Source organism: Sarcophilus harrisii, chromosome 3, assembly GCF_902635505.1.
Source record: "Sarcophilus harrisii chromosome 3, mSarHar1.11, whole genome shotgun sequence".
Classification (NCBI taxonomy): domain Eukaryota; kingdom Metazoa; phylum Chordata; class Mammalia; order Dasyuromorphia; family Dasyuridae; genus Sarcophilus; species Sarcophilus harrisii.
This window is the reverse complement of record NC_045428.1, coordinates 404,558,376-404,678,162: the sequence shown is the minus strand read 5'-3', so window position 1 is coordinate 404,678,162 and position 119,787 is coordinate 404,558,376. Positions and strand designations below refer to the sequence as shown.

Sequence of the window (119,787 nt, the reverse complement as noted above, 5' to 3'; positions counted from 1 at the left end):
TACTCCCCTTTTAATCTTGTTTCTGTTGATTTTGTTTGTGTAAAACCTTTTTAATTTAATGTAAAAAAGTTGTGATTTTGCCTTTCATTATATTTTCTAGTTCTTCTTTGGTCATAAATTCTTCCCTTGTCCAAAAATCTGTTAGGTAAATGATCCCTTGTTCTCCTAATTTGCTTATGGTTATCATCTTTTATGCCCAAACCATGTATCTATTTTGACTTTATTTTGGTATGGAGTAGAAGTGGCATTTTCTAAAAGTAAGAATGCTTCTAAATTGAACAAGCTTATAATTGCTACATTATATTTCATGCACAAAAGAGAAGAATTTGCCCTACTCCAAGGAAAGTACCAGCAGACAAGTAGCTAGTGGAGAAGAGGTTTCATGGTAAACAGTTGTTTATGTATAGATTGTGTCATATTATTCATGTGTTGGCTTTAATATATGAATATCTATGATATTATTAACTTTTTTGCCTAAATAAATCATTTTATTTAGGCTCTAAAGTTTCATTATTGTGAATGACTAGCTTGTATAAATAGAAATACATTGGTGGATGCTTAGTTGCTAAATGAGAAATAAGGGGAATGTATTTCCCATCAACTGGGAACTTTGAGAGAATTTGAATATAATTCTATTCTTTGTGGACCTAGATCTCCAGTATGAGAGCAGATCAGACTGAGCCAATCCAAAAAGTTTCTAAATTCCCTCATGAGAGTGTGAGATTCCTACATGGGGATATAGAGCATGTACCCATAGTCCCTTGTATTTTGGGTATTTATGTAGAATTTTCCCCACTCATTTACATTGACATAGGAAAAGAGATTCAAAAGCCAATCCAATCATGGTAACTCATCTATTCTAGAAAAAACACATATAACTTGGGAACAAAGTATAGCAATCTGCTAAAGTGCTATCCTCAATGTCAGATGGAAGGCAGGAGGCAAGATCTGACCTTAAAATTGATTAGCTATAGATAGAAGAGAGAAAGAACTACCTCTAAGCTAACCTCTCTCTAAGGCAAATAAAATGTATTTTTTTCCTAACAAATCCAGCCAAAGACTCCTTCCCACATTGATTTCATTCCAAATTAGAGAATATTTAGTTTAAATCAATACATATTTTTTTTTTATGAAAGGTCACTTTCTTTTTATTGAACCTAAAATACTTTTTATCCCTCAGTTTTATGATTTAATAAAATTATTCTCTAAATACTTGATACAACAGAAAACAGTGATATTGTTAGTTAAATGAAGAAAACCCTTTAAATATAAATGCAACAGGAAGACAATATGAATGAAATTGATGATAAAGCATGTATCTTTCCTTTAAAGGTCATCATTATCTCAAGTTCAATTGCCTTTCTTAAAAAAACAAAAAAGGCAAAAGACTGAGTCAAGAGAGCTTAATCAAATCACCTTCAGTCAATAGAGAAAACTTTGGAAATAATGCAAGATCTTTTTTTTTTTTTAAGGGATGACTTGAACATATTCACTTAATGCTGTTATGAGGCTCCTTTGACACTGGACCTAGTAACATTTTCTCAAGGCACAGGAAATATTCAAATGTTTGACTCAATCCTAAGACCTCCTTACATAGAGCAGAACCTTCCTGGGTATTGCTTTTTTTGGATATATACCATTGTGGGGGAGGGAATGTGGGATTCTGGAATGTCTTTGGCTAGTAGTAGTTAGACATGATTAAACCACAAGGATGTGGAAAACAGAACTGATTAGAGGAAAGAATTTTAACTTGAGTTGTCTTCCAACAAAATAGGGAGATGCAAAATTCCCTTAAAAGAACTGGGGGATTGAGTCAGTCACCTAATGGACATTTATTGAACTCCTATTATGTGTCAGGCTCAGTACTGGGGAATATGAAAAGAGATAAAAGACAATCTCTGCCCTGGAGGAATTTAGAAGCCAATGTGGAGACAAGCTAACAAGTATCGACAAACAAATGATATATGGGGAAAATAAGAAACATCTTTTAAAAGGAAGGAGCTAGAATTAAGAGGGGTTGGGAAAAGCTTCCTATAGAAGATGGGATTTCAAGTGTGCTTTAAAAGAAGCCAGGGAAGCTAGTAGGCAGAGATGAGGAAAGAGAACATTCCAAGAATGGAGACATTTAGAGAAAATCTCTGGAGCCAAGAGATGGAGGGGTCCTGTTTGAGGACCAGTAAGGAGGTGAGTGTCTCTGTATGGAAGAGTATTTGATGAGAAGTAAGGAGTGAGAAGACTGAAAAGGCATTTGTATTGGGGGTGCAGACTAAGTTATGAAGGACTTTGATTTGATCTCACAGGCAACTTGGGGTAGGATTAGGTTGGGTGATGACATAATCAGAATTGTGGTTTAGGAAAATCACTTTTGTCACTGAATGGAGGATGAATCTAAGTGTGAGGTGATAAGGATTAATATTATCTAAGGATCAAGAGGAAAATCTACAAATTCTTCTGTAGCACAAATTTGTGAAGTGGCTAGATTTCATTTTACATTGATCTGAGTTAGAAAATCTTCCAAATGACTGCCAATAGAACAATAAGTTAGTTACTCACTGAAGTTCCATGCCATTGTAATGCCAGCTAGTTTATAATTACCTCCCCAGAGGCTAATTTGTACTCAAATCTTGATAGTTGGTATACTTCCTAAAATGTCCCACTAATATACTCCTAAGGAGTAATTTGCATATTACAGTATGGTATTTAGATGATACTTACACCACATAAATTTTTCTTTGAGATTTTGTAAGATCCACTAGAAGCAACTAAATCTAGTATACTTAATGTGTAATAATTTTAGGAGCTCTGACAATGCTTATTATAATGAATCTTATGACTTCTAGTCCCTAAGTGACTTGCAATGTTGTATTTACCATGAGTTCTCTTTAGATTACAACTAAACAAGCAGCACTTTCACTACACTGTGGCTGAGGAAACATTTTGACATTTTATAACCACTCAAATAATGGGGACTTGGGATCTATCTAATCCACCTGAGCTTGCATATCCTAGCAGCCTAATATGAGAGAAGACTTTGTGACTTCCTTTGTCTCTTAGTGAATGATACTATGTGATAGTCAATTATGGAACACTACAATCTCAAATGAAGTAAAATTCCTAATAAATATCTTACTTAAGATATTTTGAATTAGCAGGCTATGGTATGTTATCAATAGTGGATATGAATACATGAAATCTCTAAAAATACATTGTCAAAAACATATGACTATAAAAAGAGATGGTTTAGTTATGTAACTAGAGAAACACAAGATAGAGACCCTGGGTTGGATAATAGTATTAAAGTAACTACAAGGAAATGTTCAGTATATTGGAATATTCTCTATAAAAAATTTGAAAAAAACAAATGGACAATCATCATACAGAATAAAAAGACTAAGAAAGATTGTGATTCAGTTCAATCTGATATGCATTTATTTATTAAGTGCCCTCTATGTGCTAGTGACTAGGCTTTGAGCATACAAAGAGCATACAAAGAGAAAAACAAGACATTTCCAGCCCTCAAGGGACATAGTGTCTACTCACTAGAAGCAGATGAAATCACATAATCCAATGCAATTTTATCTCCTGGGGTGAAGGCTGAAAGATAATGAGTGGAATAGACTAGTGGATTTTTCTTTCCTCTCTTTCTACCTTCCTTTCTTCCTCCCTCCCTCTCTTCCTTCCTTCCTTTCTTCTTCTTTCTTAATGAATTTGCATTTTTTAAAAAATGAGTCATCTAAGATTGAGATTGAACAGAAAAAAGATAAGTATCTCAGGGACATTTTTAAGTACAAAAGCATCTCAGGTAGGTGAAGGGTTGTTGCCCACCTGGACGGTCTTCCAGAATCTGAACCAAGAAGTATTGACTTCCCTTTCGACTCCAGTGATGATGTCTCAGCTTCTTGGAATTAGAATGTCAGTTAATCCTGGCACTCCTTTTATGCTCCTTTTCCTCCTCCCCTCCTTCCCCATTCCCAGTCCAAACTTCATAGTACTTGGGGAGTATCAAATGCATAGAACCAAAAGCACCAGGTATATTATTGTCTTACCTTTGTAGAGAATGAGAGAAATTACTCTAATGATGAGAAAGCATTGAGCCTAATGGAATTAGTTAGTTACTATTATTCCTAAGGCATCTTTCATAGGACCTATCCAGCTGTGTTTCAAAGGAACTGTGGTAAGCACTCTATGGATGCTATATAGTGTCTCTTCATTTGAATCCTGTGTTGTGTTCACTTCTATATTGTCACAGGACTAGCTTCTTTTCTTTTTTATCATACATTGAGCTAAACACAATCTTCTATACAATTACCTTTTAAAATTTTTATAAAGCACCTACCATCTGTAAAGCCCTGGAGATATAAAAGTAGAGATGATATAGCATCTACTCTCAAGGAGCTAACAATTTAATAGAAGAAAAGATATCTGCACAAAAAATTGGGAAACAAGGATAAACATAAATGCAAAAGAGAGGTCTAGGAAAAGTACTATAAGAAATCTGGGGAGATAGAGAAGACTTTGTGGAGTTGGTAGAATCTGACTGGGGTTGTGAGGGAAAGGAAGGGGGTGGGGAGAGTGGGAGGTTGAGGTCTTGTATAGATAGAAGGGTGAAAGATATATGGAGGGCAGAAACTGGTCACTAGAGGTCTTTCAAATAATGTTAGGCTAAGTCCTAAACATACCGTTGCATTCCAAAACTTTATTTGGAATTTGGAGGCTTGGCATTTGGAACACATTTCCCTAAAGAAAAAATACTATAAATAATATATGCCTACTCACTGAAGTCTATTTAGCCCATATGTCAAAGAACTTTAAAACCAAGAACACTACCATGAATTTGGCATTTGACCAAGTACAAGGACATAAGGAGTTTCCTATTCCTTTCTTAATCATAAGAACTCCAGAAGACATTTTGAAATAGATGAGATTTTTTTTCCTTTGATAACTCTACTTCGTTTTTTTGTACATCTTTTCTTCCATACAGTGTTCCTATTCTCAAATTTGCCTGTCCAAATAGCCTACCCAAATCTGTTCTCTTCCCACCTCATTCCAAGAGCTCTATTATTCATAATTACTTAATTTATTTTCCTCTCAACCACAGCAGCAGATTTAGATCTAGAAGAGACCTCATAAATCATTGAGCAAATGAGAAAAGTGAGGTTTTAGGAGCTTAGGTGACTTGCCTAAGATGACATAGATAGTGAGCATGAATCAAGATTTGAACCCAGGTTCTCTAATTCTAGAGATAATAGTCTTTCCTTTGGACCATGCAGTTAGTGCTTCAATTTTCTCAGAGAAAGTAATTTTGAATAGGTGTGGATAGGAAAGTACTCTGTTTGAATTTAAGTATATCAGTCCAAGTTTGATGGACCCCTGAATCTCCTAAGGATAACTACATCTTTGGTAAAGAAGACTTGGACAAACTAGTGATTGGTGGAATTTCATGTAATGTCATGTAGAAAAGGGAAAATATTCTGGCAGTGTGGAGGACACCAACTTTGATCAGTCACCACATAGGCAGGCTGACCTTACACAGCAAGCTAACTCTGCTATAATTTCTCTAGGTTATTCCTACTTTTCACAGTTCCTTCCTTCCTTCCATTTCTTAAACCACAGATTCTCTAAAGGCATGAACTTTTTCAAATATCTTTCTGTGTAGTGATAACAAAACCTCCACTGACGGTGCACAGTTAGGTAGAGGTTGAGAAGCAATCATTCAGATAAATACTATTTCTACACTTTAAATCTATAGGTTGGAGCCTTCATGATTGGAATATGTATGTGTACATATGTGTGTATATACACATGCATACATATGTATGCATATATTTGATATAACCTTTTTTTCTTTTTTTTTTTTTTTGCTTCATACCATCATAAGAGGATTGATTGAAGGAGTTGGGAATATTTAGTTTTGAGAAGAGAAGAATGATTCCTTTTGTGCATGGGTTGGAACAGAAGGCCACTAACATCTCTTCCAACTCTCAGATTTTGTGATTCAGTGATCTTTGTGGTTTCTTTTCAAAAGACTTGTATGATAGTTGTTGAGAAACAACCTATATTTCAGACGTACAAAGTTCTTGAAGAAAGTCAACTAATGGGTGCTCCTGTGGTGACTAGTTTGTAATATACTCCTTTTTGGGCCATCAGTTCACTGTGAGTTCCTTTTTCTATCACCACACCTTGTGACACAACAGCTATGATATCCGAATTCTGAATGGTGGACAGGCGATGGGCAATGACAATACATGTCCGTCCCTCTCTGGCTTTATCCAAGGCTGCTTGCACCGTCTGTGAACAAAAGAACAAAAATTCAAGTGGAGGTTCATGCACCATATGCCTTTTTGTAATCAGTATGTGACTCAATATCACAAAAGTTTGACTTTTGGTGAGTGCATTGTTATCAGCATCATCACTGGCATTTATATGTTATTTAAGTACAGTGGATAGAGTGATGGACTTGGAATCAGGAAAACTTCAGTTTAAATCTTTCCTCAGACATTTAGTAACTGTGTAACTCTGGGCAAGTCACTTAAACTCTCCATTTTGCCTCAGTGTCCTCACCTATAAAAATGGGAATAATAATAGCACTTACTTCCCAGGGTTGTTGTGAAGATCAAATGAGATAATATTTGTAAAGTGCTTTAAGCACTATATAAATGATAGCTTTTATGATTATTTTCCCAACAACTATCCTCTAGGGTAAGTACTATTAATTCCATTTTACAGATGAAGAACTGAGCCCTAGAGAGGTTAAATGACTTATTAAATAAGTGCAGAAATGGTATCTAGTTTAAAAAGTTGCCATAAACATTATTTACAAATATATGAGTCTCTCATCCCTGTCTTGGAATTCTTTGAAGCACAAGAGTAGTTATGGTATCATTGAATTGAAAGATATGATTAACTTCTCAACTTTAAGAGAATATTTTCACATTACTTTCCAGAATAGTTTGCCCAATTCACAGCTGTGTGCTCATTTTCTAGTAGCCTTTTACATTTGTTATTCTCCTTTCCCTTCAATGTTATTAATCTAACAAGTATTGAAGTATAATTCAGATATCTTCCTAAACTGTACATGCTAAAACTGGTGTTCCACACAAAGTGAGCAAGATTTCAAGAGAAAATTCTTATACTCCATCTGTAAAATGGCATTAATAATAGTACTTACCCTAGAGGATAGTTGTTGGGAAAATAATCATAAACTCATAAGAATATGTATATTCTTATACTTTTCCCCCTTCAAATTCAAATTCCTATAGGTCCTCTACAAACTAATATGTTTCAAACCTAAAAATGTCTTAAGGTTAAATTAATGTGGGAAACAGATATTGGTTATACTTCATTTAATGTTCAGTACACATATATGTATGTTTATATAGATTTATGTGAATATGCATGTGTCTTTATATATGTATATATATATATATACATGTGCATGTGTATTATATATATATATATATATATATACACACACACACACACACACACACACATATATATATATATATATATATATATATATCACTTTCTTTGCATTTTTATAAGTCAGGGTTCCCCTTTTCTGACATAACCTTAAGTGTTCAAAAGATAAAATGCAGAAAGCAGATAGATCTGGAATGCAGATGGAAATAAATGTAAATTTTTAGACATGGCCAAGAAGGACTTTGTTTTCTTGATTTTGCATGTTTGTTACAAGGGTCTTGTTTTTACAGTTGGGATAGGGATGAGGGACATAGAAGAAAGGGAGAGCACACAGATATCCATTAATTTAAAAATGTAATTTGAAAAAAATACATGTTTACTTCCTGACACTTCCTCACAGTAATAAATTTAAAATACTTTATATATTTTCAAACATTGCTAACACACAAATTTATTTAGTCAGACAATGTACATATATATTAAGGAATTTCTGTGTGTTTTTTAATATGTTCAATGGGAGAGATAATGAATAGGCAGATTAATTAAAAAAAAAAAACAAAACTTGTTACCTAAAAAAAAGAACCTAAAATAAAAAAGTTTAAATTATAGAAATTTTGGTTTATAATACTCATCAGCCTTTGAAAATCTCCATTTGGGTTCCTGAAAGAATTTTATAAATAATGGGAAAAATAATATTATTTGCTACAAACATTCTCTACTGTTTGCTACAAAATCTAAAAGCAAAGACCTAGACCTAATCAAAATAAGACTGCTCATATGCTTTTAGAAATACATACCTTTTCACTTTCTGTATCTAAGGCAGAAGTTGCCTCATCTAATAACAATATCTTAGGATCTCGAAGGATAGCACGAGCTATAGCAATACGTTGCTTTTGACCCCGAGAGAGCTGGGAACCCTGAGCTCCAACATTAGTTTCATATTTCTGGGGGAAAAAAGTAAATGAAACAATAAGTTACTGAAGTAGACCTCTGTTGCCATGCTTTATAGGTCCCTAGTTGGCAATGGCTTCACCACATGGCATGGCTTGTATACAATTTACATTTATTACGTCTCCATTTATATATGTTGTCATCCCTATTAGTATGTAGGCCACATGCCAATCCCAACATGGACTTTCAATTTTGTCTTTTTATCCCCATTGCTAAGTCCAATAGCTGGCACAAAGTAAGCAATTTATAAATACTTAATAACGATCGGTGATTCAGGTCATCTCTCACTTACAAGTCATTTAATCCCAAAACTTCATTTTATAATTTTTTATTATATTTTAAAATTTAATTTTCAGAGAAGTTTACTGATTTTATTAAGTTTACCAAAGTGTTGTTCAATTGTTTCAGTCACATTGAACTCTGTGACCCTGTTTTAGAGTTTTCTTGTCAAAAATACCAGTGTGTCGCCATTTCCTTCTCCAGCTCATTTTACAGATAAGGAAATGGAGGCAGAGTTAAGTGACTTCCCTAGGATCACACAGCTTGTCCACGTCTGTGGCCAGATTTGAATTCAGAAACATGAGCTAGGCTCATTTCTCTATCCACTGTGCTACCTACCTTCCCTAAACAAATGAGTCAATTTTCTATTTCACTAAGGAGAGCTATGACTCCTGAGCTCTTTCAGCTCCCTTCCTCTATTCTTCATAACTACTTATCATGGTCATTGGAAAGTTTCTCTTTCCAATAGTTTAGAAGAATATTTCTATTTCTTATTAATCCTACTACCCATGCCCTTGCTTGCCTTAATTCCTCCTATCTTTTTTAAGACCTTACTTAAGTAGTTATTTTTTTTTCTGTCTTTCTTTCCATCTTTCTGTCTGTATTTCTGCATCTTTGTTTCTGTTTCTGTCTCTTCCTCTGCTTCTGTCTCTCTCTGTCTCTCTTTTCCTGTCTCTGTCTCTTTCTATCTCTATCTCTCTCTCATTACCTCTCTCTATTTATCTCTGTCTGTCTCTTTGTCTCTACCTCCAACTCTGTGTTTCTCCTTCTCTACTGGTTCATTCCCAATTTCCTACAACATGTGCATGTCTTTAAAATCCTAATGTAACATCCTTGGACCATTACTGAAACTTGAGGCTTTCATGGACCAGATTCAATAATCTGGAGCTTTTTCAATGATGAATAATATCTTTGACTCATCTTTGACCCTATCCAAAGAGGTTCTTCCAGTAACATGAATTTTATTTGTTTTGTCCCCACCCATGAATTCTCCTGGGAATATCAGAATTTCACTCATGTCTAAAAGACCCCTCAATTCCTGTATGAGTACTCAGGCTAACAAAACATCAAATACAGAATATTTTATTTAACACAGTTGATTACTCCTCATAACTAAGAACATAGACTATCAGGATCAGGATAATTCTTTTCCCCTTTTTGACTTAGTTTATACCTTCTCCAAGTATATATATAGTGCTCTAGACTTGTTATATATTCTCTCATCTATATCTAGTACTGCCATTTTCAATTCTACCTTTCATTTTGACCTTCTATTCCCACCACTGAAGTGAAATTGTTTTTTCAAAGGTCATAAATGACCCCCTAGTTACCAAGCCAATGGTTCCACTGTTCTTCACCAATTTCCAGGTTCCAACATTATTGACCACTTTCTTCTCTTGAATTCGGAGGCATATTCTCTCTTGGTTATTTTCCTACTTCTATGACTGCTCATTATCTGTTTCCTTCTTTGGTTTCCCATCCTCTTTTCATACCCTTAATGTGACTATTTCTCTAAGTTCTATCCTTGATTGCCCTTTGTTTTCTTTCTACATTCTCCTTTCCTTTCTTGGCTTCAACCACCAACTTCCAAATCTGGACACAGGCTCAACTTCCTTCTCAGCTCCAGACCCAATCTCATTTGATCTTCACAGCAATTTTATAAAACATGGCCATTTTATCTTCACATTATAAATAAGGAAAAACCCAACCTCAGAGAGATTAAATAGTTTGCCTACAAAACTACTGAGTTTTAGAAGTAAGATTTGGAGCCAGTTCTCTCCTGACTTTAAGGCCAGGATGCTCTCCACTACACCACACTGATCTGTCCCACAGCATCTTAAACTCAAGATGTTCCAATCTGAGCTCATTCTATCCCTCCTGAGATATATTCTACCTTCTTATTTTATATTTCTTTAGTCGATCAGTGCCTAATATTCATAATATTGGGGTTACCTTAAACTTCTCTCTTCTTCACCTCTCATACACAATTACTGTAATCAATGCTGTTGATTTCATATCCATCACATTTTATATTCATTTCCTTCTCTTTATTTCACTGCCACTGCCCTGATACAAGTCTTTATCAGTATCCATTCCAGCCCTCCATATAACTTATTCATACATAGTTACGAGTTGCCTCCCCTATCAGATTGGATGTTCTTCAAGGATAGAAACTGATTTTTTACTTCACTGAATCTCCAGCAGTTAGCATAGTGTCTGACATAATAGGTGCATAGTAAAATGTTTATTGACTTACTGATTATTCTAGTTCATTTTTCATTATATTACCATAATCACTTTTTAAAATACTTATATCTTGATCTTGAATGCCTTCTTATCATTCACCAAATGAAGATCAAACTTCTCTGACATTCAGGGCTACAGTCTTATGACACACTACTTTTCCTGACTTAATATTACTTCTCCATATACCTTTTATTTATTTATTAGAGCTATAATTTCATTGGAGTAGAGAACTTAAGGGACAATATGCCCTCTAACAATGAAGATCTGGGTTAACTCTTGGAGAACTGCCTGTTCTCAGAGATCAATCCAGACATCAGTTGATACCATAATATGGAAGCGAGTTGAATTTAGTGAGGCAGAACTGTACAAGGTCACCAGCCTCACTTTTCCCCCAAGATCCATTTGGGTCTAGTGACAAACTACAACTGAGGATGACTGGAGATGGTCCTGGACACAGTGGGAACCTTTTTTAAATTAAGGACTCTAACAGGTCTCAGTTTGACTGAGGCAATGCCCAATCAATGATTAGGGCTAGGTAAGATATGAGACAGAGAATATCCTCGGTTACCTATTAAAAAACAACAAAAACCTCAAAAAATAAAAAGCCAAAATCAAACCAATCTGAAAGTTGCACTAAGAAATAAGATTATCAGTGTTATGTTTTAGAGATAAAATTTCTACTTAGGTCTTCCTGACTGCAAGGGGGCTTTCTAGCCACTATCATATTTCCTTTCATGGACCCTATGCTCCAGCCAGATTTAAATGATTTCCCCTCAGCTGCCACACCTCAGTGGCTATTCTCAGGCTGTTTCCTATGCCTATAATACATTCCCTCTGCCACTTCAAGCCCTATCTATTCAGAAAATACACCTCAAATATCCCCTCTTCTAGAAAAACTTCCTCAATCTCTCCTCTCTTCAGAATGTATGGAACAATTTGTTTTATAATATACTTATCATGCAGAACTGTTTTTCCTTGACCATAACTATTTTATCTCTTCTAGTGCCTAACACATCACTCTGAACACAGCAGATACTTGATAAGCATTATCCGTTGGTTTTATGCTGTTATCCCTACAAGTTTGTAATTTATAGTAAAAGCAGCAGTATTCGCCTTTCACATCAGGATACAGCAATGAATAATTATCATGTTGTTTGAGGAATAGACCAAATCTCTGCAGAGGCATGGAATCAAAACTATATGAGCTATTTAGCCAAAAACCTTGGAGCAATAAGCAAACATGCCAAAAAAAAAAAAAAAAAAAAAATCCCAACACCAAAAAACACTTTTCCCTTCCAACTCCACCCAGAACAGCACTATTGTTTTTTCAAATGAAAAAAATTAAGCAACTTCTGTGCCTAGGAGATTCTAAAGAAAGAGAGATGCAAAAGTTAAAAGGGATGTATGTTTCTCTGGAATGAGTCCAATATCTTCATCTTTATTCTGTCTGCATCTGTGATCCCAAAAGAAATATCTGAAATAAACTCTTGGTGATAGAGAGACACAGAATTAAAGTAGATATGAGTTAGTCTTTGCCATTAGGAAAGCCAGTCTACAATACAACAGATGCAGGTTATACCTATCCCCAAATAAATAGGACCCAAGTGAAGTATTATCTTGCCTGCCAAAGTCTGTAGTTCTTTTCTCAAGTGTACTTAATGAGTCTTCCTTCAAAACATAACAGAGTGTTGATATAACACGTTCATTTTTCTTTAAAGGAGTGATAAACCCTTGTGTAGAGTTCAAGAAAATTAATTTTTATATACAATCATGGATTTCCCTTCCCAGTCATCACCAGGATGCTTTTGATCTCTACTTCCCCTTTTCGTAAAAAAATTATTCTGGAAATTCTAAGAACAATTCTGGGGTACATACCTCTGGAAGTGACATGACAAATTCATGTAGTTGAGCTTTCTTTGCTGCATTAATGACACTCTCCATTGGAACATCCTTAGTATTATCTCCATATCTAATGTTGTCAGCAATGCTGCAGGCAAATAATATAGGCTCCTGAGATACAATTCCAATTTTAGATCGAAGGAACTGGACATTAACACGTTTGCTGTCGTGTCCATCTATTATCTGTTAATAAAGGGGATAATACAATTCATCACAGTTTAGAATTCTAGCAAGCAGAATTATAATACATTTCTTTTTGTAGAGCAGGGCCTTTTTTGGGAGCCATTTGGATAGTAATAATATCATTCACAGGCCATGCAAAATTATCAAGTTATAGAATTCCAGCAGAGGGAGATTTTTTTCAGCTCATTATTTGTAGTTTCCTTAGCAAATGATTTCATGGGCTTTATATGGCAAATGTTCCCCACTCCATTTTTGAAGGAGGGCAAAACCAGCATTTCATAGCTTTAACAAGGCTTTGTTTTGGTTGGGATCTGACAAAACTAAAGATCTCCAAGGGACTCAGATTTATGCTTTCTTTGGGATTCTATGATTTTGTTAGTATGGACACTCTCTCCATCAAGGCAAAATACAAACCTTCTAAACCTTAGTCAGTGGTCTTCATTTGTTACTATAACCACAAAAAAATAAATCAGCTGGGGGTCAACCTTCTGGTGAGGAATTGACTATCTAAGTCTTGGTTCTTGAATGGCAAAGATATTGACCATCCTGGGCTCACACTTAAAGATCTTCTGCTTGAAAGCTAGGACTTATATTCTATTGTCCCATTCTTTGGAACCTAGAATTACCTCTGTGTCAAGATGAGCCATCGGAGTAGGAATTTAATGGGGATTTTCATGTAAAGAAAAGAGCTGGATATTAGGAGACAACATGGTACAAGGGAAAGAGCACTGTCTCTGGAGGCAGAGGATTTGGGTTCAAATCCCATCACATTTCCTGTGTGAACTTGCTTAAGTCCCTTAACTTCAAGTCTCAGCTTTCTCATCTATAAAGTAAGAAGTGGAAACTAGATGACCTCCAAAGTTTCATGTACTTCTAAATCTATAATCTTGTGCAAACCATTAAAATAGACCAAGTATGAAGACTACAAAGAAATGCTGAGATGAAAGAAACATGAAATGGGATGAACAAAGAATTTTCATGGAGAGAAAAAGTGATTTGGAGAAACTGGAAAAAATGCTATGATATTTTATACATTGAAATTAATTGGGGCAAACATGCATTTATGTTTGGTGTTTTCCTAATAAAATACAATACTTCATAGATCCATATTGATCAGTGAATACTTGTTAGCCTTCAAGAATCTTGGTGTAATGGAAAGGGCATTAACTTTGGAGTCAGAAGAGCTGAGTTCAAATGCTGTTGGCTCTCTTAGTTGCCCTTGAGAATGTTACTATGAAACTTTTCTGATCTTCAGTATCTTCATCAATAAAATGAGGGCACTAGATAAGCTGACCTATAAGGTCTCTTTCAGATCCAAACCTATGATTATTTCCTACTTGGGGAAAAGCAGTTATCTTGAATTGATAAACTGAGACTAGGATATTGCTTATTTGGGACTAAAACTCTCATTCTCTGACCTCAAATGTTGGGGAAACACTTATAACAGAAAAGACTGCTTGACACAAGACTACTTTGGTAGCTAGACTGCACAGGGGAAAGAGTGCTACTGGGCTTAGCATTAGAAAGATTTGAGTTCAAGTCCAGTCTCAGAAATCTACTAGTTATGCGATCAGGGACAAATCACTTAACCTCTGTTTTCTTAACTATGAAATGGGATAATAATGGCACCTATCCATTCCAGAATTGTCATGAGGTTCATATGAGAACATGTTGTAAAGGGCTTAGCACAGTGTCTGCCACATAGTCACTTAATGAGTTTTTATTTCCTTCCTCCCTCTTTCTCTTCCCTCTTTTTTTTCTCTCTCCTCTCCCCTCCTCTTTTTTCCTTCCTTCCTTCCTTCCTTCCTTCCTTCCTTCCTTCCTTCCTTCCTTCCTTCCTTCCTCCCTTCCTTCTTTTTTTCTTTTCTTCTTTCCTTATTTTTTCATTCCTTCATTCTCACCCTACCCAACAGTGCTAAATTTACTCTCAAATCAGCATTAGTGATAGTGGTGGTAGGAAGCATATGTATATATCAGTGAACATTGCCCTGAGAGAAAACCCCAGAATGTCATACAGCAAGAGGAGATAGAAAGATTCTGGCTTACCACCAGAGTGATCCTCTGATCAAGAACAAGGCAAGGTTAGTATATGAGATGAACTCACTTGGTATGTGGCTGGGAACAGGGGTGGGGAGGAAAAACTAGACATTTGGTAGCTTCCTGCTTTAACTAGTTATTTTTACTACTTTCTATGTCCCTAAAGTAGGAAAAATGCTACTGAAATGTAAATCTAACAAATTTTAAAACTGTCCAATTTTTAAAAATCATTCTTTTAAATTTCTGTGCCATAAAATTTTAGTTCCCTAAAACAGAATTCTGATTTCCTTGCCCTTGTTATAGTTTGCCTGAACACATACAATGTACTCTTCTAATTATTATGGAGAGAAACAAAAGATATAGTAAATATGGTGCTAGTCTTCAAGGACTTTATATTTGTCTTGATCAATATGTTTTATGTATCTGACATTTTTGAAAGTCTTATTCTATTCCCTTGAAGAAAAAAGTGATTTCATTATAATCTGCTTTCTAAATATCCTTTTCAGTAGTTACATTCAAAACAGATTAAATATCTTTAAACCAAAAATTGCTAGCAGAAAGTTATGACAAATATTATGTAATCATTAAGCATTCACTGAAAATAACTGAGTCTGCTCCTCTAGTATCTTATTCTTCTTGATCTCACATTCTGGTCTTCCTTAGTCTATATGTATCCATTAGCTTGCTTCTTCTTAATCCTTGTTTGCTTTGCTTTATTTGGGAATGCATTGTTCACTTTCCATTGCATCTCTCACCATTATTTTATCTATCTCCACTCTTGGTTTCTTTTCTCCTCCTTTCCCAGTCTCTCCTTCTTGCACTGTTCCCTGCTTTCCCCCTTTCATTCTTCCCTTCCCTTTTCTTTTTCTCATTTATTTTTTTCATCTCTCCTTCTCTCCCTCTGTCTTCTTCCCTACCTGTTCCCCCTTTTCTCTTCTTTTATTTTCCTCTTTTCTTTTTCCTCTCTCTTTTTTTCTCCCTTCCCCTCTTCTCTTTCCTCTTTTCCCTCCTATCCTCCTTTTCTTCACATTCCTTACTGCTTATGTTCTCTTCCCCCTGACTGTTTCTCTGTCTCTGTTTCTGTCTCTCTATCTCTCTGTCTGTCTGTCTGTTTGCCTCTCTCTCTCTCTTCTATTCCCACTCCATTATCCCAATTGCCTAACGGGATTTTTATCTCTCTAACACTGGCCATGGAGACCAAAAAGGAGCTCTTTCAACAACTTGGGAAAGCCTTTTAAAAAAACATCAAGGAAGTCAAAATAACAAGATAAATTCTTCATTTGAGCATTTGTTCCAGCACCTGCAGTATTTATTCCATTTAGAAAGCAAGTCACTTGAACAGAAATCATCTACCCTTTTCTTACATTCTACTTTGTTCTGGCTTTAACCAGCTCAATTCACTATTTCCTCCTATCTTGCCAACTGGCCCCTGCTCAGATTTCCCTTCATTGCCATCCAGGTTAAGCTTCACTTTCTGCTTCATTTCAAGGCAAGCCTCAGCTTCTCTTAAATTCATTGAGCTCCAAGCTTGCCGTGTGACCTGCTGTTGTTGCATGATACAGTAGTCAGCAGGCTATCTGCAGGAAGGAATTATGAGAGCGAAGGCAGGTCAACCAGCAAATGATTGGAAATTGAAAAACATTCACAGGGTTAAGTGTCCAAAGCCAAGAGCCAAGAAGTGTCTCTAGCCAACTGGAACCTTGGAAGAAATTTTTGGAAGGTTGGAGATAGTCTGCAGGATGGCAGTAAGAAGATCTTTTGAACTGCTTACCACTTTTCCATTGGTAGGGTCATAGAACCTTTCCAGCAGCTGAACACAGGTACTTTTGCCACAGCCACTACTTCCAACAAGTGCAAGGGTCTGCCCAGGTTTAACCGACACTGAGAAGCCATTCAAAATTTGTATATTGGGTCGGGATGGATATGTAAACTTACAATCAATAAAATCAACACTCCCTTTGAAGTTGTCCTATGGATGGAAGAAATAAAGAATTACTTTTGTTCACATCAGAGCCTAGAATCTTGAAAAAGTATATTAATCCTTTCTTAAGACACCTTTACCATCATGATGACAGAGTACACTGCTTAGAAATGGGAACTGAATTAATTCAGTCTTTTGCAATCAAAGGCAAGTTTCATCTAATATTTCTCTATACCATACCACTAGGTAGAAAAATATTCCACCAACATATATATACTCCATGAAAAAATAGAAGGATTTAAAATCACTTTGGGGATTATCAGAAAATTAATATTTGGGAAAAAAATGCTAGATTTGGATTTCCCAGTGTGACTCCTGGAAAGTCATTTAATCTCTCTGGACCTCAGTTTTTGTTTGTTTGTTTGTTTTTTGTTTTTTATGTAAGAAGGTTAGACTACATGGATCCTAGGATCCCTTCCCAGTCTAAATCCATGATACTATTTTTTTCTGAGGGGGGGGGGTGAGACTTGCCAGGGTCACATAATTAGTATCTATAAGGCTAAATTTGAATTTAGGTCTTCTTGACTCCAAGTCTAGCACTTAATCCTAGCTTCCTAGCTTCCTCCCATATGATAATGAACAGATACTAAAGTCTCAAAACAAACAAAAAAACCTTAGTTGTTTTTGGTTGTTGTTGTTGTTTTAATAAGAGTTTTTTGAAAATAAAAATTGAAAGAAGATTGAAATTCTGATCCATCTACCTATGTGTATATATAGTCATCAGGGACAAGAGAATTGGGGCAGCTAGATGGTACAGTGTATAAAGTACCAGCCTTGGGATTCAGGAGGACCTGAATTCAGATCTAGTCTCAGACACTTAACACTTCCTTGCTGGTATGTGACCCTGGACAAGTTATTTAATCCCAATTACCTCAGTTACCAAAAAAGAAATAGAGAATGCTGAACTCAGATCCTAGAAAATATAAGAATAGTGGATACTTTATTCATGGTGCAACATACCTACCCCTATGGTCCTATTTTTAATTCATTATTTTTTTAGTTTATACATGTACATTCTTTTTTTTTCTTTTTTTGCTGAAGCAATTGGAGTTAAGTGATTTACCCAGGTCACACAACCTAGGAAGTGTTAAGTGTCTGAAGCCAGATTTGTGATGTTTGACCCATAATTTCCCTTAGTGGAAGAAAGTTCTTGGTGAGAAACTTCCTCTGTCCATTTAGACTGATTATCTGCAAGTCTTAGAAAGTTGTTCTGAGCACTGAGCAGTTAAATAACTTTCCAAGAGTTACTCAGACATTATGTGCTGAAGGTAAGACTTGAACATAGCTCTTCTTGGTTCCAAGGCCTGCATTCTAACTATAATGGCATACTGCCATCATAATTCAATATTGTTAGATGACAAATATATTTCAGGATTCCTTACCAGAACAACCAGAAACATGGCATCTACTCTCAATTGTTTTTAGATTAAATATATTTGATATTTATATTAAATTAATTACTAAACTAGTAATAAATATATTAATAAAATAAACACAAAATGTTTTAAATTATATTAAATTAATACTTGATGTTTGTTAATTTTCAATCATGTCTGACTTTCTGTGACACCATTTGGGGTTTTCTTGGCAGAGATACTAGAATGGTTTGCTGTTTTCTTCTCTAGCTCATTTTACAGGTGAGGAAACTTGCCCAGGGTCACACATATAGTATCTAAGGCCAGATTTGAACTTACAAAGATGAATGTTCCTGATTTGGGGCATCTATGGGCTAACTGTCGATATATAACATTGCATAGATTTAAAACAGCATGTATCATATTCTAATCCAAATATGATATTTTGCTATGAAAGGAAGTTCTAATTCTTCTGGTAGGCAAAAATTCAATGATGAGAAATTCACTTGAATAGATACAAATTCATAAAATGTATGGATTTTACAAACTGAGCTAGACTGCCAAGGTGGAGTGAATGACCAAGCCGAGTGTTAACTGTCTGCACTTTTGTTTTCATTCTTACCCACTTTTCGCCTGCATGGCTGTATACGTTGATTTTGGGGCAATAGTCCAAGAGTTGGAAAAAACGTGCTGCGGCTATTTTAGCCTTAGCATAATTTGGAGTGTAAGAAGAAGCTCTTCCAAGAGCAGTTCCACTGGTCACCACTGCAGAGATCACCCTATAGGCATCCAGACAGGAAAATTAATTTATTTCAGAAAACATTTTTTTAAATTTTTAATAGCTTTTTATTTACAAGTTATATGCATGAGTAATTTTACAGCATTGACAATTGCCGACCTTTTGTTCCAATTTTCCCCTCCTTCCCCCCATCCCCTCCCCTAGATGGCAGGATGACAATACATGTTAAATATATTAAAGTATAAATTAAATACAAAATAAGTATACATGTCCAAACTGTTATTTTGCTGTACAAAAAGAATCGGACTCTGAAATATTGTACAATTAACCTGTGAAGGAAATCTAAAAATGCAGGTGGGCAAAAATAGAGGGATTGGGAATTCTATGTAATGGTTCTTAGTCATCTCCCAGAGTTCTTTTGCTGGGTGTAGCTGGTTCAGTTCATTACTGCTCTATTGGAACTGATTTGGTTCATCTCATTGTTGAAAATGGCCAGGTCCATCAGAATTGATCATCATATAGTATATAATGATCTCCTGATCCTGCTCATTTCACTCAGCATCAGTTCATGTAAGTCTCTCCAGGCCTTTCTGAAATCCTCCTGTTGGTCGTTTCTTACTGAACAATAATATTCCATAATATTCATATACCACAATTTAGTCAGCCATTCTCCAGTTGATGGGCATCCAGTTTCCAGTTTCTGGCCACTACAAAAAGGGCTGCCACAAACATTCTTGCACATACAGGTCCCTTTCCCTTCTTTAGTTTCTCTTTGGGATATAAGCCCAGTAGTAACACTGCTGGATCAAAGGGTATGCACAGTTTGATAGCTTTTTGAGCATAGTTCCAAATTGTTCTCCAGAATGACTGGATATATTCACAATTCCACCAACAATGTATCAATGTCCCAGTTTTCCCACATCCCCTCCAACATTCTGCATTATCTTTCCCTGTCATTCTAGCCAATCTGACAGGTGTGTAGTGGTATCTCAGAGTTATCTTAATTTGCATTTCTCTGATTAATAATGACTTGGAGCATCTTTTCATATGGCTAGAAATAGTTTCAATTTCTTCATCTGAGAATTGTCTGTTCATATCCTTTGACCATTTATCAATTGGAGAATGGCTTGATTTCTTATAAATTAGAGTCAATTCTCTATATATTTTGGAAATGAGGCCTTTATCAGAACCTTTGACTATAAAAATGTTTTTCCCAGTTTATTGCTTCCCTTCTAATCTTGTCTGCATTGCTTTTGTTTGTACAAAAACTTCAGAAAACATTTAAGAAGCATCCATGACACAACAGATACTAACTATACTGTGTGCTCACACTTACATATTCTAGAACAAAGCTTTTTAAACTATAGGTCATAACCCTGTATACAGTTGTGGAATTGAATGTCGGGATCACACAAAAAAATTTGGCAACAATAAATGGTTTCTGAAAACAACAAAAAATTAATTTATAATGAAACACATAATTAATCTTAGGTGCTTCTGGTAGCACTTGCCCATGTTACATCATGTAAATTCACCAAAACCTTGGTTCTGAACATACAACAATGTGGATTTTGCGCTGCACATGCATGAATAGTGCTAGAAACACCATGGCTCAGATTTCAAGGTCATGTAAAAATATCTCTGGCAAAAAGGGATTGCAAGTGTGAAAAATTTAAGAAGTCCTACCTAGAATACAGGTTTTTAGAGTTTTTTTGTATATATTGATAGACTTTGAAATTCTTGTAAAGACTATGGACTCTTCCTTGGAATAATATTTTCAAGTGCAATAATATAAAACATGACATTACCAAGAAAACCAATTATATTGAAAGATAATTAATAAAAATTCATGGATCCCATGGTATTTATCCATGGACACCTCCCCTCCTCCCCCCGAGAACTCCTGATATAAAACTCTAATAGCTCCATGTTCTGATCACTGTGGACAATCCCTCTAACAAGAGTCAGTGTCTGCCCATCTCTTGAGATGTTTATTCATAACCTCACAGAAACTGACCAGAGGATACCCAAATAAAAATTATCCATCTCTTACTCCTAATGAATTTTCAATCAAAATCTATTAAGCACCTACTATGTGCCAGGCTCTGTGCTAATTGTCACCTGGGGATACAACAAAAAAATTAAGGATCTTATAATTTAGCCAGGAGAGTATAGCCATTGAGCATCCATAGAAATGGTGTATAATCTACCAAATGCATCAGAACCTGGGCTAATCATTTGATATTGCCTTGTTCTAGGTCCATATCACTTAAATGTAGCGAGGTTTTTCCTCTTAAGATGCTTTTCCCCCATTCTATCATAAATAACTGTAATGAAAGACTAAGAGCACAAGGGCATTGTGATATAGGTGTTTGTCTCAGTGCTCAAACAATCTGGCCTGGCTTCATTAGCAGAAATGGTATAGCAATAGTGGCTGCTCTAAAATTCAATTTTGCAAATACACAGAAAATATTTCTGAGGAGGAAGGAAATTAATAAGAAGAAAGAGTTTCATAGATGTAAAACTGGAAGCAGCCTCAGAAACAATGCCTTTATATTATAAATGTTGAAACTGAGGCTGAGGGAATCTAAGTAATTTGTTAATAAACACAAATGCAGGAAATATTAGAGGCAGAATTTGAACCAGATCCTTTGATTTGAGATCAAACCAGATGGAATGTACAGAAAAGCCTGTCTGAGTCAGGTAATAATCTATTAAGTAGCTCATTCCCATTAGTAACATTTTAACTCATTCTCTTTTACCTCTTTCTTGATACTGTCTGAAATCAGTCTTAGGCTTCTCAAGCTTTGCAATGTTTAGTTCTTTTTCAATTGTATCTGGCTCTTCATGACCTTATTTGGGTTTTTCTTGGCAAAGATACTTGAATGGTTTACCATTTCCTTCTTCAGCTCATTATACAGAAGAGGAAACTGAGGTAAACAGGGTTAAGTGACTTGTTCAAGGTCACATAGCTAGTAAGTATTTGAGGCTGGATTTGAACTCATGATGATGTATCATCTTGATTCCAGGCCCCAAACTCTATTTACTGTGTCACTTAAATGACACAGTAACAGGCCTAAGTCTTGAAAAACAAAATGTCAAAATCCTACAGTTCCAACAGTCACAGGTAGGCTTTATTTACAAGGCAAATATCATTCCTCCTTGCCCATTATTGTTGTCTCTAACTGAGACCAATTAGTTAGAAACTCTCCCCTCTTGGCAAATAAACAGAGAATCAAAGTGTGTTCTTCATTTGGAACAACTTGTTAAACACAATTTTGGAGATGGCCTGAGTTCATTGGACTAATCTTCAGTAAAATGGAGAATTGTCCCCTTCAAAGAGATAGTATACAAATCATTACCTAAAGACATAGCTGAAATGAAGTCCTTCATGAGGAACCAGATATCCACCATATCTGTAAGAGGCTGAATTGGCTACAAATACTATGCCCTGTGAAAAGCCAAAGCATAATCCAAAGATATTTGCCTTTCGGATGGCTGTACTAAATAGCTTTTCCAGCGCCTTCTCATATGCTTCAATAAATTGGATTTCCTTTCCCATCCCAGCAACTGTGCGGATATTACTGAGAGCTTCATTAGAAATCTGAAGAATTAAAAAAAGAGAGAGAAAATGAGAAAAAGAGAAGACATGACTGCTCTGCTCCTGGCACAGTAATAGCACATTCACATGGGCAGTTATATAACCTCTCCTTTTGCTAACCCAAAGTGGGTTGTAACAAGGCAGAAACCAAAAGGGCAATCTTCTTAATACAGTATGAATATGGATACTATGGCTTCCGATGTTTATTACAGTGACTATCTCCTCAAAGAAAGACTGGTCTAACTAGTCATAGAAATCAAAATAATTGTTTATTCAATCATGTAAGACTCCTCATGACAGTTTGGTCCATGGGATTTTCTTGGCAAATATATTGGAGTTGTTTGTCTTTTCCTTGTCCAGTGGATTAAGGCAACCAGAAATTAATTAACTTGTCCAGGGTCACACAGCTAGTAACCATCTGATACTGGATTTGAACTCACGTCTTCAAGATTCCAGGCTCGGTGTTCTATTGACTAAGCTACCTGACTGTTTTATGTAATAATAAACATAGGCTGAGGTCCTAAAACAAACCAAAAAACTATAGGTTTTTTTGGAAAATAAGAATTGAAAGAAGACTGAACCTATATCCCATCTATCTGTGTAAATTTATAGCTATCAGAGACAGCGGAATGCTGAAGTAGGGCATCAAAAAATATGAGAAGGGTTGGTGGGAATTTTTTGGGTGGGTAAGACATTTTGTAGTCAGAAAGTTTTTTACCTTGTGCATAGCTAACATGTTGCCTGAGTGTTTCTTTGTCCAAAGTGATTTTGAAATTCAGACACCTTCTTTCACCCCAATTACCTGGCCAGTAACTTCTAAGGCATTTTTGTCCAAAGAGGCAAATCCTGTTAACATCCGAGCTTGAATGGCTCCTGATAAAGCTAAGAAGGGAAGGAAGCATGTTATCACTAAACTCAGTTTCCAGCTGAAGATATAGGAAATGATCAGAGCCACACCAACATTGGAGAAGGAATTGACGATCATCCCAATCTGAGTTCCAGTAGCCTGAAAAATCAAACAAAATCCAAGGCAATGATTGTTAGGATATATGAAGTATACTACATATGTTCAAGAAATTCAAAGCATTGTTATCAACATGTATCATCATGGGTATAACTCACTTTAAAAGAAATCCAATAAGGTTTTGGTTCTCTAAAATGAATTTCCTTAAAAATCAAACTGCTTTAGTAAATTTAAAATGTAGTCAAATAAACTCCCAGTAGAAATAGAAGCAAAAAGGAAATGAATGTGATTTAACCAGCAAGGGATTCAATTAAGGTATAATGAAGAATTTCCTATTAGGGAGGGTTATAAGACCCCTAAAGGAGATCATAACATTTCCTTTTCTAGATTTCCTCAGAAGTCTTATCTATCTGGGAGGTGGTTAATCTGTTAAAAAACAAGTGCATGGATTATGATCTTTACATTTTGATTACTTTATGATCTTTACAAGTCCTCTCCATGAATTTGAATCATTTGATTTTTGCAGTTATAAAAGTGGCATGAAAACTGACCCATTAAAAAAGATTCTTGGTTGGCAGGAAGAGTAGATAACATTTACTTTATTTACCAAATCCATAAGAATTTACAACAGTCATATGACATATCCAAGGGTCAGTTGAAAGTTTTCTCCCACTTTTTCCAGGGAACTGAATACAAATACTAAAATGAAAATAAAAGAAAATATAAAATTGTGGTGGGATTAAGGATAGGGTGGGGTGGAGATGCCTCCTAAGAAAATGCTGGCTTTGGCATGAGGAGACAAGTCAAATTAAATAGTACTTGGAATCTAGATGTTTAACTTTTTAAAAATGTGCTTTTTCATCCAGCATGTCAGAGTGAGTCCCTTGAGTAAATCTGTGTTTTGTCATGCTTAGTAACTACCAATTAGAATTGCTCGTTCTTTTAGCTCAGTTCTCTGACCTGGCTTTTACCCTGGAAGCCTGAAAGAATGGGAAAGGCCTTCTGATTCCACAGAATTCCCCCTCCAAATAGAGGAACATATGACCTTGGAGAATTTGGAGTTTTGTTTAACTAAGAATGACTTCAAAGCTACACCAATCATAGGTAAATTCTCTTCTATTAAACATGTCAGGACCAGGAGATCATTATATACTTCAACAACAATACTATATGATGATCAATTCTGATGGACGTGGCTCTCTTCAACAATGAGATGATTCAAACCAGTTCCAATAGAACAGTGATGAATTGAACTAGCTACACCCAGCAAAAGAACTCAGGGAAATGAGTGTGAACCACTACATAGAATTCCCAATCTCTCTATTTTTGTCCTCCTGCATTTTTTATTTCCTTCACAGGTTAATTGTATACAATTTCAAAGTCTGATTCTTTTGTGCAGCAAAATAACTGTATGGACATGTATATATATATATATATATATATATATATATATATAGTATTTAACACATACTTTAACATATTTAACATGTATTGGTCTACCTGCCATCTCGGGGAGGGAGTGGGGGAAAGGAGGGGAAAAATTGGAACAAAAGGTTTTGCAACTGTCAATGCTGAAAAATTACCCATGCATATATCTTGTAAATAAAAAGCTATAATAAAAAATATTTTTAAAAGAAAGAAATTACAAGTTGTGTATAGATTTGTAGTTTCCTATACAATCATTTTTATTGCCCTATTCTATTGTTATAGAAATGCTTGTTTCATTCCATAAATTAAAGATAAAATTTTAAAAAAAGCATGTCATGTAAATTTCAAAAACTTGGAAAAGAGTTAGCAATGTCTGGAAAAAATGAAAACTAAGACCAAAACCATTGGCCATGAAGATCTTTCAAAAGACATGTGATGGTATACATTCATGGGCAATCTTAGAATTGATGGATAATATAACTTCACCACATCCCAGATTTACAAGTATCTACACCACTGGAAAATGTGCAGATGTTTAAACAGATCCAGATGGAGTTCCCATTGGAACTCTCCCTTCCTTCCATCATTCTAAAACCTACCCCTTGAACTTGAGATGCATCTGTAGCAAGTCTTGTTGTCAGAGCTCCAGGACTGTTCCTCAAGTCATCAAACCAGCCAATGTCTTGCCCTAACATAGCCTGGAAACCAAGTCTACGTAGCCTTTTGGTGAGCAGCTCTCCAGATTTGGCAAAGGTATATCCCTAAAGCATATAAAGAAAATGAATTGACTGATTTTTAAAAGGGGTGAGTGATTAAATTTTTTTTCAAAATAAATCTTTTTTTTAAATTAACTAAAAGTTCATTACCTGTAGAAACTGAGTGAAAAAGGACATAATTCCTAATAGTATGAAGAGGATGCATAGTCCATCAATCTGAGATCTTTGTTCTTCCTCATCCAGAAGAGAGAAAGTCTTTGGGAAAGTAACAGACAGCAAAGAAATGTTTCATAAATAACATGTACAATGAAATAAATTCATAAATGTTTTAAAATGTATTCTGGATTTAAAGACATTTGCTTTTACTTAAAAACAAAATACTGAAGTAAAATGTTATAAATATGCTTATAAAACTATTTCTTTACACAGAAATAAGTATGATCAAGAGTCAACATGGCCTACTCTAATGACTAGAGGGTTAGAATCAGGCAGACATGATTTCAAATCCTGATTCTGACCCTTATTCACACTATAAACTTGGGTGAGCCCCTTAATTTCTTGGAGCCTCCATTTTCTCATCTCTAAAATGAAGGAAATGAACTAGACGATCTCCAAGTTCCTTTCTGGCTCGAGGTCAGAAGCAAATTCTGTCAACATTCTAGTTTGTATGGTGCCTGATAAAACTAAGAAGGGGATTAAGCATGATATCACTGAATTTAATTTTTAGCTGAAGATAAATGAAATGATCAATGCTATGACAATATTGGAGAGGAAATTGATGATCATACCAATCTGAATTCCACCAGCCTGAAAATCAACCACAACCCAAAGCAATTTTTATTTATTATTCATAAATTTTTCAAGATCCATAAATATTTCAATTCTTATTTAATATTCATAAATACTTAAACTATTCTAATAGTACTCAAAATGCAATTAATTTGTAATAGGTGTGTGTCTTTAATTAATAGTTACAATAGTTATGTTTTTACTTCCTATCTGGACCATGTCCTTATGAGTATCTTTATGGGCAGTATATATACATTAATCAATGTAATAATTTCTAATAGGAGCAACGAATGTTTATCAATCTTATACTTGTCTATTACTAGGACAGAGTATCAACATTATAGTAAATTTATTTTTTTTTTTTTTTACTATTTACTGGGCTCAACCTATCTCCAACCAGGCCATTCAGATTATGCTTCCTAAAACACAATTTTAATCACTCCCAATACAAATCCTCCAAAACTACTGTGATTCTCATTACCTACCAAATAAAAACTTTTTGGTCTGGTATTCCCAGCCCTTTCCAGTTTGTATTAAACTTATCTTTTCAGTTTTATCTTCTACCACTACTCTTCATCTAAATCATGTGCCCCAGACAAAGTGGGCTATTCACTATTCCCTAAACATACCTCACAATTTTCTACTTCAATTCTTTTATTAATTTCATTGCCTCTCTCTAGAATGACTTTCACACCTAGCAAAAGTTTAGGTATCTTCAAGATCCAATTTAAATTTTACTTTCTCTCTGAAACATTTTCTGTAATCACACCAGCCAGAAGTGAATTATCCCTGCTATGAGTTTGATGTTGTATTGCTCAAGTGTCTCTGATAACATATTCTAATAAAATAGTTATTCGCATGAATGTTTTATTTTTTCCTTCTTTCTTTGAAGATAGAAAGCATGTTTTTTCCCCTTTACAATATATAACACAGTGATTTGCATGGTGTAGGAACTTCTTGTTTTTCCTTCATCTGGAAGACCAAATGACATTAGGATGCTATGACTTATAAGTGAATTGGATTGAAGTGAGGGAGGGTTGTGCAAAGTCCTCAACCTCACTCTCTCCTCCAGAGCCATTTGGATCTAGTAGCAAGATATATCAGGAAAATTTGGAGTTAGTCCTGGATGCAGTGGGAGACCTTGACTTTTTTCAATAAAAATCCTTCCTGAGTCTCAATTTGACTGAGGCAATGTCTATTCAATTGATTAAGACTAGATAAGAAATGAGGCAAAGAATGACCTCTTTTATCTAGTGGGAAAAAGGAAGAAAGGAAGGGGGAAAAAAGGAAGGAAGGAAGGAAGGGAAGGAGAGAGGAAGAGAGGGAGGGAGGGAGGGAGGGAGAAAAGGGAGGGAGGAAATGAAGGGAGGGAAGGAGGAACATTGTCCAACTGGAAATGGCCAGTGATTTGTAGAGACCTAAATATGTATGGAATAAATGAATTTTGTTTATGTAAAATTGGGCATTTTATTCCAAAATCAAATGTTTCTCCTCACAGTGGTGTTTAGGAAGAAAATAGCACCATGGGAAATAGTCTACCTCTGAACCAAACTCAAATCCCCAAGTTTTCTCATTCTTCTACATTGCCTGTCAGTGCTTAACTCTTTCCTTTTGGTGTATCCCTCAGAATTTGCCTTATGACTTATGTCTTCTTTCCTTCCCTGTTCCTGAAATCACAAATTTAAAATATAGTTAATTGACCGATTTAGTTGAATATGACCTAAAAACAAGCTCCACCTGGCACACCAGCTTCACCCTGACTTTGGGCTTCTGATTGATAGCAACCAATGCCAGACCAAACCACCATATGTATAACTCTCATCCAGACCCACAATGTTGCTACTTTACCAGTCTATTTAAGCCATGCCTCCTTGGGTAGTTCTGGGAATAGTAATCAATCAATACTTCTCTTTCTAGGAAGGAAGATTCACTCAATTGCCCTATGATTCCATTTACAATTTCTGTGACTTCCCAGACCAAAATACTCCTACTCGACCTACCACTGTCTATTATATGTTATCTTCTCCCTTAAAATGTAAACTCCTCTTGGCAGATGTCTTACTTTTTTCATCAGAATCCCCAGTACTTAACAAAATCTTTGCCACATAATAGATACTTAATTTTTTTTTCCATTTACTCTCAATGGGAAGTTTATAGTTCATGGCACAGGATAAATCCTACCAACTTCTACCAAACATGCAGATTCATTCATCTTGGATTCCAGCTATTTTCCAATAAATAATGGAGTTTGTTAGCAAGTTATATGAGCTATGCTTCAGAAGAGAATGATTTTAATGATGGATGTGAATTCAAATATTTTATGGAATAGGGAAAACTAAAACTTTACTGTTACAAAAAACATCCAAAGAACTGCCATCTTTGGTTTTTACAAAGATATTTTGGTATTCAATGAAACAACTTCTGTATATGGAAAATCCCTTTGACTTTGTTGACATAAAGGTAACTTTGAATGAATGAAAAGTTTGAATTATAGGCTTAAAAAAATAAAGTTTCATTATTGAATAAGTATTGCCAACAAAACTAGACTAGCAAAATGTTACTCAATAGTGATCCAGTATGAATACTTTTAATACAGATTTAAATTATGGCAACTAGCAAAACAGTAAAATATAGATTTGGATCTAGATTCAAATCTTATCTCTGGCACTTAATAACTTATAACACTGCTGTAGTCACTTAACCTCTTTGTGTCTTAGGCTATATTTTAAGATATGTTCTTAATTATAAATATGTTGCAATCTACTTTAGCCAATGAGATCATAGATTCTTAAAGTAATTCAATTAACTAGCTTAGCAATCATTCTAGGATAGATTTTAAGTACCTGAAAGATTTTATTTACTTAAATAATTTATTCAAAATTTATTACAGTGTTAAAATAACTTGGCAAACCATTTGCTTTAGTAAAACGTCCTCTCTCTAATTCCTCAACGTTTCCCAAGGATCCCTTCTTACTTCCTTTTTTCTCTATTCTTTCTCACTCTATGCAGTTGCTTCACAAAAAACAAAAAACAAACAAACAAACAAACAAAAAAAAAAAACAGATGTCTGGCCTTGATTGCTTTTCTAAATCCAGGCTTGCATCTCCAGCTACCTATCAAAATCTCTACCAGCATATTCCGTTATCACTTCAAATACCCACATCCAAAATCAAGTTCTATTTTCTTTCTTCATAAATACATTTCTCCTGATTTCATTATTTTTATCTATGGCATTGTTCATTCAATTTCCCATGTTCATAATTTTGCTGTTGTCTTTGACTAAACTCTTTCCCTCAACTCATTTCTAACTAGTTACCAACTCTTCCCAAGTCAATACCTCCCCCAGCCACTGGTCCTTTCTAGTCTCATTGTCATTATCATAGTATAGATTTCATCCCTATCTGCCAAATCTATGTTAAAGCATATTTAACATGTATCAGACCACCTGCCATCTAGGGGAGGAGGTGGGGGAAGGAGGGAAAAAAATTGGAACAGAAAGTTTTGCAAGGGTCAATTTTGAAAAATTACCCATGCATATGTTTTGTAAATAAAAAGCTTTAATTTAAAATATATATATATATATATATATATATATATATATATATATATGTTAAAGAAGACTTTCAACAGGTGTTTCCAGCTCTGCTTTTCATTTCAAATCTACTCCACAGTGAAATGGTCAGCAGCAATAAGAAATGATTCTATCATTGGCTATGATAGAAAAGATTATTCTACTGGACTACAAAGCAGTGGCCATTGGTAGGTGGAAATAGTGGGATAAACCTGGCAAGTTGTTGCTAATACTACTACTCATATTGTAGTATTTTAGAATTTGCAAAGCATCTTTACGTACACTGAAAAGTTTTAATAACTTGCTCAAGGCAATAGCTAATAAGTTTGTCTGAGGCAGGATTTGAACTCACTCCCATGGTAAGTCCAGCATCCTTGTCAGGATGGAATGATGAAGGACAATGTATGAATGGTGTTTCTCAGGCCAAGAAGAAGGAGCATGGGAACAGGACTTGGTGATTATCACAGTAGGATCTTGTATCAAGCTTGGGCAAACATGTTAAGTGGGAGCAGCCTGCCTGGCTCCTGACAGTTTGTGAAGCCTGTCCCTCCTGGTTGGGGATCCTGGCAAGAAGGGAGTGTCAATGGTGAATTGTCAGAGAGAGTATAAGTGCTCATTTAGTTTCAGGGCTGATTCCCCACTGAGTAACTCAGGTGTTTATGGACCTTGGCACATTGACTGAGTCCTGAATGATTCAATTTGGAGCTCACTGTGTTCAGAGGACCCAGAGCAGAGGATCCAGATTGTCCTTAACACAATCAGAATAATAATTAATAAGAACAATAATTTTTCTTTTGCCTAGATTGGGTCACATCAGACTGTTGCTCTGTGGTGCATTTGTTAAATTCGAACATTGCCTGACATTCAAGAACCTCATCAATCTCATACCAGTTGCCCTCTTCACATTCTATTCCTATCAAACCTGATGGCATTCTTTCTTTCTCCTAATAGCTAACATTTAGGCATCACTTTAAGATTCTAATATATTTAACATTTTATGCATGTGCTATGGTTATCTCCACTTTATAGATGAGGAAACTGAGGCAGATAAAGATTAAATGACTGCCTCAGGATCTCACCACTTATGTCTTCATGAGTACAGCACTCTGGTCACTTATAATGTATCACAGTGTCCCCTTGCTGCCTCCTGCCCCAGGGACACCCCACTGGCATGTCTTCTTCACTATGTGTCTGCTACTTCCTACTCCCTCCAAATAATTCCTGCCAGCTTTTTAAAGACAGACCTTAAGTCACACACCTTGAAGCCAAGAAGAGTTCAAGCTTACCTCTGACAATAAAATGCTGTGTGAGCTTGGGAGGCCAATATATATCTTTCTGTGCTCTAAGAATCTTTTTAAAACAAAGAAATTGCAGAGAAGGGCCCAACCTGCATAAATAGAGAAATCTGGAGATTTCTCTATGCTAGTAAAATCAGAAATGAGAGGTCTTTAAAACCCAACTCAGATATCATCTTCATAAAACCTTTCTCTTTAAAGCTCACTTTATTTTTGTCAAGTCAACAAGCATTAATTAAGCACCTACATTTTGTTTTGCAGCTCTTTAATTATCTTATTATATATACATATATAAACTTATTATTTTATCAAAAACATGCAAACATAAACTTTGCAAAAGCATGTGTTCCAGCTTTTTCTCCCTCCCTTCCCCCTACCCATTCCCATAAACAGCAAGCAATCCAATATAGGTTAAATATGTGCAATTCTTCTAAACAAATTTTCGTATTCATCATGCTACACAAGAAAGATCATATCAAAAGATGAAAGAAAAATCATGAGAAAAAAGCAAACAAACAACAAAAACAAAGTGACAATACAATGCTTTGATCCATATTCTGTCTCCATTGTTCTCTCTCTGAGTGTGGATTCTTTTTTTCCCCTGAGGTAATTGGGGTTAAGTGACTTGCCCACAGTCACACAGCCAGGAAGTGTTAAGGGTCTGTGGCCAAATTTGAACTCAGGTCCTCCTGACTTCAGGGCTGGTGCTCTATCTACTGCTTTACCTATGGATATGGATTCTTATTGTATATTTTGTTCTTTTACTAAACTATAAGCTCCCTGAAGCCAGGGTCTGTGTCTTAGTTATATTACTATGGAGATATAAGGATATTTAAATCATGTACAAGCAACCTTTCAGCATGACCAAAACAATCACAAATTCCAAATTAATGGAGTCTAAATGAAATGTTTTACTTTTGTTACTGATTAATAGAATAAGATAGAATGTGGTACTCCAAGGTCCCTTGCCTTTTTTCTTGTGATGAATATATGTGAGACAATTTCAGATCATATAATAGCTTTCTCCCATTCTGATGTAACATAAACCCATTGTTCAGTGAGAAAGCGTTTCATAGGGGGAAGAACAAATATGTTTTGGTTGGATCTTAAGAAATCCTTTTTTTAATCACCTTGAGTGCCAGTGTTATCTAAATATAGATACCACTTTAATCTGAGTTATGATCCAACTGGATTTTGCAATGAAAATTGACAAATACTCTCATAAAATCCATGCTGACTGTCCACCATGTGATAATGTTTTCAAGTCCAAGAAACCATCTTTTTATGAAAACAAATGCAGACAACTCCCATCACTAATAGTTTTGCCCTTGTTATCATCCTTGTCACCTCGAGGCAGTTGTCAGGACTCTCTCCAGCTCACCCAGTCTTTGATAGCTGGGCCCCTGGGCAGGCATTTCTACTACAAAATTGTCACTTAGCTGGGGATGTGAAACTGAAGATGCAACATCTGCTTTTTGGGAACTTTGGCCAATTTCCTAAACAGCCAAATGAGATCCAAGGAAAGGGAGTCAGTCACTTGACAAAAGCTGCTTCACACGGAGCTAAGGCTTTATCTGGATTAGGAACCCAGCTCTGAACAGCTCACAAGGCTTGGCTGGGTTCTCAGGCCACACACTGCAGTATCAATGCACCAAACTTGTGTCCTGCATACATTAGATAAGTAGAATGCAAGTAGCTCACTTAAAATTGGCTATCCGGATGGGAAAATTAAATCTCGAGTATGAAAACAACATGCAGTTCTTGAAATGCACATGCTAATTAGCCCTGTTAGGGACAGCCTGAAACAATCATCTTTAGCAAAGAGAGAAGACAATAAAGGTTGCTGGAGCCCCAGATTCTTGGCTGGTGCAGCTTCACTGGACCATTACCAATGAAGAGACGCTGTGTTCTTTCTTTCTATCAGCTGGCTGCCTGCCCTGCTCCTGCGGCACTAAAGGAAAAATGCCACAATTTCAGACTGCGTCAAAAGCTGCACTTTCTACTCTGTTCTATCTGATTGTTAGTCCAAAATCTAAGCATAGCTGATTTTGCTACCACCAGAAGGCAGTGTATGCAAGTAGCAATGTCTGAAAGCTGATTCCTCCTCTGTAAAATGAGCTGAAGAAGCAAGTGACAAACCACTCTAGCATCTTTGCCAGGAAAACCATGAATGGGATCACAAGAGTCAGACATGACTGAAATGATACTACTGCAACCACAAACGTCCACTCCTCTCCTTGTATGGATGAAAAAAAAAATCGAGGCTCAGAGAGAGATAAAGTGGTTTGCCCAAGGGGTTGCAATTAGGGAATGCCAGAACTGGGACTAGAACTCCTAGTGTAGTTGTAGGTTAGTGAAAAAAGCACTGGATTTGGAATTAGATAATCCGGTTCCTATACAGGTTATTCTCCTTATCATCATCATTATGCCTTAACTAAGGCATTTTACTCCTTTTGGATTTCTGTTTATTCATCTGTAAAATGAGAGACTTAGATACATGAACTTGGAGTTTCTTTCTAGTGCTAATATTTTGTGATTTATCTTTTTTTTTTTATCAGCTAATCCAAACCATCAAAAGTTGGATTTTGGTATAATGTAAAGAATACTGGAAGTGAAGCAAAAAACATGAAATGAAGTCTAAATTCTAAAATGGCTTATTTATGGAGAGACAAACAAGAACAACGCATCAAACTTCAAATGAGAAAGCTGTGGGTTCTAATCCTACCTGCAGTGTTTACTGTGAGCAAGTCACAACTTCTCAGAGACTCACTTTCCTCATGTAGAAAGGAGATATAATAAAATTTGTACCAATGTCATAGTGTTGCTGTGATTCTCAGATGAGCTAATTTATGTGTCATAGGAACATACTTGACATTAATGATTCCATTCTGAATTTGTAATGAGAATACATTTGTCAAGCCCATAAGTAGTAAACACCTATGTATACAGATATGGAAAAAATGATTTGCAAAACAAAAAATGCTTTATTAATTTCAATTTTATTGCTGTATTGTATGATTGGATAAACAATGTCTCTGTGTCTAAATTTTCTCATCAGTGAAATGGGGATAATGTTGTTGTACAATTATGTCTGGCTCTTTATGACCCCATTTGGGGTTTTCTTGGCAAAGATACTGGAGTGGTTTGCCATTTCCTTTTCAACTAATTAAAGATGAGTAACCCGAGGCAAACAGGGTTAAGTGACTTGCCCAGGATCACACAGATCGTAAGTGTCTGAAACCATATATGAACTCAGATATTCCTGACTCCAGAGTCTGGTGTTTCACTGCACCACTTAGCTGTCCATAAAATGGGAAGAATAACATATACTAACTAGATGTGTTACAAGAAAAATATTTTTTTTAATTCTAAAACAATCATATTAATGTGGGCAATTTTAATTATTTTGAACCCTGCTCTCTCTTTTAGAAAATATCCTAAGAATAAAGATTCAGACAAATATCATATTTCACCTGCAGTTGATTCTACATCAGGTATCCTTTACTCAAAAAAAAAACCCCACAATTTTTATTAATAATTGAGTTTCAATACTGTTTCCTTTGTAATCCTATATACTTTATTTTATACATTTAAAAATCTTCTGAGAAGGAACCCATGGGCTTCACCAGACTGCCAAAAAGGTCTATGACATAAAAAATGTGAAGAGCTCCCAAGATATCATTGTCCAATGAAGACTGATTTTCAGAGTCTCTGCAAAGATTCTATAGCACCAGAGAAAGAGTCAATTATAGTTCCTATACCAGGGCTTTTAAAAATTTTACAACTCACAACCTCTTTTCACTTGAGAAAATTTTTAGGTGATTCAAGTATATAAGTATATAAAATAGGCATACAACTCAAAATTTAATGATAATAAATCATAAAGAAATTTATTTTTAAACACTTCTTTGATATATATAAAGAGAGAGAGAGAGAGAGAGAGAGTTTTACCATTTATTAAAGATGAAAGTAAATTTGCATAGTAATGAGATGGATGTATTTGTTTAATTTTATATAAAGAATTAAATCTTAGTGGAATATCTGATATCTTTTGCTGTTGCCAAATTTTTCAAAACCCCCACAGTCACTTCTATGACCCACAGTTTAAGAAGCTTTGCCCTATACCATTCTTCCTAAGATGGAGGAGAGTTTTTAGAAAGGACTCATTTTAGAAAGATATTTAACAAAAAATACCACGGAGCTTAAATCTTCAGTTGACCAGAGAATCATATTAAAGCCTCTCCTTCCCCAAGGATTCCAATCATGCTTTTTTGCTAGCTGTAAATAATGATCCCCAGCATATGAATAAATGACCAATGTAATGGGAATACTAAATTATTTAATAGATGAGGGCATATGTCTTTCTTCCTTCTCCCCATCAAAGAAATAAAAAATAGGATTTACAAGTACACAAATATTTATAGTAGCTCTTCTTAATGGTAGTCAAAATTTGCAAGGTAAGAATATATTCTCCTCTTGGTGAATGGATATGGCTAAACAAATTGCGTGGCATATGAATATGCCATAAGACAAGTTAGACAATTTCAGAAGAAACTGGGGAGGCCTATATGAACTAAAACAAAGCAAAGTGAGCGGAAATAGTAAAAACTTTTACAGTGATAAGAGCATTATAGAGAAAAACTTTGCAAGACTATAAAGATTTGATCAGCACAATAATAGCCATGAGGCCAAACATGTTAACTTCCTTCTGCCAGGTGATAATCTTGAAATGCAGAAAGCTATCTTTTTTTGACTTGTATAATGAGGGAAACTTATAGCTATATATAAAGAGACTTGTTTTTTCTCACTTTTTAAAAAAAATTGTTTACTGGGATAAGGGAGTGTTTTGGGAGGGACAGACACAGCTTAATAAAAGTGTTAAACATGTTAATAAAAATCAAGGATGACAGCTTGATAACTGCATAGAGTATGCAAACATCCAATATTACCTATTTTTTATTTTACTTCTTTTGGCCGTATTGCACTTACTTCATTGATAATTCTAGCAGGGCAAGAATAAAAGTCTTATGGAAGAAACGATGGAAACTGGCTAAATAAAAATTTTAAATTATTTTTGTGTTTCATTTATCCAGGATCTCTCTGTTCTAGTCCTCATTATTATTCTTCCCCGACATACATTCAGGTTAGACCTGAGTGTTCATTGTAAGCACAAAACTTATTCAAAAATTGAATACCAAGCTATATTTTGCACTTTTACCATTCTACAAGGAAGGAAATTGCCTCCATTGGATGCTAATGACATTGTACTCTCTAGTCTGCCTTCTCTGTTTTCTGGTCTGATTGCTTTGCAGGCAAATTGTCTTTTGCCACTATTTAAATTGCTTTTCTGATATCTTTTATACATATCTTTTGATTGTATGAATGTAACGCAAGCTGAAATGAAAGGGCTTGACTTTGCCTTTATATATTCTCAGTGAGGAAGAATATTCTCTTTATTGAGGAAAAAAAAGTACAGTTCACAACCAATAAAGAAGAGGAAAGCACAGCTAGCAATTTTCTAAGTCTATTTTTTACCAGCAGAGAGAGTACTTCTAATGATATAGAAACAAAGAGACTGTAGGACAATATATAAAAATGCACAATCTCTTACCCCAATAATCTGACTGAATAAAAGAGCATAGAGGGGATTGACTGCACCATTCAGAGCTGCTCCAAAGGAACCTGCCAGCATGTAAGGCCATTCTGGAATGTTGTACTTCAAAATCCTCATAACTGGTGCAGGTTCAACTTTTTCTTCAAAAGCATCATCCTTAAGGGGGCAAAAGATTTTCATTATTAAATCAGGTGGGCACTTGCTCACAACTTATGTTATACATACTTAAAAGTTATTGTTATCTAAGACCTTTAACAAATAAAAATGATTACTAAGTTTAATATTTATTTTTAAAATATTTTAATAATTTTAAAAAAGTATTTTGCATTTCTATATATTTATTTAAAAATATTATCCAAAGAAAGGATCCATAAGCTTCACTGCAAAAAGTCCCATGGTATACACTCCCTTCTCTTATCATAAGCAAGAACAGTTAAATTCACAAATAGATATTAGCAAGAATCAATGTAAAGTCTTTTGCATAATGTCCTTTTTATCACCTAGAAATGGTGTATTCAAGTTTTAATCAACTAAATATATGAGTTGGTGAGTTTGTCATGCAACAAGAATTAAAGGAAAGAGATAACAGATAATATCATAAATTAGTAACCTCAAGATTGTAAAAGAAACAGAGAAAGGTATCTAGTATATTGGGTGGTTCTTTTCTAGTGGACTTCCTGAAAGAGATGAAAAATAAAACCTAATAAGATCATAAGGAAGAGTTATGATTGTCACTGTTGGAGGGAGTACTGAAGAGATCACATTTATCAAAGTATCATATTCTATTCCCCTCCCTCTTTTAATGCAAGTACAATTAAAAAGAAAATTAACTTAAAGCATGAACTAAAGGAGGAGGAAAAACAAGGGACCAGATAATAACTTTTAGAACAGTATAGCCTCCTGATATTAGAAATTTTATCGAATTTCATGTAAGATACACAAGAGCAATGAAAAAAGTGAAGTGATCTATAGAGCAAATTTTGAGGAATGATACAAAGGAACTCTTGTAGCCTGTAACTCTTTCAACAGTAAGGGGAGGGAAAGTCACTCAAAGATTGGGATAAAAATTTCATCCTAATCAGAGTTTCTTATTATTATCATAGTATCATTATTATCATATTATTGTTATAGTAATCATGTCTGATTAAATCTAAGAATTTGCTCTTTACTTACATTTTTAAAGAACAAGTAAAGGTGTAATTCTTTTCCTATTCTCCTTGCTAAGTTCTATACACTAGATATAGGTTCTTCCTACACAAATTGTTATTTGTTCCAACCCACAAAGATTTCCTGCTTTATCTGTGCTCTTGCACAGGAGCTGCTGTATGCTTGGTAAAGAGACTTCCAATTACAGCAGTTATTGCAGAGTTTTTACTTTTTTCTTTCATAATCCACACTGATCTATAAGAATCATAATATGTCTAGAGTGATTCCTTGGTCCTCAGCTCCCATCATCAACACTCCTTTCTCTTGTAAACAAATCTGCATGATAATCATTATTCCAATATATTTTCTCTATGTATTATTAATTGAGTTCTGCCCATGGAAAGTCTTTCACTCTATGAGTCCTTTTCACAGACTTTTCAAAAAGCCACTATTTTTGACAATTCCAAAGGCTCAGCAGAGTGATACCTGATTGTTCCAAAAACATTTCTGTAAATTTTTAACATTTATTACTTTCTTTGATAGTATCTGTCAATCCTCTTTCTCCTTTTGAAGAAAAAATATCAAACCTTCAATAAATGTTTTTTTTTTTTTGTTCTTTGTTTTATTTTTGATTTGGACACTTTTCAGATTTGTTAGTTTGAACTATTTTATAGTTCTATTTTATATGTTCAGACTGGGGTTGCAAAAGTGTTAATTGCATTAAATGTGCTCTTCTCATTGAACTTTGAGTTTTGGATGCTAATCAGTCTCTTGACAGGTACAGTTTCAGATTTTTTCTTGATAGTTTTATGCATGCTGTGTATTTCCACATTAAGGCATACATAAGGATTGCCTATATACATTAGTTCAATTTGATCTCTTTTCAAATTTAAAGTCTTTAGCCTTTAAATTTAGTCTCTTAGCCTCCAAAATGTCTTTCCTTGGCATTCATTAAAATTTTTACATTTATCAAGCCCAAATAACATTTTGATATTATTGGGGAAAGATTTCATGAGAGAGAAGTACTTAATATGTATGTTTTTAAATTTTTCTTATGAATCTATATAACTTATTCATGTACATCAAGTTATTAGTAAAAATGTTTTAGTATTAGTCTCATTTTAAACTTTGAAGCCATTCTCAATTCTATTTGGGAACAAAAATATCTCTCTGTAAGATGCCATATTTATCTCAATTGTTCTTGACATCATTATTTTGGTGACACATAAATATAGAAAAATTATTCCATGTGGACATTATATGTTCTAAATTTCTCTTTATAATGGGCCATTATATATGTTTATACATATGTAAAATATTTGTGATAATCAGTAAAAAGCAATATAAATGTTATTGTACTTTTGAATGGCTTTATCAGCTAATTATCTAATTAAAATATTTGCTTTTTAAGTTCTTAGGACATTTTAGCACATCCTTTTTGTTCTTCACCCAATATATGCTGTTTTTCTTTCAAAGGTTTATAGGCTTATTAGCAACCTTGTCTGTGAAATGCTGTGAATTATATATATATATATACATATGTATATATCTGTACACACATACACACACACACACACACAATTGGTCAGTGATGTTTTGTGTTTTTCTTGTTTTGTTCATTTGACCATCTAGACTCTCTCTCCTTATCTCCCATTAACCACATCATCTAAAAGAACCAGTAAAAAAAAAATTCATCCAACTGGGAGCAGGGAGAAAAATCCGAAGGACAAATATGAACAAATATAAACACAGATGGATACAGCAAGATAGCCACCAAGGAAGAAACAATTTCAGGTAGTATGATCTCTATGTGGTGGAGAGAATGCTAGCTATAAACTCTAGAAAAGCATTAATCCTCAGAGCCTAACAGAGAGCTACACCTAAGGAAAACTTAATGAATGAGCACTCTACAAAGGAAGAAAACAACTCTCATTTCTTTGCAAGGCATCTTCTTGACACATATTTGTGCCTTAAGATCTTTATACTTTAAGTTTGAACCCACTCTTCCTAGGAATTTTGTTCATGTAGGAGAAAAGTATACCTCAGCTTTGAGCAGTGTTTCATAACAATTAAAAGAAAACTATATCTACTTAGTAAATGTCTCTTGCTAAAATTTAATTGAAGTTATTAACTGATTATCTATAGGGATCACAATCATGGACGCTCATGAAAGACTTGGCTTGTTAGGGTTAGTTACCCTGAGAACACTGAGAGAGTCATAACAACCACTCATTTAGAAGGGGACTTAGCCTACCAAGTTCTGAAGAAATTAATAAAAGTGGCTCCAGAAAGGTGCTCTTTCTTTCAACTATTATGAGAGAATGCGTTCTCCCATATTCATACATAAGAATTCATGATAGTGGGATTCTCTGAGACAATAGTCTCGTTCAGCCCTGGGACCAAACCATGGATCCATTTGGTACCAGTAAATCTCTCCATTAAATAATTTATTAAATACTCTCTAATTTCTATCTTGCTTAGTTTCTGTGGCATTACATTTTGGAGGCTCCCCAGTGAGATGTTAGAAAATGAGCAGGATTAGAGATGAGATAAGAGACTTTTGGATCTCTGCCTTGGGCCTCAGGGTAGCTGTGGATCTGAATTCTTGCCCTGGAGAGGCTGGGTCCCCCTAGATTTTTTTCCCAGTGCCTCCGGGAAAGAGAGCAGTTTCCAGCCACAACAGCCTGATGGTAGACACATTTCTGCCACAGGAGAATTTGTTTTTTTTTTTTTTAGATTTGGTCAAATTACAGATATATTGACTTGCTTCTGGGACCTAGATCAAGCTTTGATTGTCAGTACGCCATACTACCCCCATCCCCCTCCCTGGACTGAGCATCTCTGCCCATCTTCAGCAGGAAGCAGTTTTTGAGAAAACCATTGCCCTTGCTCCTGATGTAATTTGGACTGATATGGGGGTGTGGGGAAATGGTTGAATTGTTAGAATTTTAACTGTATTATTGTGTGTTTAAAACTTGGGATGGAAATTGTTAAACTTTGTAACTATTGCTGTTATATTTGAGTGATTTTTAGTCTGTTATGTATATGTAGATGATTTATATGTGGGATGGTTATTTGACAATTCCTTTCCATGAGAAAAAAAAAGGAGGAAGAAATAGGAAATTGGAGAAACTGGTGTATTTTCTTAGGTACTTCTGCCCTACCCCCTATCTTACTAGTTCAGATTTAATTGGAAGTCCTTTAAACAGTTCTTTTCATTTTTTTTACTGCTTAAATTTACTGGACTACGATTTGTTGGTTGTGCTTTAACTTTGAAATCCCTTATTCTGTTGGAATTGCCTGGGCAGACTCAGTTTTTGGGATTAGTTTTTTAGAAACAACCAGAAATCGGATACCTGTCTTGGGACTGGCAGTCTCTCTGATCTGTTTCTCCACTCCTGTTACCCCAGGTCCTTAATTAGCATTTCAGCATACTTAAAAGGACCTTGTAGTTGATACTGGGCCTCTAAAAGTTTGGGGTTTGCCTGCCTTGGTCTAACTGCGGAATCTGCTCAGAAATCTGATGCTTTCTGCAGCCCTGTCTGTTCCTCTGGGCAGGGACAGGTGGAGCTACTCCAAGCCTCACCCTTCTCCCCTAGAGAGGGTTACCCCTCTGAATGGGCAGCACGACTGTCTTGAGTCCTGTTACTCTGTAAGCAGAGACTGAGTCAAATGTACAAATGACTACAGACCTAATTCACAGTGAATTGTCCATATGCTCTCCAACTGCAGAGGACCTGGCATGACTGAAATAAGGAACTTTGTGTATTCCTAATTAACTCTGGGGTCATCAGGGAGACTTGTCCTTGCCATAAGTCCTTGCATTGTTCTAACTTTATTTTGATTTTTATTTGGTCTGTTTATTTCACATAGGGTTGGTCAAAATTATGGAACTAAGATCTTCTAGAGGAAGGTAATTCAAAGATTTGAATAGTTGAAGAGAGAAAGTGTGGAATGTTGTGCCACATTCTCTTTTAATGTCCTGACCCAGTTTCCCTAATTGTCCTATTTAGTTACTCTGCTCAGGTTATAGCCATTCCCTCTTAATGTTTGATAGGATAAAGGTCTTATATCTTAGACCTTAGGCTATACTTATTCCCTCTTAATATTTGATGGGATAAAGGTCTTTATCCATTTTAGACATCATTAGAATATCAGGAGCCTCTCCAGTACCTCCCATTATGTCATCCTAGGTGCTTCCCTCCATTAGGTCATCCCCATCCAGGTACCTCCCCCATTATGTCATCGTTCTTGTTATCCTAATTTTGTATCTGACATTCACTGCTGGATTCTTTGAGACTATAGTCTCGTTCAACACTGGGACAAAACCATGGATCCATTTGGTCCCAATAAACCTCTCCATTAAATAAATTATTAAATACTCTCAAAAAAAAAAAAAAGAATTCATGATAGCTATAATAAATGCCAGCTTTTCTGAATTAGTCTGGTTTGTTATAGTCGACCTACTAGTTGGATTTATGCTTTCAAATCCTAAAGAAGCTCTTCAAAATTCTATCTAAGTATTCTCATTTCCTCTACACTGCAATTTGAGATGTTGATATTATTTTTGTTGCTTGTTTTATATTAGATAGAATTTCTAGAGATTATGTAAAGTAAAGGTTTTTAATGAGCTGAGATTCTTCAACTTTCTCTCTGGTTTTTTAACAGTAACTCTGTTTCAGCTCTTATTCATATAACCTGGATTTAAGAAATAAGTAATTGCCCTAATTTGTCTTTAATGTATTTCTGTGACTCATGATTTTTTAACAAAAATAAATAAACTTTTTTTAACAGATAAGACATTTCTACTTTTTTTCACCAGAATACTAGAGAATAGGGGCAGGTAGGTACAGTGGATAAAACATTGGACTTAGAAAGATCCATCTTCTTGAGTTCATATTTGGCCTCAGGCACTTACGTAGGTGTGTGACCCTGGGCAAATCACTTTAGCTCTATTTGCCTCAATTTCCTCATCTGTAACATGAGTTGGAGAAGGAAATGGCAAACTACTCTAGTATCTTTGCCAAAAAAATCCCCAAATGGAGTTATGACTGAAACAACTGAATAACTAGAGAATGATAAAACTATTCATATCTTCAGTCCATTTTATGTGCACTTATAGTTTGCCTGCTTTAATCAAAGCATTTTCAATAGGCAGGATATTAATATTTTTGATTTGTTCTTATTGGTCTTGTCTTCTTGTGGTATCAGAACACAACTGAGTACATCAAAACACAGTGATTCTGCTTGTTGAACTGTTTCAAGCAGAATCAACTTGTAGTATTATCCCTGATTCTCACCCCACCTTATGGTATGGGCTATACCTTTGACTTTTAGTAAAAGTTGTATCACATTGATTGGGATTCAGAGTCTAATTTCAGACCTCACATTTACTGTAGATGTCACCATTGTGCACTGTTCTCACTGGCATTTGTCCTTTTTTGCCATCTCTTTTCTTATTCTAGTCCTTCTCCTCTAATTATAACATAGAACTGAAGCATTTTTACTATTGTTATACACACTTAACAATGATTTCTATTTCTTGTTCCTATTTAAGAATATAGATTAATGAAATGTCTTAAATTTCTTTTTTTTTAAGAATCTAAAATAACTAAATTCAGTTTCTTTTTCCCAATAACATTTTTCCCTCCTTTAGAACCAGATGCCCAGAAAAAAAAGGGGGATCTATCCCCATAGTTTACAATCATTTAGTCTTGAATATATATTTTTTTCAGAAATAAATTCTCATTTTATTTTGAAGAGCTAGATATTTCTAAATCAAATAGATAAGGATCTCATTTGCCATGGACAAATATGTGATTGGTATTATTCTTCTTAACCTCCCTATTAGTGTCAAAAGGCACCATTATCTTCCCAGTTACATAGGCTCACAACCTACGTGAAATCCAATTAGTTGCCAAGTCCTCTCCTTTCTACCTTCACAACATCTCTCATAAACATCTTTTCTTCTCTGATACTGTTACCACCTCATGCCTGGATTATTCTAATAATCTGTTAGTTGGTTCCCCTGCCTCAAATCTCTCTCTACTACATTCCATCTGTTAGATTGTTCTTTCCAAAGTACAAGTCCAAAATAGGGTCTTAGCTATACCTTGAGGCTCTACAGTAAAATCCATAGACTTCAAATATAAAGGATTTTCTCTCTCTTTTTTTTAAATTAATCAACTGTTTAAAAAACTAATTGAAAAAAACATTAAAAAGGCAAAAGTTGGAAATGGATTTTCTTTAAAATTTACGTTTTGACTTTGATTGAGATTGATATCTTTTTCCTCTCAATAATTCTTTGAATGAAATTCAATAAAATGCAGTTATTCAGTGATTGTCAAGGGGAGTGTCATAATGATGAAAAAAGAATCTAAGACTGAAGGAAATATAATATGTAGAATGAGTAATATCATATGAGTCTCACAAACTTTTTCCTCTCACTATGACTCATCCTTTATAAGAAAAGTGAGATCTATCGTCATATTCAAACTTCTCTAGAAGCTCTCCCTCTATTTGTAAAATGACTACATCAAGATGAAAGACTTTGATGCTCCTTCCTGCTCCATCTTTTGTTTATAACCACACTGTAATTCACTCCGTACTTCATAATGGGTTACAAATGTTCATAGTTACTCAAGGCAAATTCTAAATTCCTGTAACAAAGATGGAATCTGAGATTTTGTTAAAAGAAAAAATGTTAAATGAACAGTTATATTATGTAACCCAAAGTCCTGAATTCTGTTGATACTTAAAATTATAATAATTTATTGGTTCTTTTCTAATTTATCCTTATAAAATATTATAGAAAATATTTGTTCTCATCTTGCAAAAAATAAGCAAGCTTAAGCAATGTTCATAAAGTCCAGTTATTTGTCATATTACAAGACATATTTATGCAGATGTTTAGATTCTTTTCTTGTAATTTTAGTTTTTTATACTATTAACTTTTGTTCTTTATCATTTGCTTTAAATTTCCCCCAAAACCTGTGTGTTTTATAGAAAGAAAGAGCTCCATGAAGCAGAATCAAAGTTGCAAAGCAAAATAAGGTCTTACAAGCCACTGCATTCCATCTTTTATTTCATAGATTAGGAAATAGAGGCTCAGAGAGATTAAATTTTTTGCCCGAGACACAGAGCTAGCATCTTCCTGAATCCAAATTCAGTTCCTTCTCCACTATATTCTGTAAATGACTTTTATTCATATCCCATCTATTTTAGAATGTGTATTCATTTGAACAAGGTTTAGGTTCAAGTTCACCTTTGTTTAGCAAAGCTTTTCTTCATAATTATTCGAATTTTGTGGGAAAGTAGTGCAAATGTTTGTAAATTGATTTTAGAGGGATATTTTAAACCTTAAGAGAAGAATATGTTTTCTGTCATTCTCAAATATTTTAGAAACACAATTACATATCAGTAATTAATTTACTAATTAATAATCCTTATCGATTCATTAAAATCCCCTACAACTTCTATTATATAATGCTTTGTCCATTTAGTTTTCAATGCCATTAAGTACTTGAAAACAGAAAAAAATTCTTACATATTAATACTTGAGCATAACTTTCCCCCAATTAATATGAGCTAGAGCAATTTATTGTAGAAACACTAAGTAAAACTACTGCTTTAGGTTTAAATGACATCTGAATGATGTGAGTTATACTTATCCTTAGTTTTCCCCATATTTATGTCTGACCTTGTTTTCGTCATAAGCAGCTGCTAAATTGTCTAAAGCAGGTAATGGAGGCTGTTGCATCAGGTTAGAAATCTGAGACTTGGAACGTTGTCGTAGAGAAGCTCTAAAAACAGAAAGATGAAAGACTTAAGTGTTCTGGACAGGTTAGAACAAGCTCCTAGTTTTACTCAGGTTTATATCACAAGCATGAATTGAAAAAAAAAATAGTCAACAAAAATTTTAATCCAGCATTAGTAACAAAGGACTTCCTGGCAAGATTTGTGATAGAGCTGGCCATTTAGGAGATCACCCCAGGATACAGGCATTCATTTGAGCATTCACAGAAGAGAAGTGACCTGATTGCTGAAAGATGTATCTTGGAATAACAAAGGATTAATCCTGGGAGGGATTCTGGAATGCTACTCTCTATTTACTTATTTTTTAAAGTTGGGGGTCAGACAATTCCAGTAGACTTGTGATGGAAAGTGCTATCTGCATTCAGAGAGAGAACTATGGAAACTGAATGTGGATCAAAGCATAGTATTTTCAACTTTGTTATTGTTGTTATTTGTTTGATTTTTTTCCTTTCTCATATTTTTTCCCCTTTTTGATCTGATTTTTCTTGTACAGCATTGATGAATATGGAAATATGTTTAGAAGAATTGCATATGTTTAACCTATTATCAGATTGCTTGCTGTCTTAGGGAAGGGGCTGGCAGGCAGAGAGAAAAAAATTTTGGAACTCAAGGTTTTGCAAAGGTGAATATTGAAAACTATCTTTGTATGTATTTGGAAAATACATTAATTACTATAAAATGGGGATAACAATACATAATCCACTTATTCCACATGATTATTATGAGAGAAGTGCTTGATGAACCTGGAAGTAGGGTGGTTTTTAAAAAGTTGTTAATGGTATTGTCATTCATTATATGTTGGTGCTTCAATCTGCTTTTGGGGCTCAGAAGACAGTCTCACCATCTTCTTATGTGACGGGTTTATAAATAGCATGCAAACAGCTAATAGGAAACTTGAATACTCACATTCAATTACTAGGAGACATGATCTCAATTTTGTCCATAAGATTATAGATTCAGATCTGGAAGGGACCTTAGAGGTCATTTATTTCAATCTCTTCCTTTTATTGATTAGAAAAATGAAATCCAGGAGATATATAACCCACAGTCAAGATTTAGAGGAGAGGCAGGTTTCAAACTCATGTTCTTATTTCTTATATTTCACTAACTATGATGCCTTCATATAGATTTTGAGAAATGAAATCAGGAAATCAGTTTTTTTCTTTTTCTAGAACTGAAGACTGAACGGGAGTGGGGCTAGGAGCTTGGAGCAAGTATTGTGTTATACTCAAGAAAACAAGTGAAGACAGTGTTTTCTTTTCTTTTTTAAAAAATGCATTTAATTTATTCATTTGCTTGTTTATTTAAAAATCTTATCCATGTAAGGATAAGCAGACTCCAAGAACTTTTAAATATACCTATCATTTGTCGATCCTACATGAATAAATACAGAAGTAGATAAAATTAATTGGGTGTGAAGTTGCACCCAATCAGTCATTCTAGATATTTCTTTGTATATGATTCCTTCCCCTCTTCCCTCAGAACAAAAAGATATGGTCCAACCAGATTGCATCATCTGATTTCCTCTGTATAAACATGTTCATGGGTGTGGTGCAGGATAGTATCCAGGGCAACATTGTTCAGGTTCTATTTACCAAACACTAGGGATCATTCTGTGTCCTGAATATTTTAGTGAAATTAAAGCAAACATCTTTTCTTTTAATACATGTTTACTCATCTATAGGATCAGTACAAAACTACTTGGGATCAAAGAGGGGACAAAAATTGGTCCAGCCCAGAGATATTCTTCCCTGTTTGTCTATCATGTCCTCCCTATTCTTAGATTCCAAGTCCCTTCTTTATATTAGATAACATAGATAGAGTCCTTTTCTCCAGAATGAAGAAGCGACATACAAGACAAATAAGTTTCTTTTCTTTCTTTTTTTTTTTTTTTTTTTTTTCTGAGATAATTGGGGTTAAGTGATTTGCTCAGGGTCACAGAGCCAGGAAGCGTCAAGTGTCTGAGGTCTGATTTGAACTCAGGTCCTCCTGACTTCAGAGCTGGTGCTCTATCCACTGTACCACCTAGCTGCCCCAACAAGTAAATTTCAATCTGGGGAAGGTACAAGATATATCAGTGGGTAGTAGTGGTAGCAATGTGATATTAGACTTCAAAGAGAAAGACCAATTAAGAGACTGTTGCAGTGGCGCAGGTAAGAAGTCCAAAAGCCTGAAACAAGGATAAAATAATAAAAGAGAGGTTGAACATAGAAGTGGTGGTTGAAGATAGAACTGGCAATGACCCTCTCTTTAGAAGTTTGTAATAGCTCCTAACATGTCTCATGCCAGATGTAATTGTGAGCTTTGATATCAATGAGTGACTGATTTATTTATAGAACCTTAATTTCAAGTGACATGATGATATGGCAGAATTCACGTACCTAACATCATACTAGGGAGGGACTGAAATAGTTCAGAGGTGAGTCCAATCTGTTATCACAAAATCTTTCATAAAGGCAGGGTAATACAATGGAAAGAGAATTGGCTCTTGAATCAGAGTTTCAAATCCTGCCTTTGATACTATTCAGGTGACTTTAGGAAAGTCCTTTAGCTTCCTTAAAAGCTTCAATTTCTTCATTTACAAAATGAACAGTTTGAACTGGACAACCTTTCATATCTCTTTCAGATGCCAATTTAGGTCTTCTTACTCATTTCAATTAATCTTTTCCACCAAAGAGTAAAAATTCTTTCCCCAAGTATAGAGCTCTCTGTAGGTACCTCTCTATGGTCATCAACAAGGTTGTTGTTTTAGAACTCATTAAAATAAAAAAAAGCATATTATAGAAGGTGATTAATACAAATGGTAAACATTAAGCAGTCAGCTTAGAATGTTTATTGTAACTTCCATCTAAAAAATTCAAACCAGTACCTAAAAGTTTATTTTAAAATCCCACTCAGTTTTAAGGAGAGTATTTTTATTGGAATCTCTTAAAACTTTTTCATTAAGCAATTAACAATTGGAATGAGACTTTTTTAAAATGAGCATCTTCTCAGGGCACAGACTTTAATTAAATGTCCTAGAAATAATACAGACAATGGGAGGGACATGCTCTGGTATTTCATTAACTGTGCTATTAGACTCCAATTTTAGTTCAAAATAAAATCTTTAGTGACAGTGCATTGATAACAAATACAGCCTGACTGAATTGTTTATATCCATATTATTATTATATGAGCAATTTAATTTAAAGTTCTAATTTAAGGTTTAAGATTAGAGTTTGTCATTTTCCCAGTGAAAACACAGAACTATACATTAGGGTGAACAGCAGTACTTTTTAACCGAAAAAATAATGAATTGCTCAACAGATCTTTAGAAAACCTATCTTGACTGCCATCCATTGCTCATTTAATTCAGTAAAAAGAGTGTAGGATGTCTGGTGTGTTGCTCTGGCAACAGAGTTTTTAAAAATTATTTATATCTGTCAGTTAGAGCTTGGTGTTAATAAGGAAAAATTCATGGGTTTGCTTTTCAAGGTAAAATTATATAACAATTGGTTTGGGAGGCAAAAAACTAAAGACAATCATTTTTCCACTTATCAGCTTTCTAGACTTCAACAAACAACTCTTTTATCAGTTATGACACCCCTCCCCCTGTCCCTCACATAATCAAGAGTATGTCATCTCTTGCCTCTAAGAGCAATCATCTCCCTTTAATCTCAGCTCAAGTGGTACCTCTTACAAGGCACCTTTCCTAATCCTCTCAGGTATTAGTCCTCTCTCTCATATTTCCAAAGTATAAATTATTTTGTATTTACTTATAAGCATATATGCTATTTCCTGCCACTCTCCTTTCTCCATCTCCATAGAAGCACCTTAAGAATAGAAATTGTTTCTTTTCATCCTGGAAGCCTAGCACAAAGCCTGGTAAATGTATTATAGGTGTTGGAGAAACACTTTTTGAATTGCAGTCAGAAAAACCTTCCATTAGCTTGAGAAAGAAGCCAACATAGATATAATACATTTATTTGCTGAATATTGATGGACATGTGCTGTGACACGTGGGATCCTCCTTATAATTCTGTACATTGATACATGATTCTCAAAAATATACTAGTGAAGAAGACAGCTTTTAAAGAATATGGAGACATTTTGAAAATCTTAGGCTTACCGTAGACTATCCTGATAACTCCCCCTTTGGAAAGTTTGCTTGCTTTCCAGTGTGGTCTCTTCACGCACATCATCTCCTATACAAGATAGCATGAATGACCTCTTAGCGTATAGTGAAAATAGAATAGATGATAAGGAGAACCATTTATTTTGATGTCAAAAGTGGCAACTGCAATATATATATTTGTTCTAGGTAGAGAATATTTATTATCACCATTAGGAAAAATAAATTTTGTCACTCATATATACCACTGAACTAAAAATGGCCAAATTCTTGGCATCCAGCCAATGAGATTTCAGTGTGTTATCATCTTTTCAGAAAGATAAAACCATAACAAAAAGCTTACAAAACTTGAGGAGGACATCTTAAGAGTGACTGGCAATACTAAACAAAGCCAATTCTGAACAAGAATGTCAAGTACATGAAACTAACTGGACACATAGCTGACTCTACAAAGCACAGTGTGAAGGGAGAAATTTGTATTTATTTGGTTAAAAAACAAACTTTTAAGAGGGAAGGAAAGAAATGCTTGTTTATTAAACATTTTCTGTGTTTTAGGCACTGTGTTAAGCACTTTTCAAATATTTTCAAATATTATCTCATTTGATCCTTATAATAACCAGGAAGGTAGATGCTATTGTTATCTATCATAGTTAAAGAAACTGAGGCAGACAGGGGTGAAATGTCTTGCCCAGAGTCACACAACTAGTAACCAAATTTGAATTTAGATCTTACTAATTCCAGGCACCACATTCTATCAACTATGCTACTTAACTGCCTTAGATTAAACACACACACACACACACACACACACACACACACACACACCCTTTGGAGATCTTACAGCTTGGCTAATCAGTCAATACCAAAAACAAATAATTTTGAGATCTTCACTTCCATGTGTATAGTAAGTGCATAGATATGCTGAGAGACATCCTCCTCCCATTTACAATCCCATTTCACAAGAATAAGGAAAAAAGAATACTTGCCTCTTATTGTCTTTTCATTTAAATTTTGGTCTCCTTGACTTTGCAAAGTCACCAGAGTGAAATAAACACCTTTCCTATTTAGCAGCTCTTCATGGGTACCCCTCTCCACAGCCTTTCCAAGTTCAAATCCAATGATAGTATCTGCTGTTCGGACAGTAGACAGACGATGGGCTACTGTGATCGTGGTACGTCCACACTGAGCCTGTGAGAAAGGATGAACATCACATTTTTTTTATTAGGAAATTAAATATTACTTTCTTAATGACCAAAAATTAATTTTCTCTTCCTCCCATCCTGTCACCAAATAAAGATAATAAAAAATATCTTTATGAAAAATATGTACAATGATCAAAAACTAATTTTTACATTGTCCATGTCCAACATATGTCTCATTCTGTACCCTGAATCTATCATCTCTGTCAAAAGGTGGGTAACATGGTTCATCACTGGTCTTCCAGAATCATGGCTGGTCTTTATGTTGATCAGAGTTGTACAATATTTTAATGATAGAAAACTGAATAAAGATCAAGGAATACTGAGTTCAAATCTCTTCTTATTTCATAAGAACACTTTAATAAATCAGGAGTTTGCTATGTAAGAATATTAAGAAATAACTATGCATGTACTAATTTGGGTCATCCCCTTTTCTGATAGTCATAGCATGATACTCAATAGTGATCTAGAACTGAAAATGATAAAAAAAAATGAAAAAAGTTTCAAATACTTTAAGTTCCTCTAGCTTATTTAAAGGTTGGCAACATTTCAATTTTATAAATGTTCAATTGCTAGATTCCACAAGAAGAGTAAAATTTTCAATATATCACTAGCTTGTTCAGGTCAAAAGAAAACAAATACCTTTCAATGCAGACCATTGGACTAGATGTTTCTGGAAGATGCAGCAAAAGAAAAAGAAGATGTATGTTGTCTGACCTCTGAAGAACTTATGTTCTAGCTCTGACGACTAAAAGTCAAAAACTTACTTTTAGAATAGTAGTCTCCAATCTTTTTTTGATTGCATATTTTTATTAGCAAGAACATTTTGTGAATCCCAATATGTAAAAGTGTCCCAATTTTGGGATACTACATATACATATTTGCATATATGTATACATATATAGATATATAGTTATAAAATACTATATATGCATTACTGGACAAATACATACACAAAATAGAAATAAAAAGACAAAATAAACAACATATATTAATTTTTTTCTTTTATTTTACTGTGTAAAAATCAGAGACTTATAAGTAAGGGGATTTAAAGACCTTATAAGTAAGATCACTACTATCAACCCCTGTGTGTTATAGAATTCCCATTCTTTCTTTAGGGATTTTGAATATAATAGTGACATGTGATCATCTGGCATTTAGAGAGAGTGAGGGGATCAGTTCCAATGCATATATTAAACATATAACATTAATTAGTAAGATTAATTTCTTTTTAAAAGAAAAAATAAATAGAAGTTCTAATTTTTCCCCATGTCATCTCTTAGTGGCATGAGCCCAGACTTGATAGACCAGTTTTATAGACTACTAGGTTGAACATTTTTTTAAAATTTCAGTTCAGCATTTTGATTATCTTAGCAGTAAGTAATGCCATATAATTGTGAGCAATGCACTCCTCAAACTAAAGGTAAATTAAACCATCTCCTCCATCTAGGGTCAAAAGGAACCATTAATCTGAGATTATCCCCTTTCATCTCATTTTCTCCTACTTTATTAGCTTAGAGGTCCTCAAACTTTTTAAATAGGTGGCCAGTTCACTGTCCCTCAGACTGGAAGGCCGGACTATAGTAAAAACAAAAACTTTGTTTTGTGGGCCTTTAAATAAAGAAACTTCATAGCCTGGGTGAGGGGGATAAACGTCCTCAGCTGCCTCATCTGGCCCGCAGCCATAGTTTGAGGACCCCTGGGTGAAATAAGAACTCTCAGCTGCCTACAGATATATATTTGTAGCCCAACTATCATATCACAAACTTGTTGAGGGCAGTAATTCTATACAGTTATCCCTTCCACATCAAAACTTTCCTCATTGCAGTTTCCATATATTGTGGGCTGGTAGTAGAAATTAAATGAGAATTTTGGGGTTTTGCAAAAGCTAAAGACAATGTACAAAGGCACACAGAGCCTCTGACCATATACTTAACCCAAATTTTACAATAAAGTATTGTAAACATTTAATAAAAGGAAAAGAAAAAAAATTCAAACTTTTTCTCTGGTATGAAGGGAAGGCCAAAGAATTTTACATGGATTTCCAAATTTTGGGGGCATCATAAAATATGGAAGATATAACTGTAATACAATGCCTTGAACAAAGTGAGCACTTGGTAAATGCTTGTTAAATTGAACTGCCTGGGTATGAAGGCAGTTTCCTATAAGACTCGCGACATCTAAGCCTAAATCATCCCTTCAGTATTTACTACCTGTATAGTCATCTGAATCCCAATTTCTACACTAATAAAATGAGAATGATAATAGCAGTAACATCTACTTTAAAGGATTTTTGTGAGGACCAAATATGATGATATATGTAAAATGTTATTCAAAATATCAGCATTTATTAAACTCAGCAAAAGAAATAAAGGAAATAAGATATTCTTCTCTATCTTTCTCTACTATTATTTCTCCCAGCCTTGGTTCTTGTGAATTTTGCCATAAGCATATGTCCTCCTCAGCTGAACTCTCAATGATCACTTCCTCATCTGAGGCTGCCAGGGGAAGATAGAATCAGAAGAGGGACCTGGCCCTGTGATTTCTCAAGCTGTTGGGCTCCCAAGCTTTAACTTGCAGAATAGGATCTCAATCCAGCCTCTCCTGTGCTGACCTGGAGAACCCTGGAGAGAAAGGCTTTCTCTTCCAATAATCCAAAAGCAGAGGAAACCATTATATTACAAACACACACACACACACACACACACACACACACGCACACACACACACACATTTACTAAATATCAACACATCTCAGAATACAAAAGTTTTCCCAAAGCTTCTTTACATACTGTAAATGAACAGAGCATTTCAACAGACCTTATCAAGAGCTGCCTGAACTATAGCTTCACTCTCATTATCCAGGGCAGAGGTGGCCATATCCAAAAGCAGGATCCTAGGGTTCCGTATCAGTGCTCTGGCAATAGCAATCCTTTGTTTCTGGCCTCCACTCATCTGGCCTCCACCTTCACCAACAAGGGTATCAAATTTCTAAGCCAAAAAAGATAATTAAAATGAGAGGTTTCCTTTGGTACTAGACAACAGTTCAGTAGATCCATTCATTCCTGTTATGTCCTCTAGACTTTATCTTTCCCAGCTCTAACTTCCCAGGGGGAAAAAATTGCCACCTTTCAGAAAAAAAGAGGTTATGATCTAATCAATATTTGAGGACATGTATGAGGTAAAAAATTGATTCAAGTTTTTATTCTGAAGCTCGCCAGGCTATACAAACATCCTTCACTTATACCGACATCAAATAAAACTCTGCAGTGAAAGGAAGAATTGATTAGTATCCTGAAAAATCACCTTAGAAGACTGACACAAATGAAATACTAGTGTTTTCTCTCTAAGTAGAGAATTCAGTAAAAAAACAATTTTCATAATTGTCTTTATACCGCGAAAGAAAAAGTGATCAACCGCATCATCTCTTTCATTGTGATAAAATTAATTATAATCTGTAATTTGTAATATATAGTAATATATGATACATAATTATATAATAAAGTTTGAGAAAAGTTTCATAACATTAAATCATTTAAATTTGAAGAAAAGAAAGTTTTTCAGGGCATATTGGAGAATACATTCAATTTGTGGCCTATAAGACCTGAGTTCTAAGCCTGGCCTTGATACTAATTAAGTGTGTGATTTTTGGCAAGTCATTTAGGAATGACTTTTAGGAACCTGAATTTTCTTGTCTTTAAAATGAAATATATATACACACACATATGTATATGTGTGTGCAATGAATATATAATAAATTATGTATTACATAATAGAGGGTAATATGTACCCTCTATTAGCACATAGAAGGTAGATAAAATGAAGGATCTGGAGTCAGGAAGGCCTGTGTTCAAATCTACCCTCAGATACTTACTAGTAGTAAGACATGGACAAGTCTTTTAGCCTTTATTTGCTTCAATTTTCCCATCTGTAAATTAGGAATAATAAGCATCTGCCTCCAGGGATTCTTGTGAACATCAAATGAGATGATATTTATAAAATGCTCTGCAAGCATTAAAGTACTATATAAATGCTAGCTATTATTTTAATTTGCTTAGAAAATACTTGTTGACTTGAAGTGAATGAATTAGCATTTACTGAGTATGTAACCTGTGTCTGCTTATATTCACTAGACACTACAAATGCCTAGTGCATCAGCCAGGTTTTAATACAAAGGAATGGAAATATGCAGTATCATAAATGGACTTGAAAATTTTTTACTATTCATCATATCTTCTCTACATAAGGATACAAAAAGTTAAGGTCATAGCAACTGCTCTGTGAGTTAAGATATCAGTGACAGAAAACTTCCCCTATCTGTTTTTTAAATCAATAACATTATTTTAAATGTAATCATTCCTTCTAAAAAAAAAAGGTAGATGTTATAGTATCTGGTTGACCATGATGACCAGAGCTATAATTAGTGATTGCCCCAAGGACAAGTAGCCCAAATCAGGCCTGAGGCAAGAAGTATAAAATCCCTCATATCAATTATTTAGGACAAAATCAATTAATTGGATGAACCTTCATGACATTGATCTTTGGGGTGGAGACAAGGCCCCTAGGGAACTACAAATCCTCTATAAAAGCAGAGGAGAATAGATAGGGGAAAAGTTGGAAAGGAGCTTAGATATGGTGAAGGTATGATAGTTCCTATTTTAGCCAATTATTTTGAATAGGTACTTAGCTCATTGTTTTACTAAAGGACTTATAAATTCTATCAGCACCCCAAAAATTTTTGAGATGAAGGTTTGGTTGCCCCATCTTTATTATAGCTCAACAAATGAACTACGAAGAGAGTGTTAGTCCTTAAAGCAAACATACCAGCTATTTTCAAATAATCAGTGGTACTCTCAAGGATCTCCAATTTGTCAAGTTACATGTCAGAAACATGTTTCATGGAATAGAAATAAAATCATTTAAGTTGGAAAAAAGAAAGCTTTTCAGGGTATGTTGGAAAATGCATTCAACTTGTGACTTATAAGACCTGAGTTCTAAGACTGGCCTTGATACTAATTAGGTGTGTGACTTTTTGTAATTCACTTTACCTCAAAAACCCAAATTTTCTTGCCTTTAAAATGAAAGTTGAGGGCCTTCTCAATGGGAGTATGTGGGGAGGAAGGGGAAGAATCTGGAACTCAAAATTTTAATTATTTATTACTCTATTATTAATTGTATTATTATTTATCCAATTACTCAATTAGATAAAAATGAAAGTTGGATTAAATGACCTTTAAACCCTTTTAGTATTTTAAAAATCTATTTATTCATTAAATAAATAATATATGCAAGGCACCGGGAAAACAAAGGCATAAATGAAAGTCATTGCCTTCAAGGAGCTTACATTCTACTAGGTGATTTTATGATTTTAAAAATATTCTCGACTCTTTCAAAATTTATATTGGAATCATAACACAGCAATGCCAAATAATTTCTCAGATAAATAGAGAAAACTATGAATGTAGCTATGTGGGTTTGAAGGATCACCATTAAAGCAATGAAGAAGTATAAAGTTTTGGGGTTTTTTACTTGCAGTTCCTCACATTTAGTACTTCATCTTCCAATTCTACATCTTTTTGCTGGCTGACTCTCAGGCCTGTAATACTCTCCATCCTTGCCTCAGCCTTCTGCTTCCTTAACTTCTTTCAAGTCTTTGCTCAAATCTCATTATTTTATAAGAGAACTTATCCAGTCCCCCTTGATATTAGTGCCTTCTCTCTATAGCTATACCATATATGTTTAGGTTTTTTAATATTATCTGTGAGCTCCTTGAGGGCATGGACAGCTTTTGCCTTTCTTTATATCCTAGGATTTAGCACAGTTTCTTAGAACATCATAAATGCTTAATAAATGCCTATTAATTTGACTTGTTGATTTTCATTAACAATTTTATTTCATGTTATTACTTATTCTTTAGTGTTATTGGTAATTTATCTTAAGATGTAGATGGGCATTCAAGGCTGAAATGGAAAGAAAAATGCTAGCTATTCATTAATTTTAGGTAAAATATATGTGGGACAGAGAGTACCAGTGGCAAATTCATGATAAAGTTGTAGATGTTGGCTTCTTTGGCAGCTTTAATGATATCTTCCATGGTTGCATCTTCTCTGCCATAACGAATGTTCTCTGCAATTGTGGTGGAGAACAGTACTGGTTCTTGTTCAACAATCCCAATATGGGATCGGAGCCATTGAATATTAAGGGAGCGAATATCATGTCCATCTAGGGTCACCTGCAGAATATAAAAACAGTCACTATTAATATTTCCTTCAGTGATGTGTGTCTGAACACTTTATCACAGGAACAAAGGGACTCAAAGATCTCTGAAGAAAACATTTTCTAAATTGTAAAGCACTTTTCAATTGTCTATGTTGATATACAGAATAAAACCTCTTGGTAGCTAGTGAATTCTTCCTCACTGGAGGTCTTCAAGCCCACTAGTTTATAATATCAAGGGATTGTGAAGAAAGCCTCTAACATTTTAGACCAATACACTGTGTTGAACTTATGGGAAGACATAAGGAGAGGCACATGACAGGGACAGGAATGACTGAGTTGAGATCTTCTTAGAAAGGAATATTCACATTGGTGACAACATAGATACACTTGAAGAACAAAGGGGTTTGATTGCCTATTATCCTTAAATTAAAATTCCTATTGTTATTCATTCTTTATTTTCATAGAGGATCAATGACATCACAGGTGATGTTTTGACTTGTGTGTGAACTGGGGTTTAAGTGAATCAGAGTTGTGCAAAATCATATATGTCATTTTTTCTTCCAGAGTCATGGACAAAAGTCAAGACAACTGGTGATGGCTTAGTACAATGGATGACCTTTGAGTCTTTGATGTCTGACTTCTAAGTGCCTCTACAGATTCAAATGTCATCATCATGGCTATTGGAACAAATTATTCTCATCCACCCAATCTACCAAGGAAAGTCTTGACATCTTGGGGGAGACATCTCCCTAATTCACCTATGAGTTTGAGGACTTTCAATTACTTTCATACTGGTTTATCCATTAGCTGAGATGGTATTTCTGGGGTAGGGTCACTATGGACACCACAGTTTCTTGAAGCCACAGGTGAGATTTGGATGGTAGATGGACATCAAAGGTGGATGAGCAGCCCTGAAAAGGAGTTGGCAGGTCTCACAGAACTCACAGCAGATGATGCTGTCTTCTTGTCTTCCAATAAGTTCATCACAATGCATCTGCTCAAAGTATTAGAAGCCTTCTTCAATTTTTCTTGATATTTTCAAAATATGAGTAGAGCACTGGAATATCTCTCTGTTATTCACTGCCATTGCTATGTGGCCAGAACAACTTGATTTATAGTTTTATATTTTCCTGTTGACAGGCTTACTCTAGTTCTTCAAAGTTCCTTATGTTTTATATGTTGCTACTGGTTCACACTCAATGCCCATGGATGGCATTGATAAGTAGTCAAAATGTAAATGTCAAAAGTCACTATCTTTACAAATAAGTATCACCATACTGGGGCATGAATTCCATGGTAAATTTTACTTTTTGATAGTACATATAAAGACACTTTGCTATTGTAAACCAATGTAATTTAAAAATGGGGCAGCAATCTGTAGAAATAGTGCCCATTTTATGTCCTGTAAACTGTGGGTGCTATTCAGATAAGAGGAATAAGAGCCATGAAAAGTGTTTGAGAGAGACATCATGTCTGTGAAAAATGAGAAGTCACTTTTGTTGCTGATTTCTTTTCTATTTGTCAAAATAATGCAGTTCTCCAGAGTGTGACAGCACAAGGAATTTCACAGAAACCATCAATAATATGTGTTTCAATGTGTTTGTCACTGAGAATCAAGCAGACTACATCTGCCAACATGACTTTCTGCTTCCAGCTAGGCTTTTGGCCAGTTAGGCTGGAGAGTGTCCAGAGCAGGGTCTCGAATTTATGTCAAATGAGGATCATTTGAATGGACTGCAGAAAGTAAAACTGGAGCAAAGAAACCTGAGAAACAGACATGATAGTTATCCTCCAGACTTTTGAAAGGCAGGAATGGGAAGAGAGATTAGATTTCATTTGCTTAGCCCCAGACTACCAAATTAGAAGTAATGAGTAGAAGTTGACAAAGTGGCCAACTTAAGCTTGATATAAAGAGAACTTATGGACATTATTATAGTTCTCCAAAAAAGGGAATGGGCTGCCTCTGGAAATGTGGTTTCCCCCTCTTAAGAGATCTACAAGCAGATTCTCAGTAGACAGTTGTAAATAGGATTCTTGTTCAGATGTAATCTGGATTAAATGCCCACTGAGAGTCTATTTAACTGTGAAAATTTGTGGTTTTGTAATTCTGTGATATATTTAAAGCTAAATTTGGGATATTGAATAAACTTTGAATAAAATGCTTATTACTAATGATTAAAAATCATCCCCAATCTGTAACTGAAACTTTCTTTTAAAATCTATATAAATTTTTGTTGTTCAGTCATATCTAACTCTTTGTAACCCTATTTTGGGGTTTTCTTAGCAAAGATACTAGGAAGATTTATCATTTTCTTCTCCAGCTTATTTTATAAATGAAACTGAAGCAAAAAAGGAGAAGTGATTTGCTCAGTGTCACACAGCAAGGAGGTGTTTGTTGAACTCAGGTCTTCCTGATATCAGGCCAGGTACTCTATCAACTATACTTCCTAGTTGCCCTATATAAAATTACTCATAGGCATTTTGGGGATCCCTGGACTTGTGATTTATTTCATTGATGTTAGGTTGATGTTGAGAACCTGTCCTCTAACAATGAAGATCAGTTAGTGATCTTTGCATTTTATAACCTTAGAGATTTGCATGGGCTACTGCAAAGTTAAAGATTTGCCTGGTATAACATAACCAGTGGAAAAACTTGCGTCCAGTTCTTTCTGAGTGAAAAGCCAGCTCTCTATCTGCTATTTTGTGCTGTGTCTAATTCTGAGCAGTTTAAGTTTTGATGTTCTTGTCTGATATATTTTGAGCATCTGTAACTTAGCAAAACTGTAACTTATGCAAAAACAAAAAGAGGCTGACAACAAAATGTCAAAAGAAGCTCAGGTTCAGAATGTGGTAAAACTTTTGGGCCTCGTTTACATGGATAACAGTTTGGATTACTTTGACTGAATTAATCATCAAATAAATTTGTCCAAATACAATCCAAACACTTATTCAAACAGGTTATTCCTATTCAGAAAGTGTAGTCAAAATGCTTGAATCAGGAGTGAGTGTAGACACAGTTCCAGTGTAGACTATAACTATTGTGGTCAAAGCATTCAAGTTTTGACATACACAGAAGGAATTCCCTGAATAAACTCACCATGCCTTCACTGGGATCATAGAATCTCTGAATCAGTTGTATTGCTGTGCTTTTCCCAGCTCCACTGGATCCTACAAAAGCTGTTGTCTCTCCAGATTTTATTACCATGTTGAGGTTATCTAAAATCTGAAGAAAAAAATAAAACATAGATCAACTTCACAACAAATATCGCACAAAGAGGTAGGATAAACAAACAGATGTCTTAGTCAACTTATTCACTCTTGCATCTATATATGCACATGCACATATACACATATACATGCACCTACACATACACATACACATACACACGCACACTTATTGACATTGGATTGTGCCAGTATTCATATTTGAATTTAATCTAATTGTTTATTTAACTGATGATTGCTATTAGTACATAAAAATATTAGTTTAGATCAGTGGAGTATTATGCTATTATGGTTGATACCTGTAATAAATTTTTTAAAAAGGAATTATGTTTTACCAAAGCTTCAAAAGGTATCAGAGATTTTTTAAGCAAACAAAACATTAAGAAGACAAATTGTCTTAGAAAAACAATCTCCTAATTTGTGGGTTGTTAGCATATATTAGGGAATTTGTATACTTATGTTTTAAAATTAGATTTTGGTTAGTGTCTACATTAAAGTACAAACAATCATAATTACATTTATGTTAAGCCAATCATTCAAATTTAGGAAAGTTAAACAAAAAATATTATTGATGATAGTCTTCAGTAAGTGAAAATGTTTTAAAATATGGTTAAATTTTATCAATATTTCTTTTCATACCAGATAAATAATCTTACCTAATATATATGTATACATATACATATATATGTGTACAAATGTATATATATATATATATATATATATGCTCATGTTTTAATAATTTCAGTCAAAGAAGAAGATCTTGTTTAATGATATAAGTAATAAGTCTTGGGGAAAGAAGTCTACAAAGAAATATAATGATTGAATTCTCATTCCAAAGCATTCATTGACAAACAACAATGAAGTTGCTCTTTCATCACAAGTATCTAAAATTTAATCATTATTTATTTATATGTACTTACATTTACACACAAGATTAGAACAAATCTTTTAGATTTTCATGTGATCAATTCTGAGAATATCATGTAAATTACACACTTGGTGGCAGCTGTGTATATTTTTATGTGGCCTATACAATCTAAGATCATGTCTATATTTGTAGCTATATGATAACTTTCTTTTTTATGTTCCTTAACCCATAGTCCAATACTTTGTATATAATAGGGGCTAAATGTATGCATGCATACCAGGCCATGCCAGTGAAGGAGAATTCAATGTAGGATAAAGAGGAGAAATACACTTAGAATACCTCTAGTAATAAAGGACAAAGTTTAGCTATTATGGCTTGAAAGGATCTTAATTTCTTTGAAGAGTCATTGTCTTGAAGACTTTAATGTGTAAGACTAAGGAAATTCTCATTAAAGGGTGCTGGACCATCTCTAAATCAGTTTTATGGCAGCATAATAACTCAGTGAAACTTGCCCATTACTGGAAAACACATGACCTGGAAGTCCTTGTGAATCTGCCTTACCAATAAAAAATTAGAGGCAGCATATGTATCTTTTTGCCATCTCACACACCCAATATAATGGCACTTTTCTGGAATCCCAGGGATCTGAGAAATGAGGCTTTTCTTTCTGAACACTGTATATCTCATTTGGTCACATGCCAATAGAATGACATGACCTGCGTGACTAGTTTCAGCAACATCCTCATGGGCTTGACTAAGGCACGTGCACAAAATGGAGAACACAGAAGAATGTGGCAATGAGTAATCAGAAGGAGCAATTACACAATTCTTAAGATCATTTCCAGAAAGTTGCCAATAAATCACCTCACTCCCAGATTTCAAGGGAAGCAGCCTTATTATGGGACCTTGGACATTATTAATCAAACAAGAAGAATGTCATATGTTAATAAACAATATTTGTCATCAGAAGATAATTACCTTGACTTCAGGCCTTGAAGGATAATGAAAGGTCACATTGTGGAATTGAATTTCACCCTTCAGTCTATCCAGCTTGTAACCATCTTCTGATAAACAATCAATAATTGGTTTCTGAAGCAGAATAGACAAGGTTAAATGATCAAAAAGTAGGAGCTTTAGGGTTTATCCTAACTCTCCCCAACTGACTTTGTATTTACCATTTGAAAAAAAAAAAATCCCCTCTCCAGTGGTCCTTCAAATCCCTTCAATTATCTTGAGATCTAAGTTTATCTCTACTTTTGCCTTGGGCAGAATGTGCCCCCAAGAAAGTCTACTTGGAGGGCCCTATCCACCAAAGAAGGAGCTTTACCAGGTTCCTTTCTCTAGAAGCACACAGTCTGGATAACCTATCAACTACTTTCATTTTAATTTCTTGATATTTCCTGACATAGTGCAGCAGAAAACGAGTGGAGTCAATGTGTATATATTGAAGCATACTTTATTTACTTTATTTTTCTTTGTTTTCTTTTCTTTTGTAACACAGCTAATCTCAAAATATGTTTTGCATGACTTCACACATATAATGGGTACCATATTATTTGCCTTTTCAATAGTTGGGGGAGAGACTGGAGGAATGGAAAGAATTTGGAATTGAAAAAAATTTAAATGAATGTTAAAAATAAATTAATATTTTTTAAAAGAAAGAAAAATATTGGAGTTCTTTTTCTGAAATGAATTGAACTCCATTGTCTTTAACTCAGTGTTGGTAAGGGTCAGTAGAGAAGAGTCTCTGGTTTCATTCAATCTTACTTTACTATGAAGATGGCAATATAAGATGGCATAGTGGACAAATGATGGTTTTAATGTCAGGAGGATCTAAGTTTGAATTCTGCTTTAGACATTAACTCTGTGACCCTGACTGAGCAAATCATTTGTGAGTCACAAATAAGATAATATATTCTCCTTGTCACCTGATTGCTACTCTATCACCTACAAACATACTGATATGTCCCTATTCATAAAAAACCCCAACAACCTCAAAATGCCTCACTTGATTACTGCTAGCTTTTGTCTCATATCTATTGCCTCTTTTGTGATGGTGCTCCTTAAGAAGGTCATCCTTTTGTACCTCCACTATCTCTCCTCTCACTCACTTTCTTCTTAACTCTGAAGTCTGGCTTCCAACATCAGCATTGAATTAAAATTTCTCCCTCCAAAGTTACCAAAGATTTTTTAATTGCTAAGTAGTTATGATTTTATTATTTTATATAATTTATACCATATGACATTTTCTTAATTCTCACCATTATGATCTCTCTTCAGTCTTTGATACTGTTGATCATCTACTTTACTTTGATATTCTGATCTCATTCTGATATGTCTGATCATTTCCTAATCTTTGCTGGATTTTCACTCAGGTTGCTTCTACTAACAATAGGTATATTCAAAGGCATTGTTCTAGGTGTACATCTGTGCTTCCTAAACTTCATTTCACTTAGTGATCTCATCAGCTCCCAGAAATTCAATTATCATTTCTATACAGATGATTCCTGGATCTACTTATTCACCCCTAACCTACTTCCTGACTTCCAGTCTCAGTCTCCAGCTGCCTATTGGCCATATCAACTTGGATGTGTCATAGACACTTTAAATTCAATATGTCCCAAACTGTACAAGATTTGAGGCTATAAAGACAAAAGGAAGCAATTTCTGCCCTTCTCTGTCTCCTGGCTTCCTTTAAGTTCCAGCTAAAATCTCATTTCTGTAAGAAGCATTTCCCAATTCCCCTAAATGTCAGTGTTTTCTTTCTGTTGATTATTTCCAATTTATATAGAATATATATGTCATTATCTCATTTGTATATAATTATTTGCATGTGATCTTCTCCATTATACTATGAATTCTTTGAAAACAGAAATCCTTTTTGTTGTTTTATTTATTTAATTATTTTATTTGTATGCCCAGCATTTAGCACAGTGCCTGGAACATAGGAGATATTTGATAAATGTTTGTTGACTTATTGTCACTAGCTATATTGACATGGGTAGGTCACATAGCCTCTCCTGGCCTCAGTTTCTCTACTTGTAAAAAGGAGATGATAGCATCTCTCAGGATCAAATGAGATAAGATATAAAGCACTTTGCCAATATTAAGAGGGCTATATGAACATTGGTTGCTATTATATTAGTTTTAAAATTATAAGATAGTTAATACATACCCGGTCTATTGTCTCAAAGATATTGGCAGCTGCAGCTCGCCCTGCGGCAAAAACTTCCAGACAAGGTGATGCCTGACCAAGGTTTAAAGCTCCTACCAAGACTCCAAAGAAAACCTGATATGTGAAAGATATATTACAATAATTATCCATCAATTTATATATATTAGACTTTCTATAGGCTTGAAAAATCTTTAAGATCATCCAAATGATTACTAAAGATTATAAGATTGCTGGGATATTCTACCCTGGCAGTCTGAAAAATGTATGCTAAGATCTAAGAAACTATAAGAGTATATTCTATTTTTCCTCCAAAATTTCACAAGCATCATTCATACTGTTTTTGCAAAGTAGGTCTCATAAGGTTGCCTTTGTCAAACAAAGATCATATGGGACTAATAAGGCAGGGACTAGATAGACACATCACTCTCTAGAATGTTGGATGTTTGGCTAACAATATGAATGATTTTTAAAATATGATGCTTGAGAAAGATTTGGTCTTTAATCCATATTTGTTATTACTGCTACAAAAGCAGTTTATGAGGAGAGGAATAAAATCAATTTAATTCAATTCAACATTAATTCTAATAATCTAGCATCATCTCTAGAGATATCAACCCTTCTCCCCCCAAAAGTTTCCAAGGTTTAGAATCTATTTTATAATACAATGGGTATTTATTTTTTCCTTTTAAAAATTATTGATGTGTTTTGTTTTTGCATTGCAAACATTTTTTTAATAATTTCCATTTCAATAATATAAGGGTCTCATCTGAAAATTTATGTAATATTCCACATCTATGGCAGTTTCTCCATTTAAAATTTTTTTTAATTAATAAAAATCTATTTCTTTCCCTCCTATCCCCCACTCCACTAAAAAAAAAAAAAAAAGAAAAAGAAGTTATTTGTAACATATATTCATCATACAATAAAACAATTATCTTATTTGCTATATGTAAATGCATGTGTGTTTACATTATGTATATATGTATATATACAATATACCTACATGTTTATATGTGTATATATATATATATCTATATATATATATATATATATGTAAGTATATGCCTCATTTTCTGTCAAAAAGTGATTAACATAATTATTGGACGTCTGGAATCATTGCTAATCATTGCATTGATCATAGAGCTCTTATACTTTTTTCATATATATATATATTTCCACATTTATCATGCTGCACAAGAAAAATCAGATCAAAATGGGAAAAATGAGAAAGAAAACAAAAAGCAAGAAAGAAACAAAAAAAAGGTGAAAAAAGTATGTTGCGATCCACATTCAGTCCACAGTCCTCTTTCTGGGAGTAGATGCTCTCTCATCATGTCTATTAGAATTTGCTTAAATCACCTCAATGTTATAAAGAGCCACATCCATCAGAATTGATCATCACATGATTTTGTTATTGCTGTATACAATGTTCTCTTGGTTCTACTTCCTTCATTTAGCATCAGTTCATGTAAGTCTCTCCAGGCCTTTCTGAAATTATCCTGCTGATCATTTCTTATAGAACATTCCATAACTTTCATATGCCATAATTTATTTAGCCATCCCCCAAATGATGGGCATGTACTGAGTTTACAGATTTTTGCTACGACCCAAAAAGGCTGCTAAAAACATTTTGGCAAATGTAGGTTCTTTTCCCTTTTATATGATCTCTTTGGGACAAAGGCCCAGGAAAGATGCTGCTGAATCAAAGGGTATGCACAGTTTGATAGATCTTTGGGCATAGTTCCAAATTGCTCTTCAGAAGGTTGGATCAATTCACAAGTCCATCAACAATGTATTAGTATCCCAGTTTTCTCACATCCCCTCCAATATTCATCATTATCTTATCCTGTCATCTTAGCCAATCTGAGAGGTATGTAGTGGTACCTCAGAGCTGTCTCAATTTGCATTTCTCTGACCAATAGTGATTTAGAGAATTTTTTCATATGACTAGATATGGTTTTACTTTCTTCATCTGAAAATTGTCTGTTCATATTCCTTGACCATTTATCAATTGGAGAATGGCTTGAATTCTCATAAATTTGAGTCAATTCTCTATATTTTAGAAATGAGGCCTTTATCAGGACCCTTGGATATAAAATTTCCCCCCAATTTTCTGCCTTTTTTTTCCTAATCTTGTCTGCATTACTTTTGTTTGTACAAAATTTTTTAAAAATTTAATATAATCAAAATTTTCCATTTTGCATTTCATACTGTACTCTAGGTCTTCTTTACCATAAATTCCTTCCTTCTCCATAGATCTGAGAGGTAGACTATCCTTTGTTCTTCTGATTTGTTTATATTATCACTTTTTATGTCTAAAACATGAACCCCTTTTGACCTTATTTTGGTATAGGGTATTAGGTGTCAGTCACTGCCTAGTTTCTGCCTTACTGTTTTCCAATTTTTCCAGCAATTTTTTTTCACATACTAAGTTCTTATCCCATAAGTGGGGTTTTTTGGGTTTATCAACCCAATTTTAAAAATTATTTATCTTTACAGTGTTGTTGTTACTGAATGCATTATTCTCCTGGTTTGTTCATTTTATTCATCAGTTTATAAAAGTCTTCAAAACTATATTTTATAGCATATATTGTCCTTCCTGTTCTGATTACTTTTCTTGGCACCTATTTGTATAAGTATTTCCCTGTCTCTGAAATATTCACTTGCATATTTCTTATAGTACAATAGTATTCCATCACATTCATATACCACAAATTATTTGGCTATTTCTCAAATGATAGCCATCCCTTTGATTTCCAGTTTTTGCCACCACTACAACAATAAAAAAAAAAAAAAAGCTGCTCTAAGTATTTTTGTTTACATACAACCTTTTTTCCCCCTTATTTTTTTTTTTTATCTCTTTTAGGTATAGGGCTAGCAATATCATTTCAATTTATTAAGGGCTTTCTGTATACAATGACACTAAAATAAGCACTAGGGTATAAGAAAAAGCACTACAGTTTCTGTCCTTAGGGAATTTGTACACCATTGGGGGAAATTATATTTACACAAAGAATGTGCAATGTGTTTTTAAATACATTATCTTATTTAATTCTCACAAAACTCTCATTAACCTAAGTGCCATCATCAGATAACCAAAATAGATTCTCATAGAAATGTTTCATCTTTGATCATGAATTGAATATTAGAAACTAGATTTAGTTTAAACCTTGGCCTGCCTGACCCAAAACTCTGTGCTATTTCATCAAAAAAGCATGGTACAAACTAGATTATATTGGGGAAAAGACACTACTTTTGGAAAATTTTAATAATCTAAGAGCACTTACATTTGGAAAGTTCTTTATCCATGGATTCTTTTGATAATCTGTTGCACCTGATGGACCCTTTCTCAGAATAATGCTTTTAAATTCACAAATTAAATTTTTAGAAAACTACAGAATTACAAAGAAAATCTATCATGTTGAAATACAGTTAAAATCAATGTGGGAGCAAAGCCAAGATGGCAGAGAGGACACATGTCTTTATATGAGCTCTCTTTGATGTCTCTCAGATCCACACCAAATCAAGCCTCTGAACTGGTTTTGGAGTGACAGAACCCACAAATATTTGGAGTATTAACAAATTTCCAGCAGAAGATATTTTGAAAGAACTGAAGAAAAGGTCTGTTTCAATTAGCATGGAGGAAGGAACTGAGCACAAGCATAGTTCAGGCAATATGGGCCCCATATGATGGGAAGAATCTATAGCAGTGTTGCCTACTCTCTCCTGGTTGTAAGCCAGGAGATCAGCAGATTAGCTGTAAGACATTCAACACAAATGCAAAAGGCAAATAGTGAGCCCCTGAACCCAGAATAAGCAGGATGTGGCCGCGCCCACTGAGCCCTAGAAGTTAATCAGCACTGACCCAGCACAGCCACTATCACCTGTAGAGGAAGCTCAGACAAGCTCTCCTTTTCCCTACAAGCAAACCTCAACCTTGTAAAAAAAAAAAAAAAAATGAACAAAAAAGCAAGAACTCTGACCATAGATAGTTTTTATGAAGAGAGAGGAGAACAGATTTCAAACCCTGAGCACACTAAAAGCAGATCATCTCCAGATAAAGCCCAAAGGATGATATATGAGTTGGTTCCATCTCACAAGACTCTTTTGGAAGAATTATAAAAGGATTTTATAAGGGAGTTAGAAGAAAAATGAGAAAAGAAAATGAAAAATTTGCAAGAGGGTTTGGAAAAGGAAACACAGAAATTAACTGAAGAAAACTCCTTAAAAATAAATTTAGTGAAATGGAAAAAGTAAATAACTCCTTACAAAATAGACTTGACAAAATGGAAAAAGAAAAAGAAAAACTCCTTGAAAAACAGAATTTGTGAAATGGGGGAAAAATCCATTGAACGAAACAACTCATTTAAAAATTAAATTGGCTAAATATGAAAGGAGCTAAAAAAGGTAACTGAAGAAAATAAATTATTAAAAATGATAACTAAACAAATGGAAATGAATGAGTTACTGCAACATCAAGAATCAGTTAAATAAAACCAAAAAAAAAAAAAAAAGAAAGAAAGAAAGAAAGAAAAAATAGAAGAAAATGTAAAATACCTCAATGGACAAACAGCTCATCAAGAAAATAGGTCTAGGAGAGATAATCTAAAAATTACTGGACTTCCTGAAAACCATGCTGGAAAAAAGAGCCTAGACATCATTTTTCAGAAAATCATCAAGGAAAAGTGCCCTGATATCCTAGAACCAGAAGGTAAAACAGGTATTGAAACAATTCATCGATATCCTCCTGAAAGAGAACCCAAAATGTAAACTTCAAGGAATATCATAGCTAAATTTCAGAATTATCAGATCAAGGAAAAAATATTTCAAGCAGTCAAAAAGAAACAATTCAAATATTAAGAAGCCACAATCAGGATTACCCAGGACCTAGCAGCTTCCATCTTAAAGGATCGAAGGGACTAGAATCTGATGCTCTGAAAGGCAAAGGAAGTTGAATTGCAGCCAAGAATCAATTATCCAGCAAAATTGAGCATTATCTTTCAGAGAAGAAGATGGACATTCAATGATACATTTCATTTATTTTTGATGAAAAGATCAGAGCTGAACAAAAAATTTGATCTCCAAATACAAAACTCAAGAGAAGCATAAAAAGGTAAAAAGGAAAGAATTCTTGAGAACTATATCACTGTTATGGCTATACTTTAGAGAGTGCTGGTATAATTTGATTTTATTGTGATAATGTAATTGTCACAATAGAGTTAGAAAGATTATTGTATTGGAAAAAGAAGAAAATGGAGGTAAAATGAGGGAAATTACATTTCATGAAGAGGCAAAGACCATATTGATGAATATTGTGTGAATCTTATTCTCATATGTGGCTCAAAGAGAGAATATGAGACAGATTTGACTTCACAAAGAAACTTGTCCTACCCCATAGTGAAGTGGGAGGGAAAAGGGGAAAGGAAACAGAGAGGCTCATAATAATGAATATGGAAATAGTAGGGGAAAGGTATAAAAAAGGGGGAAGGACTATAAAGAGGGAGGACTGTTGGAGGGAGATAGTGGTCAGAAGTAAAATACTGGGGAGGAGTGAAAGGGGAAAAGGAAAGAGAAAAGCACTATTTGGGGTAAATAAGATGACAGGAAATACAAAATTAGTCATTTTAATTGTAAATGTGAATGGGATAAACTCTCCCATAAAACAGAAATGGATAACAGATTGGATTAAAAGCCAGAATCCTACAATATGTTGTTTACAAGAAATACATTTAAAGCAAAGTGATACATACTGAATAAAGGTAAAAGGCTGGAGCATAATCTATTATGCTTCAGGTGAAATAAAAAAAAAAAAATCAGGGGTAGCCATCCTGATCTCAGATCAAGCAAAAGGAAAAATTGATCTATATTAAAAAATAAATAAAGAAGGAATCTTGCTAAAGGGGACTATAGATAATGAAGTAATATCAATACTAAACATGTATGCACTAAGTGGTAGAGCATCCAAATTCCTAGAGAAGAAGTTGAGAGCTGCAAGAAGAAATAGACAACAAAACTATACTAGTGGAGGATCTTAAGCTTGCTCTCTCAGACCGAGATATATTGAACCACAAAATAAATAAGAAAGAAGTTAAGGAGATAAATAGAATTTTTAAAAAGTTAGGTATGATAGATCTTGGAGAAAATTGAATAGAGACAGAAAGGAGTATACTTTTTTCTTGGCAGTTCATGGAACCTATACAAAAATTGACCATATATAAGGACATGAAAACCTCAAAATCAAATGCAGAAAGGCAGAGATAGTAAATGCATCTTTTTCAGATCATGATGCAATAAGAATCACATGTAATAAAGGGCCAGGGGAAAATAGACCAAAAATTAATTGGAAACTAAATAATCTGATCTTAATAGGATCCTAAATAATCTAATAAGTGGGTAAAACAACAAATCATAGACACAATTGATAATTTCATCCAAGAGAATGACAACAGTGAGAAAACACCAAAATATGTGGGATGTGGCCAAAGAAATTCTTAGGGGAAGTTTTTATCTCTAGATGCTTATTTGCATAAAATAGAGAAAGAAAAGATCGATGAATTGGGCATGTAACTAAAAAAAGCTAGAAAAAGAACAAATTAACCCCCTCCAAGTTAATATCAAATTTGAAATTCTGAAAATAAAAGGGAAGATTAATAAATTTGAAAGTAAAAAAAAAATCTATTGGACTAATAAACAAAACTGAGAGCTAGTTTTATGAAAAAAAAAAAAAAAACCAAAATAAAATAGATAAACCTTTACTTAATTTGATCAGAAAAAGGAAAAAAGAAAATCAAATTGTTAGTCTCAAAAATGAAAAAGATGAACTTTCCACCAATGTAGAGGAAATTGGAGCAATAATTAGGAAGTATTCTGCCCAACTGTATGCCAATAAATATGATAATCTAAGTGAAATGGATATATATTTGCAAAAAATATATATTGTTCAGATTAACAGAGGAGGAAAGAAATTACTTAAATAATCTCATTTTAGGAAAAGAAATTGAACAAGCTATTAATCAACTCCCTAAGAAAAAATCTCCTCCAGGGCCAAGAGATTTACTTGCGAATTCTACCAAACATTTAAAGAACAGTTAATTCCAATATCATGCAAACTCTTTGGAAAAACAGGGAAAGAAGGAATCCTACTAAATTCTTTTTATGACACAGACATGGTGCTGATATCTAAACCAGACAGGGTCAAAACAGAGAAAGAAAATTATAGATCAATTTCCCTAATGAATATTGATGCAAAAATCTTAAATAAAATATTAGCAAAGAGATTACAACAAATTATCCCCAGGATAATACATCATGATCAAATAGGATTTATATCAGGAATGCAGCATACTTGATTATAGCAATAACCAAACTAACAAAAATCATATGATTATCTCAATAGATGCAGAAAAAGCATTTGACAAAATTCAACATCCATTATTATTAAAAACACTAGAGAGAGTATAGGAATAAATGGAGTTTTCCTTAAAATGATCAATAGCATCTATTTAAAACCATCAAAAAGCACCATGTGTAATGGGGACAAACTAGAAACTGTCAAGTGCACATGGGTAGGCTGAGCTAATATAATAAAATAGATAATGAATGGTGCAGCTAGAGGGCAGAGTGGATAGAGCACCAACCCTGAAAAGATTGAAACAAGTTCATGATTTAGACATAAAAAGTGATATTATAAGCAAATTTAAAAAACAAAAACAAATAATAATTTACCTCTGAGATTGGTGGAAAAGGAAGGAATCTGTGGCCAAAGAATTGGAGTATCTTATTGAATGCAAAATGGATAATTTTGATTATATTAAGTTAATAAGTTTTTGTACAAACAAAACCAATACAGACAAAATTAGAAGAGACACAATAAACTGGGGAAAATTTTTTTACATTCAAGGGTTCTGATAAAGGCTTCATTCCTAAAATACATAGAGAATTGACTCCAATTTATAAGAATTCAAACCACTCTCAAATTGATAAATGGTCAAAGGATATGAACTAAGAAATTTTCAGATGAAGAAATTAAAACCAAAAAAAAAGAAAGAAAGAAAGAAAGAAAAACCATTTCTAGTCATATGAAAAAGTGCTCTAAATCATCATTGATCAAAGAAATAGAAATTAAGACAATTCTAACGTACTACTACACACCTCTCAGATTGGCTAAAATGACAGGAAAATATAGTGATGAATGTTGGAGTGTATGTGGGAAAATTGAGACACTAATACATTGTTGGTGGGGTTGTGAACTGATTCAGCCATTCTGGAGAGCAATTTGGAGCTATGCACAAAGGGCTATCAAACTGCGTACTCTTTGATCCAGCAGTGTTTCTACTGGGCTTGTATCCTAAAGAGATCATAAAGGAGGGAAAGGACCCATACGTGCCAAAATGTTTGTGGCAGCCCTTTTTGTAGGGACAAGAAACTGAAAACTTTGTGGATGTCTATCACTTGGAGAATGACTAAACAAATTATGGTACAAGAATGTTATGGAATATTATTGTTCTAAAAGAAATGGCCAGCAGGATGATTTCAGAGAGACCTGGAGAAACTCATATGAACTGATGGTAAATGAAATGAGCAGAACCAGGAGATCATTGTACACAGCAAAATTATATGATGATCAGTTCTGATGGACATGGCTCTTGTCAACAATGAGATGATTCAGTCCAGTTCCAATGGTTTTGTGATGAAGAAAGCCATCTGCACACACAGAGAGGACAGTGGGAATTGAATGTGAACCACAACATAGTATTTTCACTATTTTTGTTGTTATTTGCTTACATTTTGTTTTCTTTCTCATTTTTTTCCTTTTTGATCTGGTTTTTCTGCTGCAGCATGATATTTGTGGAAATATGTATAGAGGAATAACACATATTAGATCTTTTGCCTACTGGGGTAGGGGATAGAGAAGGAAGGGGGAAAATTAAAACACAGAGTTTTGTAGGAGTGAATGTCAAAAATTATCTATGTATATATTTTGAAAATAAAGAGCTTTAATTAAAAACAAAAACAATTAAAATCAAACAGATTTTTTTAAGTTCACTGATCCCAAATTAAGATATTCTGTTATAAGGGTTTTTGAGTAAGAGAGTTACATAATGAGATTTGTAGGTTAACAATATTGAAGGTAGAGGATGGATTGAGAGGAACAAAAATAGAGACAAAGACAAATTAGAAGGTCATTATAGTAATAGTTCAGATGAGAAATGATGGAGTCATAAACTATACTAATGTCAATATGAATGGAATAGAGAGAAAGAATATGAGATAATTTTGGGGGAAAACCCAAAAAATTAACTTAGTACTTGACATATAGTTGGTGCTTAATAAATGCTTTTTAATCCATTAAAGGTTGGGCAACTAATTAGATGTGAAGTTGGCAGAGTAAAGCATCAAAATGACTCTAAGATTTAAGGGTAACTAGAAGACTAGTATATCCCTCAAAAGAAATAGGGAATTAGGAAAGTAGCAAAGGCTGTTGCAAGTTATGATAAACTCAACTTTGGCCATGTTGAGTTTGATGTGTCAGTATATAGAGAGGTGTTCAGCAAGAAATTGAATATGGAAAACCAGATAGTGATCATTGAACCTGCAAGAACAAATGAAATCACCAAGGGAAATATGATAGAGAAGAGAGAAATAGAATGAAAGACTTGAACAACAGTCTCAAAATGGGAAGAAGATGTGGAACCATGGAAGGAGACTAAGAAAGAATAATCAGTGAGGCAAGAAGCTAAGGAAAGAGAAATTATCCAGGAATACGTTATGTATACTCTGAAAATTTCAGAGAATTCTAAGATAATTACTGAAGAAAAAACAGTGGATTTGTCAATTAAGAGTTTTAGTGACTTTTGAGGGAGAATTTCAATAATTAGAAGTCAGATTTCCAGGGTCTGAGTATAACTAGGTGGAGTTGTAGGAGAAGTCATTATAAATTACTCTTTCTGAAAGATCAAGAGTGAAGAAGAGAGATATATGATGATAAGTTGAGGTGGTGGTACATTCAAAGCAAGTTGCCTTTTTTTTTTTTTCTTTTTTTTTTTAAAGATGAGACTGCAGCATGTATCGACGAGATTAAGGAAACTATCTAGACATGGCAATAGTGGCTAATCTATGACTTCAGCTCTTACTCAGGCTTTGTCAGCCCCCTTTTCATTCAAGGATAGCCTAAGCTACATAGTCAGGTATTACTAGGGGGTGCAGTGACATTAGAAACTCAAGTATTCTGGTGATTTATGTTTGCACAAATGATACATCTAGAAGGAACATAGCAAGCATTTTTAAAGATTATGTAGACATGGCAGGGAAAAGAAAGAGGAAATAACAGAAGACCTTGTTGTGTGGGAAATTGGGAGGCAGGTCCCATCTTTACTTTTGGTTGAAGGTTAGAGAATTAGTTGGGAAAGGAATTTATATAAAGTAAGCAGTTGGCTAGAAAAAATGTTATCTGAGAATAGTCCTGGGATTTGTTTTTAATTGTCCTTTAAGAACAGTGGGTTCTTTTAATATCTTGGCAATGTTTAAAAAAAAAAAAACCATAACCAATATCCCCAAATGCTGTAAGATTGATTATATGATTTTTATAAGAGTGATAAAAGAAGGGAAGCCATGAATGAGATTCAAGCTATATTGATAAAGGGAATTTCCATATCAGGTTTATTTGAGTATATTGGATATATGGTTACTAAAAGTCAGTATGGCTTTTTACCAAGAATAAATTCTATAAAAATTAATAAAATTTTTCTTTTTTTATAAAGTAATTAGACTGCTAGATCTAGAATATATATATATATATAATATCAAGATATATACTTAGATTTCAAATTATATGACAGTGTTTAGCACTATGCTTAAAATAAAGAGAGATATGACCTAGACTGTTTTACTTTTAAATGAATTTAGAACTGACTTACTGACATATTCCAGAGAGCCATAGTTGATTAATGCCAATTTGGAGGGAAATCTCTAATGGAGTGACACAAATGTCTTTGGTTGTGTATAAGTTCAATGTTCTCATCAGTGAGATCATCTCATCAGTGAAATGACATAGATGACATTCTTACAAATTTATATATGATATGAATATTAGAGAAAGAGCTAACATATTGTACATAAGAGTCTAGTATGAGGAAGCTCTCAGTACTCTAGAATGATGGTGTGGTTTGAATTAGAGAGAAATATTAAGTTCTACACTTAAAATCAAATTTACAAATATAGAATCAAGAAAACATGGCTAAACAACAATTTCTATGGGGAAAGGTAGGGGTATAAATAGGTTGGGGTTCTTTGAGACTAGATATTCTCATCTTGTTGAGGCTAGAAATGCAGTGATTACACACAAGTCCAATCTTTCTAATGGTCAGTTCCCAGATCTTTGATCAGCTCCATTTCTGGCCTGGCTGAGTTTGACCTTTCTTAGAGGCACTCTTGCTCATTCTCTGAAGCCTACTAAATTTATCCCTGACTTATCTAGTCAAGCCTCACCCCATTGTAACTTGGAAGAACTCAAATAGTCCAGTAACTTCCACTTCCTTAGCTCCACATGTTACAGGTTTGTGGCTTAACTACCACCACATAGTTCTTAAAAATGCTTCCCAGCTGTTGCAGTCTATACCAAAGGAATGTGAGATTATATCAGGGATTGATGTGAGGCTAAAGAAAGGAGTATGGGACACTGGGAAAATCAGAGCTGAAGGTAATACTGTAATAAGGACTTTGATCAGCCTCTTCAAAGCAGCAGGAGGACACAGGGATCCTAAGAAACAAATAAGAGGAAATTTCAGGAAGAGAAGAACAAAGAGGGAGATAAGACCTAGCCAAACACAAATTTCACTTTGCAGCTATTTTGAGCAGATTACCCTTCGTCCAGAGACCAAGTTAGCTTTTATTTTCCAAACCCTCTATCTCCTCTCTCCTTACCTACTAGCTATTCAATTTCACCAGTTAGAGATTCATTGAGTTAAGAAGTTAACATCTCTGAGACACTTAAAGAAAGGTAAGGAATGCAAAGCTCGAAATCTATTTAATTTAAAACAAAGAAATAGCAGTTGAATAAGAAAAGAAATGGGATCTTCAATTAAAAGAAAAAGAGAGGAGAGCTTGTGGTCTTCAAACCCAATAAATAATTGTATTTGATCTAGTGAAAGAAGAAACTGGCCCACTTAGAGTTACTTCAGAGAGTCTGGAGAGGATCTTCATGGGTATTAGAGAAGCTTTCTATTTCATTCAGTTGCCTTTTCCTTCATTCCAACAGCCCCATAACATTTGATGATGTAAAAGCAACAGTCGTAGCATTGTAAAAAGAGCATTCAATTCAGAATCACAGGGCTTGGATTTCCAAGTACTAGTTATGTACCATTGGCTAAGTGATCATACTTCTTCATTAGTAAATTAAGAATGTTGAATGAGATGACAACAAACATGTCTTCCAACTCTAAATCTATGATCTTCTGATAATGATTGTGACTGTTATAAAGCTTTAGTAATAGATAACTTTGGCCATCATCATCGTTATGTAGGGACTTAAAGTTCAGCAAACTTTATCTCATTTGATCTTCACATACCTTAAAGTAGTAACAAAGGTGCTATGAATAACAGCTAAAGATTAAGTGACTTGGCCAGGGCCACACAATTAACAAGTATATGAGGCAAAATTTGCACTCCGGTCTTCCTATTTATTCTATTTACTACAAGATAACATTGCTTATCGCATGTTACATTTATCTTCTTTTCCCTCTGTCCAGAACAATATCACAAGGTTTAAAAGGTAGCAACAGGAACGCAGAAAAAGCTAAGATTAAAGGGATAAAAATTAGCAATTAGAACACCGGCACAGAAGGAGCAGGTCAACGTGGGAGAGATTTCCTGTAGAAAATAGCATTTGTGCCACAAATATCTACCATGTGTTTTATCTTTAGACAGAATATCAAATGGGGGTCAGTTGTGGAAGGAACTACTTATATTGTTTAAGAATCAGTGGATAAATGGTTCATTAATATGCTCTTCAAGTAGAAAGGCTAATGACATCATAGGTCCATTATGCATTATGCATTCATTTCATTACTGCAAAAATATATATCAGAAACTTTGGATTCAGATATACAATGAAACTAGTTAAAATTCTGTTCATTTTTCTGGGACAATGTGAGTATAGCAAAACAATAAATCCTACACTTCTGTTTCCAACTAATTTATTTCTGGTGCAGGGCATTTTATTTATTTATTTATTTATTTTTGCTAAGAGTCTATACATGTTGAGTATTTGGAGGGAAGAGTGGCATTTTATTTGATTGGACTCTATGAATTCCTTAACAAAGAACTATACTTAGGTACAAATTAGTTCAAATAGTGAATCTCCTGACTAGATTGTATTTATTAAAATTCACACTATTTGAATATAATTATGGAAAATAGGCTCATTGGTCCCAGAACAATGGAAATATGCAGTGCAAATTTGAATAGTACAATAACATCGGGAGATTCATTATTTACAATGATCAGTAACCAACTGTACTATCTCTCCCTACTTTTTTGGACAAGTTTGCTGATTCTCTTATTTTAGAAAGGTGAACTTCAAATGTATTCTGAAATGCAGTAGCTATGAAGCTTCCTATATGAGATCAACATGGCCAATAATATATATTTACATTACCTGCTCAGTTGAGGATATTATTGGCTTGATACTTAATAAGCTATTATGTTGCACAATTATACCTATTAGTATATGCTATAATACAGCTCAACTATATGAGCCAGCTAATTTTCAGCTGAAGACATGGCAGGTTTTTCATTTTCATGGCATATTATCTTCTAGGCTGCACTCAAACAACCATTGTTTTATAGCTATAAAAATTCTGGCTAATTGCAAATCATTAAACTTTTGATCCAGTCAATTCAAGATCATTTCCCATAAAATGCAGAGGCATATCTTGGTTATGCAGATGGACAAAATTAAACACTATCAAATAAGTGATGCTTTCCTTGCTCAGAAAGTAAGGGAGTAAACAGCAGACTTTCCTGAGAAATCAGTCCAAAATGAAATGAAATGTCACTGGACTAAAGTGACCTGTAGAAGTACCTGTAGAAGAGTTCCTGGTGAATATTCACCTTCATCCAGGACAAGTTTTGAGCCATACCAGAAGGCTAATGAATAACTCATGAAAATGATGCACCACATGTATCCAGTAAATAATCCCATTATTATCCCTTTTCGAATCCCCCAGCGCTGGGCAAACACAAGATTTTTCTCATATCTGTGAGGAGAGAACAACAACAAAAAAAAGGCACATGCTTCACAATTATTGGGAATATATGGTTGGGAAATTATTTCCTATCCCAATGTCATAGGACATATCCCCTCCAGCTCACTATAATCACAACATCATAGTGTTTCTGGATTCTGATCTATAATTTTAATCAACTACTTGAGACACTCTGTTGCTACTTTTCCACATGTTATTGTTTTTAATAACCTGAGAATTAAAAAAAAAACATAAACCTATAGAAATTAAGTTCCTAGAGTCTTCTACTTTGGATAACATACCACCTTCCTTCTCATTCAAATCTAGTTTATTTAAAATTCAAAGCATAGTCTATAACTGATAATATTTTTCAGTGTATCTTTATGTACTTTTTTAAAACGCCCAAAGAGATCTTATTTTAGGTACTTGATTTATTTGCAAGGTAATATGGCATAAAAAATAATATGGCTTCCAATTGCTATTAACAATGAAACAATTGACAGCTATTAAGGATAAGGTAAATTCAGAGGAAGAGATAGGTACTTCAGGTAAGGCCTAAACTATATGACCTTGGGAGGAGCTTGAAAATCTAATATTTAACAGTTCTACAATTATTGATTATGACAAACTCCTGATGGTGTGCAGTTCACCATCTTAAAATGTTAAGACTATAGTTTTAGATTGGAAAAAAATCTTAAAGATTAGCCAATATAATCTTTATAGATGAAGAAATTGAACCCCTGGGTAGTTAAGTGATTTGCCGTTGGTCGAAGAGGTTTTGAATCATGTCTGTTGCCTAAAATTTTTGTAGTGTTTCCACTATAGTATATTACCTATGAGAAAAGGCATGGAACTTCTGTAGTTCTTATACAACCTATTTTCTTGTTAAGTTGGTACATTCGCAATAGTGGAATAAACTAAATGATATGAGTTATATTCTGGATGCCATAGTTTAGGAAGAACTTTGATTAAGTTTGTTGATAAAATGTTCAGAAGATTGTGACGGGCCTGAAGATATCATTATAGGAGAAATGGTTGGAAGAAATTGGTATGTTTAAGTTAGAGAAGAGAAAATAGAGGAAAATGATAGCTATATTCAAGTATTTGAAAATCTGCCTTATAGAAAATACTTTGTGTTGCTTAAAAAGTAGCATCAGGACCAGTTGGTAGAAGTTGTGAAGAGGCAGATTGATAAGGAAAAGCTTCCTAATAATTAGAGCTCTCCAAAATAGAAAATGCTAGCCTGGGAAGTAATAGGTTCCTCAAGTCAATAAGCATTTATTAAGCATTTACTATGTGTTAGACACAGTGCTAAGTGCTAGTAATACCAATACCTGCAGAGAGAAAGATTATGCCTGCACTTACAGAGCTTGCAAGGAAACTGAAAACAGGAAAAATGAAAGGGGAAGGGGTAAGGGAAAATGTAGAGGAAAAGAAAGTCCAGGAGGAGAGTCAGAATTGTTACCTGGAGATTTTTTTTATCAAAAATAAATTTGAAAGATATTAGCCCTTTTCAACCCCAAGATTCTATAAATTTTTAATTCATTTAGGTTAACAAATATGTATTAAGTGCTTACTCTTAAATGCAAGGTGCCACAACTAGGTATTGGTTAGGATTAAAAAAAGTCAATCAGTTGAACACATAAACAATTTCCAGAGGAAAACAAAAAATATGTTTGATAAATACAAAGACTCAAGTTACTGGGAGAAGGACTCACTGATAAAAACGTATAGGAAAACTAGTCAACAGTCTAGTCAAAAATTAGGGTTAGATCAGTACCCTCCAACATACATTAAAAAAAAAAAGCTTCAAATGGGTATATGACTAAGATATAGAAGTTCACATCAGAAACAAATTGAGAGGGAAGGAACAAATTATTTTTTTGGATTTATAATTAGTAGAAGAATTTTTAACTAAAAAATGATGGGATCACACAAGTTTAAATGAATCGTTTTGATTATATGATTATTACAAACCTACAATAGCAAAAAAAAAATAGAAGTAAAATAGATAACTGGGGGGAAATCTTTGCATTGACAAATGCAAACATCTTATTGATATTATATATCTTATTTGATAAATATCTTATTTCCAAGATATGTAAGGAACTGATCCAAATTCATAAGATCAAGAATCATTCCCCCAATATAATATGAAAGATTTTGAAAAGATGGGAACAGTCAGTTTTCAAAGAAAAAAAAATGCAACCCATTAGCAAACATATGGGAGGAAATGCTCTAGTCTAAATAATTAACAATTAGAGAAATACAATTTAAAGAAACTTTGAAGTTCTCTCTCACATTTACTAGACTAACAAAAGAGGAAAATGACAAATGGTAGAGGGGTTATGGGAAAACATACAAGAAAGGTGGAGCTGTGAATTGGTCTAGAATAAGCAATTTGGACCTATGTCTATAAAATTACCAAAATGAACATATATACCCCTTGACCCAGCTATACCACAACTAGACCTATACCCCCAAAGAGGATGTAAAAAGAGGGAAAAGATCTATATGTACAAAAATATTTATAATAGTTTTTATTGTAGCCCCAAAATTGCAAACTAAGACAATATCCACTTATTGGTGAACAATAAAACAATATTGAAATGTAATGTAATATTATTATGCAATAAGGAATGAACAATTTTAGAGGAATCTGGGAAGACCCATATGAACTGATGCAGAATAAAGACAGTGGAACTAGGAAAACAATTTATGAGTGAAAACACCATAATAGAAAAAAAACAATTTCAAAAAACTTTAGAACTCTTATCAATACAAGATAAACTTGGAATCCAAAATAATGAATATGACACATAGAACATTTCTAAAATGTAGAAAGAGACAGATATATTTAGGCATGATTATTGTGGGAATTAATGTGAGGGGTGGGGGAGACTTCAGAAAAAGGCTTTAGGAATGAGGCTTTAGGGACCAGAAAAGAGCATTAAGTGGGAAAAAAGATTCTAGAAGACAGAAATTTGGAAGGAGCAAATTTCAAACATAGAGAATGTCTTGTGGAAGCCCAAAATAGAATGAGATGGAATACTGAGTTCCTGATGCTGAGCCAAACAAGCAGAAACAGGAATATATTGTACACAGTAACAGCAAAATGGTGCAATGATCAACTACGAAAAACTAGGTTTTTCTCAGGGATAAGGCAATCCCAATAAATTTCGGATAGAAAATGCCATCTGCATTCAGAGAGAAAATTGTGGAGACTGAATATAAACCAATACATGCTATGTTCCCCCTTTCCCCCCTTTTTTCTGGTTTTTTTCCTCTCGTGATTTTTCCCTTTTGTTTTGATTTTTCTCTCCCAACATGATTAATAAAGAAATATATATTTTAAAAATCAATGTACATGTATAACCAGAAAAAAATTTAAAAAAAAAAAAAGAATATTGAGTTCCAGGGAAAAACAGCTATTTGTGATTTTAATGGTCTGGCACAAAGAATGGATGAAAAGGCACAATTTAAAATAACATTGAAAACATAGAAAAGAGCCAATTTATGGAAGGCATTCTTTGTTGTAAGTTTTCTCGTCTTCTGTTGAATCCTTTGAGAAAATTATCATCACTGTACTAGTTTCTAAGTTAAGGTGATTAAATTAAGATAACAGGGAAGATACCAGAGATTGCTAAAAATAAAAACATAATAAAAATACAAAGGAACCAACCTTTCTACCTCTTTCTTTTCACCACCAAAAGCAGCCACTGTTCTAATTGAGGAAAGAACTTCATCAGCCACAGATCCAGCTTTGGCATATGCCTTCAATTCTCTGCCAGTGAGTTTGGCCACACTCTGAAAGCAGAAGCAAGAAAGAGAAACCAGAGATAGTGTAATAAAATCAGCTAATTTGTCATTGTGGTGCTTCCTCTTACTAAATAAATCATTTTTCTGCATGATAAAGCAGTTAAATGATACAGAGGATAGAGAGCACCCTACTTGAAATCAGGGAGAACTACTTTCATATCCTGCCTCCTACAATTATTATAGAACAATAGGACAAGGCTTCCACCTTTATCTCCAGAAAAAAGATGATTACTCACTGAAGGTATGGATAATGGTTAGTCTTTTTTTTTTTTTTTTTTTTTTTTTAGCAATAAAGTATTATTTAATTAAGGTATATACATCAGATTATCATATGAATCCAAGAAACAAACAAACAAAAAGCTAAGTATCCCTCATCTCACCTTTTAATTATATCATTATGAGGCAGCTTCATGGTACAGCACATATAGATAGTACTAGACCTCAAAGTCAAGAAAATGAGTTCAAGTCTACACTCAGATAGTTACAAGCTGTGTAACTCTGAGCAAGTCACCTAACCTTTGTCTGACTTAGTTAGGGCTGAGTTCATCTTGGGTAATTCATCTTGGGGCTTCTGTAAAATAATGTAATGTAAAATAAAATAATGACACCTACTTCACAGGGTTGTTGAGCATCAAATGAAATAGTATTTGTGAAGTACTTAGTACAATACCTGAAGCACTTAATAAATGTTTATTACCTCCTTCATGCTACTGGAAAATTTGTGTGTTAGATAGAGCTTGCCAACTAGTTCTGATTGAGGATTTAGTTATGGAATTTGTGAAATGATCTGTGAATATTTTTTCAGTTTCTTTGTGAAATTTATTCTTAATCTAGAGCAGAATACAGTATATATTTTATCATACATTTTCTGTGTGCTTGAATTCAGTAGTTATCATCCAGTTTGTCATTTCTTCTAGTATGGATTTATTTTAGTAGGAATTTTAAAAAAATAATAAAGAATGTTCATTGCCAATAAGTTCAAATTCTTACTCCTGAATAGCTATGTTTCCTTCTGCCAGAACACCTATAATAACCCAGACAGCAGTATTCCACAAACATCTGTAAAATGGGGCTTGATGATGTGCTTATGTTGCCTGTTTCAGAGGTGTGAACCTTAATAATGCTTTAATGAGTTATCAATTTCATCATAATTGCTGTTTGTTAAATATTATTGTGCCATACTTTTGCACCAGACAGATAGAAGCCCCAAGATGAATTAGTGCATTTCCTAATGGTAATAGATTACATTGATTATTTACTGGACAGGTAACCAATATATTTGGAAATACCTTTTCCTGCTAATTACCTATCTCTGTCAATGCTTCCTACATCTTATCAATGATTTAAAACACCACAACTGACAACTGATGGGAATAATACTTGATGGTATTCTGGGAAAAGCAAACCCTGTTCAGACTTTCAACCACATGACTGGTCAATTTGTTTCTGAATTTGAATGAATCTTACCAGGCCAATGAATGTTGCTCCTACGCCAAGGAGAGGACTGACCGAAATCATCACCAAGGTCAGTTTCCAGCCTTGGTAAAATCCTAACAGGAATCCACAAACACAAGTGGTCATGCGCTGGATAAAGACGGCAACCTGATCAGCAATGGCATCGTTGATTTTATTAATATCGCTGCAAACAAGAAAGGCTGTGATTTCAAAAAACTGGGATATGTCCATAAAATGCTATTTTCAGATGCTCTTCACTCATTTCCAGTTAATGATTTCCCTTCCACCATGTATTAATCTAGTGTTTTAGTTTCCTCTTCCATAAAATGGGGGAGAATGGTTTAACTGAGATGACTTCTAAGCTTCTTTTCAGCTCTACATGTATGATCCTATGATCCTACTCATCCACAGATAGTAAGACCTATATGTTGAAGGATTTGTTAAGAAGTCTTCAATCAATCCCAATATTTCCACATAAGATTTTCTCTGATCTGTCAATCACAGACTGATTTGCATTTCTTAAAGGATTTACAAAAGAGACATTTGAACTTTATGGCCCAGTTCTTCCTTTTAAGTAACACAAATTCTGTTATAGGGAATATGTAATATAACTGGCCACCAAACATTTCATGTTCTCAGAAATTCTCATGAAATTTATATCTATAAAGGTAAATAGTGTAAGACTTAAAAGTTCAGTTGCATTTGCTAAACCTGCCATATTATGATCTCATTCAGAAATTGATAGAGCCTGCCAACAACTGCAGACCTGAATTTGTGATTTTCCTTTGCAATTGCTTCTTTTCCAGACTGCTTTTAAGTTCCTAGAATGATCCTCTGTGTAGGTGAACTAACACATTCCCATTTTATCTCACTGGTGCATCCTACTCTCCCTCAGTTTTTTCTTCTTGTTCCTGAGGCTTAAGTAGTCTAAATCCCTTTCTCATAGCATCAACTTTCTAATATTTTGATTATCACCAGAGGCTATAGTAAGTTTTCCCTTTGTGATAATATAATTGTTACTGTTGATAATGAATAAGGCATTAAAATATCATTTTTAGGAAGCACCATTTTGAAGATTAAACATATAGAAAAATCATAATAGAAATAATTTCAATGTATCATTTACTCTAGAAACATATGTGAATATAAATAGAATATTTCAAAGGTCTTTGTACAAGTTTAAGCTTTAGTGGGCTTCACATATTAAATATATATTGTGTTATATATATATATGCTGTTCCAAAAATATTTCCATATTTATGTATCTGTATGTTCCAAATGTATGTATATGTATGCATATAACAGGTGTGTGTAGTAATATCGTCTTCTTTAGTAAATACTTAGGTTGTGATATATAATGACATTTATATTTTGATACGTTGTTATGCTGCTTATCTACTTACTCTGAGATTCTGGTATTCAGTTCTCCCACTGAATTGCAATCAAACCAGCCTATTTCCATTCTCATTACTTTCCTAAAGTAAATTTGTCTCATTTTCTGTATCTGATGAGCTGCAGCAATTACCCAAAGACATATCTGGGAAAAAGTAATATAGGATTTTAGTACAATTATATTAAAATTCTATTCCAACAAATTTCACTTTATCATCCTAATAAGAAACCACTTTCAAGGGGAAAGGATCTACATGTGTAAAAAATGTTTGTAGCAGCCCTTTTTGTAGCCCTTTTTCAAAGAAACTGGAAACTGAGTGGATACTCATCATTTAGGAATGGCTGAATAAGTAATGATATATAAATGTAATAGAATATTGCTGTTCTATAAGAAATAATCAGCAGTATGATTTCAGAAATGCTTAGACAGATTTACATAAATTGATGCTAAGTGAAATGAGTACAACCAAGACAATATTGTACAAGGCAATAATAAGATTATGTGATCATCAACTGTGATGGACTTAGTTCTTTTCAACAATGAGGTGATTCAGGACAATTCCAATAGACTTGTAATAGAGTCATCTGCATCCAGAAAGGGTATTATGGAGATTGAATGTAGATTATAACAAAGCATTTCCAACTTTTTTGTTGTTTACTTGCTTTTTAAATTTTTTCTCATTTTTTCCCCCTTTTTGATCTGATTTTTCTTGTATGGCATGATAAATGTGGAAATATATTTAGAAAAAATGCACATGTTTAACCTATAAAGGATTACTTCATGTCTAGGAGAAGGAGGGGAAAGGAAGGAAGGGGAAAAAATTTGGAGCCCTAGGTTTTGCAAAGGTAAATGTTGAAAACTATATTTGCATGTATTTTGAAAATAAAAAGCTATTATCAAAATAAAAAAAAATACTTTCAAAATAGCATTGGAAGAGATAGAAAAGGGAGAATTGGCCAGATATTGTGTTTTAGACTAGGGCTTAAACTTTTTCCACTTGCGAACTCTTTTTGCCTAAGAAATTTTTATGTTACCCAAGGTAAATAGGTATATAAAATAGGTATATAAATCAAACATTCACTGATAATAAATTATTACTTTGTGATACTCACATTCAACTATGAGACCTTAGATGGCATTGCCACAGTGGCTAGGCTTTAGAATGAGTGCCTGATTCTGAACCTAGCTGCTTAGTTTTCATCAGAGCTATCTCCAGGGTATTGTTTTTTTGTTTGTTTGTTTCTTTTTGGTGAGTATGGGAAGGGGGTGTTTTAAGATGTATAATCCCAAAGGGCCATTAATATCTTATATAATCCCTTCATTTAACAGATAAGGAAACTGACACTGAGAGAAAATAAGTGCCCAATGTCATTGAGGTAATTAATAGAACTAGCATTCAAATTTAAACCTTCTTGTCCTAAAGGGATTAGCCATAATTCCCTAGCACCCTATATCACTTGTATATGTCTCTTTTATGTATGTACACAGAAGCTCCCCATCCATTTTCCCAAATAGGTTGCTGACTAGCATTCAATGAAGTTTGGGTCGAACTAGGCAAAAATCATATGAACAAAGAATGAGAGAAGAGTGGGAGAGTTTTTCTTTTCTCCACAGCAAAGCAGGGCATATTATTACCTCCCACAAAGCTATAAAGAGAAAAAACAAGTTGATTCATTCTGACAAGAATAACTTTATCTTTGGAAGTCTAAAGTCAGCAGTGAATTTAATGTTTCCCCACAAAAGAGCTGCCAAAAAATGTTTTGCAAAATAGGCCAACTAGACACTAGGTATCTGGATATAGAGGGTCTGTGGATGTATTTCAGTGGGGCTGAGAACCTGGAGAGGAAAGTTAGTCTTTATTTCGATGAAATTGGTTTCCTTGATGCTCCTATATATTTTATTTTGTGCATTTAAAAGCATTATAGGCTTCATCAGACTGCCAAGAGAGTCCATTTTAAGGACCCCTGAAGGTCACAGTTTTAAGAGATTTTAAATCCTTCAAATTTCAAGGAATGGAAAAATGATTTTGTTAGAAAACAGAGGGAAAAAAAGTTGCATTTTAATGTGTTACTCTGACATAATCTTTTCTGTACAAAGAGAATGGCAAAAATTGTATCATGGCTTTGGAGAGACTGTCTTATCCAACATTGAGCAAACAAGTCATCCCTTTTCCCACTAAACTGCAGTCAGATTTTGAGTGAAATATGACACTAATCTACCACTATGAAAACTTCACTGGTATGTTGCAGAGAGGCATGGTGGTATTGGCTATGAAGCCCTAAATCTGAAAGCTGCCTCTGATGCTTCCTACCTGTATAATCCTTACCTCCCCAAACCTATTTCTTCATATGTAAAATAGGAGAGGTAAAACAAATGGGCTCTAGATTCCTTCTAGTTCTAGTTCTATGATCCTACATTATGGGGGAGAAAACAAAGTAATGAATTCCTACTTCTCCAAATCACAATGAGAGGAGGCATAATGGATGGGGTTCTAGCTTGGAATCAGGAAGTCCTGAGTTCAAATCCAAATTCAGGTACTTTCTATTTTGTATGATCTTGAGCATGTTACTTAATCTAGCCTCAATAAATTCATCTGTAAAATGGGGATAATAATAGTACCTATCTCACCATACAGTGTTGTTGTGAGGATCAAAAAAAGTCATATTTGCAAAGCATTTTAGAAACCTTAAAGCACCATACACATACTAGTTATTATTCTCATAATGATTATTCTCAAATGAGGTCTAAAAATTAGTATTATGATGCAATGTCCTTGAGAAACTTTAAGAATAAAAATAACTGAACAAATTCATGTGTCACATAAAGAACATTTTCTACATAGTCTAAAAGAACATCCCAATCTTTTCTCAATGTGATCAGATTGGAAAAGGAACAAATTAACAAATTTAACCATCAAAGGGGGAAGAAAGGCACTTTTCTTGATTCCCACACCAAAGGCACTCAATTCAGATCAGCTCAGTAAACAGGTGTCCAATAATAACTTGTATTCTTACAGCACTTGACCATTTATAAAGTAAATATTATCTCATTTAATCATCCATAATAATCCCATAAAAGTCATCACCTTCTACATCCTCCTACATAGAGATTAGGTAATTAAGCTTCACAAAAGCTGTCACTTTTGGCCAAGTTCTTAAAGCTGGTAAGTTGCAGATATGACTAGAAACAAGGACTTTTGGGTCCTAATTCATAGTTCTTTCCTTCACATCAGTGTTTACCAACCTAGTGGATCAGTAAAAAGCCTGAATTCTCTCTGATAACTACTTCATTCCCAATATTAGCTACCAGTACATCAAGAGGAAGCAACAGAGAACTTGGGAAGAGAAGCAAAGAAAGAACAGAATGAGTAGAAGGGTAAAGCAATAAGAAGGAAGGAAAATCAAAAGGAGTCATTAGCTTTAAAAAAAAAAGTTTGCAAATGTTAAAAAGAAAGAACTTTTGGTAGTATAAGTTTTATGAATTGTTTGACATTTTTTCACAAAATAATTAGCAACTGGGAAGAATTGCATCATATACTGTTATACCCCTAGTCACCAATTTGGCATGGAAGGTTCATCTGGGAAGAGTGAAGAAGAGCAGGACAGAGCAGCAGTGGAGGAAATAAGCATAGTCATCACAAATTCACTCCATATTTTTGGCTTGTTCCTGTCTGAATTAATCATTCAAGATGCATTTATTATGTGCAGGGCACTGTACTAGTATAAAGAATGAAACAAATTCTACTCTCTATGAATTTATATTTGAAAGGAGGAATCAATTTGTGTGTGCACGCATGTGTGTGTGTGCACAAAATCAATGCATATAAATATAATAAAATTAAATATAAGGTTGTTGGGGAAGGGATTACTAACAGTTGAGGAGATCAAGAGAAGCTCCATATTGTTTGAACTGAATGCTGAAAGAATAAAGGGGAGGAGGGAATATATTCTAAACATGGGGATAACCAGGAAAAGGGAAGGAAGGAGGGAAGTGGAATATACCTTTGTGAGATACTGAGGAGATACAGGAGAGAGAGAGAGAGAGAGAGAGAGAGAGAGAGAGAGAGAGAGAGAGAGAGAGAGAGAGAGAGAAAGAGAGAAAGAAAGAAAGAGAAAGAAATGTTAGTTTAGATGAATTAAAAATTCCAGGAATTTTTTGGTTGGTTTTTTCTTGTTGCTCTTAGGATAGGGATGTCTCGCCATTTCTTTCTGAGAAAACTTGTTTTTGTGTTTAGATTGACTACTGAATTCAAGAAACTTCTTTACTATGAATGGTTAATATTTTTCAAGTTTAATTTTTACTATATAAAATATGTAGAAGATGATACTGACTTGGAGGTATCCCAGGATGAAAACCAAAAGACCAGCTGCAGCATAGTAACTGGCAAATACGATCATCTCATTTTCAATATCCAACAACCTTCAAAAAAGGAAATATTTAAAAGGTCAGAAATGCTAAGTATCAAGCTTTCTGAGTTGAATTTTATTAATGAGCATATATGCTAATCAAATTTATTATCACTCAACCAACAATTATGTTAAATACCTACTGTATGCCAGGTTTGGGGGGAAATTTGGGGGTACAGATACAAAGAAGGAAACAATACTTACTCTCAACCAACTTTTGTTCTAATGGAGGAAATAAAAAGTACATTTATAATTATATACAGCCCGAATGTAAAATGAATAAATCCAAAATACCTACAAAGTAAAGACAAGAAAGTTTTGAAGGTAGGGTGCTCACACTGAGTGGAGGGGAATCAGGAAAAGCTTCATACTGAAAGTGTTTGAGCAAACATCAAAGAAAGGACTCTATGGGACAAAGATAAGGAGCAAGTCCATTTCAAAGAGGGCAGATAGGATGCCAGCCCTGGAGTCAAAAAGTCTCGTTTTTTTGAGTTCAAATCTGTTCATTTGCCTCAATTTCTTCATCTGTAAAATGAACTGGAGAAAAAAATGGCAGGCCACTACAGTATCTTTGCCCCCAAAAATGTTAAATGTGGTCACAAAGAGTTGTTGACTATGACTGAAACAACTGAACAATAACAAAATTTCCCAGAGATGGTAACAATAGTCAATACTCAGTTCCTTGGAAGGAAGATGAGATTTTTTTGTATGATGGGAAAAAAAAAGGATAATTTGCCTGGATCACAGAGTAGGGGAATGAAAGAAATGTCTAGTCATAAATATAAAGTTAGAGCAGAACTTGTTTTCAAAGGATTTTAGGAATTCATGGGCAAAACTTCTTGAATTACTTAAAAATCAGCTTTATCTCTGTGGCATTACAACCGAATCACTGAATGACTTAAAAAGACTCAGTAATAATCACTTGGCAAACACAGATGCCTTCATGCTACAAATTGAGAAGCTGGACACATAAAGGGGGGAAAATGGTGTGAATGATATCTAGTCTATCGTCATATGCTATCTTCTTGTCAAGATGAGGCCAGGAATTCCTGGACACCAATCCAGTATTCTGGCCTCTCCACTCATGCTCAGCACATAATAATAATTGTATATAGAAAAAAAGTTTTAAAATCCCAAATAGACTGTCTCCAGAGACCCTTGGGTAGAATAATGTGAGCTGTAATTCAGGAGGTTTAATGTCATCTCCTCCAGGAATCTAAACCAATTTTATAGCTCTTCCATCTCAGGGTGATATTGTAAAAAATGTTCCTGTCACTTTCCCATGGGGAAAAAATGTGTTTCATTAGCTTTGTCTTTATGCTGGGTACACACCATGTAGTTCCAGGATTATACTTAGTGCTACTGCCAAAGGCATTTATAGTAAATAGCATGGAAGGCAGTTAGGCATGTTACCAATGTAATTACCAGCACTGTGAAATAAGAGGAGATAAAACATTTAGGAATTACTTTCAGGTGGCAAAGAATTAGAAAACAAACCCACTACCCTCATGACAGCCCCATTTTTCAGGGACTGGACAGAATGACAATAGACTCGCAACTCTAGGACAAGAAAAATACCCTTTTAGAGTTACTGAACTTTACTACTAGAAGATACCTTAGTGATCATCTATTCTAATAATGCTTTAAAAGTGAGGAAACTGAGGCACAAAGAGATGAAGTGATTTTCTTAAAGTCACAAGAAATTAGTGGAAGAGCAGAGACTAGAAATCAGTACTTCCAACTTCTTGTTCAGAACTCTTTTCATTAAACTATAATTATTTTTTCTTATTATTTTCCCTAAACTTCTACATCTTATATTCTGCCTTCTTCTGAAAGTTCCCTTTTTTAAGGCCAAATTCTAAATAGATTTATCTTGCCTTCCCTTGCATCCTAATAGCTATTGTCCATGTCATCATTTGACAATTAACGATATAAAGGCATTCCCCTATGAATATTATTCATTATCTCTGTAAACAAAATAAAATAAGACATGAGACCTCCCCCAAAAAAGTCATGGAAAGTTGGGTTCTGTTGAAACATTGTTTATATGCACAAAGTAATAAGGTAAAATGAGCCAGGCAGAGGGTCAGGGGGATTTATACTGCCAGGGCGCCAGTGCTAGCTTGGATCATTCTCATCTAGTTGATTTGCATCACATGGTACAATGGAAAGAGTGCAATATCTGGACTCAGAAGATCGGGTTCAAATGCCAACTCTGCTATTTACCGCCTAACATTTCACTGTTCTGGCCACACATGTCCTTATCTGTGGCATGAGATTGGAAGAGATTACTGCTAAATTCCTTGCCAGTTTTAAATCTATGATCTTATGATCTAATCAGTCTAGCTATACTTTAATGGAGTTTCATGATGTCAACAATAGTATTTGTGAATGGTAATGGTGCTATTGCAAAGTGGTGTTAACTAGAGTCGTGTAACCCAAGGTTTGCCCATATGACCCTGTTGTATCTCTTTTATTGTGCCTTTGAATTATTATTGAAAGATTTTGTTGCCAATTAACTTTTCACTAATTGATTGTTAATTAACTTTGTGTTGTCTCCCCATCTACATTAAAAGTTCATTGAGGGCAAAGACCATGATTTTGCTTCTTGTGTTCAGAATGCCTGATAGATAGCTGAGCATGGTTTCAAATCCTATCTCTGACAATCTTAGCTGTGTGTATAATTGACCAGTAAAAGTTAAAATGCAAATTGCATAGAGCTCAGCCAGAAATTATCCTTGAAGGAACAGTTCCACACCAGTGTTTGGCTTAGGCATCAATGCTACTTTGGAAGTCTGTACTAGACACTGCAAAGTTTGCCTCTGCTGCAGATGATGGGGGTGGAGGTGATGACTGTTGGGTTCACATACAGGAGGCAGAAGTAGACATTAATCTATAGGCTATATCTGTTTAGCCCCTTTAGTTGGCTATGAGAATAGATTATCAACAGTAACTGCAATTTGTGAGGACAAAAGAGAATACTAAATTAAAAAGGATATTACTACCTTTTATTGCCAAACTCCAAAACCGCTAAAGTTGGTATATTCATCAGTCTGTTCTAAGTCCTCAAAGTTATATTCTGTCTATGAGATAAGAGGGAAATGAGAGTAAAGAGTGGCCTGTGTGCTACCCATATTTTTCCAGGTTATGTGAAATAAAATGTTCCAGGATAAGAAAAAGAGGCACCAAATATTGTACCCCAGTTCTTCAAGGACATGTAATTTCATCATTTCATATAATTTCTCCATCAAAATAGATTATTTCATTACCTACAAAACATTTTTAATAGAAAATTTTGCTTTAATACTCGCTTTAATCTCCTATAGAGATTACTTCTACAGAGATGCTCAATAAATACTCTTACCAAAGAAATATACAATTTATACAATTGTCTGGGGGAGCTAGTTATAAAAAATGTACTTATCTGATCCATGAACAGAAATAAGATTATCATCTTACAAGAAAAAATTTTCCCAGAAGATAAACATTGACTACTGACATAGTAGGAAAGACATTTCAATTATAATTTCTTAACATTCAAATGTCTTTGGTTATAGAGCCAATAATTTGAATTGTTCCCAAGACAAAAGTGTGCATTATGGTATCAATTCTTACTACCTAAGTATGTTTCTATGCCCCCCAAATAGGAATAGCTAATCATTGTCCTTAAAGAGAAAACAAAGATGAATTTTATATTATTTAAAATACATTTGATGAACTAGTAATCCACACGGATGCAATCCTGTTACAGTTATAAAACTCTAGCAAATGTTTTCTAAAGTATATGAACCTATCAACTTTTTGACCAAGCTTTTGTGTCCCTGAAACCATATAGAATGTAATATAGACAAGCCTAGAAGTTTGTCTTGGTTAGATTAATTTCATAGCAAGGACTTTTAGAAAGATGATCCCGTCTCTATTCATCTATCAGATAAAACCACTTACATTTATTTAAAGCACTTCCCCACAAGTGATTATAATGGAAAATTATTGTTCTATAAGAAATGATGAGCAGGATGCTCTCAGAAAAACTTGGAAATTCCCCGACGAGTTCAAGCAAAGTTAATTAGCAACTTTTCCAGAGAAAAATCTGACTATCTGAATACAGACTGAGGCATCCTTTTTTTTTCCTGAGGCAACTGAGGTTACATGACTTGCCCAGAGTCACACAGTTAGGAAGGGTTAAGTGTCTGAGACCAGATTTGAACTCAGATCCTCCTGACTTCAGTGCTCTATCCACTGCATCACCTAGCTGCCCCAGCATACTGGAAAAGAATTTCTTGAGGTTTTTTGTGTATGTTTTTGCAAAGAGATCTAGGTCTTCTTTCACAGTTTGCCTTTTATAGAAATGTTTTGCATAACTTCATTTGTGCCTTCTTAGTTGGGGGAAGGAGGTGAGGAAAAGGGAGAGAATTTGGAACTCAAAGTTTTAAAAACAAATGTAAAAAATTGTTTTACACTTACCTGGGGAAAATAATAACATTAAGAGCAAAAACACACAAAATCAAATAAAATGAAAATAAATAAAAGCAGCTTCCCAAACAACTGTATAAACTATATGACCCCACTATCAGTTAGATTTATTTATAGCTATTGAATATCTCTGTAGAATGTATTTAAGATTCTGTGTTTGATATTCAATAGACAAAGACCATTTACATAAATTTCAACATTTTTGTTATCTGATACATTTCCTCAGTTAAAACATAGGCTCTCCAAGGCTGGAATATTGCACAAAATAACCATCAAGGGGGCTTCTTGATGCTGGTTATTATCTCAATTATATCCACCACTCTTAGAGAACTCATTTCTTGCATCAGACACTCAGGATTGGGCTGCCTTTGGCAAAGTGCTCTTCTGTAAAGTTCACAGTTCTGAAATAGCTTTCATCTTGAAGCTACTTAAAATTACTTAAACCTGTGTAAGTTGGTTCTATAGTTCAGTCCTAGGCTTTCTTTAGACATGGTTATTTTTCCTGTGTTCCTAAGACTGCATGATTTCTTTATAGATCACTCAGAGAAACATGTTTCATTGTAGGCAAGGCAGGTATTATATCAGCATAAAGAAGAACACAGACATGTTTAAGGAAAAATCTTCTCCTTTTGTAATTGTTTGTGTCCCTAGCTAACTGAGAATCTATCTGACCTGTATAACTTTGGGAAGTGGATCATATTAATGCTTATGACACAAAATGAACATTCCTTGATGGCAGAAACTCTATTACTCTTCATTTGGGGAATTCTCTAAAGAAGAAGATCTCTAAGATCTTCCTCAATGCACAGAACTCTACTATATGGGCCAATGCCTGTCTACCAAGATAGAAGCATTTATTTTTTAAAGAATCACTTAAAATTTTTTTTCATAAAAGCTTCCTTAAAGATTCATAACACAAACTACATGAAATCTAAAAATCTATGTACTATTTATATAAAACTGTTATTTTCTGATTTTATTTCATGCTTTCTCTTTCAATTGAATTACCTTTCAGTATATAAACAAATCAAAATGAGAAAATGTAGAAATATGTGTGACTCCTGTTTCTTTGCAAAAAAAAAAAAAAGGAAAAGAAGAAGAAGAAGAAGAAGGAGGAGGAGGAGGAGGAGGAGGAGGAGGAGGAGGAGGAGGAGGAGGGGGAGGAGGAGGAGGAGGAGGAGGAGGAAGAGGAAGGGAAAGGGAAGAAGGAAAAGAAGAAGGGGAATGGGGAGGAGGAGGAGGAGGAGGAGAAGAATTCAATCAGTAAGTTTTAGGCTGGAAACTCCCTTTAATAGGGTAGAAATCTTGGAAATTTAGAGAAATAGAGAGGAATTTGTTCCTATAATTACATAACAGTGCCACCCATAACCTCATATATCCATTTATGTCCTACTGAAATATTTATTTACTATTGACAGAAGCTGATATTGATTTTCTTAATATGAACATTCACTATACTTTATTATTCTCTTTACAAGGCTATAGCTGTCTGAGCAGAGAATTTCTATGTTAACAAAGAGAGAAAAAGGTTAATTTCACCAGCATATTAATACTCTATGTAGAAGAAAAGCCTTTTCTTTTTTCTTTATTCTTTATGTACTACAGCCTATAACTAAACTTTGCTTTCTAGTTTAGGAGTAAACAAATATCTAATATCAGAAATTCAGAGTATATTAAGAATTTCATAGTTCATATATGGCAAGAATTGGGAGAACTGATCTTATTATGGCTAGCTAATGACCTGAGGATGACAGGAATTCCATAATGCCACATGTCTAAATGACACTAGAAAAGATGTTTCTGTTTAACATCATGAAGACCCCTAGAGCTAATAGATCTCTGAAGGTTAGAAGTTTTTACCCAGAATGTAATCTAGAACTTGAACCTAAGAATAATGACAGCATAGGATGCTATTGTACACTCCAAAGAACCAAGTAGCTGAGAATTGGCTTCCAGGAGTGAGGATATTTCTGAAAACTATTGAGATATTGACAAAAAAAAAAAACTGTCTCAGGACTGAACCTAACAAGTCATAGCTCTATTTCCAACACTACTGTCCAAGGAAACTTATTATCAGAAGCAACAAAAAGGCCTTTTCCTATAATGCAATGTTATGTATTCTGACAACAGACTGTAATATAGGGAAGCTTAAATGGATTGTTGAGTTTCTGATACTTTATTATTAACTAATGATTAGAAATAGGTGAAAAGTACACTTCTTCTGGGAAGGGTTTCTCATAATCAAAATATGCTACACCCTTTTTTCCTCTTTAAGTAGACTGATTATGAATGCAAACAAGGCTATCTTAACTATGAAATAGTAGGAATTTTAGGTCTACATTGCAAAGTCCACTTCCTTGCATTGAGTCAGCAATATATCTATTATAGATTCCATGGTTACAATTAAGCCTATGTTGGCCACTTCACAAGAGGAGAAAGAAAGAGTATCACAATACGTTACTATAGGATAGAATGAGAAGCTGTGGATGGAAGTTGTATAGAGAGACAGGTTTTAGCTCAATGTAATAAAACTTCCTAACTGAGCTATCCTAACAGAAGTATTTAGTTCACCATATCTGCAGGTATTCAGAGGATGGATGGCCAAGTGTTGGGGAAAGTTATAGAGAAGGGATTTCTGGTTAGGTGTAGGTTAGAGTAGATGGCTTTTGAGATCTTCCCAACTTTTAGAGTACATGCTTTCTGCAATAAGAACAGACTTCTATACACCACTAGACTCTTTTCAAAGCCATTGCTTTCTCCTACATGATTATACTACTCCTATAGGGTAGAGCCAGCTATTCAAATTCTAAGTCATTTAATACCTTTATGTTGTTCAGTTGTTTTCAGTTATGTCTGACTTTGTGACCCCATTTGGAAGTATCTTGCAAAGATACAGGATTTGTGTGCCATTTTCTTCTCCAGCTCATTTTGTAAATGAGGCAAACAGGATTAAGTGACTTGCCCAGAGTCATATAGCTGATAAGTATCTAAGGCTGGATTTGAACCCAAGAAGACAAATCTTTCTGATTCTAGGTCTGACCCTCTATCCACTGTGCCACCTAGCTGTTTAAAATCCTTGTGACTCCCTCACATTAAAAGAAAAGCCCTCAACCAAATGGATCACCTGCCTCAGAATCCACATGATATGGTAAGGATTTTGTTGGGAAACATGAGACATATATACTAGAAGCAGAGTATCCAATTAAATCAAATTTATGGATGACAAATCACCCTAGAGATAGAACAAAGCTATTTATAGTATTTTGCATGAGCTGAGAGTCAACCAAGTTGTTAAATCTTGAGAGCTGTCAGGTAAAATGAGTAATTTCCAATCTCATTTCCCTTGAAATGGGAAGATCAGGTGGAGATAGTGGTCCCCTTAGCCAAAATATCTTGTAGCAATTTGAATAATTGACATTTCTGCTTACCATGTGTCAGATACATAGTCTCCAGAGCTGCCCCAAAAATCCCCTTCCTAAGTTCTGAAATTAAATGTAAAAATTGAACAAAAGGGAAAAAGAATAAATTGAGACAACTCACCCACAACGGGTCCCATTAGTCTCATTGTGGTTGAGGGAGCTGTTGGCCCACACTATGGTGTTGTTCACACATATCTTGCCGGGGATGCTAAGCTCTTGTAATTCAATGTCATATTCAATAAAAATGTCTGCCATCAAGCCAAAAATAAGTAACATTCCTGGCTGGGCCATTCCATGTATAAATGCACAGAAACTTCCCCCAAACATCAGCCAGTTGTCCCTTGATGAAGAAAATCGAAACTTGAAAAGAAAAAATCCCCAAAGTTAAGAATGTGTGTATATATAAACATATATATGCAAAATATATATATGCTATAATATATTGAAAGTAGCATATATACATATATGTAACATGACATACATACTTGCATATATTTAAATGCATATGTGTTAATGTGCATCTATGCAAAATATACAAATGTATATTCTAGGAAGTGAGATTAATATATGATTTTTATAACAGTCATATTCAAAATCAAATTTTCTAAGGAAATCACTTCAAACAAATTATCCAATTTTATTCAATTGAATCTGCTTACCAATTTCAGAAACTTATTTAAGTTTTTCTTTATTTAAGTTACACTCATTCATTCAACAAATAATCATCATCAAATGTTCTCAACATTTCAAGGCTTACAAAAAATCTTTGCTCATAACAATCCTCTAAGAGAAGTGACAAGCCCAAGATCACCTAACTAAGAAGTGTTTGAGGTAAAAGTGGAACTTAAATCTCTAACTTCAAGGTCAGTTCTCATTCCATGAGATTCTTAACATTGAGTCCAGGAACTTGAATTAAAAAAAAAATAACATTTTGATGACTGTATTTCAATGTAATGTAAGGCCTTTGTAATCTTGTTTATTTTATTGTATGCATTTAAAAATACTCTTCCGAGAAGAGGTCTGGAAGCTTCACCAGAATGCCCAAAGGTCAGTTTTTATGACATAGAAAAAGGTAGAAAATTCTGATACTATCCTATTGCCTCTTTCATAATTATTAAAAGGGCCTGTTCAATTTCTGTCTTTAAGTCAACTCAAATGCCTCCACAAGACTTCTTAATCCCCTCAGCTTTCTTAGAATAGAAACCTCTTGGTAGGTAAGGACTGTCTTTTTTAAACTCACTGTCCCACCTAGCACACAATGGGCAATTAGTTCATAAATATGTATTGCTGTTGTCACTATGTAGTATGCATTATGTTAGACATTGGAGGATTGGCAAGACCTGATGAGGAAAGCCCCTCAGAATGCATGAGTTAGTCCTGCCTCCATCTCTTAATAGATTAGGTGCTTGGGCAAGCTGCTGAATCTTTTAAGTTTCTCACCAGTTGACCCCTAGCTCATAGGGGTGTGAGGAAAGTTCTTTGTAAATTGTAGAGCATCACAGGTATGTCAGTCATGACCAATTCATGAGTAGGTTAGGAGTTCCCTTCCCGATCTAATTTTCTAAGATTACAATGGTTCTATTTGTGCATTTGAATATTTCACTAACTCTGAAATCCCTTCCCATTCCTAATGCCCTCACCTATATAGATACTGATTTGTACTTTGACCTGGAAAAAAAAAATCTATATCTTTTGATACAGTTAGATAAGCACACAGATTTGCAAAAGATTTACAATCACATGAGGCACATTCCTTCCCTAGAAAAACATTTTCTCAATGTATAAAAAAGTATATTTGTACATGTTTGTACAAGACAAATTGTATATTTTCCAATATATGAAAAAGAAAAATGGTCCCTGAACTTTATCATTTAGCAAATTTGCCCAAAATGTCAGAGTTATCAATTATTACTTTATGCTTTCTTCTGTCCTTTCTTATGCCAGCCCTGTCTATCTAATCTTTACAGGAGAAATCTATTATTTCATTTATGACAACTTAGCCCTAAGTAAAGAGATGGAGGAGATCTGAAATCTCATTCTGATTCTGACTTAATAGAAAAATAGGGATCAAGTTACTTGCCCATACTCTCACAAATCACAGTCATGATTTTAATCTAGATTTCCTGGTCTAGAATTTTTTCCATCCTTTCAGGATACCTTTGGACCAAACTCCAATAATCCAAGGACCTTAAATTGAGCCCTTCTTCATTTCAGAAACTTAAATCAATTGGTGCTTTTTGTTTTGTTTTATTTTAATTAAAGAGGTGGGGAAATCAATATTTGGATTTGTTGTGCTGACAAGAATGGGCAAGTTTTAAGCCTGTCTTCAAAGCAGCTAACTTTTGATATTGATGGTTAGGGGGGAAAAAATGGAAAAACTTGAAATGGAGAGACTTGGGGATTTAGACTATCAAGGAGACATTTCAGTAGTCTTTATAACAAGGAATATACATTGATATTAGGACATGCTTTTCTTGATAGAATGAAAAATGGGACCATAGTGAGTTATTTTTTCCCAATCATTAAGTCCTGAGTAATATATTGCTTAAGATAAGTTATTTTAATAGCAATATGTATGGACTCACTATTTAGATATGATCATAAATGTAAAAAGTTCTGATCTGACTTTTACAAGTGTAAAACTTCCTTAAAGGTCTTCCACAATCTAGTTACATAGTGTTGTAAATCAGCCACTGTGTGGGCCCCACCCAGTTATAATTGCATACTATATACATTTTTATTACCAATTGAAAGAAGCTGACTTGAAAGTGTTCATTTTTCTTCTTATCTTGTGACCTGAAAAAAAAGAAATATATAATTAAGATCATCTTTTCTATAACAAAGAAGAATTCTCATATATACATGATTATATGTGTCTGAAGCCCTCTTGCATAAGGTACTTCCAGGAACCTAATAAACCAGGCATCCCAAATACAAGCTTTGGGTGGAAATATTCAATTTCTTTTTACATGAGTGACTTTTCTCCTGCCTATTCTTCTTCTTCTCAGGTTATCTGCTTCTGACAATCAAGCATACCAACCTATCTTTGGTTTCCCAAAAAGTGTTAAGTGCTACTGATATGAAAAAAAAAAAAATGCTGATGCTCCCTTCCTTTTATATTGATAGGATTCCTACTTCTCATCTTTCTTGGAAGATTATGTTTAGGCACCTAATATATGTCACTTGAAGTGCAATTTGAGTTTACTTTTAAGTTTTTTTCCTAATATCCTAAGCATCATAGATAGAATTACTTGTCACATAATTAATTTACTCAAATAAGACCAGATGTAGGAAGAATCCATGTTTAGTATTAGGGAAAGAAATACACAGGGCATTATGGGGGCTGGGAGGAGATGAGGATCAAGAAAAGTTTGCAATCTTGGAATTATGTTTAGTTCCTATTTCTCTTCCCCTACATCCATTCAGTCGCAAAATTCTTTTGATCTTCCACAACAACTTATCTCCACTCACTTTGCCTCTTTGTCAGTTCAGACCCTCAAAAACTCACTGATTTCTCTAAATCAAATCTCTCTGATGCTACAGGATAGCTATCACAGTTGATATTCCTGAAACATAGATCTGGCATGATACCCCTGTAGTCAAAAATCTTAAATGACTCCCTATGACCTCTCAAATAACATATATAACTACTCAGTCCAACATCACACATTTTCAGCCCGAGTCTAACTGTTCTATTAGCTATTCACTACACATAACAACTCAATTTCCACCTCCTCGCCTTTGCATTTTATGTTTATAATGCCCTCCTGCCTCACCCCTACCTTTTTATCCCTTAATTTCTTTCAAAGTACAGCTCAGAGATAACCCTTTATATGAGGCCTTTCCTCAGTTATTAGTATTCTCTTCCTCAAGACATGACTTTCTATACATAATTTTTTTTATTTAGACTGTTATACATTTTATATACTATTACCATCACTATTACTCCCCCAAACAAATGATTTTTGCCTTTGTATCTCTAACACCTGACATTGTATCTTACACACAGTAGGTGCTTGATGAATTAAATTACATGTAAAACTAATATCTGCATGGACTCTGGAAGCAAACATAAATGCCTGGCTTAGATAGAGATAGGGAACAAAAAATGTAGCTTAAGAACACCAGAAAGTAGAATCTATACTAGAAATAGTGCTATTTTTTTCTATTCTAATCCATTTTTAAACATTTCATGCTTGAACCAACCATTTCAATATATATATTAGAAATGTAGCATTATTATTGACAATATTAACTTACCTTGCTTTCTTATTATTGTTATCTGTCAGGGCAAAAATCAAGCAAAAAATGTTAGTATTTAGTGGCAAATTACATGCAAAATCACTAACAGTTTTATTTTTTAGTGTTATAAGATAATGTTTCAAGGAAGATGGTCAAAATGACTAGGGTTTTATGTCATTTTTATCTGTCTATTGTGTGTACGAGGGTAGAGGGTACATACTGTTTTTCTTTAGTTTTTCTTCAGAAGAAATTCTTCTGAAACATTTTATTTTTAAATAAAAATGAGCTAATTTCTATTAAAGAACAAAATTTTCATCCAATCACAAAGATCTTGGCAGATTTGGCAGTTACCCAGAGAGAAGGGTGCTATTGAGATGAATGGTAGGAAAAAAAATATAGAATTATAAGCTCAGTTATACCTGAAATAAAAAGTTGGATTAATTAAAATTAGCATTCATTAATACATTCATTTTTAATTTTCCTTCAGAAATGTATTTATATATCTTCAAGGGGTCTAGTCAGTATTTAAACTTACATCCCTATTTGCCACTGGAGAATGAGGTTAGAGGTCAAAAACTTTATATTCAAGGGAAAAGAGTTGATACTGTGGTGGTCTTCCAAGTTGAAGATAAAGGAATAGGATATGATAGGTAGTGAGACACCTAAGATTCAATGATTTCATGTTATCTTTTTCTTCTGGCTCAAGTTTTAATATAGTTAATAGTCAATTAATATTTATTAATTCCCTACTATGGGTCAGGCACTGTGCTAAGTGCATTGGGATACAAATATGAAAAAAAGACAACCCTATCTTCATGGAATTTCCAGTTTAATGGGGGAAGACAGAGCACACAAGTAAGCTGGGAAAAGTGCAGGAATGGTGACGGGAGAAGGCCCAGGGAAGGTCCCCAACTCAGGAGCATAATGAAGAGGTCAGTCAGAGAGGTCCCAAGATAGTTCAGCTAGATGAGAAAAGAGAAGATAACTAAGTTGGGCTCTCTCCTTTAATGAAGGTTTGGAATCTATAGCCCCACTCTCAGTTATGTCAGCACCAACTTTCATTGATTATTTCTCTCCAATCTGTTCTTATGTGATAGGAATCAACCCTGCCCTCTGAATCAACCTCAAAACTTTGCTTCCACTCTTTGGAACTTATTTCCTTAAGCATTTTTTTTTTTGTTACAGGGTTTAAGGTTTCAGTTTTTGGTGGGTTTTTTTTTCCCTTTCATTCTTTACATGTGGTCAATTCAGAGTTATTAAATGATTCATCTTAATTTACTGCAGGCCTGATTTGCATATTCAACCCTTAGGAATACTGATTGGAAAATTTTTTGAGATAACATAGAGGGCCAGTTTTGGAATCAGGAAAACCGATTCAATCCCTATCTCTCTGACTATACTAACTACTTAATCATGGAGAAGTCATTCAATATTTCAGCATTCCAGGCCATTCTCTAAAGTTCAGTTGTGGATAAACTCTTGACCTTCATTAGCTGAAGGAGTTTCCATAATAAAAATTCCCACACTGATGAAATCACTGGTCTGGAACCAAAAAGAAAAAAAAAAACCCAACGCATTACATTTAGAGTCTTCAGAAAATTTGCATTTTTTAATATAGCAAACATTTATAAAAGATTTGCAAAGTATGATACAAACATTATATCACTTGACTTTAGAACCCTTAAAAGATAGGCTATATAAGCATGATTAATCTAGTTTTATAAAAAAGGAAACAAATAAGTGTTAGAAAGACTTGACCTTGGTTACACAGCTAATATGTATGAGAGGCAGCATTTGAATCTGGATTTCCTGATAAGTTCCAGTGCTCTTTCAACTACACCAGGCTGCCTAAAAATATTGACAGAACAATGACTCAATTAAACTTTTTCTGCAAAAAGATAATTTAACAGGCTTCTTCTGAATTTATCCCAACCTAATTCTTGGACTTATATATGCTGTTGTTGTTTAGTCATTTCTAACTCTTTGTAACTCTATTTGGCATTTTCTTGGCAATGAACCTATTAGAATGGTTTGCCATTTATTTCTCCCATATATTTTATGTTGTTTTGTCCCAAGGAACTGAGGCAAACAGAATTAAGTGACTTGCCTAAAGCCATACAACTAATGACTGCCAGAGGTTGTCTTTGAACTCAGGTGTTCCTGACTCTAGACTGGGTACTCTATTTACTATGCCACCAAGCTGCTCTACTTTTACATCTACGATATACTATTTAAACATAAAAACATAAATCCTGACTTGATAAGCTAATATTCCATAGGTTATGCCAAATGTTGTCCTTCACAAGTTATTTTTTTCTGAATTCATTATTAAAAGAAATTACAAAGTAGGATCTATCAACGTTATGAGCATTTTATATGATTAATTTTTACTATTACTTTCATCAAGGTCTATAAAACGATTTATAGCCAGAAAATACCTTGGATGCCATTTACTTCAACGTTTTCCTACATGAGAATAAAATTTAGATCCAGGGAGAGTCAATGATTTTCCCCAAATCATATAGGTAATAAGTGGAAAATTGAAATTTGAACCTAGTTCTTCTACTTTCAAATCTAGCTTCCTTTCTGCTAACTACAATACCAGATTAATCTCTAAACATCATGACATTTCAATGATAGATACTAGCATATATCCAGGGAGTCTGGAGTCATTGAGTGTGCTTTTGTTGTTGCTTTTGCAGATTAGGGATGGTTTCTCTAGGGCTGGTTTTCTTCTGGTTAAATTCTTCCAAGGACCTCCCTGTTTACCTCCATTCTCACCCCAATCCTTTCCTTTTACAATTGTAAATCCAAAATTGTGGGAAAAGAAGCAAAGAAAGGAAATTCTAGCACTCTGTTAATGTCCCAAACGCCTGAGGAGGTGCTGATATCATCCCATCGGTCATATAATGTCCAGATCATGGATTGATTCCAAGTAGGTCACCTACAGGGCAGGTAAATGACATAAGGGATAGAATGCTACAATTGGAGTCAGGAAAACCTGGATTCAGGTCTTAGCTCATAAGTTTACTAGTTCTATGATTAAAAGTAAGTCATATAACTTCTCTCAGACTGAGTATCTTATCTAGAAAATAAAGATAATAATAACAACACTTATCTCACATGGATGTTGAAAAGATTAAATTAAATAATAATGTTATTATTTACATAGCACTTTGAGATTTGCAAAACATTTTACAAATATGATTTTATTTTATTCTTCCAATAGCTCTGTGAGGTAGGTGCTACTATTATCCTTAGGTTATTTATGAGGAAACTGAAAAAAGTGACTTAGTCAGGGTCACACAATTAGAAAGTATCTGAGGTTGAATTTGAACTCAAATCTTCCCAAGGCTTTACACATGTAAAGTAATTTGTAAAACTCAAAGTGCTATATAATTTCCAGTTATTGTTATTATTAGCATTTAACATGTGGAAAAATTTGACAAATAGCTTTATTCTATAACGAAAAGAATTCCTTACATATAAACTGATGGAAGATGAAAATCCAATTATTTAATCAGATTTATTGAACATTTGCTGTATCCAAGGCATCATACTTCATGCAAAGGAAATTAGGTTCTTGTGGTGATTAGACTTTGTAAAAGCATATTTTTTGGAAACTTACTAACTTTACCCACTTTTGCCTCTTTTTATACAAAAAAAAAAATAATGGCAAAGTCCTTGTTCCCCTCAACTGAAAAGTTGCCTCCCTCCCCTTGGCTAAAAAAAGTAGTAAAACATATGTTTTCATATATGACTACAGTGATGACTTATTGTCTTAGTTGTATCCCTTTGCTTTGCTTATTTTCTATTGAAAGTAGGGGAAAAACATTGGAAAGTAACAATATTGTTACTCATTAATGTTAAATCATCGATAATTTTTTTTTAAAGAAAAGAGCTCTTACCTGATTCATGTGATTCAAAAACATAATTCTCCTCTCCAAATTTTCTAACACTGCGTAGAATGACTGAATCAGACATGATAATTTCTATCTCCACTCAATGACCCTGTAAAACAGAAAAGAATCGTTAAAACTCTTGTGTCTTCAAGTAATAAATCAAATTAGTTGAAGTAAAAGAAAAACTCGCCCCCAGAATCAACCTTTACTAATTACTCTGAGTCAAAACTGAATTAATGGCTTTGGAGGGCTCTTCCAACTATAAAGTGTTTATGATTAATTACTTATAAGATACATAAAGAAATCTTGAAATCATTTAAAATGTTTTCTACTTTATTTTAAAGAGATACTGGTAAATATGAGAATGTTGTGAAAAGAAAGAATCTGCTAGTCTTTTAAGTCGATTTAATTTTTTTCAATGTTTTAAAGAAGCTAGATTAACAATTTGAGTTACTTGATTTTAGGAAAAACAGAAATCCCATATGAACATATCAGAATCTTCTGTCTAAATTCTGAAAGTCAGGAGTCAAAGGATTTTTTTTATATATATTTTGAAGTCTTCTTAACAAAATATGGTAATAAATATTCATTTTTAATAAAGGGAGATGTTACTCCTGGAAGAAAGAGCACACTAACCCAGTGGTTAAAAACTCAAATAGAAATGTATTACAGGAATATTGACTTAGAATTAATTTAGACAAATGAACATTGTAACAGTTACCAATAACATTTTAACCTGGTTCTGGTCTCACTCTCAACCTCCTGTTTTGTAGATGAGGAAAGTAAGGATCAGATGTTGAGTAATTTACCACAGGTTGTAGCATATTATACAGAAAAAATGAATGATCATTTAAAAGGATGTCCCCTTTTGTATTTAGCAAATCCAGAGTTCATAAGGGGAAAAAAGAGAGGCTGAGAAATATAAGTATGAGGTTCTTTCAGGTATAAATGAAGCATAAGCAGTTCTTTGGGAACAGACTTTGAATTAATAAATTGCAAATGAAAAGACACTTATTCTCAAGGCACAGAAAGCCCTAATATATTTTTTTCTATCTAGTTACTTAAAAGATTAACAGTATCAGGGAAATTTAGTCAGGGGTTATATCCCATTTAATTAATATTTCTGACATTCATATTTTACTTGAAATTACTGTCTATATAATGACCAAAAACTTGACAATTTTTTTTTTACTTTGAGGGGAAGGGGTAATTAAGTTCATTTAAAAGGTCATCTATATGATGAGGAAAAAATTGCCATTTGACAAATAAATTTGGTAAATAATTCTATAAATTTATATAGTAAACAATTTTAAACATTTTATTTTTAGGTGGCACAGTAGATAGAGTACCATCCCTGAGGATACCTTTTAATAAAGTACCTATTCATAATTCCTTGTTTATAACACTGAGTCCCATGATGAACTCTAATACCCTTTGGAGATTTCTCAACTTTTAACTTTTCAGACACTTCCAGCCCCAATTACCACCCAAAATTAAATTATTAAATAAATTATTTTATTTAAAGAATTAAAATTATGTTGTTAAAAATTGGGACTTCTGTTTTGAGGAGAAATATGACATCCTTAAAAGAAATGCATCTTCCCCAAAAGCAATTCAGCTCTCTTGGTGCCTTCTGCTTAGGTCTAATTCATTGTCTGTTTGCAGAATATATAACTTTTCTGATGGACAAATTGTATAGGATGCCCATGCAACTGACAATAATCAGATCTTAACCATCACTAGCACTTTGTGTCATGAGGTCACATTTTATGTAAATTCTATTCCTCCAAGATGGAAGTTTACCTGACTGAAGTACAAACACCTCCAGGCCTACTTTCCAGAATCAACAAACAACAGGTCCTCTGATCAGGTGCTTGGGAGGCAGCCTTAACCTTAGGAACTTTCACCTCAAAGACAGTGTGAGGGTTGGAAGGCTGAATAGAAGTTTGAAGAACCTTCCACTGTTAAGGGATGCCAGGTATAACTGTACTAAGAGGGTCCTGAGCTGTGGCTTTGGGGAAGAAGGTGCTAGTACATAGCTGGTGAGTGCAATAGCAGATGGGTAGAGCCCCTGCTGGCTATAGGCACTTGTAGGAGAACAGATTACTTGGTTTAGGTTCCATGGAGGAAAGGACAGTTGAAGTTTACAGCCATGGAAGGGATCCAAGAAGCAAAAACGTTTGTAGGACATCATATCTGAGGGCCCTGGCTTAGAGGTAGAAAATAATGCCCAAAGTTGGGCCCCAAGACAGAGTTTAGAAAATACCAGTAAAAAGGATCTAAGGCCTGTGGCATGATTCCCCAAACTCAAAACTAGAATTTGATTATTTTTTAAAAGCTGCTAAAAATAAAGTAAAATAAAAATGAGTAAGTAAAGGAGAAAAAACATAGATAGCTACCATGGAAATAGAGAATAGGTTCATTTTCAGTGGAAGGTAGTGAAGCTAAAAACAAAACAAAAAAACCCACTCCTTTTTCAATGAGAAACATCAAATGATCAAAAGCCCCAAAAGAGTTCTTCAAAGAACTTAAAAGGACTTTAAAACTTAAAAGAACTTTTAAAATAAATTTTAAAAGATCAAGGAAAATTAGGGGGGGGAGGGAATAAGAGTGATCCAAGAAAAGTATAAAAAGAAAGTCAAACAACAAGAAAAAAAAATCAAAAACTTAAGGAAATAAACTTATTCTTTGAAAACTAGAATTTGAAATGGGGAAGGCTAATGATGCTATAAGACACCAAAAAATAATAAAATAAAATCAAAAGAATGAAAAAAAAAAGAAGAGAATGTGAAACATCTCATGAAAAAAAAACTAATTAGGAGAATAGAGCAAGGAGAGACAATACAAGAATTAATTGGACTACCTTAAAGTTACAATCAAAAAAGAATCAACATAATATTGATGTGATGAATAGACCTCAACAAAAAGCCATGTCCCTGTTAGCAACCCAGTGTCTAGGTGGGGACCAAGAAAGAATACTGACAAAATTCTTATCCCTAAGTGGACCTTTGTGGAATTTCTTGCACTAAGAGGATTATTTTGTACAAATATAGCTATTTTGAACTGAAGCTAACTTGAACAGTTATTGTATGCAATCAGAAGCAAATCTATAGATATTAAAACCCAAGGTTATTTTGTATAAACATTTCTTAATTTCCATTTGACTTTCTAGACAAGCAACTTGATTTGAGTCTTTTCTATGAAAGGTCCTGACTTTCCCCTTGTAAACTGCAAATTCTGCTAAGGAATTTAGCCCACTTGCTTAGCATTATAATAATCTTTTGCACCTTGATTCAAAGATGGCTTGAGTCTATGAATTTTTTCTGGATGACTCCTCACCTTCATGACTTGTTGTACCCTACCAATATATTACAAGAAATTATTAAGGAAAATTGCTTTAAAGATCTAGAACAAGGAGGTAAAACAGAAATGGGGGTGGAGGGGTGGAGAAGGGGTGGGGAATTCAACAATTACTACCTGAAAGAGATTTCAGGAAGAAAACTTACAGGAATAGTATACAAGCTTCAAAATTCTCAGGTTGAGGAGAAAATATTGCAAACAAGGGGGAAAAAAAAAGAAGCAATATAAATATCACAGAGCTATAACCAGGATTACACAAAACCTAACAGTTTCTACACTGAAGGATTGTAGGTTTTCGAATACTATATTTCATAGAGCAAAAGAGCTTGGATTATGACCCAGGATATTTTATCCAGCAAAGCTAAGTATAATCTTGAATGGGGAAAATATGGATTTTTTTTAAAAACTGGATATTTAATGTAGTGTTGTTGCTTGGTTTTCTTGAGGTCTCTGGGGCAGCCTTTTCAGTAATCATCACGAGAACAGCCAGGTGTTAAAGTCCAAATCCTTTATTATCTCCTTCACAGTCTAGATTCCTTGACTGGGGCCTGGGCCAGCTTTCTGGAGAGCCTTTCAGACTGGCCTTGCTCTCAGTGGGGGAAGTACAGGAGGCCAGCCACCAGGAGCCTGACCGAAGATGGAATGAATCTGTCTCTCCTTGGCTCTGAGAGCAGTCTGCTTGTCTTTGAGAGCCATCTGCTTGTCTTCTCTGGTTCTGACTCTGGCTGAGGCTCCCAGCTTATATGCTCTTTTATAATTACATTATCACAAATGTGAATCTTGTAGAACTATATTAAGTACTAAATACACGTACTGAACTAGAGAACTATTAAGCACCATGCTAAACTAGATAACCACTGTCTTTATCAATTCCACTGACTTAACACCTTGTAAGAATCCTTGTTTCAGCGTTCTGGCCCATAACAATTTAATGAATTGAAACACTCTCTTGGATTTGTGACAAAAAGTGCAGAACTTAAGGAAAAATTCAACATACAAGATCCAAGAGCACATAAGGTAAACATAAGGAGTTCAATAAAGTCAGACTGGTGACCTTATACGTGAAAATGTTATCAATACTCTTATGGCTATCATTATTTTGTTAGTTTGAAAGAAAGGCATGAGCTGAGCTGTGTATAATAGGGTGATTCTAAAAAAATAAAACTGTTGGGAAAGATAAAAAGGAGTAATTATCTCATACAAATAAAGCATGATAAGAAGAACTGATTAAAAAAAAAAAAAGAAGCAAGTGAGGGCTGGTAGTCCAGAAAGCTTACTTTAATGAGGGAACAACATATAAAGCTAAAAAAGAGTAAAAGTCCTAAATTTAGATAAAAGAAGAGAGTTAGGAAAAAAGGATAAAGGAGAGACTTTTAGAACTGAGTGTAGATTAGCAATTAGAAGGGGAAAGGGATAAGGAAGAAATTCTTAGAAAGATAGGTAGATCAAAGTGGAACATGGCAGAGAGTATAAAGGAAAGTCTGTAAAAAGGGTGAGTAGATTAAAGAATAGGAGAGCAAGGTAGTGTCTAGATGTGATGTTCTTCTTCTTTTGTATAATATAATCGTTCTCTCTGGGAGCAGGTTTCCTGGGGAGGTTTTCTGGAGGCAGCCTTAGTATCAGTTCAGAGTAATAATCACCTCAAATGCAGCCAGGTGTTAAAGTAGTTCTTTATTGTTTCTTCCAAAATAGCCCAATTAGCTTTCTTTGGTTCCAAGAGCTCTTGTTGCTAGCTTCAGCCTCTCTCTGAATCTTGGTTCTGCCCGACTGCACATTAGCTACTTGTGAACTCCAATGTATGAGCTCTAATGTGTGACCTCTAATGGGTAAATTCTTAAAGGCTCAAACCCAAGCACACAAGCATTGCTTCCATCAATTCCACTTAGTACCTTGTTTCAAGTTCTGGCCCATAACATCTCCTTGTAGGATCAGATCAATCATACTGAACCATGCTAAATTAGATAATTATTGTCTCTATCAATTCTAATGACTTAACACTTTGTAAGGATTCCAACATCTAGAAGTAGAGAAGTGATGAGGGATAGAGAAAATAGAATGAAAAAATAGGATGGAGAGAAATACACAACAAAAATTATAACTTTGTGTATGGAATGGAGTTAAAAAAAAATGAAAGTAATTAAAAAATGTAAAATTAACTACGTAACAAAATAGATTAAAATTTTGAATTCAACAATATGTCACTTTCAGGAAATACAATAAAAATGAAATCTACATACAGAGCTAAAAATAAAGGACTGAGATAGAATTTATTATGTAAAAAACAAAAGAAAACAAAAAAACAAGTGACAGCTAGGAGGCACAGTGAATAGAGCACAAACCCTGAACTCAGGCATGAACTGAGTTCAAATCTGGCCTCAGACACTTAACACTTCCTAGCTGTGTGTCCCTGGCAAGCCACTTAACCCCAATTGCCTCAGCAAAAAAAAAACAAAAAACAAAAGAAAAAACGAGGATGCTAATCATGATCACAGACAAAGTTAAAGTTCAGATAGATGTCATTAAAAGAAAAAAATAGGAAAACTACATTATGTATTCAATATTCATTTTTCAAATATATATAGTCAAATTTATAAGCATATGAGTCATATCTCAATTGCTTAAGTTTTCAAGGAATATGAACAGGTGGGTTTTCAATGGGAAAATCAAAACTATATATAATTATGTGAATAAATGTTCTAAATTGTTATCAATTGGAGAGGTGAGTTAAGACAACTTTGAGATCATCTTACATTGATCAGAGAGACTAAAATGATGCTCTTCAATTGGATAATGGCTAAACAAGTTATATGTGTATGATTATGATGGAATAGTACTGGGATATAAGAAATGATGAAGTGATTGATTTAGAAAAACTTGGAAAGACTTAGATCCTATAAAGAAAGATGCTATTTACCTCCAGAGAAAGAACTAACAAATAGAAATAAGCATTGCATATCTATATACATATATATATGGATATATAATATACACTTCACCTATATATATATGTATATGTATATGTGTGTGTATGTTTTATAGATATGCATTTATATGTATACACCCAACTGGGTAGCTTTTAAAACAATAAGTAGTATTTAGGTTTTCTTGAAATAGAAATTCATTGTTTTATGCTGAATCTTCTATGTTCTGCTTTGTACTTGAAAATACATTTTTTTCTCTTTTCTTATTTTGTATTTAAGTTCAAAATGAATGAATTTTAAAAATTCATTTATATATTTCTTTGGGGAAGTCTTCAGCAAGTCCCCACTGAGGGTCACTAAGGTTAGAGATCATATACAGAAATCCACAAGATTTCTATACATTCAAACTTGATTTCTTATTGCTCCTCTATTTTGTCCTGCTTTCTAGAGCCCCCAAGTTGGGGTGATAAACTGTACCATTGCTTTCTGGAGCCCCCACATCGGGGTGATTAAAATATACCTTCCTAGTGGAGAAATGATGAAAGTGAAACTCCTGAGAATGATGAGAAAGTGGAGTCTGTTTACTTCAAAGGCTTTCCCCTTTTTATAATGTTACAAAAACACCACATAAACAACTTGTTTTTGTATGTAGTTTGCCACCTGGTATCACTAGCTTCAATCACAATGCAGGTTGTCACTGCCCCCTGACTTCTCAGGAAGGTCGAGAGTCCTTAGGGGAGATGGGGAGCCGAGCCAGACATTGTTAGAAGTTTCCCTCTGGGCAGAAGGGTCTTATACCTTACCCAGAGTTTCCCCATTGACTATGACCCTCTACACTCCTCAAATAAAGAATTCCAATTTTTCCCAACTCCATGCTTTTCTACAGGCTGTGACCCAAAGCTGGAATGTACTTTGTCCTTACTTCTACCTCTTAGGATCTCCAATTTTCTTCAGAATTCATTCTCTATATTAAGCCTTCTCTGCTATCCTCAAGCTACCACAAAATCACTTGGTATTTACTTTCTATAGAGCTATATGTATATGTATGTGTTATCTACCATAATTAGATTATAAATTCTTTGAGGTCAAAATCTGATTTACTTTTAACTTTGTAAACCCGGCAACTAGCCCTATGCCTGCAATACAGTAAGCCCTTAATAAATGCTTTTTGATTATTTGATTTTATGATCTTAGTTCCTAAATAATACTGTCTCTTGATAAGCTTACTTTAAAAAAATAAAACTTATTTGAAGCCCACTAGCTTTTAATATGTGTGTATGTATGTGTCCCCAGCAAATACTAATTAACTAACTTTTCATTCTTTATGTCTTGTCATGTTTGTCTGATCTCTTAACTCTACCTCAGTCTCGTATTCTGGGAAGATGAAGTCTCCATTCTGTCTCAGATAAAAGTTTGAGAGGCAAGCTTTTTTATATACTTCTACCATACCAAAACCTTGTTAAGGTAAAAACACCTCTTCAACCACCACCTCCTGATAACACATAAACCCATGAGGGACTATTCTTCTAGAGAAAATGCAGAAAAGAAAGACATCATTAAATCAGAGACTAAAGCCCCTCACCCTTGGGGGGACAGATGAAACTTACTTGGGGGAAGAGAGGAGTAGGTCACAAAAAGCTACCATTCTAGCTTAGTTATCCATTCTATTCTATGACTCATTACTGGGCTAGAAAAACTGAAAGCCACAACAACCAAATATGAGAAAGATAACCAGCAATGAGTGGATCCCATCTGCTGTGCTGTAGCATATTCTAACAGGTCAGGCACTGCTTAGCCACATTTCTTGAAAAGAAGGGCTGTTTTTATGAATGTCATCTCTTCAGTACTTGATGCCAACAATCATAGCAGCATGTCTCAGTGGCATGGTTAGAGATTTTTTTCTAGATTCTTTGCCATTAAGGCATGAAACCACAGAGCCAGGAAAATACTCAATGGTGTTTCCCTTGCCTGATGCCTTGACATATTTCACCACTAATATACCAACACCATATTAATTTACATATTTGTACATTGCATATTTTGTAAATATTCTTCAAAAAATATGTTCCTTGTGTATTTGCGGTGCATCCCCCAAAGAACATAAACTCTTTTAGGACAAGAACATCTTTCTTTTCCTATTATCCCAGGATATTTTGTGCAATGCTCAAAACATCACAGACATTCATCATCAACTGAGCAGGCTACAAAAATTTAATTGAGGGAGAAACTGTGATGTTTAAAAAGCTAAGTTACTTTTCCAGAGCCCCAGAGAAGATTAGGTTCTATGAAACAGATACACTCATTCCTCAGCTGTGGATTATCCACAGCTCAGACAAGGGGTGCCTGAAGAAGAAACTTTTTGTTGTTGTTCAGTTGTTTTTCAGTCATGTTCAACTTTTCATGGCCCCATTTGGGATTTTTCTTGGCAAAGATATTATAGTTGTTTGCCATTTCCTTCTTCAGGATATTTTACAAATGAGAAAACTGAGGCAAATAGGATTAAGTGACTTGCCCAGAATCACACAACTATTAAGTCTCTGAGATCAGATTTGAATTTAGGAAATGAGTCTTCCTGACTCTAGGTCCAGTACTCTATTATGTGTTTCCTAGCTGCCCCCCAAAATGAACTATTAACCACATAGTTCATAGTGATCTGAATTATCTATCTATCTACCTATCTACCTATCTATCTAATCTATTATTTTCATGTTGTCTCATCCTTCTATTAGAAAGTGAGTTACTGAGAGAATGGAATATTTTTGCCTTTTTTTTTGGTAATCTTAGAGTTTAGCATAATACCTGGCATTTAAGTAAGCACTTGTTAAATACTTACTAGTTAAAACATAGCTCAGAATTTCAAATTGGTTTTTTAGGGAGTTTCCTTTGTCCCAGGATTTTGTTTTGTTATGTTGTTTTTTTTTTCCTGTAGTGCTATTCTGGTTTCTGAGAAACTCTGTGGGAACAGATCCAGAATTATCAGTGACCCCATGGAAAAACAGAATTTTAACTGAATAAAAGTAAAAACATCATGGGACAAAATGATGATGAAAGAAAGAAATACTTTTAAGTTTTGCTATCTGGCTCTCAGACCCATCATCAGTATAAAATTCCCAGGTAAAACTCTAAGTTTTGTTATGGATAATATCATCTCATGCTGACTAAAACATCATTATGATGTTTTATAATAAACATCTTAAAATAAAAATAATTTATTACATATATATCTCATAAAGTAACATTATTTAAATAATTTATTTAAAATATTAATATAAATTTATAAATTATATATAAGCATGGAAAAATAATATAATTTATAATAAAACATTATAATAATAAAATGAAAATCATTCTTAAAAATCATTAATTCCAATTCACATTTATATTTCACTTTAGAATTTATAAAGCAGTTTCCCTACAATGACTCTAATCTGGTTCAAGTTTTATCCTCCCCATTTTACAAATGACAACTGAAACCACAGAAGTGGATCATAATCACACAATTAGAAAGCAGGTGATATGAGAATCAGACATATGCAGATGCTTGTCTCCAACTCTCATGATCTTTTCACTGCAATCTTGCTTCTTAGAATAGGAGAGGGCTATGAAAATGAGAAAGCTGATTCCTTGAGACCCCTACTCAAATTCTCAGTATTAGTCAGTTTATTAGATTCCATAAAAGGTAATGATTGTTAGAAGATATTTTACTAATACATATTTGCTTGCCATGTAATTATTCTAAACCTACATTTTATATGTTACATAGGAATATGTATTCTAATAGGAAGGCCTTATAATAGACCTCAGACTTTAACATAATGATTATCATTTGTTTATCCACTATGGCACTTCCTTTCATAACCACAAAACTTCAAGAACACTGACACCAATATCTCCATCCCATTTTGTTCAAATTCTATGACTCAATTAAGCATGAGTGTGACCTGGTTCAGAAAGTCCCTCAGTTTACCCCAAAATGTTCTTGGAGCATGTATATGGCTTGTGCCATTACCTCTTATCTAATTTAATGAATAGCCCATCCATCTTGTGACCACCTAGTCAGAGAAGATATTTCCTGCTTTGCCCAACAAATAACTTTATGATCCTACTGTATACTGTTTTGTTTATTTTAGCCTATGCATCATATGTCAACCATATGTCAATAATGTTTTATTATAAAAATATTTTATTTTTAATAATTTTACATATTTACATTCATAAATTATAATTTATATATAATTCACTTATAAATTTATATTAATAATTTTAAAAATTATTTAAATAATAAATTATTTTATGAGTTATATATTTATAAATTATTTTTATTATAAAATCTGAATCTTTTCTTCACCCCAACAAATACAACATACAGTTTAGATTTCTCCATGTCTATTTCTCCTAAAAGATCTTTCTTCAAGAGAAAGCAACTCAACTTCCCAGTGACACAAACTGCTCAGATAGAAAGACAGCATTAATATTGTCTCACTAATGATCCCAAGACTCAGAAGATTTACAAAAAATTTACCCAAGGTTGCAAAAATAATAACAGAACCAGGATTTGAAGCCAAGTCTGCTGACACCTTACCTAAAGAATGAAAATCTTGTGCTAAAAAAATTTGTGCTAAAAAGCTCAAACTTCTTCCTAGAAAAATTAATTTAAAACAAATAGATGGCACATTGGATTGAGTTTTAAGTCTGGAATCAGAAAGATCTGAGTTCAAATCCAGTCTCAAATAATTGATAGCTTCATGGCCCTAGCCTCTGCCTCAGTTTGTATAACTATAAAATGAAGATAATAACATTTACTTTACATAGATGTTGAGAATCAAATGAGAAAATATCAGCCTTAACTGATAAAAGTTTTAAACATTTTAAGTTGGAAAGGTCAAAATTATGAGTTAGTATTAAGAGCCAATAATGTGACAAGTACCATATAGAACAGATGCTAGAATTAGATGAAGTCCTGGTGTTCATGATTGTAGCTACAAGGTAGTATTTCTGAAGGAAAGGAAAATTATTCATCCTTAATTTAAAACACGATTATTGTCTCTGACTCAAACCATATCCTTAAATGCCAGAAAGCGCCAACTAAAGTAGAGAATTAGAGCTTTTTATTTATCCAGAATTTAGAATTTGAACCTCAGGAGAAATACAAACATTATTCTTGGTTCTCTGAGGGCACAGCTTTCACAGAACAAATCCTAAATCCAAATCTGCTACTTATTTGGGCCCATGGAATTTTCCAGAGACAGAGGCCTCTTCTGAGCAACAAAGTGGGTGATAATTCTCCTTATTTTCCCTGTCAGGATGGTTTTTACACAATCCCTAAAACAGAACTCATTGTCTCCCCTTCAGCCAGATTAAAAATCTTACACATTGTCCAATTAACCCAATTATTCTCACTTGCCACAAGTAAAGAGAAAAAGGAATCACCAGAATCCATTTGGTGGCATTGGCAATGTTCTTGATGTAACTTTTATTACACTTGTCAAAGATGTTATATTATTATTAATGTTTACAGTATTATAATACTGTTCCACTCTCAGAAAAGGAGACAAGATAAGGCTTGTCTTTAAGGCCCTTGAAAACTCTAAATGGTCCCTAGATTATCTGTTAAAAATTATTCTAGAGAACAAAACTAGATCAGCAAGGAAAATTTATTTTAAAAAATAACAACCCACAAGAGCAAATATAATTTTAAAGAAAGAAGATTTGAATAAAGCTATCCAAACTTACAAAGGCACCAACTTACCTGTGGACATAGACCTGGACAAGCTGAAAGAAACTACTTTGGTGCAGGGAGCCAAGAGGTATTTCATCCTTTCCCAATCCCAGTTTTCATCACCTTAAAGGCTTGATCAAAATTCAGGCGTTTTAGTTAACATTATCTATTTGTTTGTGGGTCAATGGCCCTGAGGCCATCCTAAAGCTCAGGTCAGTGACATATGAGGAAGGGTTGAATCTAATCAAAGCAATAATACCACATACACAGCAGGGAAGCTCTTTAAAAGCTATCAGTATAGACTTTTGCGGTTGTCAATCCATCTTCTAAATTAGTATTCACACTCTAGCAGACAGATGCAGTAACTATGCACGATGCCTTTCACGAGGAGGTCTCTGTTTTCAGGTTACAAGCCCTTATTTTAAAACTTGATTTGTTCCCTCAAATGCTTTGAAAAAGTAAAATATACATTCAGGGAAATATTGATTTTAGTAGATCTTTTGTGTTCCTGACTTGCTCAAGTACTAATAATTAGTCAGATAACTTTAAGAACTCTTGAATCAGCTCTTAACTTAGATACCCCAAGTACACAGGCAACCTTTGCACCTGGGTTTAAGAGGTCAATCAACTCTGGTTTACCTGAACTCCAATGGCTGTACTGTGTAAATTTGCATTAAAGACTTTTTTGTTTTAAGTTTAAGCATTAAGAAATTCAAGCCAAGTAAATGCTTCATTAATATACATATTTTTTATAATTTTACAAGTTTATTATTTTCACAGGTATCAAAAAATCACTTAGAAAAAGGTGCAGGACAGAATCATCCTTAACTAGATGTTTAACAACTTTTCTAGGCATCTCATTTTCTACCTTTATTGTTTCCCTTCCTTATTCTTTCTTAGGATCATAGATTGAAGACTGGAAGGGATCAATTTTTCCAGTTCATTACATTCAGCTCTCTCTTGATAGGTGAGAGAACTGAGGCCTAGAGAAGTTAAATGACTTATTCAGGATCATCCAATTAGCAGGTTTCTAAGTCAGGATTTGAACTCAGATCTCTCAGATTTCCATCCCTAGTCTTCTTTCTCCTCCTAACTCCAAAGCTGTTAGCCTTCTCTTCCTTCCTCAGGCTTCAACTTCAGGACAGTGTTTAAGTGAAGTTCCACACTAGGACCTCTAAGGACAAAGTTACTGGTCCTGCTTCCCTTGTACCAACTAAGGATGCACTAGCTGAGCTGATACTAGGCACACAGGTGCAAGGATTGCCTCTGGTTGCTAATTTGCTAGCTCTGACATGTAGAAAATTTAAGTTCCTTAATTCATGGAAGAATTTAGAAAACAACTCAAAATGGTATGGAGAGATAAAAGACAAGTTATGAGATGGACCAGAAGACCCATTTAATGAAAGTCATGATGGTACTAGAATGCTATTTTGCCCATTATTCATAGGAAGATGTCATTGGATGGTTCAGGTGGGAATAGGGTCAGAACTGTTGATTTGACTGGTTCTAGTTTTCTAAGAATTTAATTAGCCTGTAGTCAATAGACAATGTAAAAGTGACATAGGATGTCAGGGATAGAAGAGATATTCAAAACCATCTCTTCTAA

At 34.3% G+C, this 119,787-nt stretch overlaps 1 protein-coding gene across 1 annotated transcript; it reads right to left on the bottom strand.

The window, feature by feature from the left end:
* Window positions 1-3,869: 3,869 nt before the first annotated feature.
* On the bottom strand, window positions 3,870-118,294 carry ABCB11 (ATP binding cassette subfamily B member 11). The gene is made up of 28 exons (XM_012544786.3): window positions 118,212-118,294; window positions 106,188-106,290; window positions 102,298-102,319; window positions 100,782-100,833; window positions 98,159-98,397; window positions 90,071-90,158; window positions 85,750-85,883; window positions 84,359-84,530; window positions 82,755-82,879; window positions 78,910-79,084; window positions 64,830-64,943; window positions 62,633-62,743; window positions 60,659-60,784; window positions 57,371-57,574; window positions 54,163-54,333; window positions 51,130-51,331; window positions 50,141-50,216; window positions 45,917-46,019; window positions 37,069-37,227; window positions 25,953-26,057; window positions 25,686-25,847; window positions 23,497-23,700; window positions 22,456-22,697; window positions 18,977-19,133; window positions 16,790-16,987; window positions 12,775-12,981; window positions 8,220-8,366; window positions 3,870-6,288 (listed from the first exon to the last, which is right to left on the bottom strand). Exons 2-28 carry the CDS (start codon window positions 106,261-106,263, stop codon window positions 6,088-6,090), a joined length of 3,972 nt encoding a protein of 1,323 aa, XP_012400240.1. The 5' UTR covers window positions 106,264-106,290; window positions 118,212-118,294; the 3' UTR covers window positions 3,870-6,087.
* Window positions 118,295-119,787: the final 1,493 nt, after the last annotated feature.

Bases quoted from the DNA above. Each gene is read 5' to 3' on its own strand.
- ABCB11 (XM_012544786.3), bottom strand. From the start codon at position 106,263: ATGTCTGATTCAGTCATTCTACGCAGTGTTAGAAAATTTGGAGAGGAG. The intron at 100,834-102,297 runs GTAAGTTAATAT...CTTTTTTTTCAG, and splicing joins AACAATAATAAGAAAGCAAG to GTCACAAGATAAGAAGAAAA. The intron at 98,398-100,781 runs GTAATAAAAATG...TTTCTTTTCAAG, and splicing joins AAGTCAGCTTCTTTCAATTG to TTTCGATTTTCTTCATCAAG.